The sequence below is a fragment of the Henckelia pumila genome, chromosome 4, assembly GCF_033568475.1.
Source record: "Henckelia pumila isolate YLH828 chromosome 4, ASM3356847v2, whole genome shotgun sequence".
Lineage (NCBI taxonomy): Eukaryota > Viridiplantae > Streptophyta > Magnoliopsida > Lamiales > Gesneriaceae > Henckelia > Henckelia pumila.
This window is the reverse complement of record NC_133123.1, coordinates 38,970,389-39,114,567: the sequence shown is the minus strand read 5'-3', so window position 1 is coordinate 39,114,567 and position 144,179 is coordinate 38,970,389. Positions and strand designations below refer to the sequence as shown.

Here is a 144,179-nt window from a genome sequence, read left to right as displayed (position 1 = left end):
GATTGTCATGCCCCGCAACTGGACTTAGTTGACATCGACGTTATTTAACATTTTCACATTAAACAACAAGTTTCGGAGTACAAAATTTCAATAATTATCAATCTTTTCATTTATAAAACTGAATTCCATGGGTTTTCATAAACTCGAATTAATTTGTCTTTAAAATAATTAACTTGAAGTAATTAAACTTAATACATATATACACAGTGTAGTGACCCGCGCCATGATCACCTACTAATCAGAACTTAAGCATGCAATTAATCAATAAAATAATCTTAATCAGAGTAACTGCAGAGTCTTAAAAAAAAATAATATCAGGTAGGCAAAACCTAGTGGTCAATCTTGCTATCCAGCCTTGGTCACCACCTAACCTCCCTGTTTTCGGGAGAACTACCTGCGCCTGCCCCATGGAATAGGGCATCCAGCCAACAGAAAACAACCGGAAGTGAGCCTAACATGCTCAGTACAAGAGTACGAGTATACGGTGTTATGTGTGAATGTATGCAAATGAACTGAGTACCAAGACTCTCAGGTCAAGAAACAAGCTCATAGACCGGGCCCAGGATATATAGCACGCTGCGCCGTCGCCTCGGGAGGTGGCTCATATACCCAATAGATAATGGTGACCTGATACTAGTACATGTGTCCAACCATAAAGGTGACCTGACACAAGACTTAAGTATCCAACCATCCACAACTCATAGGGTGAGTGTAGCGACCCATCCCAGATCCACTACCTAATCAGAGTTAAGAGCATAATTAAGCATGAAATAAATTGCTGCGGAAGACTTAAATACAAATAGACCGGCGGAATACAACCGGCTAAACAAACTCGATTATACAACCCAATCGAATTACTTAAATAAAACCTACAGCTAATCCTGCTGTCTCCAAGGGTCACTGGCCTCTCCAAGCTCCTGGTGCTCAATCCTGCACCTAAATCTGCCCCGTCGAATGGGGTATCCAGATATACAGAAAGGACTGGACGTGAGCTCTAAGCTCAATACGAAAGCACGGATAAACATACAAATATGATGCATGCAAATGACAGGGTATCCATATCTGGGATAACTGTATACAAACTACTCAGACTGACGCCTGGATCATGAGCTCATCACATCGGGGTAGCTAACCACTGTGTGCGACCACTCATTCCCGGATAATGGACGCAAACCACGGAGTCCTCCAGATATCAGTACCTAAGGGTACTCGATATCAAAACGTCCAACAGGGCTGAGTAACCCTAACTGGCTCATCTCAAAAGATGTACAGGCACAAGATGATATGTACATGCCAAATATCAATAATAACATGCAAACACATAAATGCAACATATAAGCATGCATATCCGCTGGCAATCTCAGTCAGTACTTACGTACCTTTCTAAGGCAGTCCTAGTAGTCCCACTCTAGGTTCCAAGCCTATCATCAAGTCTACAATGCAAATACCCATGCATCATTCAATAAGCTCTAAAAGTCTTAACTAAGTTATTGCATACTCCTAAATAATTTAAGGAGACCATAGCTATACCTTCGTCCGTCGTTAGCCATTTGCTGTCGATCGCCTCAAAACTAGGCCACAGCTCCGCTACGACACCGGGATTGCTATGCCACTTTCGGATTTCCAACGGGACGCCTAGAATTCCCTAGATCTGAGTTAGAAGGCTAAGAAATCGAGAGAGAAGAGAGGAATTGGTGCACTCAAATGAGAGCTCGGCACCCCCTATTTATAGACATCGATCGGAACCTACGATCCTCAATCGGACCTTCCGATCCTTGATCGGAACGTCCGATCCTGCCATCGGAGCTTCCGAACATCCTCATCTGCCACGTGTAAAAATCTCACTGGTTGACTTCGGATAGGGGTGATCGGAGCTTCCGATCCTGTTCGGAGCTTCCGATCAACCACACGTCATGGATGACGTAATTCGATCGGAGCTTTTGATCGTTCATCGGAGCTTCCGATCACCTTCGGAGCTTCCGATCCTAACTTCGGAGCTTCCGATCTGTCTGACCCTCCGGACCATTTCTGATCATTTTGGATCTATTTCCGGGCTCCGTTAATCCATTTAGAAGTCTCCTTAATCACGTTTTACTAAATCTAACATGATCACACGATAATTACTCATTATCGTTAATTCTGGATATGGCCTACTACATTCCCACCACCTTAAAAGGATTTCGTCCTCGAAATCTAAGGTAAACCTCGGGACTATAGTATAAACCATTCGTCCAATTCATTAATAGTTATGGTTCAAAACATTGGGTCGAAATAACCTTCGACAACCCCAATCCTCGATGAAAATAGTGTAACACTACTGATTACCGTCAGTTATCCATCGATAACCGCAACAACATGGCACCTTCGGTCCAAATTGCCATTGAATCAGTCACACTGCCTACAAATCTTAGCGATGACACTCCTGCTAAGATCGTAACTAATCATCAGCTATCTCTAGACATGCACGAACTCCATCGCTGCTCACGAGAAAACAAGATACAACACATTGTATTTCACTGGTCTAACGGTAACATCGCATCCCTTGACGTTATCGCAAAGTTCTAAACAAATCGATCTAGATTTGACTCTCGGTCAAATCCTAGATATCCTTCTTCCAAAAACTCATGTGAGTTACTCTTTATCACTAAGGATAAAATATTTCTTCCCAAAACAGTACCTTATGCAAATAGAAATGGCAACTACCGGCCACCAGCTCGCAAAGCAATCGCATCACTGCCACCACTGTTGTAGTGACCCTGCATGGAATCACCTACTAACTGGCAACTAATAACATGCATTAAAATTAATACAGCAAAATACTTAACAGAGTAAAAACGTGCGGAAACATAATCCATAATTTACATATCAGCTTTAGTAATATAATCCAGGCTTAAATCTGTAGTGATACAACCATATCGAAATTCTTAAAAGTAAACATTATACAGCTAATAAATCGTGCTGTATAAAAACTTCCAAAGCTCCTGCTCCCTAGTCCTGCCTTGAACTACCAGCTCCGTCCATCCTGCGACCTGCCCCATAGAATAGGGTGTCCAAGATAACAACTAGGACGTGAGCGCTACGCCCAGTACATAGACATGAGTAAACATATGTATATAATGCATGCAACATGATGATTGGTACAGGGTCATCTGAAAAGTCATGCTCAGAACCGGCGCCATATGAGTGCTGCCACCGCACGGATCAACCTCTGGGTGCAACCACACTCGTCTAGTACACCAGAGTAGACAGACATAAATGCCCCCGCCGTCGCGGTACTCTCAGTGACAGACTATCGAGTATAGAGCTGAGCGGCTCTATAATCAGGTATAACAAGAAATAGGCTCAACGTGTATATGCACATGACATATGAATATAGAAAACGGTAAATCATATCTCATGCCATATAATAATGCCAAATAAATGCAACATATAAACATGTATACTCGCTGGCAATCTCAGTCAATGTGTACGTACCTCTAGGCTAGTTCAAGTATAATAGATCCTAGGTTCCAAGCCTATATTCAAAAGTTCACCGTATCACTACATAAATTCTATAAGCCTTAACTAAGCTAATAAGTACTCCCAAAACTTAAATAGATTCCCGGACCATACCTTCGTCCGTAGTTAGCCCTTTGGAGTCGCTAGTCCCGGATGACTATAACCACACCTTGGTTATTCCAGAACCTCTATTATAATCGATAGGGCCCTCAAGTGTATATCTCACACTATATAACTGAAGAAGGAAACGCGGGAATTCGTATTTCAAAACTGAAGCAAATGAGCCCTATTTATAGCCAAAATCTCGGCAACGATCGGAACCACCGATCTCGGGATCGGAGCTTCCGATTCCAGCTCATTCTGTGCATGTCCGACACGTCGGGATCGGAACCACCGTTCCGGGATCGGAACTTTCGATCGAACCCCCGATCAACACTTGTCAAAACTCACAGCTGAGTCATCGAGCGTTGCTGGCTGGCTGAGATCGGAACCTCCGTTCCTGATCGGAACGTCCGATCACCGTGCATCCGATCTGCTTCCGAAGTGGTCAGGATCGGAGCTTCCGAACTGGGATCGGAGCTTCCGATCTGGCCCAAAGTCAAAATCCCAAATTCCTCTTCCGAAGTCCAATAACACTCCGAAATAGATCAATTACCAACCCTTAATCATGTTTAACATATTATTATCTTAAAATGGGTTCCGGGTTACTACATTCTCCCCACCTTTAGATATTTCGTCCGCGAAATAACATCTAAAGATAAATCAAGATAACAATATGAAACAACAAACCATGTCTTATTACAACAACGGTAATTACATCTTATATGGTAATCAAAAATACAAAGCAAACAACTTAGGATATTCTGCTCGCATACGACTCTCAGTTTCCCAAGTTGCTTCTTCAACGCCTCGGCGCTGCCACTGTACCATCACAAGTGGTATAGTCTTGTTCCGAAGAACTTTCTCCTTCCTGTCTAGGATACAGATTGGTCGTTCAACAAAAGACAGATCTGGCTCTAGCTGAATATCAGTAGATTGAATCACATGAGATTCATCAGCTATGTACTGTCGAAGCAACGACACATGAAAAACATTGTGTATACTGGAAAGAGATGGCGGTAAAGCCAAACGATAAGCAACATCTCCGATCTTCTCCAGTATCTGGAAAGGCCCAATGTAACGAGGAGACAACTTGCCTTTCACACCAAATCTCATCACCTTCCTGAAAGGTGATACCCGGAGAAATACATATTCACCAGGCTCAAACTGAAGTGGCCTACGGCGAATATTCGCATAACTGGCTTGTCTATCTTGAGCAACTTTGATCTTATGCTTGATCAAATCTACCTTGTCTACAATCTGCTGCACCAATTCAGGACCCTCGACTTGCCGTTCCCCGACTTCATCCCAGAATAACGGAGTACGACACCGTCGACCATACAATGCCTCGAAAGGTGCCATATCAATACTACGATGATAACTGTTATTGTAGGCAAATTCAATCAAAGGTAACTGATCTTGCCAAGATAAACCAAAATCCATGACAGAAGAACGTAGCATATCCTCCAGCGTACGAATAGTGCGCTCTGACTGCCCGTCAGTCTCCGGATGATACGCCGTGCTCAAACTCAGAGTGGTACCCAACGCCTGCTGAAAACTACCCCAAAAATGTGAAGTAAATCGCGGATCTCTATCACTGACAATACTCACTGGAATCCCATGTAATCGCACAATCTCCTGGATATATAAGCGTGCCATGCGATCATAAGAATACTCCCGGTTATAAGGAATGAAATGTGCTGATTTTGTCAAACGGTCAACGACAACCCAGATAGCATCACATTGACGTGAAGTCATAGGCAAGTGGGTGACAAAATCCATAGTTACGTGCTCCCACTTCCATTCGGGAATCTCAAGATTCTGCAGTAATCCACCTGGTCGTCGATGTTCAGCCTTGACCTGTTGACAAACCAAACATCTCGAAACAAATTGATACACACTTCGCTTCATCCCCTTCCACCAGAATCTAGTTCGCAAGTCCTTATACATTTTCATACTTCCAGGATGAACTGATAATCGACTCCTGTGAGCCTGAGATAGAATATCATTCCTGAGCTCCGCAACATTAGGTACAACCACTCTATTGGATAGGCACAATAAACCATCTGCCTGAAAATGGAATCCAGATGTATTAACTCTATTGGCTAGACGTGCCAATCGTTGAGTCTTAACATCAGATATCTGAGCATCTCTGATCCGAGAATACAATGCTGGCTCAGATATAATAGTATACAAACGAATCCCATTCCTCCCTTTCTTGTGCTTGAGCGTAAAACTCAATGAACAGCACTCTTGAATCATATGAGATATTTCATTAGTCTGAAGTGCAGACAGTCTCACCTGCCGACTCAAAGCATCAGCAGTAAGATTAGCAGAACCTGGATGATATTTGATTTCACAATCATAATCCTTCAGGAGATCCATCCAGCGTCTCTGTCGCATATTCAACTCTGCCTGAGTGAATAAATACTTCAAACTCTTGTGATCCGTAAATATCTCAAATTTCTCGCCATAAAGATAATGTCTCCAAATCTTGAGCGCAAATACAATGGCGGCTAACTCGAGATCATGCACTGGATAGTTACTCTCATGCAACTTCAACTGTCGAGAAGCATAGGCAATAACATGTCCATGCTGTGTCAACACACATCCCAACCCCTGACCAGAGGCATCAGTATAAACAACATAACCTCCTGATCCAGAAGGTAGAGCTAGCACAGGTGCAGTAGTAAGACGTCTACGCAGCTCATGAAATGACTCCTCACAATCCGAGGACCAAATGAAGGTAACATCTTTCCGAGTAAGCTGAGTCAAAGACCTGACCAACTGTGAAAAATTCTCGATGAACCGACGGTAATATCCCGCTAGACCCAAGAAACTACGAATCTCAGCAACCGTCGTCGGACGAGACCAGTTCAGCACTGCCTCTATCTTACTAGGATCAACAGATATCCCTTCATTAGAAATCACATGACCGAGAAATACTACCCGATCAAGCCAGAATTCACACTTGCTTAATTTCGCATATAGCTGCTTATCTCGTAACGTCTGTAGAAAAATCCTCAAATGCTGTGCATGCTCATCCTTGTCATGAGAATAAACAAGAATATCATCTATAAAGACGATGACAAATCTATCCAGATAATCTCGAAATATCTGATTCATCAGATTCATAAAGACTGCCGGTGCATTCGTCAAACCGAATGGCATCACCAGAAACTCATAATGCCCGTATCTGGTCCTGAAAGCAGTCGTAGATATATCTGAGTCTCGTACCCGCATCTGATGGTATCCAGATCTCAGATCTATCTTCGAATAAACAGAAGTACCCTGTAGTTGATCAAACAGATCATCAATCTGCGGCAAAGGATACTTATTCTTGATGGTGACACGATTCAACTGCCTGTAATCAATACATAATCACATCGATCCATCCTTCTTTTTGACAAACAAAACAGGTGCTCCCCACGGAGAAACACTCGGACGAATATATCCCTTATCAAGCAGATCCTGTAACTGCTGTTTCAATTCCCTCATCTCTGACGGTGCCAGACGATAAGGTGCTCGGGATATAGGCGTAGTTCCTGGTACTAGATCAATACCAAATTCAACCTCTCGAACCGGAGGAAAACCAGGAATCTCATCAGGGAATACGTCAGGAAACTCGCTGACAACCGGTAGCTGATCAATACCCGTACTACTCATGGACATATCAACTGCATAGATGAGGTAGCCCTCCCCACCTGACTCCAAGACATGACATGCCTTCAGAGCCGAAACAAGTGGCATCGGAGGTCGCGCACCCTCACCATAAAAGTACCAACTATCACCCTCAACGGGATGAAACTGTACCAAACGCTGATAACAATCCACAGTAGCGTGATACAAAGTCAGCATATCTATTCCCAAAATACAATCAAAATCCGTCATCGCTAATATCATCAAATTAGCCGATAACACATTACCCTCAAACTCCAGAAGGCAACCCATCACTAGACGCTTAGTTACTATTTCTTGCTCCAACGGAGTAGATACAACTAAATCCATATCTAATGATACATAAGGTAATCCATGTCTCTTAACGAAGCGACTAGAAATAAAGGAATGCGATGCTCCAGTATCAATTAATACAAGTGCAGGAATACCACATAACAAGAAGTTACCTGCCAACATGCGATCGCTTCCCTCAGTAGCCTGCTCCTGAGACAGAGCAAACACCTGCCCTTGAGTCTGGGGACGATAACCAGAAGAACTCTGTGGTGCTGGCTGCTGACGTGGAAAAATAGAAGCCTGAGATCCAACCTGGGATCCCGATCCACTAGCAGAACCCATGCGCTGAGGACAATCTCTCCGCAGATGTCCCTGCTGACCACAAATATAACACGCCCTAGTAGCTCTCCGACATGAAGCTGCAGGATGCTTCCCACCACAGTGGCTACAAAACTCCTCCTTCTTCTTCTTCTTCCCAAAGCGGAAAGTACCTCGTGAACCACGAGAACCAGACGAAGTAGTAGGAGTAGAAGAAGACGTAGGTACAGATGACACAACAGATTGAGCTCGAGGCTCAATAAATCCACTAGGCTGTGCTGACATCATCAACTGTCCACGCCTGTTGCTGGTCTCCACAAGACGGCAACGGTTCACCAAAGTCTCATAAGACATCGGGTCATCACAGACGACAACCTGAGAGTAGATATCTTGGTTCAGGCCTTGCAGAAAGATATCATATTTCGACGCATCACTCTCATTGATATGAGGACTGAAAGGTAGCAGATCAAGAAATCGCTGTTGATACTGATCAATAGTCATTGATCCTTGCCTCAAAGTAAGCAACTCCATAGATCGTGCTTGGCGAACAGCCGGAGGAAAATATAATTTCTGAAACTCCCGACAGAAATCCCCCCAAGTCACCTGTCCTCTCTCAGTACGTGCCTGAGCAACCTTGGCATCCCACCAAAAACGTGTTCTATCCTCTAGAACGAATTCTAGAACTTCCAGTTTCTGCTCCTCAGTACACTCAAAAGCTCGGAACGTGCTCTCAAGTTTAGACATCCAGCTTCTAGCTTGTTCAGGATTCTCGCCTCCCACTAAGGGTTTCGGTCCTACCTGCATAAACTTATTAATAGTATAGCGACGTCGACCCTCATGAGGACGATGTTGATCATCCTGATGATGATGGCGACGATGATGATGACCACCTCCCTGGCCAACACTACCGTGACTCTCGTCAGCCATATCCTGAAAAGAATTGCACATTAAAATCCCAAATGCGCAAGAATTACTCAAGACTAAACTAAATCCCAAGTACTAATCCCAAAATCTATGCATGCTCTGATACCAAAAATGTAGTGACCCTGCATGGAATCACCTACTAACTGGCAACTAATAACATGCATTAAACTTAATACAGAAAAATACTTAACAGAGTAAAAACGTGCGGAAACATAATCCATAATTTACATATCAGCTTTAGTAATATAATCCAGGCTTAAATCTGTAGTGATACAACCATATCGAAATTCTTAAAAGTAAACATTATACAGCTAATAAATCGTGCTGTATAAAAACTTCCAAAGCTCCTGCTCCCTAGTCCTGCCTTGAACTACCAGCTCCGTCCATCCTGCGACCTGCCCCATAGAATAGGGTGTCCAAGATAACAACTAGGACGTGAGCGCTACGCCCAGTACATAGACATGAGTAAACATATGTATATAATGCATGCAACATGATGACTGGTACAGGGTCATCTGAAAAGTCATGCTCAGAACCGGTGCCATATGAGTGCTGCCACCGCACGGATCAACCTCTGGGTGCAACCACACTCGTCTAGTACACCAGAGTAGACAGACATAAATGCCCCCGCCGTCGCGGTACTCTCAGTGACAGACTATCGAGTATAGAGCTGAGCGGCTCTATAATCAGGTATAACAAGAAATAGGCTCAACGTGTATATGCACATGACATATGAATATAGAAAACGGTAAATCATATCTCATGCCATATAATAATGCCAAATAAATGCAACATATAAACATGTATACTCGCTGGCAATCTCAGTCAATGTGTACGTACCTCTAGGCTAGTTCAAGTATAATAGATCCTAGGTTCCAAGCCTATATTCAAAAGTTCACCGTATCACTACATAAATTCTATAAGCCTTAACTAAGCTAATAAGTACTCCCAAAACTTAAATAGATTCCCGGACCATACCTTCGTCCGTAGTTAGCCCTTTGGAGTCGCTAGTCCCGGATGACTATAACCACACCTTGGTTATTCCAGAACCTCTATTATAATCGATAGGGCCCTCAAGTGTATATCTCACACTATATAACTGAAGAAGGAAATGCGGGAATTCGTATTTCAAAACTGAAGCAAATGAGCCCTATTTATAGCCAAAATCTCGGCAACGATCGGAACCACCGATCTCGGGATCGGAGCTTCCGATTCCAGCTCATTCTGTGCATGTCCGACACGTCGGGATCGGAACCACCGTTCCGGGATCGGAACTTCCGATCGAACCCCCGATCAACACTTGTCAAAACTCACAGCTGAGTCATCGAGCATTGCTGGCTGGCTGAGATCGGAACCTCCGTTCCTGATCGGAACGTCCGATCACCGTGCATCCGATCTGCTTCCGAAGTGGTCAGGATCGGAGCTTCCGAACTGGGATCGGAGCTTCCGATCTGGCCCAAAGTCAAAAGCCCAAATTCCTCTTCCGAAGTCCAATAACACTCCGAAATAGATCAATTACCAACCCTTAATCATGTTTAACATATTATTATCTTAAAATGGGTTCCGGGTTACTACAACTGTAACCATCTGAAATCCTCAGACTGATCGCGATAAACCTTGATCCGAATCCCGCTATTGTAGATAGCATCTACTCGATCGCATTAGTCATCCTTCCATGGATAACAACAAAATCCTGAAAATTCCTGGCGTCATAGTACGTACTTTCGGTACTCACCCTGCCATTAGCCAACGAATTTTCCCAAAGAACAACAACTAGCAAACAGAGATTACTAACCCCAATTGTGATAAAATCCTTATACACAATTTCTTGTCTAAATGCATTCTTCGAGGTCGTCGCCTCGAAATTCACTACCATCCTGCTGAAACCCCCAGATGGACCAACACCATCCTCAGCATTAGTAGTCTATATCAGATGCTTACTTCTATCTCGGAACTAGAGATAGTATCGACGAAAATGATTCCGGTTAATCCTGTTCCAGATAACCAAATCCTTGGCTCCCTAGCGGGGATAACCAAACGGATTCAACTAGATTCCGCACAAAATCCATCAATACTAGCGACAATCCCGCTATCCCAACCTTTCAATGACACAGTATATCAGAACGCACTGGGATATTAGTGACAACAATCTTGCCAGACTCAAAAACACAAGTCTCAGCTGCTGCCTCATCCCGAAAATAACTAATGCTAACACGCTAATGTTCATTGAAATCCATAAGCACTTGTAAAATCGCCTCTCAATAACAACTCATGAGAAATCGGTTGGAAGCACCCAAGCAAAACACTCTGACCAACAGTCTCCAAAATTCGTCCACAGACAATTACGAGACAATAGTTGAATCCTATTTTCACAAGCTGGATAAATCATTGCTAAAACCAAGCAATGTTCAGATCAAAATCCGTCAATGGTAACCAAAGCAACGTTACCAATAAACTATGCTCACAAGAGCCAAGTAATGACCACTTTCGTGATCCGCAGAATCCAAAATCCTCGATTCTAGCATCCCTGGAGATTCCTTAGCGACTAAAGAATTCCCTAAATGCACTTGAATCGCTATATAAAAGCATACCAAACTTAAAGTACTATTCCCAGCACTTCTTGATTCACTATATCTCAATCAGTACCGATTGGAATAATCAGATCGATCAAGTTGATCTACTGTAGCTCTTGCTCTGCCTGACAATATCATCCGTAATCAGACTATCACAGATCAAGGAACTCTCATGGCTGATCAATATTGATGATCTCACTGCCACACGTCCGCAGATCCCAAATACTTGGAATCAAAAGAATCATAGCTGATTCAATCACTCATCTTTGACAGAGTCAGACAACAGTTACAAGTAGTCATTAGTGCTAAACTTGCACTAGTCTAGACATACTATCCACTGTCTATCTTCATCCAAGATGATCATAAGGACTTGTTCAACCCAAGCCGCAATACAAGTCCGAAAGATTTCAACTATCGCTTAACATGCTCCTGATAACTATATCTCTTGCTAAGACTGCAACAAATCGAGACTGAGGTTACTTGCCGCGGTGTCCCACCTGAAATCACCACCAAGTGTACACTGGCATAAATCACGCTATCCTCACGCCTCAAATAGTCATGTACAATCCTAAGCATCGGATATAATCTATCACTGAAGGAAACCATCATTGCTGAAAAATACTCATCCCCGAGTCAAATGTTTCAGGGAGTTCACTAACACATTTCCTGAATAGCCCCTATCACAAGAGCATCCAACACCGACTAGATCCACTAACCTAGCAGTATCCAATAGTTTAAAACTATCTGCTCAGAGTACGCACTCGTCAAGGAAATCCCTCCAAGACTGGTCCTTATGGCAGAAATCCAAACCAATATCTCTGACGATAGTCAGACGATATCTGAACTGCCGATACCTAACCAGGCATCCAATCCAATGTCATACCCCTTTGTGACTGTTACCAAAACTCTAGACTAGGTAGCCTTCCCACCGCCAATCCTGAAGCACGAAGGCTTCCAGGCATTCTCCGAAGTACGAAAGACTCCCAAAGTAACACTGGCATAGGGTCGCGCTCCATCATGTCTAGTCATGGTCATAGTCCACAACTCTCGGCATGTACTAAACTGGTTCCTGATGAAATCCCATCATCACGAATTCCCAACATATGAAGGTCAATCAAGCTACTGTTCTACGAAAACAACCTAGAACGAAACTCAAAATTCCAAACAAGATCAATATTTCCATGCCCCCAAATGAATCACCTCATCACTGGCACTAACCCAGTCAAACGACTAATTAGGTAAATCCTAGGAAAACACCTAGACTAACCCCATGTCACCCGTTACCGCTGGCTTACTCAAAATCCATGAGATATCCTAGTTGATTACCAATCAACTAATTCCAAGCCAAACTTTATAAAATTACTTGCAATCAATCACGAATTGCTGAATAAGTAACACGTGTATCATTACTTCAAGTTTGTACAATTTCTTTGTTACAATCTCATGTAATATCATTACAGTATTCAGAAAATACAACAACATGTTCATCCAATAACTTGATATGATACAGCCAAATTCTGATGATATATTACAACTGAAATACTGTTTACAACTACAACAATACAGTATTTAAAATCACTGAATCCTGTCTTCGTCCCTTGAGCATGAAGCTTCCCATCGACACACGCATTGATACAAGCATACTCCCATCTAAGTCTCTCTACATGTCCTCCCGTGAAGAACTCCGGAGAAATGGCACGTGATAGCTAACCAGCTATGCTCTGCGTCAGTGTATGTCGGTCGACTTCTTTTGCTCGCGATCTACCATCAGTGTACTTCTTGTAACCAAATCATGCTTTTGAACATGAAGTTTCCCGTATGCCTACCAAAAGCATCGATACAAGCATACTGACAAAACCATGTTCTGCATGAGTTTACAGACCTTACGCTCGAAACCTGTCATGCCTGAGGCACTCGAGGCATTTCCTGGTAAAGGTCTATATGACAATCTCTCCAGCTACAAGTGGAGGATCTCTTCGGACTGAAACCACATGGGTTACTACACACCATTCGTTCCAAAAAGCCCTCAGAGATATCTGACGCGATATACCCAATCTTCTCTTCCAGTCTTCCCTGGCTGGAATCCATATGGTCTTCGATCAACATCCTAATGCATCGAATGATGAACCGTCCACAACAGTCAGTCTATCTATCGATATGCTACTACTAGTGTTCTCATCACTGTTTCATTCCTTATAGTAAAGACTTATGCCGCAAACCTCGGCAATGAAGAACCAAATCTTCTTTCGCTAGGCCTCAATCAATCCTACAAGGATAATCAAGAAGTCTTATTATCAATTTCCTAAGTCCCTTGCATGCAGCTCTGATACCAATAAATGTAGCGACCCATCCTGGATCCACTACCTAATCAGAGTTAAGAGTATAATTAAGCATGCAATAAATAAATTGTTGCGGAAGACTTAAATACAAATAGACCGACGGAATTCAACCGGCTAAACAAACTAGATTATACAACCCAATCGAATTACTTAAATAAAACCTACAGCTAATCCTGCTGTCTCCAAGGGTCACTGGCCTCTCCAAGCTCCTGGTGCTCAATCCTGCACCTAAATCTGCCCCGTCGAATGGGGTATCCAGATATACAGAAAGGACTGGACGTGAGCTCTAAGCTCAATACAAAAGCACGGATAAACATACAAATATGATGCATGCAAATGACAGGGTATCCATATCTGGGATAACTGTATACAAACTACTCAGACTGGCGCATGGATCATGAGCTCGTCACATCGGGGTAGCTAACCACTGTGTGCGACCACTCATTCCCGGATAACGGACGCAGACCACGGAGTCCTCCAGATATCAGTACCTAAGGGTACTCGATATCAAAACGTCCAACAGGGCTGAGTAACCCTAACTGGCTCATCTCAAAAGATGTACAGGCACAAGATGATATGTACATGCCAAATATCAATAATAACATGCAAACACATAAATGCAACATATAAGCATGCATATCCGCTGGCAATCTCAGTCAGTACTTATGTACCTTTCTAAGGCAGTCCTAGTAGTCCCACTCTAGGTTCCAAGCCTATCATCAAGTCTACAATGCAAATACCCATGCATCATTCAATAAACTCTAAAAGCCTTAACTAAGTTATTCCATACTCCTAAATAATTTAAGGAGACCATAGCTATAACTTCGTCCGTCGTTAGCCCTTTGCTGTCGATCGCCTCAAAACTAGGCCACAGCTCCGCTACGACACCGGGATTGCTATGCCACTTCCAGATTTCCAACGGGATGCCTAGAATTCCCTAAATCTGAGTTAGAAGGCTAAGGAATCGAGAGAGAAGAGAGGAATTGGTGCACTCAAATGAGAGCTCGGCACCCCCTATTTATAGACATCGATCGGAACCTCCGATCCTCGATCGGACCTTCCGATCCTTGATCGGAACGTTCGATCCTGCCATCGGAGCTTCCGAACATCCTCATCTGCCACGTGTAAAAATCTCACTGGTTGACTTCGGATAGGGGTGATCGGAGCTTCCGATCCTGTTCGGAGCTTCCGATCAACCACATGTCATGGATGACGTAATTCGATCGGAGCTTCCGATCGTTCATCGGAGCTTCTGATCACCTTCGGAGCTTTCGATCCTAACTTCGGAGCTTCCGATCTGTCTGACCCTCCGGACCATTTCTGATCATTTTGGGTCTATTTCCGGGCTCTGTTAATCCATTTAAAAGTCTACTTAATTACGTTTTACTAAATCTAACATGATCACACGATAATTACTCATTATCGTTAATTCTGGATACGGGCTACTACAGTGAGCCCCCTACTATAGGATACCTCTAAGGTAAAAGCTCAATATGCTCATGTATGCAACATACAGTTGTGACATGATGTATATATAAAGTCATATAAAACATGCAATCACATAATCCATGCAAACACATAAAACATGCATACTCATATGGATATCTCGAATAAATACTACCGTACCTTACTAAGGCAGATCCTAGAAGTTTCCCCTCTAGGTCCAATCCTACCATGCATCACTACAACATAAATAACTCATGCATTACCTAGCATGTCAAACATCACCTACTAGGCTCTAAAAGTCTTAATTAAACTATAGTCTACTCCCTATTTTCTATAGGGAACCAAAGTCATGCCTTCGCCCGTCGTCAACCCGCTGATGACGCACGCATGCCCCAGAGCCTGGGCATAATATCCTAGCTACGACCCTTGGACGCCTCGCCAGAGCTCCGCCGCTTGGCTGCTAATGCGGACACTGTCCGCTAAATAAAACTACTACCTACTCCAACTCTTAAAATAAGAGTACCCAAAAGCTCATAAAAAAATAAGCTAACATGGGCCAAGGAGAGGTGTGATTGCCTTCAAAATGAGGCCCCCTCGTCCCCTATTTATAGAGCACAATCGGAAGCTCCGATAGTGCCATCAGAAGCTCCGATTTGTGCATGGAATCCACGTTGCAACTGGTTGAGATCGGAAGCTCCGATCTCTTGCATGCAGTTACGTGTACAATTCTCATCCCATGTCTTCAGACAGCACATCGGAAACTCCGTTGCTGCATCGGAACTTCCGTTCGTACCGGTTGCTCCGATCTGCACAACGGTGGCTCCGAAGTGAACATCCATTTATTTACCATTTTTGGATCCCCGGGACCTACCCTACCATTTTCAAACGTTACGGATCTGATTTTCTACTTATTTTGACCAAATGAGGACTCCTTAAACATGTTATGACACTTTTAAAATTATATGCCATTTTCTAACATGTTTAAAATCATTTAATCTTGTAAAATGGAACCGAGCTACTACACACAGCGGATTAACATAACTAAATGAAAACATAAACTGGACAAAAACTATGCAACAACGAATTGTTGGTCTTTTTCACCAACCCCAGAACTCGTCTTACTCGGGTGGATAAGTGATAAGCGTGTCACTCAGTAAATGGGGAAATTTCCCAGCAATAGTTTTAAAATCACTTTAATTGAATTTATTATATTCATACATATATACAACAGAACTGAGTACAAAGATAGAGACTTATTCTTTGTGAAATTCAGAAATATAAAGTTCAGTTTGTTGTACCAAGTTGCTTGCAAAGTTTGTTGCTAGCTAATATGAGTCTCTTATATGGTATTCCTCTAAAGAGTAAGGCCAAATATTTAGATATTCAGATTGACAGAATGCGTATTCGTGAAAATGCAGAATGCATATTCTTGAATCAAATAATATATTTACATGCTTGAAATTTCAGAAAAACAAAACAAAAGAAAACCCATTTGCCGGCATAGTTTAAAACAAAACTCCCACTTACTTAATTTGTTGAATAATTTTGTTTGTCCTACTCAACTGGATGCCAAACTGATCTGCTCAATTGGCTGCTCCTGCTCATTGACTTTCATCACTCATTCTATATGTGAAATGCTCAGAATTTTGTGTAACAAATCTCATAAATCTAAGTGTTATTTATAGGGAGATTACGACTATTAGGCTCATTCTTCAATGTCATTATTTTCCATGATTTTTGAGTTAATGCATTAGTTACAATTTTTGGAGCATATAGATATCAGTCTAGCTATTGGACTAATCTTGATCAACTGATCAACTCAGTCTCCTTGGTTCAGTTTACCTCCACTAAATTCAGTTTACCTCCGCTTTAGTTTTCTTTGAAATTTTCGGATTCTCATAAAGATTGATCCTAGGGAAGATTTTGAAGAAAAAGAACCAAATTAAGCGAAAATTACTAAATTATGGTCTAGCTAGGCTAGTTTTGTTGCATATTATATATCTATGGACTAATTAATGCTTATTTGGCATACACAAAAACTCATATGAAGGTTGTTTTACAGATTAATTTTGTGAGATCTCCGATCCACTTTTTATGTTAAAAAGTATATATTAATTTTCAAATTAAATATGAATCCGATCGACCCGTTTCAATACAGAAAATCCACTCTTTGGCATCAGACTTGTTTATAAATTTTTTTTTTTTTGATAGAGATAAGTTAAATGTAGGAAACTCTCCGTTTTTCAAAACAAAGTCTCTAATACCAAATGAGAACCCAACAACATACAGAAAGGGACTCTAGAACAATTTCTAGACCCTTCGTTCATCACTTCTGCATATATTTGTTGCGCATTAAACCCCTCAAATTCATAAGCTATTAATTAACCCTCATGTTATCAAAAGAGTAGTTGACAACCTCTTATATGGAAAATTGTAGCAGTGCATTATAATACAAAATTTTTTTGGATTTAGCCACGGCCAAAACCGTGGTTAACTTCAACCACGGTTTTTTAAAAAACCGTGGTTAATTTATCCACGGTTTTAAAAAACCGTGGTTAAATTAGCCATGGTTTTGAAAAAAAAACCGTGGTTAAATTAGCCACGGTTTGGCATTAAACCGTGGCTAATTTAGCCACGAAATTAAAAAACTGTAGCTAAATTTGCCACAGAATTAAAAAATCGTGGCTAAATTAACAACGGTTTAAAAAACCCGTGGCTAAATTAGCCACGAAAATGAAAAAAATCGTGATAAAATGGATAAAAACTAATGAAATTGTGTATCAAAGATAAAAATATCTCCCAAAACACATAAAATCAAACAAAGGAAAAATAAAACTAATCCCACAACAACACTAAAACCTATCAAAATTATATAATTTAACACTTAAAAATCTAAATACATAGCTAAATAAACATGCACATAACCTTATTGTGTGAATGAAATGAAGCAGCAATACCTTTTTAGATAAAATGATATGAGCAATTCTTATATTTCATGGCATGCGCATAAACAAATTGAGTTCAAATCCAAATTAATATCAGTGACAATAAAAAAAATTGATTCTTAACTTAGAACATGAAATCATACTAAATATATACACCACTGAATTAAACAGGTCCACCACAATTAATCTCAATATGGAAGGTAAAAATGGTCATAATAACTAGACAAACAAAACAAGACAACTACTACATTCTAGCTTCAATTAGAATATAAGAGAATTAACTTGTGCAGCCAACAGTAGTATCCAAAAATACATAATGCAAAAAACATGCAATGTGCTTGAAGTCGAATGATTAAATTATACAGAAACCTTATCACCTACCGAAAAAGAGAGTTGCTGATTTGCTCTGTCATAATTCAGATGGATGCAAAAATTTAGGAACTTCGATATAGGGCAGGAGACCAGAGTTAGTCTAAAAAAAGAAATGTAGATGTTAAGCTTTCAGAAATGTAAATGTTAAGACAAAACTTAAAATGTTAGGATGTATCGAAAACTTGAATTATAATATCATCGAAATATACCTTTAACTCGACAGACGATATAATCTACAACATAAACTGTATTAATACGTCAATATAGTATCATAAATGATTTGAAAATGAAAATGAAAACCACAGAAATACTTTTATCCCGTTCGTCATCAAGTTAGTTATATCACAAAGAACAAATGGCTAGGAAACATTACTCAGCAGTAAAGTGAGCCAATTGATATATAATCCAAGACTAAACTATTCGTACAACACCATTTAAATCAAAAAGTCTGAATAAATTTACAAGATACATGAACATGTTTAATCATTACTTTGATTGAACCAAGTACCTGTAAGCCAACAACACCACCAAAGAAACTTTCCATTGTGTGTCCTCCAGATACATCGGTGCTGCAAGGTAAAAAAATGTGAATAGAGCATACAATGAAATTACTGAAAAGAAATATTGTATCAAGATTTGGAAATTACTCATCCATAAACAGTCCAGCATCACAAAACCCATATTATTAGAGGATACTATCCAAAAATGTTGTTTTCATAGTGTGATCATAATTATTTTAAATTTACAAAGCATACGCATTATTGCAGTTTAATCGTAGTAAGTTGCTCAAAATGCATAAACATTGGCATAAATGTACCTTTCATCTGTTACCATGCCTAAAACATGTACGATACCACTAACATTTATATACGTCGTAGTTTACTTACATAATCCAAGAATTGTCAAAATAGTTCCAGCAATCAAACTAAAGTTTCCAAAATTTCATTTTTCATATCATCACATCCGATTAATGTTTTGCTCTAATATTTATTTTATATCGTTCAAATTTTGATATTCTAATTTTTTTAAAAAATGTCGATGTTTTTTAAATATGATAGAAAAGAGAAGAAATCTATATATATATATATAAACAAAAAAGTCACCAAAAATAGAAAAAAATAGTTTTCCCGCCAAAAAATATTTCAAAAAATAGTAAAGATAACTTAAAAATTTTAAAAAACAAATACGATAATATTCAATTTAAAGTTATAGATTTTAGATAGAGATGATATTGAATATTCAGAAAATAAGATGATATTATAAGTGATAAACTATATCATATAAAAAATTTAGAGTATGGATAAAAATATGATTTAATTTTAAAAAATTTAAAATATATTTTATCGTGATCAAACAAAATTTAATTTTTGTTTTGAACGTTGGTTATTTGTCTATCTATGCATTTAAAAATGAATGATGCTACAGGTACAACGAAATTTGTGTATCAACTTTTACAACACAAAAAATTCAATATAAGAATTTAATGTATCAAAATCTCACGATACATTAAAATATAAAATCTCGCGATAAAATAACTAAATTTAAAAATATTTTTATTTTAAATATAGTTGCACAAAATATTTTTATTTATAATTTTAGCATTATCTATATATTTATATATATATATATATATATATATATATATGAACAAAAGTTTGTCATAAATAGAAACATAACATTTTCTAGACCAAAATTAGATTATAATTATTTGTCATTATCATCATATATTGTTTTATTTAATAAATTTATATTTTCACACTAATTTTTATTATATTTAATATAAATAGAATTTTATACTAGGTATATGGATTTTATTGTCACTTATCATATCAAAACTATTACGTGATCTATATTATTAGTAATTGTTTATATTTTATTTTTTTGTGTTTTTATTTTAATTTTAAAAATTAACAAATTTTATTTTAACAGTTAACATCTTTCTCTTTTCAATTTTTTAAAAAAATACGAGTATTTTATGAATATTAGATAAATAAACTCTTAGAATTTTTTATATAATACGAGTGTTTTATTATAATTATTGGATAAATAAATCTCTTAGAAAAATTAAAAATTTTAAATTTATAATATTTGAAAGAATATTTAAATATTTTCCGCAACAAATCAAAATAAATTAAAAAATCCACAATTTTTTTTGTATTTCAAAATTTAAAATGGATAAAAATAATAATTTAGAAAAAATAATTAGCAACGAAATATAAAGAAATTTTTATTTAATATGTGTCAAAATTAAAACCAATAAGTAATTAAAAATATTATGAACAAACTACGCATAAAAAATGTGCATAGATATATCCAGAGTTAGGAAGTACAAAGGTTTGAAAATTTTGAATTCTAAGAATCTGAAAATTTGGATTAATGAGAAAAATGAGTGGATGGTATTGAACAAAATATGTAAGGATAATATGAGGAAGTCAAATATTAAAATAAGATATTTTTTAAAAAATTAAGGATGAAAGAAATTTGAAAAAAAAAAATTATAAGATGTCAAACAGTTCATTTCGACAGCTTATAAGAACTCTCTAGCCACCATGAATTTAAATCAATTGCAATAGGCTAAATATTTGAAATACTTTGTGATTAGCTCAATTGTAGTGTAAATAAATATCAAGATAAATTTGATTTTTTTTAAAAAAATTATCTAAATAATGAAGATTCATTTAAATCCATATATTTCAAATTATTTCATCAAAGCTCAAAATTAATTTATTTTTATTTAATTATTTATTCAAGCACTCATATTTACTAATTTACATTAAATTACGCAAAAATAAAACTCTGTGTATCGCACAAGTGGAGTACTAATGGTAAAAAACGATAGAAAAGAAGAAATAAATGTAGATATATATCATGTAATTAACCACGGTTTTAATGGTTTTATTAAAACCGTGGCTAATTTAGCCACGGTTTTGTAAAAACCGTGGTTAAATAACCACGGTTTTAACCGTGGCTGAATAACGACGATTTTGAAAAAACCTTGGCTATTATTAGCCACGATTGGCTGAATAACGACGATTTTGAAAAAACCGTGGCTATTATTAGCCACGATTTAGATAAAACCGTGGTTATTTAACCACGGTTTTTAAAAACCTTGGTTAAATAGCCACGGTTTAAAAAAATCGTGGTTAATTAACCACAGTTTTTTTCAAACCGTGGATAATTTTAACCACGGTGTTTTTTAAACCGTGGCTAAAAATAGCCATGGTTTTTTAACCGTGGTTACTTAACCATGGTTTCAAAAAACCGTGGCTAAATAACCACGGTTTTGAAAAAACCGTGGCTATTATTAGCCACGATTTAGATAAAATCGTGGTTAAAAAAACTGTGGCTAAATTAACCACGAATGTTTCAAACCGTCGCTATTTAACCACGGTTTTTTCAAAACCGTGGCTAAATCAGTGATTTTTTTGTAGAATTAATTAACCACGCATCTTTGTGAAATATCGAGATTGCAAAAAATCATTTATATATAAAAAAAATTGATTCATTAGCTCTTTAATTATGTTTTTTTAATCTTGAGAAAATATATACATCTTTTCAAATTTTGAGCACTCACCTTTGATTTGTATATGTTTTTAAGGGTATGTGTGCTCAAAATTTAAAAATACGAAGATTTAACAATCACAAGTGGTTTTTAGCAATTTCAGATTTTGCATGGATAGTACATAGGGTTTTTTTTACTTTTAATTTTAAAAAAAATAAAAATTTCAAAAATACCGTAAACATAAAATAATTTCAAAACTACCGTAAAAGGCTGTCGATGGCAGCGGACGCTCGAAATTATTTTTGCAGCGTCCGCTGCCACATAGGCAGCGTCCGCTTCAACTGGCAGCGTACGCTGCCAGTTGGCATGGGACTTGCACCTGCAGGTCGCCATGCCTTTTTTCTTTTCTTTTTTTACTTTTTTTTTATTTAATTGTTTTTTATACTTTTAAAATTTGTAAATATTTTTATAAAAAGTTTAATTATTTAATTTTTTTTTATAGTGTTTTTAATTAGTAATTTTTTTTTATAAAAAATGATTATGTTATTTGTAAAAAAAATTTAAAAATTTATTTAATCATTTTAATTTTTACATGTTAAATTTTTAATGTGTCTTATTAGATGGTAATCAAGTCAAAAATTAAAATTAAAATTTTATTTTTTTGAAAAAAATACCGTATTAATAAAATTATTATCAGTTATATTTATAAAATTCGAGTTGGATCTAAATCATCTCGAAAATATGAACTCGAACTCAACTAACCCGATCAATCCGATTTGATTTTTTTACAAAATAAATAAATAACAATTTACAACACTTAATAGTAATAGTAATATAAATCAAAAATTTTAATCAAAATATGTTTACTTACAAATTAAAAAATTATAAAAAAACAAATTAAATAATTAAAATTTTTTAAAAATATTTACAAATTTAAAAAGTATAAAAACAATTAAATAATTAAAAAAAGTAAAAAAATGGAAAAAGAAAAAAGAAAAAAGGCAATCGCACCTGCAGGTCCCCGTGCCTTTTTTCTTTTCTTTTTTTTTTTACTTTTTTAATTATTTAATTGTTTTTTTATAATTTTTAAATTTTTAAATATTTTTATAAAAAGTTTAATTATTTAATTTGTTTATTTATAATTTTTTTAATTTGTAAATTTTTTTATAAAAAATGATTATGTATTTGTTATTGAAATTATGGTAATTTTTTATCAAAAAAATCAAATTTTAATTTTCGATTTGATTACGAGTTAAAAAAATTATTAAGAAAAAAATTAGAAATTTAAGAGGTAAAAAAATTTTACAAATTTAAAAAAACTATAAAAAAAACAAATTAAATAATTAAACTTTTTATAAAAATATTTACAAATTTTAAAAGTATAAAAAAACAATTAAATAAATAAAAAGTAAAAAAAGAAAAAGAAAAAGAAATAAGGCATGGGGACCTGCAGGTGCAAGTCCCCATGCCAACTGGCAGCGTCCGCTTCCAGTTGGAGCGGACGCTGCCTATGTGGCAGTCAGTGGCAGCAGACGCTGCAAAAATAATTTCGAGCGTCCGCTCCCACCGACAGCGTTTTACGGTAGTTTTCAAATTATTTTCAATTTACAGTATTTTTGATTTTTTTTTAAAAAAATTAAAAGTAGAAAAAACCCATAGTACATATGATTAATCCAATTGTATTTACATGTTTTTTTCCCGTTCTCTTATGTAAATTAAAATAAAATAAATATACTTTAAACTCTTGAATAAAATATCTGCTAGTTAATGGATTTTTCCTGGATAACTATCAGGATCGTTTGCTGCTGGATCTAATCTATACTGGTTAAGATCCCTACTGTAAATGAGCTAGTAATGAGTTACTATTTTTACATTATTGATTTCAATGGTGTAGGTTACTAAACTCTCTTTTCTTCTTGATCTCAGAATCAGTCAACCAACAACGAAAGAATGTGTGGAAAAAGGTCAACTGAGAGATTTATCTTGCATGAAATGACTCTACTGGATGTGTGTTTGTGTTGGCTCAAAGTAATTAACACATGAGTTTGTTTTTGGATGTTCGAAGACTCAACTGTTCGCTCATACGTCACCCCTTCTTCTGTGTCCAGAAAGTATCACTAGAAGACTTTGAGTATTACAACTCTCTGTCAAACCCCACCTTAGCTAGGACTTACCCCACTGTCTACTTCTAAAACTCTTAGTACTCTACTGGTTTCATCAAGTTACAGAGATTTGCAGCACCTCAACTGTATGAAAAACGTAACATTGTTTACACTATTAATACTTGACACAATATGATCTTAAATAATCTGATCTGCTTGAAGCGTATGCTCAGTGTTTCTACAAAAAAACTTGTTTCTAAGAGCGGTTTTTTAGGAGCAATTTTAACATCGCTCTTGAAAAGTCACCAATAGAATCGGTTTTAATTAAACCGTTTCTATTGTCTTATCTTTTAAGAGTGATTTATTAACCACTCATATTGATCACATTTTAGTACCAGTTTATACAAAACGCTGCTGCAAACTGTTCCTATTGACATAATTGTTAGGAGCACTATTGAAAGTGCTCATATTTAATAGTTTTAACAGCGGTTTCACAAAACCGATGTTGTAAACCGTTTTTATTGTTCTATCTTTTAGGATTGGTTTTGAAACTGTACCTATTGCATATTTTTATTATCGGTTTTATAAACCGCTATCATAAACTGCTCTTATTGACATATATGTTAGAAGCATTCTCGAAACTACTCATAATAAATATTTTTAGTAGTGGTTTTCAGAAAATCGGTGTTGTGAATCGCTTTTACTGCTCTATATTTTTAGGATTGATTTGGAAATTTCTCTCAGTGAATATTTTTAGCAATGATTTTTACAAAACCAGTGCAAAAACCATTAATTTGAATTGGTTATTTTCTTTATTTTTAAGTATTTCTTTGAAAAAATTGTACCAATTGAATATATTTAGAACCATTTTTGAATAAATAACTGATATAAAGTATTTTTTATTGATATAATTACTAGGTACACTTTTTAAAATACTCTTAGCAGTGATTTTTCACAAAAATGGTGTCAAGAACCATTTTTATTGCTCTATTTTTAAGGATTTTCTTTGAAATTGCACCTATTGAAAAATGTCAGTTCTGATTTGTATAAACATATGTTATAAACTGTTTTTACTAATTTATCTCCTATGTTTTTGTTCTAGATATACTAATTGATTTTATAACATTTTTAACTGTTTGTAGACAAATATGATAATAATATCAAACGTGTGTATATATTTGTGTGTGTGTATATATATATATATATATATATATATATATATGTGTGTGTGTGTGTGTACACACAATATATATATATGTATATATGTGTATTTTAACAACTTATTTTAAAAAAATAAAACCAGACAAATAAGTATGTAACTGGGCTAAATTGATTCCATATGTGGACCATATTATACCTTTAGGCTGCGTTTACTTAGTGGGTTGAGATTACACGTGGATAAATCATATTAGGATTATTAAAATGATTTTGAAGGATTTAAAATAATGATGGATAAACAATAACATGTTTACTTCGAGTTATTAATTTTGGGATTGAAATACTGATTGAATGATGAAAGACAGTTTTACCCTCCACTTATGATATACAATCTTATGCTTGATTTTGTATTCATATAATTTGGATTGAGTTATTTTTGAACTAAATTATTATTGATTCACACGGAGACATTTTCATTTATCAAAATTATTAGGTATAAAAATATGTATTTTTTCAAAAATAATAAAATTGATAAATTGAGTTATAAAAAAGAGAGAGACCGAAAGAAATTGGGAGGAAACAAAATAATTGAAGGAGGGTAGATTAGGATTTATATGTATTTTTTTCCACAATATGGGTTAGGATGTGTTATCCCTTGTGTAATTAAGGATGTTTAATACCATGAATTAAGGTTGAATGACGGGCCTTGAGTTTTGAGATATTTGATTTTTTTTGCAAGTAAACAATGGATGAAGTTGGATTAATAGGCTTATCATATTGTTATCAAGTCCAGTAAACACACCCTTACTTTACTATGTTTTATAATAATTTGAATTAAAGAAAATCTCCTATATATGAGAGTGTTTCACCGATCTATATGTATAAAATGATTCGATCCGACTCATATATATATATAATGAAAAGTCATTTTTTTGAAATAAATATATATAATAATTTTGAGATGCATTCGCTCTTGATTTTTTGGGGTAGTTTATTTATCTTAGATATTTTCTTTTGTTACTTTTAAAGTAAGGAATAGTGCATTCTCAAGGTTGTTTGAATTTTTATAGACTCATTATTTCATATGATATAGACTCGTTATTTTATAAAATATTTTTTTGGTATGAATTGTTGGTTTATATTTAATGCTTGAAATAAAAATTATTTTTTACGTATATTTTTCAGACAGTGACATTATATTCATGGTATTAAATTATTATTATTATTATTATTATTATTATTATTATTATTATTATTATTATTATTATTATTATTATTTTGAGATGACAACTAGTTATCATATCAAACATTATGCAGGAATACAAATGCTCTGATCCATCAGATGCACGTGAAAAGTAATCGTAAATCTTCTCAGGATCAGAGTCAGATAAAGATTAGATGGAATTTGAAAAAATACTTGTATTTTATCTATTGAATTTGAAACATATTTCATTTATTTTATATTTTTAATTGAAGAGTCTTATTGTCATTTTTGTAAAATGATAGTTGTTTATTAATGTCAACATTCATTTTGTGGATTGAAATATTAAATATGAACGTTTTATTGTTTAATCGATAACATTTATTTAATTATTTTATTTGTAAATTAATTGTTTCAAAATATATATTTGTATGAAAAAATACAATAAAAGGATAAAAATTTGTTTAGAAAGTGCTTCTATATCGATTTTATGGATGAGTGATATTAATTTAAATCACTACGAAATTAATTGCTAACATCAACCAAATTTTCAAACTAATCTTGGAGCAGTTTAAGACCGTTCTTACACACAAGTTTTTAACGCAATCTGACACCGTTCTTATATTCTAGCTCTAACAACGTTTTGAAAGTGCTCATATATTGATTGCATGTAGGAGTGATTGGAAACCGCTCCTAAATTGTTAGCATTAATAGCGTTTGTAAATCACTCTTATATATATGTCACGTAGGAGTGGTTTAAGTCCATTCTTACACCTTTCAGCTTCTAGAGCACTTTGGAACCGCTCCTAAGTGCACAACTATGGAAGCGGTTTGAAACCGTTTTTATATGTACGAAATGTAAGATCGGTTTCAAACCGTTTCTGCAACGAACAATAACATCGGTTTATTAACTTTTACCAACTTTTAAAAAAAACCGCCCTTATAATATATAAGGGCGTCAATAAGAGGAACACTTGTGAAACCGATGGTAAAAGTCTTGGAGCGGTGGAAAACCGGTCTTAAAAGTAAAAAAACCGCTTCTATAAAACTGTTTTTTTTGTAGTGGCTCTTGATGTGATCTGCAATGTAAGCTTGGAACTGTTAAACTGGTAGTATGAGAACAACAATTGAATGTATTCAGTGTTCTAAGACATGATATAGAATGATCGAGAGTTCTTGTGAGCCGATCCGATCTTTTGCTGGTTGTGTTATTTATAGGGGCAATATAACGACCATCTTCATTCAAATACATTCCGTTAGATAGCCTTTTTGTTCTTTTAGTTCACTGTGAGAAGGTACACTCCTGCAGCTGCATAATCCTGAGTGCATCAGTGTACGAGAGACTTTGTCCAATGATTAATAGCTTTGATTGGTTCATGGATAGCATCTGCTGATCTGCTTCTGCTCTTCTTCTTACTTTTTTTTTATCCGCGCTCTCTTCTGCTTCTGGTTCTACTATTCTTCTTACTTTTTCTGATTTGCACTCTCTTATGCTTCTGCTTTGTTTCTTCTTCTATCTACTAGTCTGATCTGATCTGCTCTACTGCTACTCAATTGTTGATGTGCAAAGTTGTTTGTCAAACAACGAACTCAGATATTTGATTTTCTAATAATAACTGCAACCAACCCCCTTGAATTTCCCAGGTTTCATTAACCCTTAAGAAGAAATAATATATTATTAAACCCTCAACTTTTTAAAAAGTAGCTGAAAGCCCTCCGTGTTGGAAAATTTTAGTTAAATGCACTTGAGATGCAACTGGTCATGATTTTTTAACCATTATTACTCCTAGCTCTTGGGTGTGTAATTCCGCTTTCACTAATAGCCTAACGGGGCGTAGCCTTGATTCAAAGTGTCTAGGTACCATGGAAGGAGGGCTTACTAATATAATAAGGGCTTTGGGACATTCTAGCGTATCGGAGCACGCGTTGCGTGCTCGTACAATCATAATTTTATTTTTTTTCTAAATATTTGTAATTAAATTATAAAATAAAAAAATTTGTAAAAAAATGTAAATAAAAATTTAGAAAACAAAAAAAAACTAATTAAGGGTATTATTGGCATATTAAAAAAAGTTTCACATAAAAGTAGTTACTATTCATCCATCTTCCTTAATTATAGTATATATAATAATAATAATAATAAATTGAAGAAAATACTGCGAAGCTCTTGAATAAAATATTTGTTAATATATGGGCTTGGAAAATACCCATGTGTATTTACAAAGTTGAGTAGTAACACTTTTTAAGGTCGTGTTTACAACTTTTAAGAATATTTATTATCGATTTTTTTTGTTTAACAAATTTATTAAAAAAAAATACATAAACACTTATTTTTAAAGTTTACAAACACTACATAAAAAATTAATAAGCTATTAAGGGAGTGTTTTGGAGAGCTTTAACTTATTTAAAATTGATTTTTATATTGATTATTTTGAAAGTGTTGAGAAGTTAAAGTAGAGAGTGTTTGAAAATAGAATTTTAAACCTAATATAAGCTAAATTTTGAGTGTTTGGAGAATAATTATTTTCGAGCTTAATTTTTAGTTAAATATTGACAACCATATAATTAAACTATATATAATTGATCTTTTAAATTATTTAAATTTTATATTCACACCATAAAAAATTATTTGTATAATAATAATAATTATTATTATATTATGAATATTTTATCAAAATTAATTTATTTTTTTATAACATGAATGGTTGAAAAAATATATAAGATTAATAACAATGAAAATATAAAAGAAATGAAAAAATTTGTATGAAAAACATATGTATAAAAAATTCAGAAAATGTAAATTTTATAACAATGCAAAATATTATTTAAAAAATAAACTATTGTAATAAATATGATTGAAATTTTATAAATTCTATTAGAAACTATTAAAAACACGTACACATGAGGGGAGAAAATTAGGCCAAATGAATCAAGGATACATAATTATATGTAATATGATAAATATAATTTTAATGACATAAATGTCAACTTGTAATTTTAAATTTTAAACTAAAATTCAAAGCATAAAAAAAACTTTTATGCAACTAAAATCTAAGAAGTGATTCTGAAAATTATCCAAAACATTACCTAAGTCTTTCAATTATTTTTTTAAAAAAAAAAGTATCAGAAAGCCTTGTGATGTCGTAGAAAATTGCAGCTCACGAATTTTGAAATGCAAATTGTCATGATTTAAAAATAAAGTAAATTTGATACACATTGTTATTAGTACAATTTAAAGTGTAAATAAGTAGGAAATAAATTTGAAATTTATTTATTAATTAAGTTATAGATAAACAATAAAAATACATTTGAAATCTTGATTATATTCAAAAGTGAAATTTATTTATTAATTAAGTTATAGATAAACAATAAAAATACATTTGAAATCTTGATTATATTCAAAAGCACCCTAGACCAAGTCAATGGTTGTGCTCAAATTTTCTCCATTGCTGTTTCATAGCCCCTAGTAGGTACACGATAATATACAAGACTTGTATATATATAATGATACTATTTTTCAAAATTATCTGCGGGCAAAGCTTGGCTTTTCCCATTGCATTAATTTACATCATGGACTTTAGCAGTACTCATGTTATAAACAGTGACTACCTTTGTTGACTTGGATCTATCGGATGCTGATATTTATATTATATTATATTTAGATAGTGTTTGTAATCTCTAAAAATAAGTGATTATGGAGATTTTTTTAACAATTTATTAAAAAAATCTCCATAATCACTTATTTTTAGATGTTGCAAACACTACCTTAGGTAGTTTCCTAATTAATTAAGTCCGTCATTTTTCTGATTGAATTAATGTAAAAGTTTGTTGCAAAACTCATCATATATATATATATATATATATATATACTCTAACATTAATGATAAGAAATAGGAGTATGTTGCAAATTGACGTAGTATATTAATTAATTTTTGGTTGATGTGATAATCAAGAGGTGAGATCCTACACTAAAGATAATATACAAATCATGCATCCAATGGTTCGTATCTCTACACATATATATGCGTAATTAATGATATATTGTTGACATTCACATGACAAATCATAGGGCATTATATTTATCATTAGAGTAATATCCATAAGATAGATTGAACTCTACCGGCGAGTCACGACCAGCGAGTAATAGTGATTAATGGTTTGGTAATGTAATTATGGAGCTAGGCTTATGACTGATTATTTGGATTTTGTAACTACCAAAGTATGAACTTTTAAGGTCAATAATAATGGGGATGTAACTCCCGAATTTCGATCTACCAAAGTTTTAATAATCTCCGTCGTTATGTTATTGGATTTTCTTATGGATTTTGGTTTATGCTTTATATTTTTTGATGTAAGAACATATATATATGAATAGCTTGTATACTAGTTTAAGTGATTTATGTGATACGAGACTTAAAGTTTTCAAATTTTTACTTGAGAGTACTAACGCAAGTTTCATTGGCCCCGTCGTGGGACGTTACAATATACGTTGTTTCCATTAACTAAATGAATGTAGAAAATATACGCGGACTATGGGACGTGGCAAGCTAATTAAAGACATTCTATTCTGAAAAAAAAATAAAAAATAAAAATAAAGAAAGCATGGAGATTGGAGACAATATTCTCCCAACAGCCAACTATACAAGGGCCTACACATAACAGCGAAATTTTCTAGCTATGAATATATATATATAGAGAGAGAGACTTGAATATGCCTACATTAATTCTTACTCAAAATCAAACAATTATGGGGTTCATGAAAGGACTTCTATTCCTTGGAATTTTAATTGCTACATTTCTTCTCATTTCCTCCGAGGTAGCTGCTAGGGAATTGGCTGAGACTCCCATTACCATGGATTCAGGTAAGAGTACTAACTTTAAATGTATATTCTGTTTTATTACTCGAGAGTTTTTTTAAAAAAAGAAAAATTATCTTGATGTATAAAATGTTATAATATATTGCACAAAATAATTTCTAAAAACTCCCTAAAAACTAAAATTTGAAGAAATGACATTCTACATCAAAATATATAGTCACTACTATTCCTCAGGTTGCATTATATTTTACTCCAGTTAAATAACCACCGATAGAATCAACGGATTCTCTTTATTTAGTTGAAGAATAATTGGTGTACAATTTCTCGCCGACAGGTGGACTCTGCAATATGTTTTTAGTTTATTTCTTTCAAGTGTTTTAGAGAAAAAGGGAGGGGCATATATGAAAGCAGCAACTTCACTTTTTTTTAAAAAAATAAATCTCCATTTTTCTCTAATATATAATTACCCTGAAAACCTTTCTAATTTCCCCATTCCCTTAAAATCTCCACTTAATATATATTTTCATAAGTTCGTTTCCCTTAAAAAAAATTTAACTTGGATAATGTTAAAAGATACAACAATATATCATATAACGATATTTACAATAATTATATCGTGATATGTTGTTATTATATAATGAGATTTTGATATTATATCATGATATTTTGCATTCAATGTATCATAAGATTTGATAAATTAAATTTTTATATTGAATTTTGTATGTTGTAAAAATTGTTGTACAAGTTTTGTTGTATTTGTAGCATTGCTCAATTTTTTTAGGTCTCTTGGTTTATCTCTATGAAAATATCCATCATGTACTGGATATATATATATATATATATAGACACGTACGTGTTGCGTATATAACATAACATAAAAACTTACAATATATGACATGTAGGTATTTATATTTTTAGAATATTTTGATATCTTTAATATTAAAGAGAAAAAAACAAAACATTATAGTTTTACCACAAAATATTGTGTGACATTATAATATAATTAATTATTAATTTTATTAATGAAAAAATAGTGTTCATTTAAGAAATTAACCAAATGCATTGTAATAAAGAGCATTTTAGGCGAGTCCAAAATTATATCATGACACCAAACGTGTATTATAGGGTGCTGAGATTTTAACTGCAGTAACGCCATGTAGACTTGGGACTTTATTTATATATAGTAAAAAAACTGTAAAATCAAGTAAATTTGATAAGACATAGGGTGGTTAGTTCAATCCAAAATTACAATATGACCGTATTTACTATAATTAAGGTGTCTCTGTATTATATATAGTAAAAAAATATATCAAGTAAAACTTTCAACACTTGAAGTTTCAAACCATAGTGACTCAGTGAGTATGGCTAGTTTTAATTGGTTCTAGGCTTCTAGCTAGTAAATTTTCATAAATAGCAAATTTATGTTAATATAATATAATTTATATAAATAATTTAAAAAATGGAGCAAAAGCATGTATGCATGTCAGTCCGTCAGCCATTAACCTCTCGTTGCTGGTTTTTGACTTTTGATTAACATTTAATTTTGACAAGTTATATATATGATCAAAACCACTGTTTTAAAGTATGACTTTTTCACCTATTAATGATATCTTTGTTTTTTTAAAAAAACAAAACACTGTTAAATTAAGGTAGTGTTTTGGATGTTTCAAAAAAAAAAAAGGTAGTGTTTTGGACAAAAGTTAATGTTTGGAAGAAACATTTTCAAATTTTGTGAAGAAGAAATTGAAAAGTATTTGTAAAAGTTCTGCCAAACACTATGTGATAAGTACGTATCAACGTCTATGCTCACTAGATATAGTCATGCAAAAATTAGTAAAGTTTATTTTCTGAATTTTATTACTAATATTGGATTATTTTCTCTGCAGCAAACGGTAGGGGGCCTGGTAGCAGCTGTAAATGGGGCTGCTGTGGTTGGGTCGGCGACGGATGCACGTGTTGTTTTTATTCCAGTCCAGCAGGTCTGCATGCCAACATGCCTTGAATTCAATCAAAATCTACACTTCAACAATTCAACTATTATCCATGCATTCTCAAGTCAAGTCCTATCAGTGCGGACAATTACATTATATATTTGAAATTCGGATCAAGATTGTAATCATATTTTAGAGAAAAAAAACAATTTTATTATTATTATTATTATTATTATTTCATATATATATATATATATATATATATATATATATATATATATATATGTCATTTTACATCATGCTGATCAATTGGTATTTGACATTCGTGTCTCACCGCCTAGTACTTATAATTATTTTTCTTATGAGAACACTTTAATATCAAGATTCACCTATCCAAGAACACAACTTCAATTATAAACTGATCACACAAATTTGATGTATATGCTTGAAACAAGAACACCAGCAAGTTTCACAATATGTATCTGCTACCATTCAACCACAAAACACAAAAGAAAATAGCTTGAATGTAATCAGACAGAAAAACAATAGCAATGCAAATCGATTTACGTGGTTCAGCCATCAGTTACAGTGGCCTACATCCACGGGGAGAATCAACTCAAAACTCTTATTAATCAACCCAAGAAACGGAGTTCCAATACAACATCAATACAAGCAACAATCGATCCCAAAGAAAAACTCAATACAATCAAGATTTTAATTGGACTTCCCTTGATTGCAGATCTTGCTTTCTTCTTTATCGATTATTCCTCCTTAACCCTTTTGTACTGCTTCTTTGAGGAGTAGTTTTGTTCTCTTCTTAGACCTTCAAGATCAGATCGGCTTGATTGATCGATAATTAATTCTCCCAGCTTCAGATCAATTCATATGTATATATCTCGGCCATCCAGTAGTTATAACTTCTCAACTACTTTTCCAGCTAAGAAATAGCCCGGCCCAACATATGTGATCCAATTCCTTAGTTACCAGCTATGTGAGGACCTCGGGTTACTAATCTCGTCTTAGGGCAATTAATAATTAATAAAACAATTAATCAACAATAGAAAATAATACAAACCAAGAGCTAAATTTTTTTTTTTTTTTTTTGTAAAACTTTCCAGAGCCTCGCTCGATCCGGCAAAGTTAGCCGATCGAGCGAGCTATAAATTAATACTCTCGGTTCTGCACACCAAAGCCTCGCTCGATCCGGCAAAAATCGCCGATCGAGCGAGCATGAATTTTTCTCGTTTCTGCCCATAACAACAGGCCACGCTCGATCCAACAAAAATCGCCGATCGAGCGAGCATGATTTCCAAAAAAAGTTCAGAATACACTTTGCTGTCAAAACTTAGAACAATGGCAAGAATCTTCAATACAAATCGATCATAAGCATGTTATAATATCTCAGAACATGCATATATACATATAGCCATGCTCAAGCATCAAATCTTAAGATTATTACATCAAATAGATATCATAGAGGCATGAAACAATAAGCTACACTAAATCTTCACATGTGAGCTTCTAAATCTCAAGTTTCATATCAAAATCAAGGCTATCAAACTACCATTCTTTCTCTTAAAACCCGAATCCACACTTGCTAAGTCTCACTCCCGAGCTGTCCATATCCTCTCAGACTAGCTCCTGCCCCACCTGTTGCAATGCACACATACAAAACAAAACAACAGCTGGATAAACTCCGGTGAGAAATTATTCTCAGTATAATCGACATATAAATGCGTTAAATAAATTCATATCAACCCTAAACATATCAACTCAAGAATAGAGTAAAAATAACGCATATCTCGCTTCATAATTGATTCATAAATCATCGTTGCCATCAAGATTCGTATCCGATCTTGACATGGATATCCATCTATCAAAATCATTCCGGATTCGAAAATAAAGTCTCCCTCCGACCTTGGCATAGAATCAATTCGTATCATCATCATATCAAAATCATATCGATTTAAAATTAAAGATCCACTACCTGGAATGGATCGACAACATCAAAATCAAATCAAAGCAATAAATACGTATGTGATTTTGGCGGAACAACTCAAGAAGAATCGTTCTTGAGTTTCAAAATTCCTGACTCTCGATGTCGTCATTATACCTTCGTAATTCTTGATTCTGAATGCTTCAATCTGAAATATAATCATCGAAACATATATATCAATCTTCATTCTAATCATTCATATCAGAATCAATTCAAATTCATCAATCTATCTTCAATCAAACTCATTCAAACCTTCAACTTCTTCATATACGATACAACTCGGAGTTGTGAGTCGTTAGCCTTCGAAATTTATCCGAAACTGAGAAATAAAAATGCTAAATCATCGATAACATTTCAAATATAGTCTTATCTCAGTCATAGGCTATTCAAACAGCTTCAAAACATCAATCGACGGCGTAGCGATTCAAAATCAGAAATCGACGACATAGCGATTTCGAATCAATCTTCATATACCAAATATATCATTATTACAAGTACCAAATCAGCATACCAGCAGGTATAAACATCGAATCACATGCTGAAAATTGTACTAAGTTCAATCGCTATCAGTTCGTCAATTCGGTTGCGATATCGGAATACATATACATGCAATACTGATCTCTTAAATGGATTGAGCTCATATCACATCTGAAATGTAACGATTATCATCTAACAAAATCAAAATACGATCCTCAGATCATTGGCTCAATCGTAGGCTGAAAATCTGGTTGCAAAACATAACCGAGCATCGTAGCGATTCAAATTCGGGATTCGACTCGGTATGGAACTTCAATTCTAATCTCATATCAACTATATGAATCACATATCAGCTACTTAACATCATATTCTCAGCATATCAGCAGTATAACATCAAGATACATGCTGTAACAATTCATTCAAATGCATACGATGTTAAATAACCAAGTCGATGTCGATATGGACATGTAGAAACCATCAAAACACAAGACATAAGTTCAACGTCTGATTTCTGTCATTTCTGGATTTTGAAATCTTGATAAATCAACAAGATACTTACATCAAATCGAAGTACTTGTCGCAAGGATTCCAGAACATCTTTCGGAATCGAAAACGGACGACCGACACAAAAGTTACGCCATTTTGAAAATCGTCGAAGCAACAAAAATGGAGGGATCGGACTCCCCTGTTCGTGGCTCCATTTTCCGAATGAATTTCCTCCAACCTTACACGTATTCCATCTAATATATATATATATATATAAAATCTGATATGCATGCATAAATTGCACTATTGCCCCTGGCCTCTTCCAAAAGGTGCAATTCAGTCATCGGCCTTCTATTTAATTCAATTTCAATCCAAAATAATTTAAGAATATTAGAATTTAAATCGAAACTCTAAATATTCCCAAATTAAATATACTCGAATTAAAATAAATTAAATTCGAATCAATTAAATAATCCCGGCCGTTTGTACTTCAGCCCTTCAAACTTCGATATTCGCAAATCAATCTCTGATCGGATTGAATCTTCGAAATACGTCATATTAATTTCCGAAAGTTGGAATTTAATCTTCAATTTCATAAATATTCAAATCGAATATTTATTCTTTTTAATCTAAGAATTCCCGTAATTGAAATCTCAAAATCCGTAAATTCTCAAATTAAATATTTTTGGCTCAGAAATGAATTCTATCATTTCTTCAGCTTCTCAAATCAATATTAACCCGAAATATGGAATTTAATTCTCAAATCCCATAATTAAGAATTTAATATTTTTGGGCCTTACATTTTCTCCCCTCTAAGAAATGATTTCGTTCTCGAAATCACAGTCAATTTAAATATCAAGTTTGATAGACTGAATGATTACCTGAAGTGGTTCTCACTTCAATCATCCAATTCTGATCTTCGTACTTTATTTCTTCATCTCTTAGCAAATGAATTCTTCGGATCCGCTTCAATTGTCTTGTACCTTAATTAATAGAAGAGAATATTTTCTGAGTTGTTTCTTTCCTTACTCAAGGATCTGTCGAAGAATTGACTTCACTCAGAATTTCTTCCATATCTATTGTATTTGATTAAAGTACATAGGAAAATTTACTAATATTTCCTTACTTAAGATATGTGGAACAATCAGATCCAACATATCAAGCTGAAAGGAATACTTCTTTCAAATCGCATCATCAATTCTATCTGACATTTCAGTCAGTAAAATCTAACTTCAATGACGACTTGTTTCTTCTTCAAAATCAATCCATGCCCTAGGCAAAGCATATCTCAAGTCGACAATGTCATTCTATTCATCGTTTCAAGATCTTTCGAGTTTGTATCTCAAACACGGTTATTTTTATATTCTGAATTGAATGATTTTTCAATATAACTCTCCTGTTAACAAATCAGTAACAGCTTCAACAGTTATATCTATCATTCAATTTTTAACTCTGATTCGTCTTCTATGTTCTCATTTCAGATAGATTTATAGTCATAATCTTTGTGTATCTCAAATCATATCTGATATTGAATACGTCGGTAATATCATAACCATAAAAAAATCTGATTTCTTCTCATCGTATCATCAAATTATCTTCTCAATAGCAATTCAATAACTATCTTATTTTTAATCAAGGATATTTTTGAGATTCTGAACATCAACTATTCAAAGTACGATCATTGTATCAATCAGATAGCTGTTACAGGACTTATAATCATTAAATGGCAAGTCATCAATCCATGAATACCCAATCAGGTATTAAAGTTCTGAGAATATTCTCACAATCTAGATAATCTATCGATCAGAGAATGGTATCATGCAATCACATCTAACCAAACTCTCAGAACATCAATCAATCAATGCCATATCTCGATCAAAGAACTGTAACGTCTTCATCATGACAATAGATTATAATCATTCCTGTAAGTTTATCATCAAATCCTTAGCTTCGTCACGGCTAACAACTATCTATTTATATCTGTATCACATCTTATACATCATATTCTGAAAATCTGATTTATCTATCAAAAACTATTATGTTGTACTTTACAGATTTCAAAGTATTCAGAATTTTTAATATTCTATATCATGTCAGATATAGGTTATTTCTTAAATTAAATTCATCTACTCTGACCATTCTTCAATTCACGTATTTTCGCATCAAAAAGTATTCATACACTAAGCACAATTCAATGATTTGATCGTACATGCATATCATTTTCTTCAGTAATTTCATCAATCTAATCATAACTACCACCTCTTTACCTCATTTATACTGCTTCATCATAGTAGTTTTGCAAAATCTTTTTTCAGATCATATTCTTGTTCTAATTCTAGAGTTCCTAAAATATCACTGAACTCATCTGGTCAACGATTTTCTTAAATTCATTAGAAATTCTTTGTATGTTTAAATTCGAAAACATACTATTACTATCCTATCTGGTTGAATAATTACTGACTTTATCATTGTGCAATTCTTCAAATTCTGATATCCCTTTTTGGAAATATCAGGCACAATTCATAATATCATTCATAAAAAAGAGTTCATCTATTCGGATCTGAAATCTATTCAGATCTGACATGAATCTTCATATCTCCATTCTGGCATTCTGTATTGAATTCTCATCGCTTCAATTTGATTTTCTGTGTTTCTTTCATCTTCGTAACAATTCTGGCTTCTTTTCAATTAGAAACCATTCTGATTGTTCTGCATTCATCTGAATATTCGAACCAAAATACACAGAATTCTGAAATCACTTAATTGAGTGCCTATTTCATTCTTCATTCTATGACCCAAAATACTAATAACTCATATCATCTAACCCAAAATAATGGATCATCTTCGAATTTCCTCTATTAGTTACGAGTCAAAATCTTAAAATACGCTGAAATATCCATCAAAAGATCAATAATTCTCAAAATCAAAATCAATAAATCAAGATTGAGAAAATCCCTCAATCAAGGTCATCCACAACTCAAAACGTCTGGATAACAAACTCTGCACAGTGAAAACAACTCACTTGTATCGCATACTCCAAATGAGTGAAATAATTCAGCGCGCCATGAAAAACCAATATTAAAGATTTCAAGAACCATAACTCCTTTGGATGTAATCGATTCAGCATAATCAAAGAAAAGACTCATTTGTAACTGATTGTCATATCATCATCGATTCGATAAACCTCAACAGCACCATTCATGTCATCAAGTTGCTATAGAATTCTAGTTCAAAACTTAAACTAAAGTCAAAATTTTACTGGAACATATATCAGAAAACTTCGACTCATTGGCACATCGACCAATGCTAATTTAGATCGTGAACATATCTATGACATTGAATATTCTGATGTCGAAATCTGTTTGTAATTGAACTTCATATAACAAACAGGAATGATAGAACCTTAATTCGAGATTCTATATCATATCATCATATTCATATGCACATTATGTTCTTGCTGATCTAATTTAATCGTTTCTAATCATCAATATTCTGTTATTCTGTATCAGGTTATTGCATCATCATCTATCATGCAACCTAAACAGATATCTCATTATGAACAAAATCATGTTCAATTTATTTCATCGAAGTAGTAGTTCCATTCTTCAGTTCAATTCACAGTTTCTCTTTTCGGATACAGAAGAGCAATATAATAAGCTTCATTTATCATATAGCTTCGTTGCACCAATAACATAAACAGGTTAAAACAATAAATTTGTTACCTGCAATTTCATTTCTGTGCAATTTCATTCGGATCCTCTGTATACTTCTGGAACTATTCTTCATTCAAATCTTCTCTGAGTCGAATTTGCTTTTGACATATACTAGCACATCAGCTTGTACTATCTTTACACTGATTGTTTGGATATCTTCCTCCAAATTGAGTGTAGTAATCTTTGACTTTCTCTGTATTCAGACCCAAACAAATCTGTATCGGTCCGCTAAAGTGAGGAGACTCTCTTCATATTGTTTACTTTATATCTGTCTTGAAAGAATAAGTTCAGCCAATTGTGATGATATCATCCACTGTAGCAAAGCTATAATGCTATTCTTTCTGTATCATCATTCAGTTTCAATTCTCTTCGTTCAGTCAATGTCTTCCATAAAATGTGTCAGGCATCAATATATATTCAGACAGAATATTCGAATTCAATTCATAAATAAACAACTCAATCGTGAGCTGCTTTATTATCATGGACAATTCAAAAACTGATAATAGGCTTGAACATCTAGAAATATATCCTTCATAATCAAAATATTCAATTTCGAGAGATAATTCTTTCTCATCAGTTTATCTGTTGTGGCAAAGAATCGTTAAATCAAACTCTGTTCGAAGCACTTACCAACAAATAATATACCTCTGTTTCTGTCAGAATTTCTTCGTCAAAAGATATCAGCTAGTCGCTAGGTCTTGAAGTTGATAGACAATCAATCTGATACGATATTCATCTATATCTGTCAGGTATCTGAACAACTGATCAAGTTCTTCAGACCAACTTCTACCTACAATAACATCGATTCATTTGCTGATATTCTGTTCTGTTCAATCAAAATACTTCATTTAGCTGAGCAATACAGTGCTGTTCTATCTGATCAGACAATTCTGTTCAGTCCGGCAAGACACTTCTGATTCAGTCTGGGGTGCTTACGTCACCCAAAGAACACTGTTTTCTTCGATTCGGGGTGCTTACATCACCCAGGGAGAATATTATAATAACTTCGATAAGACTTCCCAAACTTTACTTACCAAGTAATAAGAAATTCAATAATTTACGAATCAGTAAATCAGGCAATTTCATTTCAAAAAGTAGATCATGCGCACATGCAATTTCATCGAATCAGTAATGCATAATCATGCAATACAATAAATGCATGTGACTCAATCTACCCCGCTCAGCTTCTATCTCAGTCCTAGAAACTTACGCTTTGATACCACCTGTTGTGAGGACCTCGGGTTACTAATCTCGTCTTAGGGCAATTAATGATTAATAAAACAATTAATCAACAATAGAAAATAATACAAACCAAGAGCTAACTTTTTTTTTTTTTTTTTTTTGTAAAACTTTCCAGAGCCTTGCTCGATCCGGCAAAGTTAGCCGATCGAGTGAGCTATGAATTAATACTCTCGGGTTTGCACACCAAAGCCTCGCTCGATCCGGCAAAAATCGCCGATCAAGCGAGCATGAATTTTTCTCGTTTCTGCCCATAACAACAGGCCTCGCTCGATCCAACAAAAATCGCCGATCGAGCGAGCATGATTTCCAAAAAAAGTTCAGAATACACTTTGCTGTCAAAACTTAGAACAATGGCAAGAATCTTCAATACAAATCGATCATAAGCATGTTATAATATCTCAGAACATGCATATATACATATAGCCATGCTCAAGCATCAAATCTTAAGATTATTACATCAAATAGATAGCATAGAGGCATGAAACAATAAGCTACACTAAATCTTCACATGTGAGCTTATAAATCTCAAGTTTCATATCAAAATCAAGGCTATCAAACTACCATTCTTTCTCTTAAAACCTGAGTCCACACTTGCTAAGTCTCACTCCCGAGCTGTCCATATCCTCTCAGACTAGCTCCTGCCCCACCTGTTGCAATGCACACATACAAAAAAAAAAACAACAGCCGGATAAACTCCGGTGAGAAATTATTCTCAGTATAATCGACATATAAACGCGTTAAATAAATTCATATCAACTCTAAACATATCAACTCAAGAATAGAGTAAAAATAACGCATATCTCGCTTCAGAATTGATTCATAAATCATCGTTGCCATCAAGATTCGTATCCGATCTTGACATGGATATCCATCTATCAAAATCATTCCGGATTCGAAAATAAAGTCGCCCTCCGACCTTGGCATAGAATCAATTCGTATCATCATCATATCAAAATTATATCGATTCAAAATTAAAGATCCACTACCTGGGATGGATCGACAACATCAAAATCAAATCAAAGCAATAAATACGTATGTGATTTTGGCGGAACAACTCAAGAAGAATCGTTCTTGAGTTTCAAAATTCCTGACTCTCGATGTCGTCATTATACCTTCGTAATTCTTGATTCTGAATGCTTCAATCTGAAATATAATCATCGAAACATATATATCAATCTTCATTCTAATCATTCATATCAGAATCAATTCAAATTCATCAATCTATCTTCAATCAAACTCATTCAAACCTTCAACTTCTTCATATACGATACAACTCGGAGTTGTGAGTCGTTAGCCTTCGAAATTTATCCAAAACTGAGAAATAAAAATGTTAAATCATCGATAACATTTCAAATATAGTCTTATCTCAGTCATAGGCTATTCAAACAGCTTCAAAACATCAATCGACGGTGTAGCGATTCAAAATCGGAAATCGACGACATAGCGATTTCGAATCAATCTTCATATACCAAATATATCATCATTACAAGTACCAAATCAGCATACCAGCTGGTATAAACATCGAATAACATGCTGGAAATCGTACTAAGTTCAATCGCTATCAGTTCGTCAATTCGGTTGCGATATCGGAATACATATACATGTAAGAACATGTACACACATGCAATACTGATCTCTTAAATGGATTGAGCTCATATCACATCTGAAATGTAACGATTATCATCTAACAAAATCAAAATACGATTCTCAGATCATTGGCTCAATCGTAGGCTGAAAATCTGGTTGCAAAACATAACCGAGCATCGTAGCGATTCAAATTCGGGATTCAACTCGGTATGGAACTTCAATTCTAATCTCATATCAACTATATGAATCACATATCAGCTACTTAACATCATATTCTCGGCATATCAGCAGTATAACATCAAGATACATGCTGTAACAATTCATTCAAATGCATACGATGTTAAATAACCAAGTCGATGTCGATATGGACATGTAGAAACCATCAAAACACAAGACATAAGTTCAACGTCTGATTTCTGTCATTTCTGGATTTCGAAATCTTGATAAATCAACAAGATACTTACATCAAATCGAAGTACTTGTCGCAAGGATTCCAGAACATCTTTCGGAATCGAAAACGGACGACCGACACAAAAGTTACGCCATTTTGAAAATCGTCGAAGCAACAAAAATGAAGGGATCGGACTCCCTTGTTCGTGGCTCCATTTTCCGAATGAATTTCCTCCAACCTTACACGTATTCCATCTAATATATATATATATATATATATATATATATATATATATATATATATATATAATCGGATATGCATGCATAAATTGCACTATTGCCCCTGGCCTCTTCCAAAAGGTGCAATTCAGTCATCGGCCTTCTATTTAATTCAATTTCAATCCAAAATAATTTAAGAATATTAGAATTTAAATCGAAACTCTAAATATTCCCAAATTAAATATACTCGAATTAAAATAAATTAAATTCGAATCAATTAAATAATCCCAGCCGTTTGCACTTCAGCCCTTCAAACTTCGATATTCGCAAATCAATCTCTGATCGGATTGAATCTTCGAAATACGTCATATTAATTTCCGAAAGTTGGAATTTAATCTTCAATTCCATAAATATTCAAATCGAATATTTATTCTTTTTAATCTAAGAATTCCCGAAATTGAAATCTCAAAATCCGTAAATTCTCAAATTAAATATTTTCGGCTCAAAAATGAATTCTATCATTTCTTCAGCTTCTCAAATCAATATTAACCCGAAATATGGAATTTAATTCTCAAATCCCATAATTAGGAATTTAATATTTCTAGGCCTTACAAGCTAAGCCTTTTATTTGCTAATGAGCTGGCCCAACAAAGAAGAGTCACATACTCCAACAATTTTATTTAACATTTGACTCATTTTCTATAAAGGGTTAAAGTTATAAAGTATTTTATTATTCATATTTATAAATTTAATATTTGTATATTACTCAAATATCTTTCGTGGCATCATTATAACCAAACGATAACTTATATATTTCATCCCAAATATTTTAATAGGATACATGAATAGAAAATTCCATTCAATAAAATATGAATTAATAATGCTAGAGGTACAACCAATATATCGTACGTACAACGATATTTACAACAATTATGTCGTGATATTTTGCTATTATCTCGTGAGATTTGATATGATATTATGAGATCTTGCATTTAATGTATCGTGAGATTTGATAAATTAAAATTTTGCATGTATTGAATTTTTTGTGGTGTAAAAATTGTTGTACAAATTTGGTGGTACATGTAGCATTGCTCAATATGAATAAGACCCATAGCAAGACACGGTTCGAGGTTTGAACTAAGAGGGTGTGAAAGAAATATTTATTACTAACATCTTTTTAAGATTTAAAAGATTTATGTTAGTCTTTTAATATGTCTTTCTTGGATTGTTACATATTTTTTCCATATCTTGTATAATGGGTTGAGAAATTTTAAAATAGGAATTGTTTTGCATTGAATTGTTAAGATTGAATTCCTTAATTGGATTACTTTTGATAAAATATCCATCTCCAAATTTAACTATATTTTCTTTATCTTTGTAGAGATTCATTCACTACAAGAAAATTGGCTATTTAGCTACAGTTTGTCAAAAATCGTGGCTATTTAACCACGGTTTTAAAAAACCATTGGTAGTTTTTAACCACGGTTCTTAAAATCGTGGCTAAATTACGACGGTTTTTAAAAACCGTGGTTATTTAGCCACGGTTTTAAAAAAACCGTTGCTAAATTACAACTATTTTCTTTTGAGTCGCGCTCAAGCACAACTTAATTGTGCTCGAACGCGACATAATACCCTTTGTCTCGAGCACAAAAAGTTGTGCTACAGCGCAATTTTTTTAAAAAAAAATCAAAAAATTATTGGATTTTATTATTAATTAAAAATGTATTAATTATTTATAAATAAGGAAGAGAAGATTGATAAACCAAAAAAATAAAATTGAAATGAAATGTTAGAATTGATGCATATATTTTAATATTTTTTATATTATAAAAATTGGAACATAATTTTGAAATTAATTTTAGATTAGATAGATGTATATAATTAATGTCGAAATCATTTCAATGTTATTTTTTTTATTAATTGTCTCTTCATTAATTAAAAATATTAATACATATTTAATAAATAATAAAATCCAATAATTTTTAGAAATTTTTTTTAAAAAAATGCTGGAGCAAAATTTTTTGTATTAATTGAAACTTTATTTTGAAAATAAATAATCATCAAACTATAAAAATTATATCATAATTACTAAATAAAAATAGTTAATTTTTGTATTAATCAAATTTTTTTTGATTAAATTATTATAACATCCAAAATTTTCAAAATTGTGACTCAATGAAATATTTTAAAGTGTTACAATTAAAAGAATTCAGCCAACTGAGTTATTTTTGTGTTCAAAATACATATTGATAAATGTCAATTTATAAAAGATATTAATATATATATATTTGATTTATTGAACACACAAGAATTGAAATAACTTAAATCGGGTTAATTTGTAATGGCGAAAAAATATTTTGAGTACACAAATTTAATTATATTGTTATTATTATATATATATATATATATATATATATATATCCTATCTCTCTCTCCACACTCTCTCCCCTCAATCTCATCTCCTCCACCCCTGTGTTTCTTTTCTTCTTCTATTTTTAAAATTCTTTCCGTCACTTCAGTTGCTCGTATCTTCTTCGTTTGTGGTCGGTTTTTGAAAATAAATATAGATTTGGAATCCTCGCGAGATCTAGTTAGTGATGCCCATTTTTCAAGGTTTTTTCACGTCATCCGAAACTCGATTCCAACAGCCGTCTCCCGTCATCGTTATTCTTCATCGCCGACCGCTCTTCAGTCTATGAAAAGGTTATTTAGGTTGTTTGAAACTTGTTTCAAAGTTTTGGAGGTATAATTTGAATCTAGGGTTTCAAATTTTGGGAATTTTGATTCAATTGACTTTCGATAATTGATATTTGATTTATTATTGGTTGTAGGTACTGTATTGGAGTCAATTGAAAGTATTGACTATTTTTCAGAAATTATTGGGGAATTATTTCGAAATTCCAAAATTATTAAGTTAGGTATTTTGAATTTTAGAGTTGTTTGAACCATTATTTAGATGTTTTGATGTGTTAGAATTGATATATATAAATTTCAGAATATATGAGAAGTTTCTGGAAATGTCAGATTCTGAAAATTTGGGGTAATTCAACTTTTAAAGTTGAATATTCGATATTTGGGATATTGATAGGATATTGGATATTTGGATATTGATAGGATGGTTGATGTCCAAAAGGATACACATGGAATGATGCCTTTCTTTTGGTCAGTAGCTAGCTATTTTGGTAGAATTAAGTAGTATTATATAGTATGATATACTATTGGTTTTTTTTTTAAATTTAAAGTTTGTTCTTCATGGAGATATAAATAGTGGGTGCACTCCAATGTTAAAAATAATGTTGATTTTCCTTTATTTTGGTTTCAGGATAGCTTCCAAAGTTCCTCCTCATCTTACAAGGATTTTGGTTAAGTATTCTATTTATTTTATTGAAATATTGAGAATTATTTAATTTGTACTGTCACTGATTTGCCAATCTGTTGTCTATGGTGTCTGAAGTGAATGAAATTTAATGAAGATAATGCTATTTGTATTTTTTTTTCTCAGTGAAGTCCGTTGTTATCATTCACGATGGCTTTGTGACAAAGTAAGTTAAATAATTCATTCACATTATATTGGGCTTGTATGTGATTGATTATTGGTTGTAGATACTATATTGAAGATGATTGAAGGTTTTTGATATTTTCCACAATGTTGGAGCATAATTTCAACTTTCAGAATATTTGAATTTAGATTTTCGAATTTGGATGCTTAGATGTGTTGGAATTGGTCTATATTAATGAATGCTTAGATGTTGGATGCTTAGACGTTGGAATTGGTTTAGCCATTAATGAATAACTTATGGTCTTTTCTTGGTCGTCAAGCTTGGGTTACAAGCTTAAAGCAGTATTTCAGCGAATTCGTGGATGATATCTCACTATTATTTAATCTAGAAAGGATTTATTTTAGGTATTGTGTTTGAGAATTCACTATGCTTGTCTATTTACAAAGAAAAAACACTATGTTGTCTATCATATGTTTCAGAACATGGTATTAATTTGTTATATATTTTTACCTTACTGCAGATGTATCTTCTTTGGCAGACAGCTTGAGAGGATGTTGCGTAGATCCATCATCGAGAATAAATCACGTATCGTTCTTTTGCATACTATTTGTGGATACAAGTATATTCATCTTTCTGTTTCTGTCTATTTTCTTCTTGTTTCCATGTTACCTTATTTATAACAAGTTTGAATCTTGTCTGATGTGAACTTTTCTAATAGAATAATGGTCGTTTCAGTGGAAGTCCGTTTAAGTATATATTCAAACCAATTAAGCTTAAATTAAATGCAAGAAAAGTTTTAAATTTGTCCAAGATGTGATGATAAGCGTGCATATGGAATTCTTATCAAGGAATCTTGTGAAGATATTGGAATTCTTATTAGTCAACTTTTCCTGACCTCAATTCCGTCTTGTATGTTGTCTGGATTTTAATTTCTTGTTAACAACTGTTTTGTCTCCTTAACAGTATTTTTGTTGTTTGAAATTGGAATTACTCTGTTAAATATTCTTTCATTTTTTTTGTTTACTAGCTGTGATTTTTTTTCCATGTGGAATTATATCTTCTGAACAAGGATTACTTGAGCAACGACAACAAGTTACGATCACAAACTATTCTCTTACTCGAGTTGTAAGTGTTTTCTTAGAATTTGTGGTATTATTTCACAGATCTAGCTTCATATTCTTTTACGGATTTCTTTATTTTATTTTGGAAAGAATTAATGCAGTAATATGTTCATGTTGTTTTAGCTAGTATTTGAATTTTTAATTGTTAAATTATATAATTTATATAAGTTTTAGTGTTTGTTGTGATTTTTTTTTAAGGAGGTTTGTGATATTAGGTTTATTGGTTTTATGTTTTTTAATCTTCTGTGGCTAATGACTAATTTAGCCACGTTTTTTTTAATTTCGTGGCTAATTTAACCATAGTTTTATTAAAAATCGTGGCTAAATTAGCCACGGTTTTTTATTATTCCATGGCTAGTTTAGCCACGGTTTTTAAAAAAACGTGGCTAAATTAACCATGGTTTTGCATAAAACCATGACTAAATTAGCCACAGTTTTTTTATTCCGTGTCTAAACTAGCCACAGGTTTTAAAAAACCATGGCTAAATTTAACCACCGTGGATTTAACCATGGTTTCAAAAACCGTGGATAAATTAATTTAGCCACGTATTTAGCCATGATTTTGGTCGTGGCTAAATAGAAAATTTTTTTGTAGTGATTGAAGTTTGAAATAAGGAAACAAGATCAAGTGATTTGAAGATGAGATTGACATGCCCTATAAATGATGAAGAGGAGATCGAGAAAGAGTGTTATTGAGCGACAAAATTGAAAGATCTCTGAAATACATTTAGAGGAAGTTGACGCATTTTCTACAATGTGGTTGATGATTTCCCTAGTTACATTGTAGTACTGAGAACATGTGAAAATTGGTTATCGAAGACTGTAACTCTCATATTTTGGCATCAAGGAAACTCCTTTTGTTTTACTGTTATGCTTTCAGTAGAATTTTAAGGAGTGGTTTTACTTACTTTGTTTTTTCACTTTTTTTAGATAAATGTCTTCATTAGTATTAGGGTTTTGTAAAACGATTTGCAATTTTCTAGTGAAGATTTATCCTGAGGCACCGCACAAGTACTTAGTACTTGTATAATTATTTTTGAGTAATTTTATTGTTGGTTTTTTGTTATTTTTACGCTTTAAATATTTCCAATGTATGTTGGGTCGGATGTTGTCAAATCTAGAGACAATTTCTTAATATGATATTTTTCATATGTATCCAAATATAATATTTCTTAAAAGTGGTATCAGAGTCTTCTCTTGATACACTAAGAGCTGATACTGGTTATTGTTTTTCAGGGAATATTATGGATTCACGAACAGCAAAGCACTCTTTCCTCAAACCTTCTAAGATATGGTACAAACTATGCCTCATGGATAGGATTTGGTTTACCATAAAATCAATGGATGAGTATGTATGTCAAAGTGTTCTCAATGAGTAGACTCCTCCAAGAATCATAAGTCCTAATGGTGATTATATCCTCAGCCCGAAACAACTTGGACCACTATGGAGACAGATTTTGAGCTACAACGCTAAAGCACTGAATTTAATATTCTCAACCATGTATATGATAATGTTTGGACTCACTGTAGATTGTGTCACTGCCAAAGATGCATGAGATAATCTACAAGAACATTGTGAAGGGACTGAGAGTGTGAAATAAATGAGGATGATGGTGCTAAACATCAAATTTGAAAACCTTGGGATGGAAGAAGATGAAACTATTACAGCATATGATCAGTGTTTTCGGGAGATAGCCATTGAAGCCTTTACTTTTGGAGAACCTATTGCGAATGAGAGACTTTGTGAACAAAGTTCTTCGATCCTTTCTAGAAAGATTCAAGGGAAAAATTTGGGCCCTTGAAGAAGTGAAAGATACTTCAAAGATGAAACTAGCTGAACTGATAAGTATTCTACAGGTGTCTGAACTGAACTCGAGCGCACAGAAGAGAGAAAAAGGGAAATCTATGGCCTTTCAAGTTTCTAATGACTCGTACAATGATCTAGTTCAAATCAGTCAAGAAGTATTTAAATCGGATTTGGGAACCAACAAAAAGGAACAATCACCAAGGAAGTTTCCTGCTCATGACTATCAAGGCTATCATTATGCCAATGAATGTGAAAATAGGCTTCAGAAAGGGATAAACACATCTTTGAGTGATGGAGAATCTGAAGAAGATGAAGAACAAAATGAAAAAGAAAGCCACATATCCCTGAAAACATTGATTGACAGAAAGAAGCTGCTGTAAGTCAATCCATTAGGTGTTGACGCAGGTAGGGCTGGCATACCGTACCGAAATACCGGAATTTTGGCATACCGCACCAAATTTTTTTTCGATATACAGACATTTTTTGGTATACCAAATTTTTTTTCGGTATCTATACGATATCAATATGGATTTTTTTCGTACCAAAGTTTCGAAATTTTATTATCGGTATCGGTATGAATTTTTTTCATACCAATGTTTGTAGTAAGGTATACCGAAGAACCACCCCTAGACGCAGGTGTTTCAAAACCTAGCCGCAACATCTCCCAAAGGTCAGTATGTTTAAATTCTTCTAATATTGATGATTTGAGTACTACTAATGCAGATGATGAAGGAAAGACTCTGAAATATGTGCAAATGTTATATGAAGAGTTGTATCCTGGCTTGATTGAAGGAAACAAGATGAACATTATCCTTTCAAAGTAGAATATTGATTTGAACGTTGTTGTGTCAAGACTTGAAGTGATGTTGAGTAAGAAAGATCTGGAATTATCTCAGATAAAGGAAGAGCTTGGGAAATCCAAGGTCACACTGCCCCAGTTCAACTCAAGCAAAAGCAAGTTTTGATTCATTACTCATGATGGGTAGAGATGGTGAGGTAGGATTAGGCTTTGAAAATATAATTTTGAAGTTGTATTTGTTAAAGAGAGTATCAGTTCAATGTGCTCATAAAGCGTTGTCTTTGCTAAAAAAGACAATTCTTTTTTCTGTGTCGTCTTTGAGCGGACTTTTTACAACAGTGATTTTAACAAAGCTTTTTCAGCCACAAAGAGAACGCATAAAAGTCAATGTCTATGACTTTTTTTCTTGTAGTGGTGTCATTACTATCACATGATAGGTCATATCAAATCTTATTGCTTTATGTTGAAGGTGACTACATAAACTGGTCTGCTCTTCGGATGTTGTCTAAAGTGTGCCCAACATCTACCACAACATCCCTAAGAACATATCAACTGTAAGAAAGGTTTGAGTACCAAAAGCTGATATTCATTGTCATATTATTTACATTGCTTTGAAAACTAATATTTCAAGTTCGTGGTACTTTGTTAGTAGAAGCTCTGGTCATATCACAGGTTCAATACAATTTCTCACTTATTATATTGAACTAAAGAGTGGGAAAGTGACATATGGAGGAGTATCAAAGGGAAATATTGTTGAAAAAGGCACACTGGATGTTGTTGGACTTCCTAAACTTCACAACGTGCTACATGTTGAAGGATTGACTACAAATTTAATAAGCAATAGCCAACTTTGTGATGATAATTTATATGTGCAGTTTGATAAGAAAATGTGTAAAGTTTTTTTTATAGTTATAACGAGTGTGTGATGATAGGTACATGGTCATCTGAAAATTTCTACCAACTTGAAGAAGAGATAGCGTGCAGGCATAAAAAAAAAGTGAACGAATTCAACATATGACATCAAAATTTGGGTCATGAAAACTTCAAGACATTGAAGAACTTAATAAGCTTGATGTTGTAAGAGGTATGCCTAATTTAATATCTGGAACTTCCTTGTGTGTGAGGCATGTTAAAATGGTAAGCAAACCAAGGTGTCATACCATATATTACAATACTTTGGGACAAAACGTTGTCTCGAACTTGTACATATGGACTTGATGGGTCTAATGGAGGTGGAAAGCTTCGGAGGTAATAAATACTCATTTGTTTATGTTGATTTTTCACGATACACATGGGGTAAGTTTTCTGAGAGAAAAAATCAGAAATGTTTTATGCTTTTAAGAAATTGCTCAAAAAGATCGTTAATCTACTCAACTTGTAGGTATTCAAAATTCGCATTGATCATGATTTGAAGAGGAAGATTGCCGAAGATGAAGTTGAGGATCTTTTGGAAATTTTTGCAACACAGAGAAACTTAGATGTGACACAAAATCCTCATCAGACCCTCCATAAACAAAAATTGATCGATCCACTGATGATGATGAGAATAAAAACAGTGAAGTAAATGAAGCAGGAAAGAACATTCCTAGAAAAATTCAAAAGACCCATCCAGCTTCACAAGTCATTGGAGATATACAAACTCGGTAGATAGAAAAAAGTGGATTACAGAAAGATGGTTGGACTAATTTGCATGAGCTCCAAGTTCTCACAAGTAATATATTAGTGCTTTATCTCAAACATTGAACCAAAAAATGTAACTGAAGCTTTAAAAATGGATTTTGGGTCAATGCAATGCATGACGAGTTAGAACAATATTATAGGAACAATTTTTTGTACTTGGTACCTTCACCTGATCACGAAAATTTAATTGGAACAAAATTAATTTTTGAAAATAAGACCAATGAATCAGGAATATCGTGACAAATAAATCTAGGTAGGTAACTCAAGGGTACACACATGTTAAAGGGCTTGATTTTGATAAGATCTTCACTCTTGTAGCCCGCATTGAGTCTGTCCGACTTCTGCTTGCCATGTCATGTCATATGGGATGAAAATTTTCAAATGGACGCAAGGAGCGCATTTTTGATGGAATTTTAAGTGAAGAGATGTATGTGAGACAACTCAAAGGGTTTGAAGATTCACAACACCTATATCATGAGTATAAGTTAAAAAAAGGTCATGTATGGATTGAATCAAGCCCCTCATACATGTTTTGAAAAATTAACATAGTACTTGCTCAATCTTGGATTCAAAAGAGGTGAGGTAGATCGGACTCTTTTTGTAAAAAAAGCTCAAAGTAATATTCTCATTTTCCGAATTTATGTAGATGAAACATTATTTTGTGCTTCTTCTAAAAATCTTGTGAATGAATTTGTTAAGTGCATGTCTTCTACTTACGAGATGAGCATGATTGATGAGTTGCCTTATTTCTTGGTTTACCAGTAAAACAAATGCATGATGATATCTTTTTGTTTCAAAGAAACTATGCAAGAAATCTTGTGAAAAAGTTTTTGAATGAAAATTTTAAGCACATGCGAACACCAATGGGGTGAAGTGAAAAACTGTGTAGGGGAGATGTTGTGGAAGATGTTAACAATACCATTTACCACAGCATCATTGGGAGTCTCTTATATTTAAATGCTACTAGACCTGATATAATGTTCATTGTTTTTTTTATGTGTTAGATAGATATCAATCTAACCCTATGGTCACACACTTTAAAGATGTGAAAAGAATATTGAACTATGTGGCAGAGACTTTAGACTTAGGCTTGTGGTACACTACAGTAACTAACACTAATTTGGTAGGTTTTAGTGATGCAAACTGGGTTGGGGATCTTGAAGAGCGAAAGAGCACCACGAGTGGTTGTTTCTACTTGGATAATAACTTAGTATTTTGGTACAGTAGAAAAAAAATTGTGTTTTTCTTTCCACTGCTGAATCTGGATATGTGGCAGCTAGAAGTTGTTGTTCACAACTCTTGTAGATGAATCAAATGTTAGATGATTATGACATTAAAAGTGAAACTCCCACAGTGTACTATGATAATTCAAGTGCTATTGACATTTCCAAAATTCAATACAACACTCTCAAACCAAACATATAGACATTCGACATCACTACATTGAGATTTGGTCGAGAAAGGCATGATCTGTATTGAGTTTATTGGGACTAATAACCAATTAGCTGATATATTAACTAAGACATTGGATTTCAAGAGATATTCTAACTTAAGGAAGTTTCTCAGCATGTGTGCACTGTAAACAGACATAAATTTTGACTCTAGTGTTGTCAACACTCGGGACAACACCTAACATGCATGAACACTTTTTAGGTTAGACATATTGCATTCATGCATGCATATTGTTTTGTGAAGTGTTTGATACTTTGTAAGTACTTATCAGTATACACTCAGGTTGTGTGCAAAATCACCTTTTACAGCCTATTATCCCTTTTCTTTCATTGAGTTCTAACTAAATAACTGAGAATTTGAGGGATGTTTGTGTATTCCATAATCTTGTCCTATGTGAAAGGTGATTTTGCAATTTCAGAACTCAACATGATGAATGTTTCAATGACATATCATCTTCATATCAATCTTGAATAAACCAGAAGAAAATGAAAAAAAGTTACCTAAAGAAATCCAATGAAAACCTTTCCTTTAGTGTGCAGGCTATCACTTCTATGACATGCAGCCTACCACTTTTGTGGAAATAATTAAATGGATGAATGTCTGAAGAAAAATTTCTGGAAGTTTGAGTGTTGCTGTAAGATGTGACCAACATTGTCAATAACACTTCACATGTAAACATACAATTGTGTGTGTTAGCATCTTTCTTTATTGTTACACTCTGTTTAAGACATATTTGGAACATGCATTTTTTTTGGGGGAATTATCACACTGAGAAGTTTTCAATTCGAAATAAGCAAAAATATAGTGATTTTCTCTATCCACTAATATTTTGAATTTGTAAGAGATTGAATTTGTTTAGTGGATTTAAATTTCGAAGAGGAGTTTATTTATGAAATTAAAATTTTCCCGATTTATTACCATAATTCAAAATTTTGTTACCAAATTAATTTTTAATTTTTTTTACCTTTGTGGGCTCAATCACTTCGGCCGAGAGTAGGAGGTGAAGGGATCTAGGTTTTTTATTTAGATGTGATCATATCCTCAAATATTTTTATCATTCTTTCAAATCATCGATATCCTACCCTTTATTTAGATTTAGAAATGCGTCTTATGAATGTTGTTACAGCTTACTTATATGGATCACTAGATAGTAATATATATATATATATATATATATATGAAAATCCCTGGAGGATTTAAAATGTTTGAAGCACAAAGTTCAAAATCCAAAGAATGTTGTTCTGTGAAATTGCAAAGATCATTATATGGGTTAAAGCAATCTGGCCGAATGTGGTATAATCGACTAAGTGAACACTTGATAAAAAGGGATATGTAAATGATCCAATATGCCCTTGTGTTTTCATCAAAAAAATAATATCCAGACGTGTAATTATTGTTGTATATGTTGATGTTTAAACATCATTGGAACGAATAAGAAAATTCAAAAATTTATGTTGTACTTGAAAAAAAATTCGAAATGAAGGACCTTGAAAAAACCAAATATTTTTTGGGTTTGAAAATTGAACAAAAAGAATGTGGAATATTTGTTCACTATTCAAATTATACAGAAAATGTTTTTAAACATTTTAATATGGATAAATCAAATCTTTTAAGTATTCCAATAGTTGTTAGATCATTAAACATAAAAAAAGATCCATTCCGTCCATGTGAAGATGGTGAAGTTATTCTTGGTCCAGAAGTATCATATCTAAGTGTTATTGGTGCCCTCATGTATCTTGCAAATTGTACTATACCTGATATATCTTTTGCTGTAAATTTATTGACAAGATTCAACTCATACCCAACAAAGAGGAACTGGAAAGGAATTGAACATATATTTTGTTATTTACGAGGAACGACAGATTTGGACTTTTGTATTCAAAAGATACCAATCAAAGTATAATTGGTTATACTGATATTGGATATTTATATGATCCACATGACAAGACACGTTCTCAAATCGGATATGTATTTACTCGTGGAGGCACTGCAATTTCTTGGTATTCATAGAAGCAAACACTCGTAACAACTTCATCAAATCACGCCGAGATTATTACACTACACGAATCAAGTCGTGAATGTGTGTGACTAAAATCAATGACCCAACATATCCAAATCTCGTGTTGATTATCAGTGAACAAGAAGCCTGTGACACTATACAGATAATTCTCCTTGTGTTGCTCAAATGAAAGAAGGATACATAAAAAAAGACAGAATTAACATATTCCACCTAAGTTCTTCTCATTCACCCAAGAGCTTGAGAAAAATAAGGATATTGATATTTATTACATTCAATCAAGTGAGAACTTATCAGATACCTTCACAAAGGAACTTCCTATGACAGTATTCAGAAAGCATATATATAACATTGGGATCTGCAATCTACGAAATATGTGAAGAATTGTTCGTGTTAACATGAGGGGGAGTTTACTGTTGGAAAACGTGTTCAGATCAATCAAGAATTGATACCCGGTGCAGCGGAAGTTTAAAAATTTTATTTTATTATATGGAACGATTCCATATCAAGGGTATCAAAACTTTTACGATTAAATATGTGTAAGTAAAACAAATAATCACAATTAAATATTTTACCTTAAAATCTCGAAGCGAGATTATGGACACCAACAAAACTTAATCTACTCTTCTTGTAAATCCCGGGAACCGATTGCATCACGATCAATCACCGGAATTAGGTCCACGAATGAAAAACAGAAACCCTCTGATTGACTGCACTAGAAATCAATCAAAAGTTTTTACGTAGAGAATAAACAGATTTGATCTGTTAATTTGAATTGTAATTTTTCACAAAAATCACAGTCCGAATTTTCTCAAAAGGGACAGAGGAATTTTCGAAAAACTTCTTGAATAATATAGACTGATTTTCGAAAATTGCTAGAATGAAAGCTTGTGTAATTTTCGAACACAGTACATATATTTATAGATAATTTCTAGACTAGATTAAGTTATAATTGCATTAGGACTCTAACTCCTTAGGGCCCATAATCCATAACTTAAAGCCCAACAAGCCAAGCCCATTGTTCTAGAAATTAATATAAAATTTATCGTGACTCCGATTGATAAACTGATTTTACCAATGTGCACAGAAATCATTTCTGCATCTTTTAAAGTCAAGATAATTTTTATGAATCCGAATTCAGTGATTTCCAAAAATGTCCATCCCTATGTCATTTTAGGAAATCCCACTCCCTTTAGTTAAGAAGTCCAACTTCTCTTTCATTAAATTTAACTCTTTAAATTTAACTATCTCTACGGGGTTTTAGTAATCCATTACTTGTGTAACCCTCAATGGTTCAGGAACATAGCTAGCCGTGGGCTCACAACTCCTTGTGACTCGGAACAACAATTTCCGACTTACCCATCGAATCATGGTAAGAGCGCCTAGCAACATCGCCCCATGATTCCCTAGGTATTACTGATAGTGCCTGCAAGAACCAGTAGATTTTGGTTAGCGTGCAGTACAGTCCCTTCATCCATATATCCCGATCGAATCAACAACCATTGGTATATTGAGAGTCGTTCGAGATTCGATAACTATGCATTACATCTTGGAGATCAAATAGTGATATTGTATGTGTTACTAGGAAAACCCATTAACCTAAAACACATCGTGTATTCTGGCCAGAGATTCGTCACACTAATATCTCCTCAGATCGCATAGGATATACACACTCGCAAGTATGTGGTGAATCCTTGACAACAAAGCATCGACTCCTATATGTGCCGTAACTGTACCCAATCCCGACACTTGATGACCCCAATAGAGTCGGTAAACGAGTCAAAGTACAGTACTAGCATATAGAGTCTCAATGATGTTTCAAGTAATAAGGACTAATGGTGTACAACCAAAACCGCGGACTTTTCCCACTCGATAAGTGATAACCACTTGGAAAGTCCGAATAGGGTAGTTCGATCATTCATCATATGAATATCCATTTGCATGCTTTGAACATCTCTATGTTCCATACCAATGAAACGTGGTACTCGGCATCGCAAATGCTAGTCTCAATCTCAAGCGATCCTTATCCTTATTTGCGGACGGCTCAATTGACTAGGAACAGTTTAGAATATACAGTGACTATAAGATGTGTTTCATGATAGCCATCCCCATGTGCTACCACATCTTACATACACTATAGTATATTCAAGGTCTTTATCAAAACAACAATAGTATATCATAATATAACATTATGAAGAAAGATAAAGTCAATGCCATTATAAAAGTATAAATTATATTAAACAAAAGATTGTTTTATATAGAGTCATAAAAGCCCTTAGCCACAAGTTGGCTAACCGAGCACCCACTCTTTCAATCTCCTACTTGCCCTAAAGCCAACTAGTCATACTACGTAATCTCATTGATTCGCGATGTTTGTCAAACAATGGTCCTGGCAAGGGCTTAGTAAGCGGATCAGCGATATTGTCTGTAGAGGCCACTCTCTCGACACTGATGTCTCCTCTTTCCACGATCTCCCGGATGATGTGGTATTTTCTCAGTACGTGTTTGGATCTTTGATGAGACCTTGGTTCCTTTGCCTGAGCAATGGCATCAGTGTTGTCGCAGTACACCGGAACTGGACCAACAGCTTCAGGAATTACGCCCAAATCTTGGACGAAATTCCTCATCCAAACGGCCTCTTTAGCAGCAGCTGATGCTGCAATGTATTCTGCCTCAGTGGTGGAATCCGCTGTGGTGTCTTGCTTGGAACTCTTCCAAGAGACAGCACCGCCATTGAGCATGAATACAAATCCAGAGGTTGACTTCGAGTCATCCACGTCGCTTTGGAAGCTAGAGTCGGTATAGCCTTCCAATTTCAATTATCTTCCTCCATAAACCATGAACATATTCTTAGTCCTTCTCAAGTACTTAAGAATATCCTTCACGGCTTTCCAATGCATTTGACCGGGGTTGGCCTGATATCTGCTCATGACACTCAGAGCAAAGGCTATATCCGGTCTGGTAGATATCATCCCATACATGATACTACCTATGGCTGACGCATATGGCACGTGTGTCATCTTCTCTATCTCTTCGTCAGTCTTGGGACACATAGACTTGGATAGAGAAACTCCATGACACATAGGTAGATGTCCTCTCTTGGACCCATCCATTGAAAACCTTTTCAATATGGTGTCGATGTAGGTTGATTGAGTGAGTCCTATCATTCTTTTAGATCTATCTCTATAGATATGAATTCCTAGAATATAGGATGCCTCACCTAAATCCTTCATCGAGAATCTACCTGATAACCATATCTTTGTTGACTGCAACATCCCTACATCATTCCCCATGAGTAGGATGTCATCAACATAAAGTACTAAGAATGTTACCGCATTCTTAACTACTTTCTTGTACACGCATGGTTCCTCCAGGTTCTTGATAAAATCAAAATCCTTTATCGTTTCATCAAATTTCTGGTTCCAACTTCTTGATGCTTGTTTGAGACCATAGATTGATCTCTGAAGCTTGCATACCTTATGCTCGCTTCCCATGGATGTGTATCCCTCAGGCTGCATCATATAGATCTCTTTCTTAATGTTTCCATTAAGAAATGCAGTCTTTACATCCATTTGTCATATCTCATAGTCATACCATGCTGCTATGGCAATAAGGATTCTTATGGACTTGAACATTGCGACTGGTGAAAAGGTTTCATCATAGTCAACTCCTTGTCTTTGAGTATAACCTTTTGCCACCAATCGTGCCTTGTAGGTCAATACCTTTCCATCAGGCCCAAGATTTCTCTTGTAGATCCATTTGCACCCAATTGGAACAATTCCATCGGGAGGATCTACTAAAGACCAAACTTGGTTAGAATGCATCGAGTCTATTTTCGATTGCATAGCTTCAAGCCATAAATTTGAATCCGCATCAGAAATTACTTTCTTGAAGTTTCTTGGATCACATCCAATGTCGGGTTCACTTTGATCCCCTTCAAGAAGAAGACCATATCTAATAGGAAGCCTAGAAGTCCTCTCGGATCTCTTAGTAATAGGCGTGTCTTGTGATGATTTTTGAGGTGTAGGATCGCTATTTTGTATCTCGGGTTCTTCTCGAATTTCTTCGAGTTCCATCATCTTGCCTTTCTTATCCAATAAGAACTCCTTCTCCAAGAAGGTGGCATTCCTTGAAACAAACACTTTTGTTTCAGCAGGATGATAGAAATAATATCCGATTGAATTCTTTGGATACCCTACAAAATAAAATAAGGTGGATCGACTATCCAACTTATCTCCCACTGCCTGCTTCACGTAAGCAGGACATCCCCAAATCCTCAAGTATGAATACTTAGGAGCTTTGCCATTCCATAACTCGTATGGTGTTTTATCTACTGCTTTAGTGTGGACGTTGTTTAACAACAATACCGCCGTTTCAAGCGCGTAGCCCCAAAAAGAAGGTGGGAGCTCAGTGAAGCTCATCATGGATCGAACCATGTCCAACAAAGTTCGATTGCGACACTCCGAGACACCATTTAGCTGAGGTGTCATAGGAGGAGTCCACTGAGAGAGAATCTCATTCTCTTTTAGATAGTTCAAAAACTCGGTACTTAAGTATTCTCCACCTCGATCCGATCAAAGTTCTTTAATACTTCTACCTTGTTTGTTTTCTACTTCAGCCTTGAATTCTTTGAACTTTTCAAATGATTTAGACTTATATTTCATTAAATATAAATATCCATACCTCGAATAATCATTAGTAAAGGTAATGAAGTAGGTGTGTCCAAATTTAGTACCGATACTAAATGGTCCACATACATCTGTATGGATCAAATTCAACAGGTTTTGACTACGCTCAGGCTTCCCTTTGAAAGGAGATTTAGTGATTTTTCCTTTTAGCCAGGACTCACAAGTAGGTAGAGAGTTAATATCAGACATATCAAACATGCCCTCTCCCACTAGCTTGTTCATCCTCCTTGAGGAAATATGACCTAGCCTAGCATGCCAAAGGTTTGCCGGGTTTTGACCATCGTTTTTCCTTTTATTTGTTGTTACCGGTTTATCAACATAATCAACTGGAACGTCTTTTAATTTTAATTTATATAGATCATTTTAAATTGTCCATTTCAAATCAAACATTCATTCTTGTAAATATTGCAAATCCCATTTGCAAATTTTCAAGAAATATCTTCTCTATCAAGAATAGAAAAAGAAATAATGTTTTAATGAAATCTTGGTACAAATAAAAAACATCTCTCTCAAAATATAGCTTAAAATTGTTTTTTGCAAAATTAAACAAATGTTTCCCATAGCTTTTGGATTCAACTCTGGAACCATTCCCGAGCCTTAACTGGGTCTCACCCATCCTAAGCTTACGACTTCTTGTCATCATCTGCAACTCATTGCAAATGTGAGATCTACATCTGGTATTCAATACCCAAGAAATAGTATTAAGTGAAATATTTATAAAATATATCCTTTGTAGTTCGTAACTACTCGATATATATTCTTTGCAGTTGCGCTTCCAGTAACCGGGTTTCTTGCAGTGATGGCAAACTTATTTAGACTTGTCCATCTTTGCATGTAACATTTGGCCTTGAGATCATGGTCCTACCATTTCTCTAGTTCGGCCAACCTTTCCGAAGTTACATCAGCCGGGGCTGTTTTCGGAGGAGCCTTTTCTAACACTTAGAAAATCTTTTCCGAGCTCAGGACAATCTTAACTTATGGAACCATTTCGTATAGTTTGCTCCAGAAAGTTTGTTTTGTTCGAGAATTGAAATATGTGGATTACGAAGATTCATCATAATGATATACTGAGATGAAACAGACAATAATCGATGATTGTTTAATTAATTTACTAAGACATAAAATATGGCAAAATTTATTTTATGAATTTCACTCCCATTATTTTAACGATTTCACTATCCTCTAGTGAAAACGGGAAACTAGTTTCCTTAGTGGAAACATGGAGTCCAATTGACAAACTATAGTCCCGAATAATATCAGCCAACCATAATTTTCAAAAGGTAGAGCCCAATTGCTTCCAAAGCAACCCCATGTTTTTTTTACCTCATGTCCAATAAGGGCCCAATAATATGACGCCGTTTAATGTGACATGTCAAGATGACCCATCAATATTAAGTTGTGATGGACGGTCGCCATGTGGATCCCCAATAATATGAGCCAATCCCATGGGATTTCCACCCAACTTACAACATGTGTTGATCCAATGTACAGCTTTCCGACGAACGGGCCCCCCCAATAATATGAACCGAATCGTGCCCGCGGGTAGCATCTCATACATTGATCGTTGATGAAAGGTAGGAATATTTAAATAATATTTAAATTCCCTTTTGTTTATCTTGATATCAATTTTAAATCATATTTAAAATGAGGGATTTTTAATTTTTTGAAAATCTGTCTCATCATGCAATTTATGTATGCTTGCGGGATTCATACAATTTAGTCTAAACATTCATACATCAATAATATCATATATTATTTAAGGATGATCGATCTCATTAACTAATCGACCTGTGGTTGCCAATCACGAGTCTAAGTCCAATCCTAGGTGATATGCAAGTATGCAATGCAATCCTATTACAGTGAGCTTCCAATTTACATTTCTTCGGTCTTCATTGTCTGCTGGACCCACCATTTCTTCAAATCTTTGTCTCCCACTAAGTCTAATAAATTTACAATAAATTTCGATGACAAATATGGGATACATTTTTAGGGGTGGGAACGGGCCATAAACCAGGCCCACTTTTATTACATATGACAATCATATTGGGCTATAAACCAAGCCCATTAATAAAATCCAACAACAATAAGACAAATGTAAATTATCTAACATACACCTAAAACATTGGTCATGGCAATCGATCATTCTTTATTCAATAATTAATTCAATAATTAAATAATTGGATAAACATGCAAAGGCATCATAATTTAAAAGATAAAATCATATTTTATCTTATCCATCCATAAGATCATATCTTATCATCAATTGTACCAAAATAATTAATTTTATAAAATTTAATTTAACGGATAAAATTTATAAATTTTCCAAAAATTCAAATTTATCCAAAAATCAATTTTTAAAATTTTCGGACTCGAACAATTCGATCCGATGCCTCGTGAACCAATCAAAAACAATTTTTGATCGGATCAAAAACTAGAATTTAAAAAAAAATTAAAATTTTAATTAAAAATTAAAAATAATTTTTCCAGGCTGCCCGGGACCGCGCCCCAAAAAGGGGCCCGGGCAGGGCAGCCCGTCGCTGCCCGATTTGCCCATTAAAATTCAATTTTAAAATTTTTGTTTTGTTTCAAAAACCGAGGCTTAAAAATTTTGTACAATCGATTAATTTAATCGTTTGATTTGAGCAACCTGTCTCTGATACCAATGTTGGAAAACGTGTTCAGATCAATCAAGAATTGATACCCGGTGCAGTGGAAGTTTAAAAATTTTATTTTATTATATGGAACAATTCCATATCAAGGGTATCAAAACTTTTACGATTAAATATGTGTAAGTAAAACAAATAATCACAATTAAATATTTTACCTTAAAATCTCGAAGCGAGATTATGGACACCAACAGAACTTAATCTGCTCTTCTTGTAAATCCCGGGAACCGATGGCGTCATGATCAATCACCGAAATTAGGTCCACGAACGAAAAACAGAAACCCTCTGATTGACTGCACTAGAAATCAATCAGAAGTTTTACGTAGAGAATAAACAGATTTGATCTGTTAATTCGAATTGTAATTTTTCACAAAAATCACAGTCCGAATTTTCTCAAAAGGGACAGAGGAATTTTCGAAAAACCTCTTGAATAATATAGACTGATTTTCGAAAATTGCTAGACTAAAAGCTTGTGTAATTTTCGAACATAGTACATATATTTATAGATAATTTTTAGACTAGATTAAGTTATAATTGCATTAGGACTCTAACTCCTTAGGGCCCACAATCCATAACTTAAGCCCAACAAGCCAAGCCCGTTGTTCTAGAAATTAATATAAAATTCATCGTGACTCCGATTGATAAGCTGATTTTACCAATATGCACAGAAATCATTTCTGCATCTTTTAAAGTCAAGATAATTTTTATGAATCCGAATTTATTGATTTCCAAAAATGCCCATCCCTATGTCATTTTAGGAAATCTCACTCCCTTTAGTTAAGAAGTCCAACTTCTCTTTCATTAAATTTAACTCTTTAAATTTAACTATCTCTACGGGGTTTTAGTAATCCATTACTTGTGTAACCCTCAATGATTCAGGAATACAGCTAGCCGTGGGCTCACAACTCCTTGTGACTCGGAACAACAATTTCCGACTTACCCATCGAATCATGGTAAGAGCGCCTAGCAACATCGCCCCATGATTCCCTAGGTATTACTGATAGTGCCTGCAAGAACCAGTAGATTTTGGTTAGCGTACAGTACAGTCCCTTCATCCATATATCCCGATCGAATCAATAACCATTGGTATATCGAGAGTCGTTCGAGATTCGATAACTATGCATTACATCTTGGAGATCAAATAGTGACATCGTATGTGTTACTAGGAAAACCCATTAACCTAAAACACATCATGTACTCTGGCCAGAGATTTGTCACACTAATATCTCCTCAGATCGCATAGGATATCCACACTCGCAAGTATGTGGTGAATCCTTGACAACAAAGCATCGACTCCTATATGTGTCGTAACTGTACCCAATCCCGGCACCTGATGACCCCAATAGAGTCGGTAAACGAGTCAAAGTACAGTACTAGCATATAGAGTCTCAATGATGTTTCAAGTAATAAGGACTAATGGTGTACAACCAAAACCGCGGATTTTTTCCACTCGATAAGTGATAACCACTTGGAAAGTCCGAATAGGGTAGTTCGATCATTCATCATATGAATATCCATTTGCATTCTTTGAACATCTCTATGTTCCATATCAATGAAACGTGGTACTCGGCATCGCAAATGCTAGTCTCAATCTCGAGCGATCCTTATCCTTATTTGCGGACGGCTCAATTGACTAGGAACAGTTTAGAATATACAGTGACTATAAGATGTGTTTAATGATAGCCATCCCCATGTGCTACCACATCTTACATACACTATAGTATATTCAAGGTCTTTATCAAAACAACAATAGTATATCATAATATAACATTATGAAGAAAGATAAAGTCAATGCCATTATAAAAGTGTAAATTATATTAAACAAAAGATTTTTTTACATAGAGTCATAAAAGCCTTTAGCCACAAGTTGGCTAACCGGGCACCCACTCTTTCATTTACGTGCATGCACTATTTTTCCCTTACTATATTTGTTATCCCAATGAGTTTTTCCTAGTAAGGTTTTTAACGATACAGTATAAAAACACGTAATGAAGACAATCATTGTTTCAAGATCATCATCACAGGGGGAGAGTTGAAAATAATTAGAGTTAAATGTTGAAAATAACTAGAGTTGAATGTTGAAAATAATTTGAATATTAAAACTAGTGTGTCACTACAAGAAAAATCACATTTAGTGACACTTACAAGCGGACATATTTAAAAAATGTCAGCAAAAACATTTAAGCGTGACATTTCTTAAAAGCCTATAAAATTTAATAAAAATATAAAGATTAGGCCACTTCTACTGACATTCTCCGGTACATGTCACAATTTGTTTGGGGAGGGAAGATTGGAGCCCAAAGGTTTTTCGAAATATCTTTTACGGAAAAAAAGGGTTGAAATATCTCCTCTCTTTGTTCCCCCCATTTCTCCCACTTATCTTTTGCTCTTTAATCTGAGACGAAATCGAAATACGCTCATTCATCTTCCCTCATTCAATTAGCAGCTTGTTTCCTTTTCTATTGGATAGTATTTCAATTTCTTCTCAAATTTGCTTCATATTTCTCCTTCTCAAAGCAGATCAAACTTTTATCTCTGTGATGTTTTGACAGCGGAGAAAGAGGGGAACCGGGGGGCGAGATCTATCGGCAGAGAATTCCTCGTTCAAGGGATGGCGTGTGCTCGCTCCTACATCTTGTGCAGGTTTTCATTTTTTTTAAAAAAAATTGCATGAAGCTTTTAATAGACACACGCATCAATGCTAGCGTACTCCTGACCAAATCTCTCTACCCATCCTCCTGCAAAGACATCCGGAGAAATGACCCGTGCTCGCTAATCAGCTATGCTCTGCACAGTGCCTGTCAGTCGACCTCTTCTGCTCACGATCTACCTTCAGCTTTCTTCTTGTATCTGTATCATGCTTTTGAACATGAAGTTTTCCGTATGTCTACCGAACGCATCGATACATGCATACCGGCAAAACCATGTTCTGCATGAGTTTAAATACCTTACGCTCAAAACCAGTCATGCCTTAGACACTTGAGGCATTCCCTGGTGAAGGTCTATATGACAATCTCTCCAACTACGACTGGAGAATCTTCAGAGTAATGTCATCATGGTAATGACTGTACAGATGCAAACATCAAGTAAGTCCCCACCAATCCTCTGGCATCTGGTACTTGATCCAAGTCTAGGATCCATATGAGTAGAAGTCTTGAAAATTCAGACACGATCCATGGCTCCTGTCCGTACTTGCTGGAATCCCATAAACCAAATCTTCAGAAATCCTGCCAATGATGATAGTCTTCAAGCAACCTAATCGCCACATCATCATCTCTTCCATGATCTTATCAGTCCTACAAGGATAACCCAATATTCTTATTACTATCTCCCAAGTCTTTTGCATGCATGCTCTGATATCATAAATGTAGCGATCCGACCTGGATCCACTACCTAATCAGAGTTTAGAGCATAATTAAGCATGCATTAAATAAATTGCTGCAAAAGACTTAAATACAAGCAGACCGACGAAATACAACCGGTTAAACAATTTCGATTATACAACCCAATCGAATAAACTTAAATAAAACCTACAGCTAATCTTGCTGTCTTCAAGGGTCACTGGCATCTCCAAGCTCCTGGTGCTCAATCCTGCACCTACACCTGCCTCATCGAATGGGGTGTCCAGATACACAAAAAATACTGGACGTGAGCTCTAAGCTCAATACGAAAATACAGATAAACATACAAATATTATGCATACAAATGACAGGGTATCCATATCTAGGATAACTGTATACAAACTGCTCAAACGGGCGCCTGGGACATGAGCTCGTCACATCGGGGTCGCTAACCATTGTGGGCGACCACTCACTCCCGAATCTCGGACGCGGACCACGGAGTCCTTTAGATGTCAGTACCTGGCTAAGCTCGTCGGCCACAAGGGTACTCAACATCAAAACGTCCAAACAGGGCTGAGCAACCCTAACTGGATCATCTCAAAAGATGTGCAGGCAGGGGCGGAGCCAGGATCACGTAAGAGGGGGGGCCAACAAAGAAGAAACTGGAAGCGTAAACACAGACGGATAGATTTTTGACTTTTTTTTTAAAAAAAAAAGAGAGATATTATTAGAATGAAAAAAGAATAACAAGAGAGGGGGACCATAGCTATACATGCGTCCTTCGTCAGCCCACTAATGGCGACTGCCTCAAAACATAGGCACAGCTTCGCTCCGACGCCGGGATCGCTCCGCTACTTCCGGATTCCCAATAGGACGCCTAGAATTCCCTAGATTTGACTAGAAAGGCTAAAAAAAGAGAGAGAAGAGAGGAGAGGTGTGAGTTGGAATGAAGCCTCGGATCCCATATTTATAGACGCGGAACGGAACGTCCGTTCCCCCATCGTTGCGTCCGTTCGACGAACGTTGCGTCTGATGTCCCATCACATTCGTAAGCAATGACGTTATCTTGCTGACGTCACGGATGACATCAGATGGCCAGAACGTTGCATCCGTTCCACGAACGGTGCTTCCATTCCTGGTCACCCTTCGGGCCATTTCCGTTCATTCTGAGTCGATTTATGAAGTTCGTTAATCCAATAGAAATTTCCTTAATCATGTTTTACTAAATCTAAAAATGCTCATACAATTAATTACATATTAATCGCTAAATATGGATACGGATCACTACATTCAATGTGATCTGGATCAGACGAACATGGTGATAGTGATGCATCCTCAACTAGAGTGTATTCTTCATGAGTATGAGGAGGACTTGGTACAACTACCAAAGCAAGGTTCATTCACAACGTCATTTTCTGATGAAACGCCTGTATATAGCAGAGATGGAATAACATTGAGAATTTCATGCATTGGATCAATGGTAGCTGCTGTGTTGGTTCGAAATCAGCCTCAATTCATCTCTTTTATTGTTGTTGGAAGATTTGAGTCAAGTATATGCAATTTCTTTGGCCACCAAGCAAAGTTAATATGATTTATGCTATGTTCTTGCTATTATTTCGAATTTTTCATGATGTTTGAGCTAGGGTTTTGAATTTTTGATGGAAAATCAGTATTATTCTTGAGAAATTTCGAAATTCCCTTGTGTTTTTTTGTTAAAATGAGATATGAAATGATTTGGGAGATGAGATTTGGTTCGTCTTGCATGATTTCGAAATTTTCAGAAATCTCAGTAGGGTTCATGCTTGTGATTCAAAATTTATGTGTGTTTTGGAGCTAAAATGAGTTATGTTTTGTGAGTTTGTTGGCTCTTGAAGTTACTTGCTTGATTCAAAAATTTCAGCTTGTTAACTTGTGTCGATTGAGCACGTTTTCTGAATTTTTGGATTGATGATGTTTAAGGGCTGCCTAGGCTCGGTTATTGGAGTTTGAATGGTGTTATCCTTGCTGCATAACTAGTGAAGATGATGATCTTGTGCCTGATACAGTAATAAATTCTTATCTGTCTTCATCCCTTTCAAACATCAACGTCGCCTACATAGCTGGACCACCAACAGAGTCGCCGTCGTAGCGAGATATCGACGGACGAGAAGAACCAAAATTCATGTACCTTTTGATTATTGATCCATATTTTCTCGTCCCTGTTTGATTTTTTAATTTATTTGTTTTTGGTAACCTGTTGCTTTAACAGAACAGAAGGTTAAGTGGTTTTCAAACCACTTGTGATCGGTAATTTGTTTCTGTTTATGCTAGGAGGATGAATTCTTGTTTGTGTTTCTGCAGGGAAATGTATAAATTTTCAACACATGGTCGATATACATAAACTAAGGAGTGATGTAAGTATGAGTAAGTCAAAAGTGATTGAGAATTTGATCTCTTGATGAAACTTGATTCTTATTGTTTATACTGTTTATTAATTTATTTTTGTGGGTTCTTTGCTATTTCATAGGTTTCTACTATCTTTTGAAGTTTTGACATTGTCAAAATTTGCCATGGAAAACTAGGATAGTAGTAAGTTGTGTTTTGATGTTCAAATCTCAATGTGGCCCTAGAAAGCATAGACATGAGTCTCATATTAACTTCCTCGCTTCACATCAAAGTATTTTGCGTACTCAATAAAATTTTAATACTAGAGACACGATTATGTTCCTTTTGCTTATGTGTGGAGTAGATTCACTTTGGTTGTGGCAGGGAAGTTACGTTTTTCATTTGATGCGCGGATCAACCATTACCTAGATCGAAAGAATATATTGTTGTTAAACTGTCTATACCTTATATATGATGCAATGAAAGTGAATGAGAGTATTGAGTTAGTTCAGTAACTATGATTAGATACGAAAATTTTCCGATTCGATTTGGATGATCTCCTATCATGATTAATTCAAGATTTTAAATATATATATATATATATTATCAAAGTTGATTCCCTTTGATAGAGATCAGAAAATAGAAATTGAGTTCTATGGGATGGTTTAGGATTATAAAATTATCTTTAAATATAAAATGGTACCAGTAAAGCTAATACATTATCTTCGATTGACATACGTCAAACACGAATGAAGCAAATGCCACTTTCTTGGATGGTCTTGAGACGTTTGCAATTTCATGTAGAGCTGTACTGATGTAGTATTTTTTGCTTGTCTTGGTACTCTGTTATATATGTAAATGTTTTATTGCAATCTAAGCTTAAGTGTGAATGTGTTTCTTCCTATAGATTATCATAATCTGGGGACACGAAACCGATCAACCAGCGGGTAAGAAGAAGAGGCTCAAGTTGATAATTAACTTGAACGAGTTCCAAAATTTAAAATATAAAACTTTTAATCATGAATTTATATTGTTCTGATATTTAAAAACATGGTGGATACCTCTCCTATGTGACACTTTAATATTTCTTTTACTCATATAACATGCATAACAGATGCATATAATTTGGCAGCTACCAGATTCTATTCATATAGCATGCATATATTTACTGCGATTCATAATTAAAAAGTAACTTTTCATGTACTTGTAAAGTTATCAGTGGTATTGTCAACATGTTGAAAATATATGCTTGTAAACTTGCATTTGCCGAGTTTATTTGCTTTTCACAATGTCCACCCTTTGGCTTTGATTTCTAACCTGGAGGGGCTTGCTCTACAAGAACTTAAAATAACGTCTTTCAATGAATAACTTTAGCATTATCTCATATTTTCTTTTAGTGCTTAAGTTTATGTATTCATGCAGCAAAGAATCGGAAATGATTATTACAACTTAAAGAATTGGTGCTGACTGGCATGGTGATAATGGAAGCCTATGAGTGAGTTTAAGTACCCGGTAAATAAAATACTGACCACTATGTTGTTACCACAATTTAGAGGTCGTTCATCTTGTGATCTACACTCGAGCACTCGGATTTAATTATGATTTTAAGCGGTTCGTTGTTGGTATTCTTATACTAGTTTTGCACCCTCATCCACTTGTGTTAGTTCTCATACATGTAGCACGTTGTTAAGTTTGTTATTTATTGATGCTTTATAGCATTTAAATTTCCACATTGACAAGTGCTAATATATCAAGGTTTTTGTTTATTTGTTTCTTTGTTCAGTATATCCTGATTATAGACATATGGAGTATCAACTGCATTTTTGCTGAAGGTTGATTGGGAAGCAATTTATTCCTGAAAAGAATGTTGTTCACCAACTGGATCTGATAACCGATCTTCTCGGCACACCTTCAATGGATATCATTTCTCGGGTATGGATTATTGAAACTTATTCAGTAGTATCAAAAGTTTACAATTTACAAGTGTTTAGAGTGAGTTTTTTTATCCTACATGTTCATTGTTTTGAAATATTGTTTCCTTGTTAAGTTGCGCAATGAAAAGTCTAGGACACATCTTACAAGCACGAGGAAGTAGCAACTTGTTCCCTTTGGGCAAAAATTTCCAAATGTTGATCCTTTGGCCGTTCGACTCTTGGAGAAGTTGCTTGCTTTTGATTCCATGGACCGTCGAGCTGCTAATTCTTTTTTGGTGTATTTTGTTGGTGGATAGCCACTTAAAAGTAACACGTTTGTAAGTTGGAAAGACAAATATGACAATCATATATCAATATTTTTGATTCAATGAAAATTTTTATTTATGTTTCAATTTAAGTTAATTTGCTATCTACGGGAATTGTGATGTGAAAAACGTTTATTTATTTCGTGATACATAATTTTTTGGTGTCTTTATGAAGCATCAAAACTAAGAAATTAGATATATGATTCTCAATCTAATAAATGGCATTTCAAAATGTCCTTATAAAAAGCAAATAGTGGCACTTTTAAATGTTCATATAAATTAGTATAAAAGACATTTATATATGTCACAATAGTATGGTTGAAATGACATTTTAAAATGACGTAATAAATTACTTATAGTGACATTTTTTATTGTCATTATAAATAAATATACAAGACAAATATATGTGTCATTACAAATAATCTTTATTGACATTTTATGTTGTCTTGAAATCTTTAATTCATGACACTTATAAAGTTGGTATTAATATGTTATCTTGACATCTCAAAATGTCATAAAGGCTAAGACGACATTAGAATAGAGGACATTTTTCGTGAGTGTCACCAAAGCTTTAATGTCACCAAAAGTTCTTTATAAGGGCATTTATGTGTGTCATTAAAGGCCATTATTCTTGTAGTGTGTGATGATGTAAGTGATTATGTATTTATTTTTGGACTAATCTCAAATGAGGATTTATAAATAGGCCTTTACATTTGTAATGAAATATATAATTGAGAGAAATTTTTTTATAATATGTGGAGTTTGATATATTTTGAGTTTTTGAGATTTTACCTTTTTATCATAAATTTTTACTTTTTACAACAATTTTAATTATTTTATCATTTAATTATAGTTATAAATTATTAATAATTTTGTCGCTTGAAATTTTTTTATAACATGTAAGATAAGATATAATTTTTTTTTGCGTGCATATTTTATTTATATTTAATATATGCATATAAAAAAAACCATGGTTCTAAGAGAACCTAATAGAAAATTAAATAATCAAACAAATTATCAGGTATTTGTAACATTTATTATAATATATATATATTAACCAAAGCACATCAAATACCAAGAAAACCAATAAATCAAAACTAAGTATATACAGAGAAGAACATATAGGAAATTCACAATTCAAATTCGTATATTTATATTTTAAAAAATATTATTATTATTATACACGAAAATTATGATTAATTTTAAATACAATACTTATAGTAGTTAATGTGAAAAGGAATGATTAATATGTTTTGAAAAATAACTAACATTTAGGAAGCTAATGTTAACAATCAGCTACATAAAATAGAAAGTTCGAGTGTGATTAATAAATTATGAAGTACAAATTAAGTACAAACAACACTCCTCTCAATGATTAAATTATGCAAATACACAGGCGCGGAGCCAATGCAGTTGCCCACACTGGGCCCAAGAAAAAAATAATATATATGGGCTAAGCAAAATTTTTTTAAAACTTTTTGAAGCCCTTGCACACAGCCCATGAGTCAAGCCAATTTTGTTTTTTATTCGGCCTGCACTACACAAATTACTTCGTCTTCTTATTTCTACTACGCAGGGACGTTCAAAACCTCTCCACTCTTCGCCTTTGTGATTCGTCCGGCCAATCGCACACCATCATTTTTTTGCTTTCATTTTAGATTGAGCTTCTTATTTAGGTATGTAAAAATTGATTTAGGCAAGAAATTTTGTATTTTTGTTTGTGATGATATATTGCGTTTCAAATTGAAATTTTTTCCTTCGTCTTGAACGTATAGGCCAAAAGAATGTGAAAAGGGGTATTTTGTTAGGCCATATGCTTCATAATATTATATATCTTTAGGGGAAAATTTTTGTAAGCATCAAATTATATAATTTTTTTTAATATATTGATATTTTATTATTGTGTGAGGGTAGTTATGAACTTTAAAATGCCTCGTACGTTGAGTTATAATAATAATAATAATAATAATAATAATAGAAGCTATGTGGAGAAAGATATATCACTGATAGTGTTTTTTTTTTTCAAGAGGATATATCACTAATAGTTGATCATGAAAAAATTTCAAAATATGAAGACTTGAAAAAAACAATTGTAAAATAATTATTTTGTGATGTACGATTAGTTAAGATTTTATATTTTTTTTTTGCTTTGTTAATTATAGTATAGTATATCGTCGCCTATACTGAATCACAATCCTAGCTCTGTCCCTGCAAATACATCAGTGTTCTTAACCAAATTATTTTCCGAATAAATATTATGCTACTATAAAATTTTTATTTTTCAATTATGTGATTGCATTAGAAAAAAAAACGTACATTTATCGTTGTCTTCTTTTTAATAATGAGTTGTTCTTGTTAACGTTAGATAAACACCTAACGCTATGAGAAATTTCTCATCATTGCAAACATATCATGATAAAAAGTGAAGGACAATACAAATATATATATGTGTGTATATTTTGGTTTTAATAAGAAAAATAAAAATGAAAAAAAATTAAAGACAAAAAACAAACTACATGATATAGTTGATATTTTTTATTTAAATATATAACTTAAAACATTTAATTTATCTAGTGAATGATCATACTCATACGTAGAATAAAGATATTAGAAAATTCGAAACTCTAAAAAAAGACATACAAATTTTATTTAAACATATTCTGACTAATGACACAAGTAGAATAGAGATATTTGAAAATTATAAACTCTAAAAAAAACGCATATCGCGATGATAATTTGCCATATTTTATTCAAATAATTTACAAATGTAAACCACAAAAATTGTTAGTTGTAAAGTAACTTGTATTTAAACACATAAGTTCTAGTTAATGTCAAAAAATGAAAATTAGAAAATTTTAAGAAATGATATACCCAAAATGATCTTTTACTGTGTTTTATTCAAATGATTTATAAATATAAACCAATAAAATTGTTGGTTGCAAATTTTTTTTATTTAAACACATAAGTTTTAGCCAATAGTATCAAGTAAAGGGATCTTAAAACTAAAAAATTAAAAACTTAACACGTAAATATACATATATCACAGTAATTTTTTTGACCATCTTTTATTTAAATAAATTATAAATATAAAACATAAAAATGTTAAAAACAAATTAATTATCGAAAACTAACCCACGTGATATAGTTGATATTTTTATTTAAATATATAATTTAAACATATAATTTTTGGTTAATTGCTACAAATTAAAAAAAAAGAGATTAGAAAATTAGAAAATCTAAAAAAGGGGATATTACCCTTTATTTAAACATATAATAATGACCATAAGTGTAATAAGGATATTAAAAAATTATAAACTCTGGAAACTAGGCATATCGCAACAATCTTTTTCACGTTTTATTCAAATAATTAATAAATGCAAACAAAAAAATTTTGGTTGCAAAAACTTTTTTTAGTACACATATTTTTGGAAATAATATTTACTTTAATTTATGTTAAATGCACTCCATTTTTTTTAGAGTAATGCGCTCCACTTTTATTTTCTTTACAATTGTACGTTTTCATTGAGAATCTGAACCATTAATTTGTTCATTTTTTTATTTTGGTTCATTAATTTCTCAAAATTTAGTTTTGAGACATTAAATTTTAGTTTCAACTATTTTGATTCAGTTGTTGATGTAACACCGAAAAATGCTGACATGTCAAGCTGTTTCGTCAACAATTGAGCCAAAATAATCGAAAATTAAAATTTAGTGTGTCAAAACCAAAATTTGAAAAATTAATGGATCAAAATAAAAAAATAGACAAATTAATGGACCAAAAAAATAAATTTCCCTTTAATTTATTGCTTTCTTTTTTCTTTTTCTTTTTCTTTTTTTTAAGTTGGTTAATCATCCTTAATTACTCAATAATATTGAAAATGCATTTTTCAATGTCAATAAATAGAGAAAAACACAACATTAAATAAAAAAATTCATTAAATTAATAATATGTTATTTAAGTATGTAGTACGAACCCTCATCTTATTGACTAATATATGAAATATTGATTAGAGTACAATCGGGTATATAAATTATGATATTAATCTATTTGGATTACATAATTAATTTTGTAAATTCTAAAATATTAGACCAATTCAAGAGTGTTTCATTGTAACCTCTTTCTTTTTTAAAAAAAGCGAGTTTACTGTAAAGAGTATATTAGCAAATAAATGATCTATATATAATATTCGTATTGACAGTAGAAAGAGTTCCGAAACTGTTTAACGAAAATCCATTACGAGTGGAAGTAGAGTATCCAGAAATAATAAATATCGAAATTTCATAATTTGAAAATGCTTAATAATAGTTTTATTATCAACTGTTTCAAACACAATTCGCTCAATAAGTTGATATATGATATCAAACAATTATTTAACAACAAATTATCTTCCACTCTATTACGAATTATTTTTATAAAAATTTTCATTGATGAAAATACTCTCAACAATTACAAACAAATATTAATAATGTTGAATTTAAAATTAAATCTATACCAAAAGATATAATTTATGTTTATTTGATTAAATCATTATTTTTTTATAAGAAATCTTGCTAATTCCAGCAATTTTAGAAAATTAACTATAATTTTATATGTCAAAAATAAAGTTATCAGATTAATTTTAAGATATATTAACTTATATTAACTTCATCAGGGAGATATCAGATGTATAAAAGTGAGCAAATTGAAATAACTTCCATTCATCACATTCAAGCCAAAATGATCTTAATCAATGTATAATTAAATTAATATTTTATAAATATATTATATATATAGTACTAAGTTATTTTTAAAAAAAATTCATTCAAGCAAACTCACAATTAATTAAATTTGTATTTAATCAATGTATAATTAAATTATTATTTTATAAATATATATTATATATATAATACTAATTTATTTTTAAAAAAAATTTCGAAGAGGCAAACTCACAATTAATTAAATTTATATTTAAAAAAGATATTAGGGCATCTCCAACCCTGTTCTATAATAGAGTAGGGTTTGCTCTCCAACCCTCCTCTAAAAGCACTCTCCATTTTGGAGAGTGATCCTTAATAAAGGATCACTATTCATATAAAGGATTATATGAAGGATGACATTAATTACGAAAATGTCATCCTCCAAAATTATAAATAAGTCCTTACATGTAATTTGTTTATTATTTTGTTGCATTTTATTTTTTAAATTTTTTTGTATAGTTTAGTGTTTCATTTATTTAATTATGATAATTTTATTTGAAGTTTTTTATATTTTTTTCATAAATTAATTGTTATTTTAATATTTATAAAAAATTTATTGTCGACTTAATTTAGTCAAATAAATTTTTAGATTTTGTGTTTAATAATATAATACATAATTATTAATAAATTACATAATTTTTAGTTGAATCAACTAATCGAAATAATTTAGTTGAAATCTATATTATATAATTATTAAATTATATATGTGTGTTGTAAAAAAAAATATTAAAAAAAAGTATTTGATAATATATAAAGAATATGGGTTGGAGAAGATTTTGAAAAATAAAGATCACAAAATCTCTATTTTAGAGGATAGAGGATAAAAAATAAAAAATATGGATTGAAAATGGCCTTAGGTATATAATACCAAAATTTTTTAAAATTTCAAAGATATCATCATACCCTTTCAAGATCATATAAATCCCCCACTCCTCCACTTATCACTGTACCCTTTCAAGATCATATAAATACCCCACCGATCAATGGTATCTTATTAAACTCGGTACATTCAAAAAATAATATAGTTAATAAACACTAAACATTGTTTGAAATAAAATTCATTAACCCTACAATCATAACATAATAATTTCAACACTATTTTTCAAACAAAAAAAAGTCACATGTTTTAAGATTTTTTATTAATTATTCACTACTAGTAAAAGAAAATATAATTACAAAGTCAAAATCCAAAAAGCAAAATGCTTTATTACAAATTTATACACGATATTAGAAGCACAAGTACCTCTCCATTCATCCAACCAAATTAAATCAAACATCTTTTCGAAACAAACACTAATCACAACATACATTTCGGCTTCCTCCAGTAATCTGAGAATGCCTCATTTTTATTCGGAGCAAACTAATCTTTTTTCTTTTTTTTTTTAAATTTTCAGAAGTTAAATGTAATTATTATATATATATATTTAAACACGAACATTAATAGAAGCTGCATGCATGTGTTGCAGCAAGCTTTATATATATTTTCAAGTTGATTTGTTGTGATGATGGCCCGGCAACTTCTCTTTAATCTTCTCCATCATCCCCTTCTTCTCACGGTGCACGCCGCCCTGCGGAGCGGCGGTTTCGGTCCCAGTGCTTCCGTAATTAGGATCGGTTTCATACGCCCCGGTGGTGCCGGCGGCTTTGTCAGGGTCGGTCTGGTATGCCCCGGTGGAGCCGGTGGTTCCCTGAGCACCCGTCGGATGCAGCCCGCCGGTGGAGGCATAAGGCTCCGCTCTGATTGCCCCGATGGTGGCGCTGGTCACATGCGGGCTGGTTACGGCCTGCTGTGTACCCTGAGGATCGGTTTGATGTGCGTCGGTGGTGCCATACGTTCCTCCGGCGCCGGTGGTGCCGTAGTCCACCCCCGTAGGGCGGTGAACGGGGTCTCCGTATTCGTCAGTCTGCGTGATGGGATCGCCGTACTCGTCCGTCCGCCTCCCGTGTTGATCGCCGTACTGTGCCATAGCTACTAATAATTGTTCTCAAACGATTAATCTTTATCCGTAAAGTACTTCATGTAATTATGCGACTTTGGGGCCTATATATATATTTATATAATAATAAATATAGTGTAAAGTATATAATATAATATTATATGGATCGATGAAATGGACACGTTAGGGTGTGATAGTTTAGCATGGCAACGGTAGGTTAGAACAAGTGTCCACAAAATATAGTGAGATGATGCTTCTTCACCGCTTAGCTTCAGCACGTGTTGTGACTTGTTTAAGGTCTTCATTTTGGGGAGGGGCATGCTACACAGGGTGAATATCATCCGGTGCAGCATCCATTATTCATGGGGTTCGGGTTCCACGCTTAGCTTCAGCATGTGTTGTGACTTGTTTAAGGTCTTCATTTTGGGAAGGGGCTATGTTACACCGGGTGAAGATCACCCGATGCAGCATCACATTCATCTGAAACCCGTTAACTAATAGTCTTTCCCTTCATTTTGGATCTTTAATTTAACCTGTATTTTTTTCTAGTTACATATTAGTTAAAATAACATGTATATTAGTTAAATAACAAAAAATGAAAACAATATAAAAGTTATACTGTAACGACTCATTGTATTAAGACGGGTCTTTACAACGTGCTTATATTCTCACTCACACGCACCTTGAGAAACTTTACAGGGAGTCACCCATCTTATAATTTTCCCAAATCAAGCACACTTAACTTTGAAGTTCTTTTGTGATGAGCTCCCGAAAAAAAGATGCACCTTTTTTATATGAGTAGTACATATGAAATTTTTTAAACTCTCCTTAACTATGCAGTCTCATACCTACACAGTCTCATAATCCCTCTCATTCCGACAGGATCGGTTCATTCACGTCTCCATACGCTTAGAAGCCTGCCAGAAACCGCTCATTATCCGTGCAACCTCTTGGCACCGGCGATCACTCCCCGCCTCCTCAACCCCAGGCGTCACATGCCCACCAGCTTCCGTTTGGTTCGTCCCCTTACCATACCGTACTAAGAGAGGTCGTCTCTGATACCATTTGTAACGACCCAGTGTATCAAGACGGGTCTTTCCAACGCGCTTATGTCCTCACTCACACGCACCCTGAGAAACTTCCTAAGGGGTTACCCATCCTATAATTTCCCCAAGTCAAGCACGCTTAACTTTGGAGTTCTTAGGTGATGAGCTTTCGAAAAAAAGATGCATATTCTTGATGTGAGTAGTACATGTGAAATCTGTTAAACTCTCCTCAACTATGCAGTCTCATACCTACACAGTCTCAGAATCCCTCTCATTCTGAAAGGATCGGTTCATTCATGTCTCGCTCTTCCTAAAAGCCTACCAGGAGTCGCTCATTGTCCGTGCAACCTCTTGCCACCGGCGATCACTCCCCACCTCCTCAACCTCGGGCGTCACATATACACTAAAAATAAATTAAAATTTACTGGAACAGAGCAAAAATTGACAAAAACATACAAACTACATGACTAAAACAAATCCACTCTTAATAGGACTACAAGAAATTGGGATGGATTGACGAATATGGTTAGTGTGGATGAGATTAGAGGTGCATTGTCTGGCATTGAAGACGACAAAGCACGAGGACCGGATGAATTTGGGGCAGTCTTCTTTAAGAAATCTTGGGGCACAGTCGGGGGTGATGTGATTGCAGCAGTTATGGAATTTTTCAGGAGTGGGAAACTACTAAAGCAATGGAATCATGCGTCCATTCCCTTGGTACATATATCTGATCATGCTACCACTGTTTCAGAGTTCAGACCGATATCGTTTTGTACAGTGTTGTTTAAGATTAGAGCCAAGATATTGGCAAACAGATTGGGGAAAATGATCGAACCGCTGATTAGTCAAGCACAGACAGCCTTGATCATACCGGGTCGATCTATTGTGGAAAACATACATTTGGCCGGCTCAGGAAATATTGAAACACTATGCGAGGAAAAAGGGCTCACCACGTTGTATACTTAAGATTGATTTACAAAAAGCCTACGACACAGTTCACTGGAGTTTTTGAGAGACACTCTTCGTCTCCTAAACTTCCCAACACTGTTAATAGCTTGGATTATGGAGTGTGTATGCACTACCTCTTTCTCTATATCCTTTGGGGGTCAGCTGTATGGTTTCTTCAAAGGAGCGAGGGGGCTGCGACAAGGGAATCCTCTATCCCCTTTCCTATTTGTGATATGTATGGAAATGCTTTCGAGATCTCTTTTACATGCATCACGGTTACCGGATTTTCACTTTCACCCTAGATGTGAAGCCTTTTGAGTATCACGCATTTGGTGTATGCCGATGATCTGTTGATTCTGGCCAAAGGAGACATTCAAAGTGTGAAGATTATGTTGGATTGTGTTGATCGGTTCGGGAAGATGGCAGGACTCCGAGCAAAGGTGATGAAGTCTAATATTTTCTTGGCTGCAGTTGAGGAGCCGGATAGAAGTGAGATCATTAGGATGTGTGGGTACCGTGAAGGTACATTCTCATTCCGGTATTTGGGAATTCCCTTGGCAGCAAGGAGGCTAAGGGAGGGAAATTACAGTGGATTGGTGGACACCATTTCTAGGAAAGTGGCCTCGTGCCCAAGACATACACTATCTTATGCAGGGAAGTTGGAGTTACTACGGTCGGTAGTACAAGGGGTGGAGTGTTTTTGGCTATCAGTCTTGCCTATCTCTTGTGGAGTTATTGATAAGATTGAAAAGATTTGCAGGAGCTTTATGTGGACGAGCAAGCACCCACCGATTTCTTGGAGAAAGATTTGCTCACCTATTAATGACTGGGGGATGGGTCTTCGAAATTTGAAAGTTTAATTTGGAATAAGACCTTGCTTGCCAAAACTCTTTGGGATATCTATCCACCAGAAGAAAGACACTTTGTGTGTGAAATGGGTTAAAAACTATTATTGGGATGATATTGTAGATTGGAGGTTTAGGAAATATGACACTCTTCTCATCAAGAAACTTGTGGAGATTCGAGATGAGCTAGTTCTTTGATTTGGTAGCTGGGAGGGGGCGGCCTTTCAGCTAGGAAGTTGGATGAGAAGTAAAGATGGATTGACACAGTTGTACAGGAGTTTCTTTATGGGGGAGGGAAGATGGTCATGGAAACCTATTATTTGGAGACCACGTATTCTTCCAAAAAATCGAGTGATTTTTTGGCCTGTTGCTCTGGCAAGTGTTTAACCAAAGATCGACAACCGTACATTCTCGACAAATCCTACGGGTTCTGTGGGTTTGTGGATGAAGATGCGCTAACATATATTTTTTGATTGTACAGTTTCTAGGCAGCTTTGGGATCGGATGTGGGAATGGCTGAGAGTCCACTGCCATTTGAGTTCTTTGACAGGGTTATTGAGATTTATGCGCAGATATTATCGAGGCACGACGCTGAGGAAACGGAGATGTCAGGCAAGAGTCCACTGGTTTCTTCCTCTTTGATGTGGAGCAACCTGATGTTGATGCTATCCTCAAGAAGATCATCATAAATATATATATACACCGAGCTCCGGGAGTCCACTAAAGATCTTACTGACTTTGCTAGCTTTTTAGTTTAGCTAGATCACTCTTGGAATTGTATTTATGTTGACATTTTTGAGCATATTGATGATACATTGATTTTGAGATTCCTGGGTATATCTGGTGTATTTTGTACCTTGCTTATTTACCATCTATAATTAATATGTGCTTCATATAAAAAAATGAAGAAAATACGAATTACATGCTAAAAATATAGATGTTAATTTATTACTACATAAAATTCAAATAACCATGCATCTTGTAGGTAGGTTGAAATGAACAAGGTAAATAAGAATTTACCCGAAGTCAGAGATCATATCTTCCTTTTCACCCGTGCAATGATGAAAACGTGTGTATGGGATAAACTTTTATAAATTAATAATGATTATACTTTCGGATAAACTTATATAAAATGATGAGATCATGATATTTATTAATTTAAATAATTATTTATTAATTGATAAATTAATAAATTATAATTTTAAAATGTATTTTTTTATTCAATGAGCATAAATTTGATTACATAAAAAATAATGAGAGCACTATAAAAAAATAAACAACATGCCATGTACATGCATCATCTTTGTGGACATCTACTGACCACGTATACAAACACTAGTTCTCAAATGACTCTGTATCCATATGTTTGTTGTAAGATACAAAACTCTCAAAAGTCAACCACCTATAATTCCAATACCCTCAAATTAACTTAAATCCCAACAATAATAATATAGAAATTATAAATTGAAGTTCCAATCGATCGTATCATAAACATGCTTGCACTAATCCCCAATTTTTTCTTCCTCGTAATTAAATCCCAAGAACGTGTCCTGGTTTCGCTCTAATTAATACAACTTTTGTCACATCTCGATAAATTTAGTTTGAATATCCGTTTTTCGGAATTAAATTGTATTTCAAAACAAGTAGAAGAAATATTTCAACACTTGTTAGGTGGAAATTTCCCTTCACTAATATTATTTGAGTTTGAATAATATTCGTGTTTTGGAATTAAATTAAGATAGATCTTGTGTTGATGTAATTTGAATCCATGACTCCAAATTTCTTTTTGTTTGGATGGACAAGATTCAAACGAATTTCAAATACATTCTACCACATTAAGCAATTTCAATACTCAATAGTAATAATTGTGATGATGAATTTCAAATACACCAAATTCAAATGAAGGTCATTTTTTATAGGGAAAATTGTAAATTTAATCTTGTATGTTTGTCATTTTGCGATTTTGGTCCTCTATGTTTTCACATTTCAGTTTTAGTCCTGCATGTTCTGATTTTTGGCAATTTCGGTCTTTTTTATTCAAAAATACTTATGTGACATTGTACACGTCATCTTCACATCAACACTGAATTGGTGCCATATCAGCGCCACGTCGGAAAAAGGACTAAAATGGCCAAAATAATAAAGATAACGGACTAAAACTAAAATTTACAAATATAAAAAACTAAAATCGCAATTTTTCCTTTTCATTATATCAGTCACCGAATCAATTCCTTCTTCCCAACGAAATCAACCCATCCAACGCGCGCAATCTAATTGAATTCTGTAATTATTTCTTCTTCTTCTTAGTTTTTTTTAGCAAAACTAAATTAATATTAGGCCATCGAACAAATATCATATATAGGATAACAATAATTTGGAATATTGAAATTCTTTCATTAACTCTAGCCAATATTTTTTGTAATGCATGTCAAATTACTGATTCTTCCTAATAAGGATATTCACCTATAGCTTCCTCATGATTTTCCTTAATCTTGCAATGCATGAAATCAATCAACCCTTGAAGGCAAACAACAGGTTCATCATTCTTGAGAAGCAGCTCGCCTATTTCGGCCGGAGTGACTTTCGCAATAGCTATCAGATGCTCGATTTTCTTGAACAGAGCATGGTCCTGAATCCCAAGATAATTACTAGCCAGGAGTTTGAATCCACAAGGAGTGCAATATGACATGTTTATATGCACATCCATACGACCTGGTCGTAGCAAGGCTGGATCGAGCTTCTCGATGTGATTCGTGGTGAAAATTATGATCCTTTCGTCTCCACAGCTCGACCATAAACCATCCACAAAGTTCAACAAACTAGAGAGCGTCACCTGCTTGTTTTCTTCCTTCCTGGGAAAATAAACGGCCTGTTCAGTACTACTGAACCTATCTTTCATGTCGATTGTGCAATCAATATCCTCCACCACTAATATAGATCTATTCGCAGTAGCAAGCAGCAATCTTCTCAAATCGGAATTCCTCGTTAAATCAGTCAACTCCAGATCATACACATCGTAGTTCAAATAATTCGCAATTGCTGCGATCAAGCTCGATTTTCCCGTCCCCGGAGGACCATACAGCAAGTAGCCTCTTTTCCAGGCCTTGCCCACTTTTCTGTAGTGTTCTCTCCTGCTTACGAACCGGTCGAGATCATTCAAGATCATCTCTTTTTGATCTGTATCCATTGCCAGAGTGTCGAATGTAGCAGGGTGATTGAGGGTTACAGGAGCCCAGATATCGTTGATGTTGTACTGCATATGCTGATAAGCTGCAACAGTGTGAATCTTGATTGTCTTTTTCTCGTGTTTCTTGTTTTTGGCCACATTTATGATGTGTGCCAAGTAAGAATCGAGGGCCATTCGTTTGTTTTTCCTATGGAAAGTGAGGTGGAACGACCTGGTTTCATGTCTCACAGTTGAATTCCTGTCTCCGGGATTGTGGAAGACCTTTGCTGCGGTGCTTGTGCAACTCCAAACCCACTTGAATTTCTCTCCTCTGTAAAAATCCAACACCGCTTCGTCGCTTTCCGCGGCAATGTTGAAGCTGTTTTCTTGTTCTGACTTGCAGACTTTGAGTCGACGTATGTCGTCCCTTCTGGCTTTGGCGGCAGCCAGATATGTTTCAGCAGCTTCGTAGATTTGGTTGCTGCCTAATCCGTCGAAGTCGTCGATTACCAGAGTCATCTTGTTAGAGAATCTGCTCAAAAATTTGCAGACGCCGGAGAACACGTGGTCCTTCAATTCAGGTGGGAGGAGATTCAGAGCAAAGCCACGCGCCACCAGAGTTGTGGCGGCGATGGAGCCCATGTTGGAGAGAATGAACCTTGCGGTATTGGTTAGATTGGATTCTGACAATGCCATTTTGGTTTCGAGCAAGAATTTCCAATGTGGGATCAGATTGGTACTTTCTCAGGATTTGAATTTCTTTCTGTTTATAAATTAGACTATTATGTTCGCTGATCTTCACACACAATTATAGGCTCCCTAGTGATTACTTTAGTTTTTTTTTTTTTTTTTTTGAAAAACTGTAATTTTGGTTGTGTAAGTTTGTTACTCTACGATTTCGATTTTTTGTCCTGCATGTTTCGATTTTTGACAATTTCAATCATTTATCTTCGAAAATATTTTAAGTGGCATTATATATACACGTTTGCTTCACATCAATACTGCATTGGTGCCACATTAGTATATTAAAAAAAGAATAAAATTGTCAAAAAAATAAAGATAGCAGTTTAAAACTAAAATTAAAAATATAAAGGATCGTAATCGCAAAATGACAAACATACCGATGACAAAAAGCAATGTTCTCTTTTTTAAGTCAACCACGTAAAACTCAAGTTCGACACTGGTTCGGTTGATTCACCTAACTATACCAACAAAAATTATTGGGAAGAACCTCAAGTAGAAGAGAAAACAAATAATAAACATATTTAATTCTCCGACTTATAACTATATTTTATATTCAATTAATGTCAGCAAGGAGAGTGGCGCCCAAGTCTTGACTGTAATATCACTAATATGTATATTGTGTGATACCCACGCTTATGAATCTATGTTAATTAAATAAAAATTTGTGGTTATACATGTCATAATCATAATATAAAACTAGAGTTGGTTTCTCGTGAGATGGTGACAGGTCAATCTTGCTCTACAATTAAGAGTTATATTTTTGACACAAATATATTAACTATGACCATGACAAATAATTTTTTTTATACATTAGTACTTTTTTTTTGAAAATATTATGCTTAATTAAAATTTTATTGCTAAGATATAATTAAAAAAATAAAAAGATATGTAATCAAAATTAAAAAATAAAAACGGAACATTATTTGTTACGGATATTTGATAAACAAATATAAATTAACACAAAAACAAAAATAATAATTAATTTTAATTTTTTATTCTTATTTTTGCGTTTAATGATTAATAAATTTAACCATAATTTTTTGTTCATTAACATTCTACATAATTATTTTTGAAATTTCTCAAATCATTAATGAATTTACTAAAAATAAAATCAATCATTTAGAGGATACATTGTCAATTTGGAGTATATATATTAAAGATGGAGTGAACTTACAAAAGATGAAGCCTAAATAACACATTTTTTATTTATTATGAAATAGTTATAAAAAAAAAGTCACATGAATCACTCTTAAGTTTTTTAAAATTTTAAAAAAAAACTAAATTAATATTTTTTGTGTGAATAAATAATGTGACCGTTGTAGATTGTCCATCTAATTGTTACTCTTTTATTATTATTATTATTATTATTATTATTATTATTATTATTATTATTATTATTATTATTTTGTGATTAATTTTTCGGGAAAAATGTCATTTCCATGTCAAATTTTTTATAAAAAGAACTTTAAAAAGTCTATAACCTAACGGCTCTTACAGGTAATATTATATATATATATATATATATATATATATATATATAATTAATTTTTATATTTAAATAAAAATTAAAATCTCTAACGGCTAGTTAATAAAATAGTAATAAAATCTTCCTATAAATATTAATCAATTTTTAAAAACTCATTCATTCTTCCTCAAAAAAAAACTCATTCATTCTTCTCATGAATACATTTCTACTCATCAATCAAACTCAATATCTCTTTTCTATCCCTTTTAACAAAAAAAAAATATTTTCTTACCATTCTTATATTTCAATATTTATTTCTTGAATACTAATTTTATCCTTATGGATGAAAATATGAATTCTACAACCACATCGGAAGAAAATGCTTACAGTCAAAACTCCCAAAATGGACCTCAATTTGGTTCTTTTAGCAACATTTCATCGAACCAAGATTCGAGTCTCGATGAAGACGTAAATGAAGAAGAAAATCGTCCAATAGGTCAAAAGGCCGAAAAAAAGAAAGGGAGAAACAAAGTCAGTTCGCCCATGGTATGTATGATAGAAAAATACAATCGTATGCTTGAATTGTTTACTCAGTATATCGACATAAAAAAGAATGAATTTGAATGTAAACAAAAAGAACTTGCAATAGAGGAGATGAAAACAAAAGCTGCCTTGATCAAATATGAAGCAAAGAAGAAAAAATATTTGCTGAAGGAATACGAAATCCTTATGAAGGATGCTTCACAAATGACGTCGAAGCAGCTTGTGTTCCATGAACGTCTTTGTGACCAAATTAAAGAAAAATGGAATATGTAATTTTCAGTTGGTGTGATTCTAGTTTCAATTATTGTATTTCGTTTTCCAATGAATAAAATATATAATTTTTTCAATTAATGATGCATTTTTGTTAATTTAATTTTAAAATAATTTGATTTCAAACTGGCCGTTGCTTAACACAAATTAACAATATTTATAAACACTTTGTGCTGAGCAATTACAGCTAGGATATTTGTCCTATGCAATTCAACGTTGTCTCAAACTTTCACCTTAATATTAGTATATTACTAATTCTTTTGATAGTAATTGTTTTTTTACCTACTCTCAAATTCTCAATTCTTCTGATGATTTGCAAAAATTATTTAAGAACTTAACTCCACAAACAAAAATAAATTTCATTTACTCCGTTATTATACATGAAAATGAAATGTGAGTGTAAATTAATTTTAGTTGTTAAACACGATTTTCTAATTAATATCTTATTTCATGTTTTTATAATTGTAGTGTTTTGTTATATATGGTTTCTTAGGCATCAACATTTCGACAATTTCGTTTATACTATTTTTTTAATAAATAAAATTAGTAAGTGTTATATTTACTATCCACCTATATTTATCGTATTCATTATCGATTTACGAAAGTTATTAGCCTAGCTAAGTTGTTATAGAATTACATTATATATAGTTTATTATAAACTGATTTTAATCTTCAATTTTTCTCTTGTGGGACCGGACTACACTATCACATAGCATCCTCGTTAAAAAAACACATAAAACCTCTTATGTGAAAATAATGGTCTTTATACCTCATGTTTTTAAAAACCAGTCATAAAACACAATGCAATATTGCCTAATTTTTTTCAAAACACATCTTGTAAATGATAATAAATTTAATATATGTGGTTTTGTGGTTTTTGCAATTTTAAATCCACATGATCTTAAGTTTTTACACACTAGTAATTAATGCAAGATATAATATATTTCAAATGACATCATTATTTGGTGAATTTAAAACCCATACTAATTAAAAACAAATATCATATAATCATGTAAAGAGTGGATTTGAAATTTATGGACTTACTTTTATTTGAATATTGATATACATCCATCCAAACTCAGCCTAATTGAATTTTTGTTATCAAATTTTTATTTAGAAGTGAAAAAGAATTCATCGTCTCTACTATAAGCAAGCTTTTTCCTTTAGACTTATATTATAACATTATATTCTTAATTTCCCCATATAAAATTAGGCGATTGGACAAATATTATATATATACAGATCATAACAACAATATGGATTGAAGTCGCTATATAATTTTTCGTCATTATCCAACAAGTTAAGTGCAACACAAAATCTTATGCCTACAAATTCTCAATACTTTTGTTAGAAGCTTGCACATGACTTGCCTCGTTTCATCCAGCCATTTTCTTCTCCTTCATGCAAAGGCCCCATAGCTCGTTTCATATGACTTTTACCCCCTAGCTTGTATACATATAATTTATTTTAAAAAATTTTAAATCAAAATTTACTCGGATAACAATCCGTCCGTTTAATTCGGGCTCGATAGTTCGAATTCCTTTGATATAATCTCACTTTTTTCTTGTTGAACATCAGCTGATTCTTCCTTCACATTTTTAGCTTCAGCCTCCTCATTTTCCTTGATCTTGGAATGTATGAAATCAACTAATCCTTGGAGGGAAAGATTAGGATCATCATTCTTGAGAAGCTGCTCCGCGATTTCGGCCGGAGTGACTTTAGCATTAGCCACCAGATGCTCGATTTTCTTGAACAGAGCATGGTCCTGGATCCCAAGATAATTACTCGCCAGGAGTTTGAAGCCAGATGGTGTGCAATATGACATGTTTATGTGCACATCCATACGACCGGGTCGTAGCAAGGCTGGATCGAGCTTCTCGATGTGATTCGTGGTGAAAATTATGATCCTTTCGTCTCCACAGCTCGACCATAAACCATCCACAAAGTTCAACAAACCAGAGAGAGTCACCCTGCTTTCTTCCTCGTGTGACGAAGAATCCTCTTTAGTAGTAGTAGCAGTAGTAGTGGACCTATCTTTCAAGTGAATGGTGCAATCAATATCCTCCACCACTAATATAGATCTGTTTGCAGTACCAAGCAGCAATTTTCTCAACTCCGAATTCCTCGTTAAATCAGTCAACTCCAGATCATACACATCGAAGTTCAAATAATTGGCAATTGCTGCGATCAAGCTCGATTTTCCGGTCCCTGGAGGACCATACAGCAAGTAGCCTCTTTTCCAGGCCTTGCCCACTTTCCTGTAATAATCTCTCCTCTTGACGAACCGTTGAAGATCATTCAAGATCATCTCTTTTTGATCGGAATCCATGGCCAATGTCTCGAACGTTGATGGGTGATCGAGATTTACAGGAGTCCACATCTCTTTTATGTCGTACATATTGTCGTAATCAACTGTGAAAAGCTTGATCGTTTTCTTCTCCTGTTTCTTGTTTTCTGCCTCGTTTATGATGTATGGCAAGTATGACTCGATCGCCAGATCTTTGTTTTTCCTGTGGAATGTGAGCTGAAACGACCTGATTACGGATTTCATAGTTGAATTCCTGTCTCTGGGATTGTAAAAGTCCCTTGCTTCAGTCTTTGTGCAGATCCAAACCCACCTGAATTTCTCTCCTTTGTAAAAATCCAACACTTCTTCGTCATTATCAACTGTGATATTCAGGCTCTTTTCTTTCTCCGGCTTGCTGATTTTGAGCCGCCGGGTGTTGGGGCTGGCTTTCGAGCCCAAATAGGCTTCCGCAGCCTCGTAGATTTGGTTGCTTTCCAATCCATCGAACTCCTCGATCACCAGAGTCAACTGGTTCGAGAATTTGCTGAAGAAATTCCGAATGCCGGAGAAAACGTAGTCCTGGAATTCGTAAGGGAGGAAATCTTGGGTCACGCCGCGCACCACCACGGCGGCGGCGGCGATGGAGCCGACGGTGGAGAGGATGGTCTTCGCGGTGGCTAACTTGGATTCCGACGAAGCCATTGGTTTTATGCAAGAAATCAAAGAAAGGACAAATTTCGTGATTCAAGATTTGAATTGCTTTGAATTTCTTGATTCTTTGTGTTTGAGAAATATGAGAGTAATGTGTTCGCTAATATTTATTTTCTCACGCGCAACATTTTATAGACTCACTCCGTTGTTTCGGACAAACTTCCCGCACAAGGAAGAAGTCGCAGCAATTAATTAATTCGAATATTCGACCCATAATATGATAAATAAATAAATAAATAAAATCCTAACATCAATAATTCAATGGGAACACGCGCGTTAAATGAATTTTTAATGACAAAGATTACTTTTGCAAAAACGCAGCTCACTATTTTTCCCAAGTATCTTAATGACAAAGATTACTTTTGCAAAAACGCAGCTCACTATTTTTCCTAAGTATCTTAATACATATATTTAATAAAAACTATTGATGTATATGTACATGTTACATGTTTGTATAGTTTTTTCTGGATACTTATTTTTTTAATTTTAATTAGGTTTTATATAAAACTATGAACACTTTGTATTGAACATATGTGATTATTTTGTTATAGTTTGTTAATTCTTTTTGGAGAATATTTGTAGTTTGTATTTGTATAGATAATGTGGTAATCTTTTATTTTGAAAAGTGGACGCGGTCAGGTAGTTTCGGGAAATTAAATTTAATAACATAGCATTTTGATGTTTATTTATTTTTATTAAGTATTAGATAAATGAGAAAAGTATACATTGTTTAACTGATAATGGATTTTTTAAAATTTAAATAAGAGTCACATGGTCGGATCATCAAGTGCCTCAAAGGCTCAAACCGTATAGACTAAATACAACTACATAAGGAAACTGTCCGCACAATAGACGAGATTTGAGCATAGACTCGAGACTTGCTTATCTCAAACAAATAAATTACTAATAAACTACAAAATTTACCTAAATATAATAAATTAGAAAATCTACCTAAATAAATTAAAAAATATATCCGTGAACAGCGAAAATCGAACCTGAGACTATATGACTCAGAGCTTCAGTCTTAGCCAGTAGGCTTAAGCCTCGTAGGCAGTTCTGGAACATGTTTGACTTAGATATAAACATGTTTATTTATTTTTGCGTCACACATATATTTTTTTCCAGGTTTCTGCTTTTCAGCAAGGAGGCCGAAGAAGTGTGCAGGTGCAGCCCAAGTTTTGACCAACTAGAGACTTTAGGTATTGGCTTTTTCTGCAGGTGCTTTCCGATTTCAACGAAATTTCCTAGCAAGTAATTTTGGTCTATTCTTCACATGCTTAATTGTAAAGTTATAGACGACTGATGTAACCAAATCAAACCCAATATTTTTAGGTGGAGGACAAAAATTTCATTGTAATAGTGACCAGAAAAAAAAGGATTAAGTAATACACTTATATGGAATCAGGTATTTTATAATTCCAAATAAAATAATAATAAAGTTACATACAAATTTCTGTGAGACGGTCTCAGTGCTCAATTTTGTTAGACGAATCTATGACAACTCGATCCTTGAAAAGTATTACTTGATGTTCATATGATCACTGCAAAAATATTGTATTTTGGAATTTGGATCCTTCGCATTGCATGACCGTTGGATCATGTAGACATTGTATGAGGTCCACTTGATCCAACAATGGTGTTGTACACGAGATCATGTCCAAAAAATTTTATATATTAATATTTAAGTTATGGAGGAATATTATCTAATTGATTGAGTGATAAGTATTATTTTTTTTTTTAGTACAGTTATGAACTAGACTGAGTTATGCCACCAATAACAATCAAAGTATGCTATTTCCTTCAAGCTTCCCTCTTCTACCTTCAAATGATTAATAAATATTATTTTTTATTGTAAAAATAAGTAAGGTTGGTCGTAAGACTGTCTCACAAGAGACTTAATTTTTTGTATCTATTGTTTAATATTTTAAACTTGGAAAGCAAGGTTCTAAAATTAGCTACAACCATTAATCAATTAATACAAGTGTTGTGCCCCAAAATCGGGGTTGGTCGACATCGGTATTGTTTTCAAATAACATTCAAAAACAACAAGTTTCATAGTACAGACTTTAACAAAAAATCAGTATATTATTTCATGACAAAATTTCTTCTTACATCTCATAAAAAATCATAAACCAATTCATCAGCGGAAGCTAAAACTAATCTTCATAGAAAAAAAAAACTCAAATAATAGCAGCACTTCTAAATTTCTCTTTTTTCACGAGTCCAATATTAGCTATGATCTTCATCTTCAAGTTCTTCTTTATTTTTATCTGAGAAGGAAAGTAGGGGTGAGTGTTTTGAAAAATACTCAGCAAGTGGAGGCCGATCGTACACACAAATATCGAATATATATACATGATACGAATTCAAAGGAGGCATGTTCCAGTGCATATCGCAGCAGAATTCAAGACAAGAAACAATTAGAGTTTGAAGCAAGGCTGCATAATATCTCATAATTGAATCATGTACTTAGACTTAGCACTGTTATTCATTTTGTTAATCATGGTTACTGATCAGTCCCTAATTGTTATTCCTCTAAAAGGACGAGGCCTTAAACTTTTATTATAACCCACCACATCAGGTCCTTATATCATATCATGTTTTCGGAATTTCCTTACCATTTTTTAAGTTGAATTCTAACAGTGCATAACAAGAAATCATGCAGAATAAAATATGAAACGAAATCAAATGACATGAAACGAGTAATGTATGATCGATTTTTCGAAATCAAGAACATCATTATTTTAAAACATATATATAAGCCCACTTACCTCGATCTCAGATTCATATAGTGGAAATTAACATGGACCATACTCGATAAAAAAACTTAAGAGCTATATATCCAAGAATTCTCAAATTGAGTCTTTCTATGGCAATCGATATCTACGCTTTTGATATTTACCACTACCGTTCCATTAGAAAATGGAAATTCGTATAGTCAAACTGGCAAAAATACCTTCCTACCGCTAAGATCATTTAGAATGAATAAATGTATAGTAAGTTTAAAGGGAAGAATATATGAAGTGGTGGTAGAAAGATTGTGCTGTCAACTAGAGATACAAGTTGGCAACAACAAATTAGAAATTCTTGGTGGAGGATGAAATTTTGGATTAGGTAATGAGAATAGAGATTTATATACACAAGACAAAGGGACATTAAAGGTTACCAATTTAATTAGAAAAGTTATTATCATATTGATAGTAATTTATGAAAAAGAGTTAAAATAATAATTATTCTATATTAAATAAACAAAAAAATGTTAATCTTACTAAAGCAAATGAGTTTCATACGGTTTTGAGGAAAAATATAATTTAATGGACAAAAGGTGGGTAGTAAATTGAGAGGAGAAAACATGGGTTAGTGGGTAGGAATTTGATAGGTCATGGTGGTTTATGACAAATAGTAATTAGGGCGTAATGGTTGGTTAAAGACTAGTCAATATAATTTTTTAGCACATGACAAATAAATTATCTGATGATGTCGAAATTTTCCTCCGGGTTCGGTCTGGTAGAATGGATCCTCCAACTTTTTTATAAAGCAGGTCGGGTCAGGCACCAATGAATTCTGCATAAGCAACAGCTAGGTCAGGGCGGCGCCGAAAGTGTTTTCGGCGTGACCCCTCCGATGCATATGTCAATGTCTTGAAGGCAGAGGGTATGATGAATGCGAAAACAGAAGAATATGAGTGCGTGAATGTAAAAGTGAGAGTGAATGTCTAAGACCATAATAGTACTTGTATTTATAGGAAAAAAAAATAAGTTACGTAGTCGAAGTCCAACTAGTTCTGAGGTAGGACTCTCATTCATTGGACCGCCCTCAAGCTTATCCATATCTCCCGAATATTTAAAAATAGCCAAAATTATCTTCAATGTATCTGAGTTCCACTTGAACTAGAAAAGTATGCACAGTCCATTGGGCCCCAGCTCGGGTCGACTCATTAACAACAGTCCAGGTCATGACAAGACCCAACATGTGATAACTGGTCCAGACCGAATCTCCTAATAATGATTCTTTTAACTTTTGGGCCAACACATATAAACCTATCATGAATGTGTTCGGGTCAAAATATTTACAAGGGGTATCATTATCTATATTGATAATTTGGACACAAAAATAGATTTTATATATATTCCCAAGAGATAACATAATTTTTCTTGTAATTTAAAAGGTGGTGTATTTTATAAATTTTTAAAGTTTTCACTTTCGTTTTAGTGCAAGGATAATATCTTAAACACTACCAATTAGATAAGAGAATTAATTATGATGGTTGAATGAATTTATAAAATTGGTTAAAATTTTAAATACTAATAAGTATTTCACATTAAAATAACAATTAAGATAAATTATTATTTTTAACATAAGACTAGTGAATAAAAATAATAAGTTTTCTTTACATAACTCAATTTTCAAATTCTTAATATATATAAGACGAGAACAGAAATTTAGAATAAAACTAAAATTAGAAATCTTAATTTTATTTCACTAATATATAAAATAATTTACAAAGATATTTTTATTTATTATATCGTAAATATAGTTACGTGTATCACAACAACAAGGTTAATTCAACTACAAATTATATTGATTTTCCTTCAGTGATTTTAGGTTAATAGAAAAATAGTGTGTATTAAATAAGTTACATATATTTTGTAGGAAAAACTAGACAACAGAAAAATACGATTCTAAAAATATTAATGGTATTTTACTGTTTCATTTGAAAGAGTGCATAATATAATTTTTAAGCAAATAAATTGATTCTAGAGTCACGCGAAAAATTAATTGAGAAAAAACATATTCCTTATGTAATAATGAAAAAAATACCCATTCAGCTCACATATTTATAAAAATATATATAATATAATATAATAGATAATAGATCTCTCACTTCTTTTCTTGTTCAACATCAGCTGATTCTTGCTTTAACTTTTTAGCTTCACCCTCCTCGTTTTGCTTGATCTTGGAATGTATGAAATCAACTAATTCTTGAAGGGAAATATTAGGATCATCATGCTTGAGAAGCTGCTCCGCGATTTCGGCCGGAGTGACTTTAGCAAGAGCCACCAGATGCTCGATTTTCTTGAACAGAGCATGGTCCTGGATCCCAAGATAATTACTCGCCAGGAGTTTGAAGCCACAAGGGGTGCAATATGACATGTTTATGTGCACATCCATACGACCGGGTCATAGCAAGGCTGGATCGAGCTTCTCGATGTGATTTGTGGTGAAAATTATGATCCTTTCGTCTCCACAGCTCGACCATAAACCATCCACAAAGTTAAACAATCCAGAGAGAGTCACCTTTCTTTCTTGCTCGCGAGAATAATTAGAATACTCGGACCTATCTTTCAAGTCGATTGTGCAATCAATATCCTCCACCACTAATATAGACCTATTTGCAGTGCCCAACAGCAATCTTCTCAAATCAGAATTCCTCCTTAAATCAGTCAACTCCATATCATACACATCGAATTTCAAATAATTCGCAATTGCTGCGATCAAGCTCGATTTTCCGGTCCCCGGAGGACCATACAGCAAGTAGCCTCTTTTCCAGGCCTTGCCCACTTTCCTGTAATAATCTCTCTTCTTGACGAACCGTCGAAGATCATTCAAGATCATCTCTTTTTGATCTGAATCCATGGCCAATGTCTCAAACGTAGATGGGTGATCGAGATTTACACGAGTCCACGTGTTTCTAATTATGTCGGAATCAACCGTGAAAATCTTGATCGTTTTCTTCTCCTGTTTCTTGTTTTCTGCCTCGTTTACGATGTATGGCAAGTAAGACTCGATCGCCAAGTCTTTGTTTTTCCTGTGGAATGTGAGCTGGAACGACCGGATTTCGGTCGAATTCCTCCTGTCTCTGGGATTGTAAAAGTCCCTAATTGCTTCAGTCTTTGTGCAGATCCAAACCCACCTGAATTTCTCTCCTTCGTGAAAATCCAACACTTCTTCATCATTATCAACTGTGATATTCAGGCTCTTTTCTTTCCCCGGCTTGCGGACTTTGAGCCGACGGGTGTTGGGGCTGGCTTTCGGGCCCAAATAGGCTTCCGCAGCCTCGTAGATTTGGTTGCTTTCCAATCCATCGAACTCCTCGATCACCAGAGTCAACTCGTTCGAGAATCTTCTGAAGTAATTCCGAATGCCAGAGAACAGATACTCTATAAACGTTCCGCGGCATTCAACATAGAAACTGACTCGGAGTTTTAAAAAGTCGTACTTAGCAGAATTTAACATGGAATCTGATGGAATGTTTTAAAAAGTAACTTTTATATACTCTATAAACGTTCTGCCATATTCAACATGAAAACTGATTCAGAGTTTTAAAAAGTCATATTTAGAGTATTCAACATGGAATCTGATGGAGTGTTTTAAGAAGTAATCAAACTTGACATTTTATTTTTTAAAACTTTATAAAAGCTTATAGATATCCAAAAATGTCAATAAACTTTAATTGACTTCTAGGGAATGATTTAGTACAAATTTTGAAACCTTAGATTCAAAAAAAAAATCTATATACCATGAAATTATTTTTGATTCTTTTCTAAATTTGTATTTACGTTTATAATGTTTTACACACTATTAATTAATTTTTTTTTCTATTTAAACATTGTATTATAATGAGTAAATTAATATTTAATCATTTTTAAATTTGTTTGTAGATATTTGAAAATCAGCATCTTAAATATCGTTCAAGTTATATAATCTATAAAATTCCATACAAAAATTTAAAATGTCCTAAAAATCTTCCAAAAAGTCTGCTAAGAATTCTGCAGGAATCCATAGAATTATTTCTATAATTATATAAAAATCAATAAAAATATATCAACTCCACAAAAGTTTACTCCCAATCGAATATAGGACTAATTTGTTCACTATATTCACTCACACCACCATTTTATAGACTCCACTCAGTAGTTTGGTCAACCCCCGACACAAGAGGTAGTCGCTACAATTAATTAATTCGATCCAAAATATAGTGTATAAATTAAAGGGGAAATTGCATATATCACCACTGTGAAATCTCGAGTTTGCTAATAACACCTTATGAAATTTTTTTAAGCTAATAACCCCATGTGATTCAAAATTTTTAGCATACACACCCTTTCCAGTTAAAAATTGACAAAAATACCCTTACTTAAATAAATAATTAAATTAATTTTGTATTATAATTCTATATTTAATTGAGTAAAATAATCAAATTTTATTTAAATAACTATGAAAATTATATATAATTATTTTATCATAATATTTGTCATACACGAAATATATTTTAATATTAAATTGTATTATAACATTAAGGGTATTTTAGTCATTTTTTAGCCAGAAGGGGTGTATGCTACAGATTTAGAATCATGAGGGGATTCTAGCTCAAAAAATTTTCATAGGGGGTTATCATCAAACACGCGATTTCACAGGGGTGATATATGCAATTTTTCCTAAATTAAAAGAAAAAATGCTAACGTAAATTGTTCGATGGGAACACGTAAAATGAATTTAATTGACAAAGATAATTATAAATAAAAATTAATTCACAGTTTTTCCTCAATATGTTTGGATGCCTAAAAAATGAAATTTGGAATTGGATTTAGAATTGAAATTGGATTTGAAATTAGAATTCATGGAATTCAAATATCACTTTGGTGTTTTGAAAAAAATTAAAATACATATTAAAATTTACTATCATAATTTTAGGAAATTTATATTTTTAAAACAAAAATGTTAGAAAAACTTAAATTTATAACGAAAGTTTATAAATTTATTATTAGAAATAATTTTATTGTTTTTATACACCCAAATTCCATGAAATCCCATGAAATCCGACCAATTTTATAAGGATTTCACTTAGTTAAATGAAATCCCATAAAATTTCATCAAATATCAATCCCGTTTTAAAATTTTATTTTGCCAAACACCAAAACAGTATTTGCAAATCTATTTATGATATACATATATAACGTGTTTGTGCAGTTTTTTGTATATTTATTTTTGAAGTTTAATTAATTTTACTAGATAAAACTATCAAGTTTATTTGTGATTATTTTGTTATAGTTTGTAAATTCTTTTTGTATCATATTTGTAATTTGTATAGATAATGTGTGAATCTTTTGTTTTGAAAAGTGGATGCAGTCTGCGATTATCGGTAAATTATAAATACTAGTGTATTGATGCACGCATTGCGTGCTTCGAACTATAATATTTTTGTAATTAATTTGATTTATATTCAAATAGAAGAAATATCGTAATATTTGTAAAACGTATTTAGGGACTAATTTGAAATTTGAAATATCGAAATTAAAAAAAACAAACAAAAGAAAAAAAAACAAAAATATAATATCTATATCACATAAAAGCAATTTTGACAAAACAAAAGATGGTGTCTAAGGGTGAGATTCTTTATATACAGAGAGAAATAATAAAAAAAAGTTTAATGATACTTTATATTATTAAAAATTAAATAAATGAGACAAATATATATTGTTTTTTAGGTAAGAAAAATATAGGGAAAAATGTATATACTATATATTACTCATGTGAAATCTCGAGTTTGCTCATAATCTCTTATGAAAGTTTTTAAGTTAATAACTCCATGTGATTTCAGATATGTAGCATACACATCTTTTTCAGCTAAAAAATAACAAAAATACCCCTACTTAAATAAATAATTAAATTAATTTTGTTTTATAATTCTATATTTAATTGAATAAAATAATCAAATTTAGTTAAATAACTTTGAAAATTATATATAATTATTTTACCTTAATATTTTCTATACGTGTAACGTGAAATTGTATTATTACATTAAATTAATTAATCAGTTTAATTATTTTTTAAAATAAAATTTAATATTTAAATTAATTGAATTGATTGTATAAATAAACTTAATTGAAAATATAAGTTAATGCATTGATGTTTTAATTTAAATTTTCAATAAAAAATGATAAAATAGTTCATAAAAATCATTTAAGAATAATTTAGTCATTTTTAGCCTAAAGTTATGTGTATGCTACAAATCTAGAAGTACAGAAGACTATTAACTCAAAAAAATTTCATAAGAGGTTATCAGCAAATCCGAAAATTCACAAGGTGATATATGTCATTTTTCCGAAAAATATGCATTGTTAAGTTGATCATAATATTTTTTTTGTGTGTAAATTTAATATAGTCCGATCAAAGTATCTCAAACTGTTGACACGATATTTTATGTTGATGGCTCACTGTGAAAAATATGTGAATTACTCACGAGCCCTCGAACATTACAAACCAACGCTTGAACCGAATGGTTGGGGCACGTATGGTGGATTCACCTTATACAGACATAAATTTTGAGAGAAATAAATTATAATTTGGACAATTTATTTATTTAATTTTTTTTACAAGAAAATTTGGACAATTTATAAATCTCTTTGGCTTACTAATATTTTTTGCATGTTTTTACTAAAGAGTGATGCCCAATCGTTGACCATGTCGAGACCGCGTTTAGCTTTTGGCTTCTTTTCTGCAAGGTCATGTGATGTCAATTTCAATTATATTTCATACATACCAATTAATTTTGGGATCGAGTTTGTTCACATTGTTGATTGTAAACTTTTCAACACATCAAACTGAATTGACGACAAAAATTACATCGTGATAATGACAAAAATTAAAGGTTTATGAATTTGTAACTCGGATGCATATGTGGCTGATATAATTTTGTACATAATTAAACATTTTATTTGAAACATCTTACATTCAAATTTCCTAGAATTTATTATTACAGTTAAGTCTTTCTCTCTCTTTATTGGGGTCATTGTTTTTTTTTTAAGTACAAATTGTATCGAATATCGAAATTACATCATATTACAACACTAAAGAGTGAAATTTGCCCGCACAACCGACGGGACTTGAGCATGGACTCAAAACGTGCTTGTCTCGAGATAAGAAAGTACGTAAATCTACTTAAATAAATTAGAAAATCTATCCGCAGTCAGCGAGAATCGAACCTGAGACCTCGTGGTCTCAGGGCCTCAGTCTTGACCACTAGGCCAAGACCTCATTGGCGGGTCATCGTTAATATATATTGAGAATTTGTTTTGATGATTTTGACGGTGGGATTTTAAAACTCATTTCATATAAATTTCACATTTATTCAATAAATTCTAGGTGTGTTCACGGTTTGGTTAATCACTCGAATCGAGCCGAAACCGAAAATTCGGTTTGAATCGAAAATCGAACCGAAAATTCGGTTCGGTTTGGTTCGGTTCGGTTCGGTTTTTTTCGTTCGGTTCACCGAACTGAAAATAGGTTTTTTGATTTTCTAAAAATTTAAATTATTTTTTAATATTTTAATTCATTTTTTGTTTGCTTTTATTAATAAATAAATATGAATTAATTAAATAAATAAAAATTCGGTTAAACCGAAAATTGAACCAAAAAAACGAAAATATTTCAGTTTTTAACTGAACCGTGAAATTCAGTTCGGATTTTCAGAAAAATTTGGTTCGTCGGTTCAGTTCGGATCGGTTCGGTCCGGACGAACACCCAATTAAAATCAACTTGTCACCGAGTTGCACAAAAATTCAGTGCGATCGTCTCATGGGTCATCTTGTACTCATTCAAGTATTATTTTTCATTGTAAAAATATCATTTTTTGTTATTTATGTTATAAATAAATAGTGTAATAGAATGTATATGTTGATTACTGCAGGTATGCACGGAAAACCTACTCACCGAGTTGAATTAAAAAAATGGAAAATATTCAAGTAGTTTCTTGTAACGATCAAAGTATATTGAGTAAGTCTTTTGTGAGACGGTATCACGGATCTTATACGTGAGATAATATCACAGATTCTATCCGTGAAACCGGTCAACCCTACTTATATTTAAAATACGAAGTAATACTTTTAAAATAAAAAGTAATATTTTTTTCATGGATAACTCAAATAAAGATATGTCTCACAAAATTGACCCGTGAAACCAACTCACAAATTTTTTTTTTATCAATTTGCTTTCAGCTTCCATGGCATCCCTTCAAATGAGTAATGGTCCACGGCCACCCCATAAGTCCCAAATATGCATGTGAATAATTTGGTTTATATTTTTTCATGCATCCTAATAATGTAGTCCAGTTTTGATATTTCTGGTTATCTTTCTTATTTTTTTTACTAATTTATCCATAATTAACTACTTGTATAACTCTCTTATCCTATTAAAATTTTCATTAAATAAGAGTAAATTGAAAAATTGTTTTAAAATTTACCACTCTAAAAACTTTCTTAATATGTGTGAAAATATACAAAAGTTTAAATGAGTGGGACGGAGAGAGCACGTATCTCAGTCGCATATGTGGTGGTGTTCAATATTTTAAACTTGAAAAGCGAGGGTCTGAAATTAGCTTCAACCATTAGTCAGCACAAGGTTAATTCAATTACAAATGATATTAGCAATAAAGGTCTTGCACGACGAAAAAGAATTATAGAATCAAGAATAAAAAATATGAACTCCATACAACTTCAAGGCCAAATATTCGATTTCGCTTTATTTTTAATGTGCATAAACTCTCTAGATGAAACATGAATAGCAGCATCAACTAAATCTTAACAGTATCAAACTCCAAGCTCGTGTAAAGAATCAACCTTTTTCCAAATATTCGTTTAAATATTTCATCTATATATAAGTTTTATAAATTTCTATTTACACAGTACGATGAAATCCATCCTTCATCAACAGCCGGAATGGAACAGTTTATTATAAACTCAGAAATGTTGAGAACAAGACCATATTAACTAAGCTTTCTCGTCCGATCTCTGACTGTCACGCCTCTCCGACTCTCCTTTCTTTGTCCTCAGGATTTCCTTGATTTCAGTCTCTTTCTTATCAACAAAATCAATCAAAGCTTTGAAGTTAGAGGCTAAGGAGGCACGCCAGCCGGAACTTGAAGATTCGGTTTCCTCAGCATTCTGCTGCTCTCCCTCTGCATTATATCTATAGTATTGCGTACAAACCCTCCAAAAAAACACTATTAATGCCATAAAGCAAGCAATGCCGCATATAAGAAACAGTCCCCAGAAACTCTGGAGAGAGAGCCGGTTGTCATTTGCCAAACTGGTCGGAATCGAGCATTCTCTTTGTGAGAGCCATTTGTCATGGATTTTTTCGAGTTCGCCGCTTTCTGAGAGTTGGACTATAGCCGTTGACAAATCTACCGCCAGCGGCGAGTCCCTTTGGAATGCCTGAAGAGATGTTTCATAAGGCGAAGTTAAAACAACTTTCATGGAAGTATATGCATGGACAAACACCCAATTCTTAAGAATGAGCTAGTCAAACACTTTTGAAGGATCTGAGTGCTCAACACTATACCATTATTTATTGTTTATGCTGTCTTTCAATCTCAGATCTTATGAATTATATAGCAACGTAAACGTCACGTTTTTATGTTTTTGTCACATAAGTAGCTAAATAAGATAGAAGGGGCAGTTAATAATACCCAAAAGCTTCATTTTTCATTAGGAATTTGCCACTCCAATTATAATACAAATGGTAGAATGTGCCATATCACGGTGTCAGAGTTTTACAAAGGATTAATGAATTCTAACTTCAAATTTTAAAATATAAATATACTTACAAATCCCCAGCCGCTTTTTGTGAACTCTTGTCCCACAGTAGCGAACGAACACGGTGTGCTTGACAAGAATAGCTCGACATAAGGAAGCTCATCAACAATGGCAGCAACTCCACCACCAGTTGGACCTAGGTGAAGGTATTTAATATAGTCACCTTCGCTTTTCAGTATTCGGAGCCTCGACTCTGCTATGTTTAGTTGCTCTGTAAGATATTTATATGCAAAAGATCCATCCTGGACTCCTATAGGATCAGAACTTGAGATCAAGGAGTCGATTCCTTGAACACTTGTAGACAGCTGCTGCACTTTGAGCATTGATGTCAAACTAGCTGTATAGCTTGAATTGATGATTAACACTACAAAGAGCCAGACGAGCAGCACCAGTCGTCCTAACGTGCTTACTGTTGTTTGTCCTGTATGGAGTATAATCCGATCAAAGTTAAGCACTGAATTTCAAGAACGGACAAGAAGATCGTCCCTGGTATTCAAAAAAGGAGGAAACTATAGTGTACTTACTGTGAGAAAAGAATACTGTTGACAAAATAAACCTGAAAGACAAAACACAATTTAGTAATGATCTTATGAATGATCAAATAGTGTTGTGTAAATATCCAAATGAGCACATGTTTAAGCATGTGCGGCAGCTTGTTAATTTAGTTCATGCACAGTTTCAAACTTTCAACGAACTTTTGATGATCGAAACTTTAACCTTCAACAGAAGTGAAGCAGTTGGTACACGTTTCTATGACTAAAAAAGACGTGTGTTTTGAGTGAGTCTTGTATACTGAAGTTTTTCTAGAAATACCAACCAAAAGATGGTAACAATTTGTTCGCGAGGGGGACCACGGAACTCGGTATTTGTTCGATGTTCAAGAATCCAGACAACAGTTCCCACAAAAAGAAAGAAGATCCCAGTCACAGCCCACATTTCCCAACTAAATGGCATAAGGAAAGACCACGGACTAGATTTATTATGCATAACTTGAGCAACTACGACGAGGCCAGATTCCATGTAATGCTGTGTAAAGTCCACTATCCTTGTTCTATTTGTCGTAATAGTCACATCCCCCACAGCTGCATCATATTTCTGTGCAAGGACGATAAAATAAGTTCCCAAATCTAAAGTCAAAAAACAAATTTCAAACCATAAATATGTTCACAAAGCAGTTCCAAGTATGATGTTTCGATTTTGCAGAATTTGGTACAATATGTGCCAGAAAAACAGGCAAACTGACTTAACTTTTGATTTACTTTGGTATGAGAATACTTACATTTTGAGCAACATCATTGACAAGCTCATTGAATGAAGGATTTCGTTGGCCATTACCATACAACTCATATTGGTGAAGAACAGGATATGGCAACAACTGAATTGCAGCTTCAAATACATCAATGCAATATCCTCTGACCCCTAAAGCTCCATTATCCTTGTTTGCAAACTCGGTAAAAGTAACCCTATAAGGCACTGCAATACGCATGGGCTTCCCATTATTTGGAAACACCCATCCTCGAGGTTTTTTTGAAGTTTCACCAGGCCATATTGCATCATAAAGATGATGATTACTGGTTGAAGTGTTTGTTGGTGTTTTGTACAATATTTCTGGAGGAACAATAGAAAGACCGGAGTAATTCGACCAATAACCAAGTCTCCGAAATCCTCTTCCACCAATGTTTAGAATATCGAATGCCCGATGGATCAAATTCTTCTCCGAATCAAACCCAAAATGTCCTGTCACACCAGTAAAGTTGGTTGCAGTAAGAATTTGGAGCAACTCAGGTCCTTGATCAAACATTTGGAGGGGCGTTAAACGGAGGGGACTATCATTTGTGTGAAACAATCTTGGGTCATCAGAAAAACTTACATTTCCTCCACCACTCAAGAAAACATTGAGTGCTCGGGCTAGTAACCACAAAGAATCATAGGCATACAGAGCGTAGGAATTAAACTTTGAGGAACTTGTATTCTTTAAGTTGCCCCATTGTGAATCAAATCTTTTCTTGAGATCAGAATCGGGAGTGTAATGGCGAAAAGCTACAACTCCCTGTATAAGATTGGCTGTGTCAGGATCAATGGCTTCTGCAGTATCTAGAAGACATGGAAGCCAATCTGTAGCAATCCAAACGTAACCACTGCTCATCATTAGAAGTTCCTTGGCTACTGAAAAGATAGTGAGACCAGAATCTGGATACACATGTATGACAAAAACCCGTGATTCCAACATGTTCACTCCTACCAACAATTCTTCAATGTCACTTCTTGAAGCTCCAGGAAGAAATGCAGCCTTATGAGAAATCTTGGAACGTTTTGTTGCAAGCGCATCGCCTAACGCAGAAATCCCATTTCTACCATAATCATCATCGATATAGATTGCAGCCACTTCTTTCCAGCCAAAATATTCAACAAGATCAGCAATGGCATGCATTTGAAAATAATCACTTATAGTGGTTCGAAGAAAGTAAGGGTACCGTAGAGCATAAAGACTCGGATCCGTGGCACCAAACGACAAAAGTGGTATGTGAAGTTCATTGGCGACATTTGAAATCGCATGAGCTATCTCCGACGACTGTGGACCTATTGCAGCTACAACTTTTCTCCCCATTAGTTGCATAGCTACACAAGTAAGAATGCACTGTCATAGTTTCTTCCCACTCCTCATTATTAATTATTAGGAACTAAGGCATATCGTTCTATAAAAAAACTGAAGCCAAAAGAAACTATCATTGTACTGCACAATTGCAGACATCACATCTTAGATAAGTATCATTCGAAACTTAATAAACTGAACCAGAATTTACTGAATTTAGCATGATGTTTGATTTTATTAACACTTAGCTTCATTGTGGCAGCAGCAGCCTATGTAAATTAATTTGGAGGTGGAAGAATATTTCATGATTTGAACTTTAAAAACCTAAAAAAGTCAAGTTCCACATTTGCTTTTGCTGTTCTACAGAATTAATTGACCATATAGCACATCATGAACTTCGAACGTTCGTCGACTTCATATCTACAGCACCCGACGATAAGAGCATTACAAACGCAACAAAGCCTCAACATATAGACACCCAAATAAATTCAAAAAATATATGTGGGACAACTTCAGATTATAAAAATGTTTTACTAGCTTACTAGCTTTCTTTTTTTCTATTAGGGCCGGGGATTTAAGACTACGACCACCATCGAGAATATTTTGTTGCTATACAGTAATGGCCAATAGCTTCTTAGGCCAATCATCTTTGGTCTTTGACATAATTTAGACTAACAAATAATACCCATGACCTTAAAAGGAGGAGGTAAGAAAAAAATCTCGCAGACAGGACTTTCATTATTAAAACTATGACAAGGATTCTGTTCAAGCCTAAGCTCTAATAGAAAACAAGAAAATATCAAGAATTGTCCTATAAGACAATCTATTCAGAAGAACAAAAACTACCTTTTCAAGCTTGAAATACTTGAAACAACTGATTGAACAAAGCTCCATAAAAAAGTCATTAAGTCGAAGACAACCAATTATACCTTCGACAGTTCCAAGAAATGCACTGCAGTTAGTATCCTCCATGATGAGATTGAGCTCTGTATCCTTCAATATGCTAGAATCAGAGTTGACATCTTCAACTGCAGCAAGAAGAGCTGGCCTTACGGACCGCCCAATAACCGAGTTAAAAGTGAACAAAGCTCCAATGTTCAACACTCTTTTCCCATCAGAAACAACAGTGGAATTCTCAGCCATACAAATGACTCCCATGGTACAAGAAATCAAGAACACAAACAACCTCCTCACATTTTTCATTTTCCAATGATTCAGCAAACGAATAACTCAACTTACATCGTCATCTTTTCAAGAAACCAGAAACTTGTGATATACCAATTAAGAATACACCTTGAAAACTAAACATACATGTTAGAAATGGTGAAGAGGGCGGGCCACATTTTTTGGTAGCATAAATGGAAAGAAGATGAGGGGGGTTAAAGTCCTGAGAGTCACTGAAAACATGGGGTTCCGGTAAATCCAACCTATATTAAGTCTCTTTCATTTGAATGCTAAATTAGTTCCAAATCAATACAGACAAATAAAAAAAACAACTAAACATTTAACACATGATAAATTCAGTCGACTTTCTATCGCTGCCATACGTTTGCAAAGCAACAAAATAATACACACATTAGCACGAACGCACAAAATTGCTCCACCAGTTAGGAACTTTCACGGCGAGGTGGCAAAGTGTCGATCTTTTTCTCTCACACTATAAAAACAAAAAAAAAAAACCCAATGTGCAAATGGGCAAATTTTTGGAAATTTCTAATTTTATTAAAGGTTATGGATTCTGGGTGGCATTGGATTCTGGGATTTTAGAGGTTTAAAGAATTCTTGAATCCCGGAAACATGCATGCGTGAAGTAATGTAAGATAAATAATTAGTATAACTTTCTTCTCAGTAATTTCATAATATGGGAGATGATCAATAAATGCCTGATAGAAAGTTAAAGTTTTCTCTCCGTCCCTGCTCGGAAATTTGTTGTTCTAACTCCCTGATTACATACCAACAATTGTTTGAACTCCTAAACGAAGTAAATTACGAAATTGCCCTTAAATATAATATAAACTAATTAATAATTTATTTTTTAATAATAATTCTCTCCCCTTCCAATCTTCCATCTCTTCAACGTCTTTCTACTTGAATTTCAATGCTTAAACCAGCCACGATCTATACTTTTTCATCGAGTTTTGGTGCAAAAAAATGAGATAAAGGAGTTTAAAGTGAAGAAGCGTCTTATTTTGAAAATTTATATGAAAACCAACATTGAAACATCAACTTCAAGGTAATTTTTTTTTTGCTGGAAAATTAAGAAATTTTTTAGATGAAATTTCATCTTGATGATTGTTTTTTTTTTAATCTTTTCCAATTGACTAATTCTTTGATGTTTTGTGTATATTGTGTGGTGGTTATGTGGAAGTTTCATAAAAAAATTAAAATTATACAGATTTGATGACGAATATTTAGGTTTTATGTATATCTGTGGGTCTGTGGTTCATCTCAACTAATTATAGGTTAATTATCTGAAATTCGTTATTGTTCTTGATTATAACGATTTTATTGTCAATTTTTATAGTTTAGTACTGGATTATAAAGATTATATGTGATAGTTTTTATAGTATTTGAATGGGCTAATTGCATCCATACCCCCTGTGAAAAGTCTAAAAAGCATAAAACCCCTTAAGAAATATTAATAGGCTAATGCATCCCTAAGTTTTTTAAAATGTAGCACATTTCACCCCTATGTTATACAAACTCGGGCACATTTATTCCCTCTCATAGGGGTTTTTATGCTAATTTTTTTAAAACATAGAGTCTAACATGCTATTAATTTTACACATGAGGTTTTATGTCTTTTAGACTTTTCATAGGGGATGTGGATGCAATTAGCCCGTATTTGAATATTCTATTTACAGTTGTGATTTTGTGATATTTTTGTTGCGGAATGGGTTATGAATTAAATCATGATCTTCAGTGTTTATCTTATTATATTGAATGTTATGTTATTTATTATGTTCAAAATAAAATATGGAAACCTTGTTTTTTTTTTTTGTTGTTGTTATAAACGTAAAAAACATATGTTTGTAATTTCAATATTCTATAGTGGGTGTATTTTGATGAATATATTTGTGAGTCTCAACAAATTAGCATAATTTTTTTCGGAATTTATGATTATGCAATACATAGCACCACATCATAAGATGTTCGTGTTTCTAAACGATGACGATAATGTCCTTATTGTGATTTATCTTTATATATGAATGAAACTCACAATGATATTGAGGGTAGATAACAAACACGAACATCTAAACATTTTATTTTGAGAGGTATTCTACTTTCATATCATTGCATTCTATTCGACGAGTTCAATTTTTCTCGGACAGACATCCTGATATTATCAAGCGCCTGAACGACTATTTATGGGGAGTCATCATGTTATTGATTGTAACATTTAGTAGATAATTTTGTGAATCTAATAATACTAAATTATTTATTATTATCTAATTTTATTAAAATTTTCATACACGATTTTATCTTTTTAAGCTCAATGTAAATTATTTTGTTTTTATTTAGGTGTTGAGAAGTTATCGTCGACATAACAAAAAATATTGGGCTTTCATAATCAAGAAAACAATGTATGCTCCATCTTCACACTTGCACAGGAGAAAGCGGTTATGGAAGTTGGCTCGAGCACAGACCTTCGAGGAGATATACATGTTCCAGTGGAAGCATTGTTGATTTATGCTTGATTTGATGATTATATGGAACACACAGTTGTTTTATATTAATTTGAGTTTTGGTTGTAGTGTACTCTTATGTATTATGATCTCTTGTATTGTTCTAAATATATTTGAAATGATCTCGAATCGAATACAGTTGAAACTAATTTACTATCACTTAGAAAGATCGGTCATAATGACCCAAAATTTTATTCTGAGAAGTATGTACTTTTATGGCTCATGTGTTGTGCCACACAGACATTGTGGTGCAATCTTCAATTCCATTCTGCAAAATTAAATTTTTTTATAAGGTAGAACTTGAAGGAACAAGAGAATGATAAATGTATTGTATCAACAGACTCAATAATGAGAGGTATGTGATAGTAAACGCCTTTGATTGGTCAATGTTATAAATCTATTGATTTTTGTTTTATTGTGAGGGTCAAAAGAGTAATTTAAAGCAGATTGCTCAATGTCGTCTTGTGTCAGAAATCAACTATATTATCCCTAATCTTTTTTAGAGTGTTCCAAATACCTCTCATTAAAAGCCGAAATCTTGTACGCTAGAAAAGAGTGATCTTGATGACCCAAATGATTGTCCTTCAAGTTGGAACAATTTATGCTCTATTAAGGCTAATTTATTCTATTAATGCGTACATGTTGTGTTGGATCTCATAGTCTCAGATTCTTTGAGATTAGTGGAGTTGGAATACATGCGTTGTCTTACAAATTGATGTAATATATTATAAAAACTCAGATTCAATAACTTATGAGTTTGAATGTTTGAATTATTACTCAATTTTAGTCATTAAGAGACAATTGATATCAACAAATGTGATCTCATTGAATAAGGATCATTGTGTTTCTCCTATACCTTAGACAAAGTAGTGTACAAGATATTACATGACAAACACTTGGGTAATTGTTCTACCAATCTTGAGGTATTGAAAACTCTTCATAACGTTTGTAATGAGACATATTGTAGCATCTTGGTGCATGTGCAAACGATAAATCTCAAGTTCACAATGAAATGTCCTATTGTGCCAAAAATAAAGAGTATTATCCCTGATATTGTTGGATTGTTCCAAATACTTGACATTTAGAGCTGAAATATTGGACGCAAGGAAAGAGTGATCTTGATGGTCCAAATGATTGTCCTTAAAGTTGGAACAATTTATGCTCGATTAAGGCTAATGTATCCTATTTATCCGTAAGTGTTGTGCCGAATCTCATAGTCTCATATTCTTTGGGATTAGTGGAGTTGAAATACATGCGTCGTCTTACAAATTTATGTAGTAGATGATAAAAACTCAGATTCAACAACTTATGAGTTTCAAAGTTTTAATTATTACCCAATTGTAGTCATTAGGAGACAATTGACATAAAAAAATATGATCTCATTGAGTAAGGATCATTGTGTTCCTCCTAAACATTAGACAAAGTAGTGCACACGACATTACATTAAAAAAATTGGGTAATTATTCTACCGATCTTGAGGTATTGAAAACTCCTCATAACGTTTGTTATGAGACATATTGTAGCATCTTGGTGCATGTGCAAACGATGAATCTCAAGTTCACAAGGGCATGTCTTATTGTACCGGAAATTAAGAGTATTGTCCTTGATATTGCCCAGATTGTTTCAAATATCTGACATTTAGAGCCGAAATCTTGGACTAACAACTTATTAGTATGAAAGTTTGAATTATTATCCAATTGTAGTCATTGATAGACAATTGACATTAACAAATGTGATCTCATTGAATAATGATCATTATGTTCCTCCTATATCTTAGACAAAGTAGTGCATTACATGAAAAACACTTGAGTAATTATTCTACCGATCTTGAGTTATTGAAAACTCCTCATAACATTTGTCATGAAACATATTGTAGAATTTTGGTGCATGTGCAAATGATAAATCTCAAGTTCACAATGACATCTCTTATTGTGCCGGAAATTAAGGGTATTATCCTTGATATTGCTGGGATTGTCCCAAATACCTGACATTTAGAGCCGAAATCTTGGATGCTAGGAAAGAGTGATCTTGATGGCCCAAATGATTGTCATTCAAGTTGGAATAATTTATGCTCGATTAAGTCTAATGTATTCTATTAATGTGTATGTGTTGTGTCGGATCTCGTAGTCTTATATTCTTTGGGATTCGTGGAGTTGAAATACATGTGTCGTCTTATAAATTAATGTAATAGATGATAAAAACTCAGATTCAACAACTTATGAGTTTCAAAGTTTGAATTATAACTCAATTGTAGCCATTAAGAGACAATTGACATCAAAAAATGTGATCTCATTGATTAATGATAATTGTGTTTCTCATATACCTTAAATAAAGTAGTGCACAAAACATTACCTGACAAACACTTGGGTAATTATTCTACCAATCTCGAGGTATTGAAAACTCCTCATAAAGTTTGTTATGAGACGTATTGTAGCATATTGGTGCATGTGCAAACGATGAATCTCAAGTTCGCAATGACATGTCCTATTGTGCCGAAAATGAAAAATATTATCCCTGATATTGTTGGGATTGTTCCAAATACTGACATTTAGAGCCGAAATCTTGGACGCTAGGAAAAATTGATCTTGATGGCCCAAATGATTGTCCTTAAAGTTGGAACAATTTATGTTCGATTAAGGTTAATGTATCTTATTAATGCATACGCGTTGTGCCAGATCTCTTAGTCTTATATTTTTTGGGATTAGTGGAGTTTAAATACATGCGTCGTCTTACAAATTGATATAATAAATCATAAAAACTCAGATTCAACAACACATGACATAAGTTGATCTATACCAATGTAATTGGGCAACAAATAATGTGACAATGAAATCTTATCATAAGCATCATAATGTATGTTATGCATCAAATCATAACATCTTCGCATTGGCGCGAAAAATGAATCTTTTATAACCAATTGCTTCTCTATTTGTTCCGTAAATATCCGACATTGTTCCAAATTAATATGGAATGATTCTGAATCCAATAAAATTTGAACCTTTCCTAATTTATTTTCACTTGGAAAAGTTTATCTTATTGGTTCAAAATTTTATTCTAGTAAGTAGAACAACTTATGTTAAATTAGATTGCATGTGTACTCTTATTTTCATGTGTTGTGTCAAACACTACGAACACACATGTTATTTTAATAGTGAAATTCCAATACAAGAGTCGTCTTACAAATTAGGCTAGTCGATGCTTAAATATCGTATTCAATAATTTTTAAGTTTATAATTACATCTAGTTACACAATTGTAACATTGGACATTGAAACATGCATGTGTGAAGTAATGTAAGATAAATAATAGTACTGAGATAATCAACTTTCTTCTCAGTAATTTGATAATATTTCATTTTATTTTACTATGCAGACGCGAAGTTATATTTTGCGTAGGCTCAAGAGATGCTTCTTACTAATTACTAATGGATGATCAAAAAATTGTGAGGTAGAGGAATTTTCTCCAAGAAAATTTCTATTCAATTTTTTTACAACACTCATTCATTTTATTTTACTAGTAAAATGCATATGCTCCATCACTTATTTTATGACCAATATATATAATTAAATTAAAGATGATACTAATAATGAAATCTACAGTAACATTATATATATATATATATATATATATTATAAATCATTTCACATATTCCAATATGCATTATTAATTAATAGTTTTGATTATTATTTTAATATTCATCCTAAATTTATCATATTTAATTAACATTTTATTTTCTTTTCTTTTACCAACTAAAAATTAAACATAATAATTATAATAAAGATAATTTTATAATAACTTTTTAAATATAAACATTTCATTAATGGATTATATGATTTATTATATTATTTTTATTCATTTTATGATAAGATTTTATTATTGACATGCATATACTCAACCTTATCACCATGTTAAAAAAATGCATGTAAACATAAAAAATGAGGAAATATTTTAACAAAATATTTTTTACACAAAAGTATAAAATATAATAAATTAATCTACTTGCCATAATATTTTACATATTCAACATATTAGTTGTAAATAAATTATTTTTGCTCAACCTTTTTACTAAGTATTATTTAATGATAATTGATAGTTTTATTTTCGATCATTTGAATTTTTTTATATCGAGTAGATAAATTATTTTTATCTAACAATTTTATTTAACTTTATTAAAAGTAATTTTTATGTTTATAATTTGCTACGTTTTTATTAATCTATTGATTTGTATATCAATTCATGTATATATATATAGATATAAATATATATATGCATAATATTTCATTTATTAAAGTGATCATATAAATGCATGATATTTTATTTTTATATTAGAATGTATATTTCGTAAAGAAATATTAACAATTATTGGTTTATAGGCTACACAATAATAAATTTAGATAACCAATGTTTTTTTTTGAAATAATGTAACCTTTTTTTAAACAAACAGACTAATACAATAATCATGAAAAAAATAATATAACTATAGAATATATTATGAAACGCATAGAACTTTGAAATAAATCATCATAATAAATAATTGAAATAAATATTGAAATTTTGAATAATTGTCTAGTTACTTAAAATATTTTTAAAAAATCCAAAAATACTATATAATTTTTACTATAAAGATTTATTATTTTATTTATGTTGCAAAAATTTTTATTAACATATTATTTGAATTGTCCTCGTGATAATTTATTTGTATATACTATTATAATATAAGTGCAATCAAGAAATAAATTATTTCATATAGTTTCTTTGTTATTAAAAATACATTGTGTCAATTCGCATGCCTCTTATTTAATTATAAAATTCACATTCAATGAATTGATTTATAAGCTACAAAATAATAAATTTAGAATGCATGAAATTTTATTTTTATATTAGAATGTATGTAGTGACCCTGCATGGAATCACCTACTAACTGGCAACTAATAGCATGCATTAAACTTAATACAGCAAAATACTTAACAGAGTAAAAACGTGCGGAAACATAACCATAATTTACATATCAGCTTAGTAATATAATCCAGGCTTAAATCTGTAATGATACAACCATATCGAAAACTTAAAAGTAAACATTATACAGCTATATCGAATCCTACTGTATAATAAACTCATCAAGGCTCCTGCTCCCTAGTCCTGCCTTGAACTACTAGCTTCGTCCATCCTGCGACCTGCCCCATGGAATAGGGTGTCCAAGATAACAACTAGGACGTGAGCGCTAACGCCCAGTACATAAACATGAGTAAACATATGTATATAATGCATGCAACATGATGACTGGTAAAGGGTCATCCGAAAAGTCATGCTCAGAACCGGCGCCACATGAGTGCTGCCACCGCACGGATCAACCTCTGGGTGCAACCACACTCGTCTATTACACCAGAGTAGACAGACATAAATGCCCCCGCCGTCGCGGTACTCTCAGTGACAGACTATCGAGTATAGAGCTGAGCGGATCTATAGTCAGGTATAACAAGGTATAGGCTCAACGTGTATATGCACATGACATATGAGTATAGAAAACGGTAAATCATACATCATGCCATATAATAATGCCAAATAAATGCAACATATAAACATGTATACTCGCTGGCAATCTCAGTCAATGTGTACGTACCTCTAGGCTAGTTCAAGTATAGTAGATCCTAGGTTCCAAGCCTATATTCAAAAGTTCATTGTATCACTACACAAGTTCTATAAGCCTTAACTAAGCTAATAAGTACTCCCAAAACTTAAATAGATTCCCGGACCATACCTTCGTCCGTAGATAGCCCTTTGGAGACGCTGGTCCCGGATGACTATAACCACACCTTGGTTATTCCAGAACTTCTATTATAACCGATGTTGGTTATGGTGATCAGATCAATCAGAATTGATATCCGGTGCAGCGGAAGTTTAAAAATTTTATATGGAACGATTCCATAATGGGTATCAAAACTTTGCGATTAAATTGTGTGTGTAAAAATTAAATAACAATTATAAATTTTTACCTCCAATCTCGAATCGAGATTATGGACACCAACAGATTGCTCTGCTCTTGTTGTATCTCCCAGGAACTGATGGACGAACTGTTCTTCAATCAGGTCCACGAACAGAGATTTAATCCCTCTGATAGATTGCACTAGAAAATCTATCAGAAGTTTTTACGAAGAGAATTAACAAATTTGATCCGTTAAACCAGACTGCAAATTCAAAATTCACAGGCTGGATTTTTTCCGACAGAGAGAGGGAGGGGGCGGCCACTTATTAAAACGCAGCTAGGGTTTTCAAAATATTTTGTGACCTCTGTTGTGTAATTTCTGTACTGCAATAACTTATTTATAATGTGGGCTGCTAACAGCTTAGGGCCCATTAGTCATAAGTTCAAGCCTGAGCAAAGCCCGCATGTTCAGAAATTAATATAAAATTCATCGTGACTCAGATTGATAAACCAATTTCACCAATGTGTACAGAAATCATTTCTGCATCTTTTAAAGTCAAGATAAATTTTTCTGAATTCGAATTCAGTAATTTCCAAAAATCCCATCCCTATGTCATTTTAGGAAATCTTACTCCTCTACTCTTAAATAAGAAGTCTCACTTCTTTGTTCATTAAATTTAACTCTTTAAATTTAACTATCTCAACGGGGATTAAAAATCCATTACTCTGTGTGACCCTCAATGGTTAAGGGATACAGCTAGCCGTGGGCTCACAACTCCTTGTGACTCGGAACAACAATTTCCGACTTGCCCATCGAATCATGGTAAGAGCGCCTAGCAACATCGCCCCATGATTCCCTAGGTATCACTGATAGTGCCTGCAAGAACCAATAGATTTTGGTTAGCGTACAGTACGGTCCCTTCATCCATATATCCCGATCGAATCAACAACCATTGGTAAATCGAGAGTCGTTCTAGATTCGATAACTATGCAACGCATCTTGAAGATCAAATAGTGACATCGCATGTGCTACTAAGAAATCATTTCTTAAAACACATCATGTACTCTGGCCAGAGATTCGTCACACTAATATCTCCTCAGATTGCATAGGATATCCACACTCGCAAGTATGTGGTGAATCCTTGACAACAAAGCATAGACTCCTATATGTGTTGTAACTGTACCCAATCCCGACACCTGATGACCCCAATAAAGTCGGTAAATGAGTCAAAGTACAGTACTAGCATATAGAGTCTCAATGATGTTTCAAGTAGTAAGGACTAATGGTGTACAACCAAAACCGCGGACTTTATCCACTCGATAAGTGATAACCACTTGGAAAGTCCGGATAGGGTAGTTCGATCATTCATCATATGAATATCCATTTGCATACTTCGAACATCTCTATCTTCCTTACCAATGAAACTTGGTACTCTGCATCGCAAATGCTAGTCTCAAACTCGAGCGATCCTTATCCTTATTAACGGACGGCTCAATCGACTAGGAACTGTTTAGAATATACAGTGACTATAAGATGTGTTTCATGATATACATCCCCATGTTCTACCACATCTTATATACACTATAGTATATTCAAGGTCTTTATCAAAACAACAATAGTATATCACAATATAACAATATGAAGAAAGATAAAGTCATTGCCATTAATAAAAGTGTAAATTATATTAAACAAAAAATTGTTTATACAAAGAGTCATCAAAGCCCTTAGCCACAAGTTGGCTCACCGGGCACCCACTCTTTCAACCGATAGGGCCCTCAAGTGTATATCTCACACTATATAACTGAAGAAGAAAAACTCGGAATTCGTAATTGAAATGAATCCCGGAGACCCCTATTTATAGGCAAAATTCCCGGTCAGGATCGGAACCACCGATCTCGGAATCGAAGCTTTCGATCAGCCTCATTGCGTGCATGCAGGACACGCCAGGATCGGAACTTCCGATCCGACGATCGGAGCTTCCGATCTTCCCTCCGTTCAACACTTGTCAAAACTCGTGGCTGAGTCATCGATCAATGCTGGCAGTCGGAGATCGGAACTTCCGTTCCAGGATCGGAGCTTCCGATCTCGGTGCTTCCGATGAGCTTCCGAAGTGGCTGAGATCGAAGCTTCCGATCTGGGTTCGGAGCTTCCGATCCGGCCCAAAGTCAAAAGCCCAAATTTCATTCTGAAGTCCAATAACACTCCGAAATTAATTAATTACTAACCCTTAATCATTTTTATCATATTATTATCTTAAAATGAAATCTGGGTTACTACATTCTCCCCACCTTTAGATATTTCGTCCGCGAAATAACATCTAAAGACAAATCAAGATAACAATATGAAACATCAAATCATGTTTTATTACAACAACTGTAATTACATCTTACATGGTAATCAAAAGTACAAAGCAAACAACTCAGGATATTTCGCTTGCATACGACTCTCAGTTTCCCAAGTTTCTTCTTCAACGCCTCGGCGCTGCCACTGTACCATCACAAGTGGTATAGTCTTGTTCCGAAGAACTTTCTCCTTCCTGTCTAGGATACGGATTGGTCGTTCAACAAAAGACAGATCTGGCTCTAGCTGAATATCAGTAGACTGAATCACATGAGATTCATTAGCTATGTACTGTCGAAGCAATGACACATGAAAACCATTGTGTATACTGGAAAGAGATGGCGGTAAAGCCAAACGATATGCAACATCTCCGATCTTTTCCAGTATCTGGAAAGGCCCAATGAAACGAGGAGACAACTTTCCTTTCACACCGAATCTCATCACCTTCCTGAAAGGTGATACTCGTAAGAACACATATTCACCAGGCTCAAATCGAAGTGGCCTGCGGCAAATATTCGCATAACTGGCTTGCCGACCTTGAGCAACTTTGATCCTATGTTTGATCAAATCTACCTTGTCTACAATCTGCTGCACCAATTCAGGACCCTCGACTTGTCGTTCCCCGATCCCAGAATAACGGAGTACGACACCGTCGACCATACAATGCCTCGAAAGGTGCCATATCAATACTAAGATGATAACTTTTATTGTAGGAAAATTCGATCAAAGGTAATTGATCCTGCCAAGATAAGCCAAATTCCATCACAAAATAACGTAGCATATCCTCCAGCGTACGAATAGTGCGCTCTGACTGCCCATCAGTCTCCGGATGATATGCAGTTCTCAAACTCAGAGTGGTACCCAACGCCTGCTAAAAACTACCCCAAAAACGTGAAGTAAATCGCAGGTCTCTATCACTAACTATGCTCACTGGAATCCCATGCAATCGCACTATCTCCTGGATGTATAAGCGTGTCATGCGATCATAAGAATACTCCTGGTTGTAAGGAATAAAGTGTGCTGATTTCGTCAAACGGTCAACGACAACCCAGATAGCATCACACTGACGTGAAGTCATAGGCAAGTGGGTGACAAAATCCATAGTCACGTGCTCCCACTTCCATTCGGGAATCTCAAGATTCTGCAGTAATCCACCTGGTCATCGATGTTCAGCCTTGACCTGTTGACAAACCAAACATCTCGAAACAAACTGATAAACACTTCGCTTCATCCCCTTCTACTAGAATCTAGTTCGCAAGTCCTTATATATTTTCATACTACCAGGATGAACTGATAATCGACTCATGTGAGCTTGAGATAGAATATCATTCCTGAGCTCCGCAATATTAGGTACAACCACTCGATTGGATAGGCACAATAAATCATCTGCCTGAAAATGGAATCCAGATGTATTAACTCCATTGGCTAGACGTGCCAAACGCTGAGTCTTAACATCAGACATCTGAGCATCTCTAATACGAGAATACAATGCTGGCTCAGATAGAATAGTATACAAACGAATCCCATTCCTCCCTTTCTTGTGCTTGAGCGTAAAACTCAATGAACAGCACTCTTGAATCATATGAGATATTTCATTAGTCTGAAGTGCAGAAAGTCTCACCTGCCGACTCAAGGCATCAGCAGTAAGATTTGCAGAACCTAGATGATATTTGATTTCACAATCATAATCCTTCAGAAGATCCATCCAGCGTCTCTGTCGCATATTCAACTCTGCCTGAGTGAATAAATACTTCAAACTCTTGTGATCCGTGAATATCTCAAATTTCTTGCCATAAAGATAATGCCTCCAAATCTTGAGCGCAAATACAATGGCGGCTAACTCGAGATCATGCACTGGATAATTATTCTCATGCATCTTCAACTGTCGAGAAGCATAGGCAATAACATGTCCATGCTGTGTCAAAAGACATCCCAACCCCTGACCAGAGGCATCAGTATAAACAACATAACCTCCTAATCCAGAAGGTAGAGCTAGCACATGTGCAGTAGTAAGACGTCTCCGCAGCTCGTGAAATGACTGCTCACAATCCGAGGACCAAATGAAGGTAACATCTTTCCGAGTAAGCTGAGTCAAAGACCTGGCTGCCAACTGTGAAAAATTTTCGATGAACCGACGGTAATATCCAGCTAGACCCAAGAAACTAAGAATCTCAGCAACCGTCGTCGGACGAGACCAGTTCAGCACTGCCTCTATCTTACTAGGATCAACAGATATCCCTTCACTAGAAATCACATGACCGAGAAACACTACCCGATCAAGCCAAAGTTCACACTTGCTCAATTTCGCATACAGTTGCTTATCTCGTAACGTCTGTAAAACAATCCTTAGATGATGTGCATTGTAAGGACCCGATATGCGTATGTTAATTAATTTGTGTTTTACAAATATGTATTAATAAATATCGGTGTATAGACGATATTAAATTGCATATTTGATTTATAAATCACACAGGAGTTGAAATAATTTAAATCGGGTCAAGATCCAACCCCGAATGAAGAAAAGAAGACACACATTAAACTAATACATATCTAATACACTAGATATGGATATACATATACAAATATATGATAAATAATATATATTAAACACCACCGTTTCTCTCTCCTCCAGATTTGCATCGTCTGCGTCGTCTTCTTCTTCCTTTTCATTTCATAATTTTCCCGTCGCTTCAAATGCTCGTATCTCCTTCGTTTTTGGCTGGATTTCAAAAGTAAATATAGTTCCGGAATCCTCGCAACGAGAGCTTTCTTTTGGTACCAGTATTGTAAGGTTTTCTCGCATCGCTCGAAGCTCGAATTCCGACAGCCGTCGTCTTCGCCGCCCCTAGCCGCCGTCCAATCATCGCCGAAGTTTAAGGGGTTGTGGTTTCGGTTGATTAGACCTTTAATTCGAATATTTGAGTTAGATTTCGAGATTAGTGTTTCGAATTTTGGGAATTTTGATTCGATTGACTTTCGATAATTGATATTTGATTTATTATTGGTTGTAGGTATTATATCGGGCTCGATTGGAGGTATTGGCTATTTTTCAGAAATTATTGGAGCATTATTTCGAATTTCCAGATTTATTTTATTGGGAATTTCAAATTTTAGAAGTCTTGAAATCAAGTTTTAGATGTTTTGATAATATTCAAAAATTTTGGGAATTTTCTGGAAATATTCAGAATCTGAATATGTTGATATTTCGACTTTTAGAGTCATTTATCGAGATTTAGACATGGATAGGATGACTGAATATGAAATATGAATATTTGGAACTGTTAGTTTTATTTTTAGACTTAGTTCCGATAATTGTCAGATTTGTAAACGAAAATAGGAATTGATGTGAAATAAATGGTTTTTCACAGGATTGGAGTATTCGAATATTACTTGAGATATTTCTGTGGTAATTAAGTGTTGGTTGAGGTACGTATGAGCTGTTTATATTACGACGCCTATAATGGCATGTAATGATATTAAGTATTTTGTAATGAGTGATAACGTGTTTTATATGCTTACGTGGATTATATGATTGCATTCACTCATTTACAAGTTTACATAGCACGTTGAGCCTTGACTCCTTTGATTGCTATTGATATTGATCTCTTGAGATGTATTGAGTCATCATGGAGCGAGTGACATTATTTTAGTGCACTCCTGAGATAACATGAGGCACGGACAGGTAGCTCCTGTCGCCCTCCGATGCTACGTACGACACTCCTGATGACAGCATGAGGCTGGACGGGTCGCTCCTGTCACCCTCCGATGCTACGTGTATGGATTAGCGGTGATGATTCGAGGTCTGCTGCGTTCCTGGCACGGGTGGCCACTGAGTTTATTGTGATACGATTATTTGGACTCCTTTTGGTATCCCTTATTTCATTGATACCTGTTACGCATTACATTGCATTTCATTGCATTGTACTTGATTTTATTCATGTCAGTTATATTTGTCGTAATTTTTATAGTTCATCGTACTGGGGTCCGACCCCTGTTTTCTTTTTATGCTGTGGTTGTTTGTGATTCCATAGCAGGTTATCCAGGGGGATTTGACGCATCTGGTGGAGCGTCATCTAGTGGTACCCAGTGAGGCGAGCGTGGAGTCAGGTTCCCAGATATATGTATATATATCAGTTTAGCGAGTTTTATATTTGCCGGGGTGATGCCCTGTGTATCTGTATAAATAGTTTTGGACCTTGTTTTGAATTGTTATTTGTGTGATCAAGCCTTGCCGGCTCTGCATGTGTTTAGTCCTGGCCAGTGCGGCTATAGGTTTGTAAATTGGAGTTGTGACTCTATTTTCGAGTATATATTGCTGGTTATGTTGTACAGGTTTTTGGGATGTCCTATTTACGAATAGGTCATGCCGAAATTTCTGTAGGCCCAAACGCAAATTTTTAACTCGTTTTCGCTGTTTACATTAATTAATCCTGGTTGTTTGATCATTAAATATTAAATCAGGACACGGGCCCTTTCATTTGGTATCAGAGCGTATACTGGGATATGCTCGAATTAGAGTCTAGGACACTCGAGTTTAGACACTAACAAAATGGTTGTGTATGTGTGTGATTACTTGTTCTTACGTGACTTACTTGTGGTGTTTATTTTTGAACGTATTTGTTAGAACCAGTAGTTCTTGGCTTTAGAATTAGTTTATGAATTCTATTAGAACTCTGAGTTCCTATCACAGTTTTCTGTTTGTTAAGATATTTTTGCCTGTATTTAAATCCTTGTGTCTTGTAGAATGGCACCAGGAGGAAGAGGTAGAAAAGGAAAGGAAGTTGTAGAAGAGTCTGCAGCGGAAAATGTTAGAAATCTTGATGATATTGTCAGGGGAAGACGTGGTCGACCAGCTGTTCAGCCTCCGAAAGATGTGGAATTAGAGGTGGAACAACAACCACGGGTAAATCCTGAAAAAGGAAAAGCGATTCAGGCTGAGGCTGATCCAGTAGCCCAATTGACTGAGAAAATGGGAGGAATACGATTAATAATTTCTCAATTTCAGGATTTGCATCCGCAAAAGTTCTTTGGCAATGAAGGAAGTGAGAAAGCTGCTAGTTGGTTGAAAAGTATCAACAATATGTTTAATGGATTAGAATATCCTGATGACATTCGACTGAAGTTAGTTCCTTTTCAGCTGAAAGACCGAGCGCAACTGTGGTGGGAAACGACAACAGAAACACTTTCTGATTCTGGTGAAAAGATCACATGGGAAGTATTTTGTAAGCAGTTTGCACAAGAATATGCACCACCATCATACTATTCTGCTAAAGAAGATGAATTTAATCTGTTGGTGCAAGGCAATAAATCTGTTGCTGAATATGCTTCTCAGTTTTCTGCTCTTTTGCCTTATGTCCCACATGTTGCAAAGAATGATCGGTCAAAGCTTTCACATTTTCTGAAGGGGCTTACACGAACAATCCATACTTTGGTGACTACTGAAACTCCATCTACTTATATGAAAGCAGTAGAAAAGGCCAAGAAAATTGAAGCAAGTCTACTCAGGGGTGAACCACAATCAATCCCAGCATCTGTTCCTCAAGGAGCTGGAAGCAGTTCACAGACACCAATGGGTTTACCTTCATATCAGCCTACGCAATCTTCTCAGCAAGCGAAAAGGCCTTGGTTTAAAGCTAGAGGGAAGCCATTTAAAAAGAAACCACAGTCTAGTTCCTTCAGTTCCAGTGGTAGTCATGGTGGAAGTTCAGTTGGATCGTCTGGAAGAGTGTACTGTGACAGATGTGGTGGTAATCATTTGAGTGCACATTGTACAGGATTTCCAGGAACTTGTTATACTTGTGGGCAGGCTGGACATTCGTCTCGAGTATGTCCAAATGCTGGAAGACAGCAATTTCAGCCACAACAGTTTGGCCAGTTTTCTGGACGACCATCATTCAGACCATATGCTCTTGTACCACAGTTTGCTCCTACACAGCCTTATATTCTAGTACAGTCCACTCAGCAGCCTAGGTATCCATCTCCTCAGAGTCAGCAGCGTTTTCCAGGTCCACAGCAGGCTCAAGTCCATGCTATGACTCAGGATCAGGCACAAGATGCACCTGGGGGAGTTATTGCAGGTATTTGTTATATTTTTGAGTATCCTGCACGTATCTTGATAGACACAGGAGCATCTCATTCATTTTTATCTGTTACATTTGCTGATGAGCATGAGATTGCTTTTACTTCGTTATTGGATACTGTGTCTGTTGCTACTCCTGCTGGTGTTTTCTTGATGTCTAATGAGATAGTTTTGAATTGTGTGATTAGATTTGAGGATAAGATAATGATAACCAATCTAATCAAACTAGCTATGTCTGATTTTGACTGTATCTTGGGTATGGATACACTGATGAATTATAGAGCTACGGTTGATTGTTTCCATGGCATTGTGAGATTTAGACCGTATTATGGCAATAAGTGGAATTTTTATGGTAGTGATTCACAATCTCGCATTCCATTAGTATCGGCAATGGAAATGTTTAGATTATTGTCGATAGGAAATGAAGGATTTATGATTTATGCTCTTGATGCGACGAAGGAAGAGAAATTGAAAGTTTTAGATATTCCTGTCGTTAAGGATTTTCCTGATGTATTTCCTGATGAGATTCTGGGTTTTCCGCCTCAAAGGGAAATAGATCTTAGCATTGAATTAATGCCAGGGACAAGTCCTATTTTCCGAGCTCCATATCGATTAGCTCTAGCAGCATTGAAAAAACTCAAGACGCAATTGCAAGATTTGCTGGAAAAAGGTTATATTAGACCAAGTGTATCACCTTGGGGTGCTCTAGTCTTGTTTGTGAAGAAGAAAGACGGAACGATGAGAATGTGCATCGATTATCGGCAATTGAATCAGGCTACTGTGAAGAATAAGTATCCTTTGCCACGAATTGATGACTTGTTTGATCAGTTGCAGGGTACATCTGTATATTCTAAAATTGATCTTCGTTTCGGATATCATCAACTTCGAGTTCGAGAGGAATATGTTTCCAAGACAACATTTCGAACGCGTTACGGACATTATGAATTCTTAGTTGTGCCTTTCGGGTTGACTAATGATCCAACGGTTTTTATGGATTTAATGAATCGTGTGTTTCGAGAGTTTATAGATCGATTTGTTATCGTTTTCATTGATGACATTTTGATTTATTCTAAGTCAAGGAAGGAGCATAAAGAACATTTGACATTAGTACTTCAGAAACTCAGAACATCACAATTATATGCTAAGTTTTCTAAGTGCGAGTTTTGGTTAGATAGAGTATTATTTATAGGACATGTGATATCAGCACAAGGGGTATCTGTCGATCCTAGTAAAATTGAAGCTGTTCTTAATTGGTCTCGACCAACCAATGTCTCTGAGATTCGTAGTTTTTTTGGGTTTGGCTGGATATTATAGGCGTTTCATCAAGGGATTTTCCGAAATAGCTAGGCCTATGACTATATTGACGCAAAAAGATCGACGTTTTGTGTGGACTGAGGAATGTGAAGCTAGTTTTCAGACTTTGAAAGAGAAATTGACTACGGCTCCAGTACTAGTATTACCTTCAGGCTCAGGTGGATTTGTTGTCTGTACAGATGCTTATTTGAATGGACTGGGTTGTGTTTTGATGCAAAATGGACGCGTGATTGCGTATGCATCTCGTCAATTGAAACCACATGAGACTCGTTATCCAGTTCATGATTTAGAATTGGCTGCCATTGTGCATGCATTGAAAATATGGCGTCATTATCTGTACGGTGAGCAGTTTGTGATTTATTCCGATCATAAGAGTCTGAAATATTTATTCACACAGTCTGATTTGAATATGAGACAACGTCGATGGTTGGAACTGATTAAGGATTTTGACTGTGATATTCAATACCAGCCAGGAAACGTGAATCAAGTTGCAGATGCTTTGAGCAGAAAAGTTCATACTAAGATGTTGGCATCGTTAACTATTTCTAAAGTTCATGAGCATTTGAGAACTTCAGGATGGACTTATCGAGCTAAAGGTAATCATTTCATAGTTTCATCTATACAAGTTGAACCACGAATAATTTTGAAAATCAAAGCAGCACAAAAGACTGATCCATACATTCATCACTTGAAAGAATTAACTCCACCTGGTCAGTCAGGGAAATTTCTTGTTTCTTCTGATGGATGTTTGCGTTATAATGGTAGACTTGTGGTTTCGAATTTGATAGATTTGAAATACGATATACTATGAGAAGCTCATTGTAGTCGACATAGTGTACATCCTGGAATTAGAAAGATGTATCATATCTTGAAAGCCCATTACTGGTGGGAAGGTATGAAGAATGATATTTCTGATTTTGTGGCTAAGTGTTTGACGTGTCACAAGTTAAGGCTGAAAGAATGAGACCAGGTGGTATGTTACTTAGTCTTGAAGTACCACAGTGGAATTGGGAACACATTACTATGGATTTCGTGACACACCTACCTCGATCTAATCGTGGTTGTGATGCCATTTGGGTTATTGTGGATAAATTGTCTAAATCTGCCCATTTTATTCCATATGATCGTACGTGGACATATACGAAAATGGAAAAAATGTACATTGATCAGATAGTGCGATTGCATGGTGTGCCAGTTACTATAGTATCAGACCGTGATCCCAGATTTACTTCTAAGTTTTGGTCTAGTTTGCAATCAGCTTTGGGTTCTAAATTGGCCATGAGTACTGCCTATCATCCACAGACAGATGGTCAATCTGAAAGGACTATTCAGACGCTTGAAGATTTATTACGAGCCGTTGTGATGGATTTTAGTGGTGGTTGGCAAGAATCTTTAGCTTTGGTGGAATTCTCTTACAATAACAGTTACCAAGTATCTATCGGGATGACACCATTTGAAGCCTTGTATGACAGAAAATGTGGATCTCCGATCTGTTGGGAAGAAGTAGGAGAACGACAGTTTTCAGGACCAGAGTTTATTCAAGAGATGAAAGAAAAAGTTGAACTGATTAGGAAAAGAATGAAAGCAGCCCAGGATCGTCAAGCCAGCTATGCTAATAACAGACGTAGACCTTTAGAATTTCAGGTTGGCAATTTTGTTTTCTTGAAAGTATCACCATTTCGTGGTACTATGAGATTTGGGTGTAAAGGGAAATTAGCTCCTCGTTATATCGGTCCATACGAGATTGTTGAGAAGATTGGTATTTTAGCGTATCGTTTGAACTTGCCGCAGAGTTTTTCTGCGATACATGATGTATTTCACGTATCTATGCTGCGGAAGTATGAACCAGATCCTTCTCATATCTTGAGGGCTGATGATGTGGAGTTGGATAGTTCCCTTAGCTATGTTGAGTATCCAGTGTAGATTCTTGATCGTAAAGAAAAGCAACTAAGGAACAAGACGATTCCTTTGGTTATGGTGGAATGGAGTAGACATGGGAGAGAAGAAGCTACATGGGAATTGGAGTCTCGAATGCGTCAAGAATGGCCTCATTTGTTTGACAATGTCATGAATTATGCCATGTACTCTGATTTCCCTATGTACTATCAGTGATAGATGTTTGATCCCTTTGTATATAAGTTTGATGCGTGTTAATTTCGAGGACGAAATTTTCTTTTTAGAGGGGGAGAAATGTAAGGACCCGATATGCGTATGTTAATTAATTTGTGTTTTACAAATATGTATTAATAAATATCGGGAATTTCGGGAATTTTGGTGTAATTTGTGTTTTCGAATTTTGGGAATTTTGATTCGATTGACTTTCGATAATTGATATTTGATTTATTATTGGTTGTAGGTATTATATCGGGCTCGATTGGAGGTATTGGCTATTTTTCAGAAATTATTGGAGCATTATTTCGAATTTCCAGATTTATTTTATTGGGAATTTCGAATTTTAGAAGTCTTGAAATCAAGTTTTAGATGTTTTGATGTGTTAGAATTGATATATATAATATTCAAAAATTTTGGGAATTTTCTGGAAATATTCAGAATCTGAATATGTTGATATTTCGACTTTTAGAGTCATTTATCGAGATTTAGACATGGATAGGATGACTGAATATGAAATATGAATATTTGGAACTGTTAGTTTTATTTTTAGACTTAGTTCCGATAATTGTCAGATTTGTAAACGAAAATAGGAATTGATGTGAAATAAATGGTTTTTCACAGGATTGGAGTATTCGAATATTACTTGAGATATTTCTATGGTAATTAAGTGTTGGTTGAGGTACGTATGAGCTGTTTATATTACGACGCCTATAATGACATGTAATGATATTAAGTATTTTGTAATGAGTAATAACGTGTTTTATATGCTTACGTGGATTATATGATTGCATTCACTCATTTACAAGTTTACATAGCACGTTGAGCCTTGACTCCTTTGATTGCTATTGATATTGATCTCTTGAGATGTATTGAGTCATCATGGAGCGAGTGACATTATTTTAGTGCACTCCTGAGATAGCATGAGGCACGGACATGTAGCTCCTGTCGCCCTCCGATGCTACGTACGACACTCCTGATGACAGCATGAGGCTGGACGGGTCGCTCCTGTCACCCTCCGATGCTACTTGTATGGATTAGGAGTGATGATTCGAGGTCTGCTGCGTTCCTGGCACGGGTGGCCACTGAGTTTATTGTGATACGATTATTTGGTCTCCTTTTGGTATCCCTTATTTCATTGATACCTGTCACGCATTACATTGCATTTCATTGCATTGTACTTGATTTTATTCATGTCAGTTATATTTGTCGTAATTTTTATAGTTCGTCGTACTGGGGTTCGACCCCTGTTTTCTTTTTATGCTGTGGTTGTTTGTGATTCCATAGCAGGTTATCCAGGGAGATTTGACGCATCTGGTGGAGCGTCATTTAGTGGTACCCAGTGAGGCGAGCGTGGAGTCGAGTTCCCAGATATATGTATATATATCAGTTTAGCGAGTTTTATATTTGCCAAGGTGATGCCCTGTGTATCTGTATAAATAGTTTTGGACCTTGTTTTGAATTGTTATTTGTGTGATCGAGCCTTGCCGGCTCTGCATGTGTTTAGTCCTGGCCAGTGCGGCTATAGGTTTGTAAATTGGAGTTGTGACTATATTTTCGAGTATATATTGCTGGTTGTGTTGTACAGGTTTTTGGGATGTCCTATTTACAAATAGGTCATGCCGAAATTTCTGTAGGCCCAAACGCAAATTTTTAACTCGTTTTCGCTGTTTACATTAATTAATCCTGGTTGTTTGATCATTAAATATTAAATCAGGACACGAGCCCTTTCATGCATGCTCATCCTTGTCATGAGAATAGACAAGAATATCATCAATGAAGACGATGACAAATCTATCCAGATATTCTCGAAATACCTGATTCATCGGATTCATAAAGACTTCCGGTGCATTCATCAAACCGAATGGCATCACCAGAAATTCATAATGCCCGTATCTGGTCTTGAAAGCAGTCGTAAAAATATCTGAGTCTCGTACCCGCATCTGGTGGTATCCAGATCTCAGAATCTTAGAATAAACAGAAGTATCCTGTAATTGATCGAACAGATCATCAATCCGTGGCAAAGGATACTTATTCTTGATGGTGACACGATTCAACTGCCTGTAATCAATACATAATCGCATCGATCCATCCTTCTTCTTGACAAATAACACAGGTGCTCCCCACGGAGAAACACTCGGACGAATATATCCCTTATCAAGAAGATCCTGTAACTGCTGTTTCAATTCCCTCATCTCTGATGGTGCCAGACGATAAGGTGCTCGGGATATAGTAGTTCCTGGTACTAGATCAATACCAAATTCAACCTCTCGAACCGGAGGAACACCAGGAATCTCATCAGGGAATACGTCAGAAAACTCGCTGACAACCGGTAGCTGATCAATACCCGAACTACTCGCGGACATATCAACTGCATAGATGAGGTAGCCCTCCCCACCTGACTCCAAGACATGACATGTCTTCAGAGCCGAAACAAGTGGCATCAGAGGTCGCGCACCCTCACCATAAAAGTACCAGCTATCATCCTCAACGGGATGAAATTGTACCAGACTCTGATAACAATCCACAGTAGCGTGATACAAAGTCAGCATATCTATTCCCAAAATACAATCAAAATCTGTCATCGCTAATATCATCAAATTAGCCGATAACACATTACCCTCAAACTCCAGAAGGCAACCCATCACTAGACGCTTAGTTACTACCTCCTGCTCCAGCGGAGTAGATACAACAAAATCCATATCTAATGATACATAAGGTAATCTATGTCTCTTAACGAAGCGACTAGAAATAAAGGAATGCGATGCTCCAGTATCAATTAAGACAAGTACAGGAATACCACATAAAAAAAAGTTACCTGCCAACATGCGATCGCTTCCCTCAGTAGCCTGCTCCTGAGACAGAGCAAATACCTGCCCTTGAGTCTGGGGACGATAACCAGAAGAACTCTGTGGTGCTGGCTGCTGTCATGAAAAAGTAGAAGCCTGAGATCCAACCTGGGATCCCGATCCACTAGCAGAACCCATGCGCTGAGGACAATTTCTCCGTAGATGTCCCTGCTGACCACAAATATAACAAGCCCCAGTAGCCCTCCGACATGAAGTTGCAGGATGTTTCCCCCCACAGTGGCTACAAAACTCCTTCTTCTTATTCTTCTTCTTCTTCCCAAAGCGGAATGTACCTCGTGAACCATGAGAACCAGACGAAGTAGTAGGAGTAGAAGAAGACGTAGGTACAGATTGCACAACAGATTGAGCTCGAGGCTCAGAAGATCCACTAGGCTGTGCTGGCATCATCAACTGTGCCCGCCTGTTGCTGGTCTCTACAAGATGGCAACGGTTCACCAAAGTCTCATAAGATGTCGGATCATCACAGACGACAACTTGTGAGTAGATATCCTGATTCAAGCCTTGCAGAAAGATATCATACTTTGATGAATCACTGTTACTTATATGAGGACTGAAAGGTAGCAGATAAAGAAATCGTTGCTGATATTGATCAATAGTCATTGATCCTTGCCTCAGAGTAAGAAACTCCATCGATCGTGCTTGGCGAACAGCCGGAGAAAAATACAGTTTCTGAAACTGCTGACAAAAATCTTCCCAAGTCACCTGTCCTCTCTCAGTACGTGCCTGAGCAGCCTTGGCATCCCACCAAAAACGTGCTCGATCCTCTAGAACTAATTCTAGAACTTCCAGTTTCTGCTCCTCAGTGCACTCGAAAGCTCGAAACGTACTCTCAAGTTTAGACATCCAGCTTCTAGCTTGTTCAGGATTCTCACCTCCCACCAAGGGTTTCGGCCCTACTTGCATGAACTTATTAATAGTATAACGACGTCTACCCTCATGAGGACGATGTCGATCATCCTGATGGTGATGGTGACGATGATGATGACCACCTCCCTGGCCAACACTACCGTGACTCTCGTCAGCCATATCCTGAAAAGAATTGCACATTAAAATCCCAAATGCTCAAGAATTACTCAAAACTAAACTAAATACCAAGTACTAATCCCAAAATCTATGCATGCTCTGATACCAAAAATGTAGTGACCCTGCATGGAATCACATACTAACTGGCAACTAATAGCATGCATTAAACTTAATACAGAAAAATACTTAACAGAGTAAAAACGTGCGGAAACATAACCATAATTTACATATCAGCTTAGTAATATAATCCAGGCTTAAATCTGTAATGATACAACCATATCGAAAACTTAAAAGTAAACATTATACAGCTATATCGAATCCTGTTGTATAATAAACTCCTCAAGGCTCCTGCTCCCTAGTCCTGCCTTGAACTACCAGCTTCGTTCATCCTGCGACCTGCCCCATGGAATAGGGTGTCCAAGATAACAACTAGGACGTGAGCGCTAACGCCCAGTACATAAACATGAGTAAACATATGTATATAATGCATGCAACATGATGACTGGTAAAGGGTCATCCGAAAAGTCATGCTCAGAACCGACGCCACATGAGTGCTGCCACCGCACGGATCAACCTCTGGGTGCAACCACACTCGTCTAGTACACTAGAGTAGACAGACATAAATGCCCCCGCCGTTGCGGTACTCTCAGTGACAGACTATCGAGTATAGAGCTGAGCGGCTCTATAGTCAGGTATAACAAGGTATAGGCTCAACGTGTATATGCATATGACATATGAGTATAGAAAACGGTAAATCATACATCATGCCATATAATAATGCCAAATAAATGCAACATATAAATATGTATACTCGCTGGCAATTTCAGTCAATGTGTACGTACCTCTAGGCTAGTTCAAGTATAGTAGATCCTAAGTTCCAAGTCTATATTCAAAAGTTCATCGTATCACTACACAAGTTCTATAAGCCTTAACTAAGCTAATAAGTACTCCCAAAACTTAAATAGATTCCCGGACCATACCTTCGTCCTTAGATAGCCCTTTGGAGACGTTAGTCCCGGATGACTATAACCACACCTTGGTTATTCCAGAACTTCTATTATAACCGATAGGGCCCTCAAGTGTATATCTCACACTATATAACTGAAGAAGGAAAACTTGGAATTCGTAATTGAAATGAATCCCGGAGACCCCTATTTATAGGCAAAATTCCCGGCCAGGATCGGAACCACCGATCTCGGAATCGGAGCTTCCGATCAGCCTCATTGCATGCATGCAGGACACGCCAGGATCGGAACTTCCGATCCGACGATCGGAGCTTCCGATCTTCCCTCCGTTCAACACTTGTCAAAACTCGTGGCTGAGTCATCGATCAATGCTGGCAGCCGGAGATCGGAACTTCCGTTCCAGGATCGGAGCTTTCGATCTCGGTGCTTCCGATGAGCTTCCGAAGTGGCTGAGATCGGAGCTTTCGATCTGGGTTCGGAGCTTCCGATCCGACCCAAAGTCAAAAGCCCAAATTTCATTCTGAAGTCCAATAATACTCCGAAATTGATTAATTACTAACCCTTAATCATGTTTATCATATTATTATCTTAAAATGAAATCTGAGTTACTACAATGTATCTTTAGTAAAGAAATATTAACAATTATTGGTTTATAATCTACACAATAATAAATTGATATTACCAATGTTTTTTTTGAAATAATGTAAGTATTTTTTAAACAATCAAACTATTGCCATAATCATGAACAAAATATATAAGTATAAAATTATTAAACAAAATCATAATATTGAATATTTGTCTAGTTACTTAAAATATTTTGAACAAATTTGCAACAAAAATAAATAATTATAGTGAAAATACTATATAATTTTTACTTTAATTTTGAATCATTTATTCAATCTTCGATTGAATATTAATAAAATAGTATTACAAAAATTTATATTAGAATCTTGCAAATACATGGATGAAATGGAAAAAAAAAATCATATAATAACATATAAATTTTATGTATGATAATTTTTTTAGACAATTTGACACAATCAATAGTAAAAAATTGGAATTTATAGAATTAAATAATTTCAAATAAGATGAAAGTTAAATGTGAGAAATTATAACACTCAATCAATTATTATACCCAATCAATTCTCTTGTGTATTTTCTCATTTTTGTCCCTATTTTTTTTGTAATTTTACTTATATAACCCTCATTAACATCTCATTCATATGGAACAAAAGGGTAATTAACATGTATATACACAATGCAAAAACTTTGCCCCTACATTCATACTTTTATAACAGGTAAATAAAGATTTTACTTTTTATGTTAGTATTTACTTATTTCTAACAATTTTTATTTCGGAAAAACAAATGAAAATCAAAGATTAAAATTAAATATTACGATAAAAGATGAATGAATGAGTCTGGAGATATAACATATCGATGAGCTAGCAACATCGAGAGCTCTGAAAGAAGTTTATCTTCGATTTTTGAATTGTAGTGATATTGTTGGAGTTCACAACAAGCTACAACTTAATTCTTGAAATATGAGTATATTAGTAGATTAACTTTGATCTTCGTCCTGTTGTGTTCCTTTCTATAATGATGATGCATGGTCAATTTATGAATATTTTTGGTTAACACGGAAAGTTATAGGAAATTTTTTTGGTTTTTTTTTGTTTTTGGATTATGGTGCATAACAATTACTTTAGTTATTGGGTATGATATAATATTGGTTGATGATTGATTAACTTTAGCATTTTACAGAGTGTTGGACATGACTGACATTTATACGAAAATAAATTGAATAACATATGATAATTGTCAAATTAATTTTATTTTTCCTAAAAAAAATAATTTTATTTTGAAGAAGTAATTTTCTAATTATTTATATGTACTTTTTTACTTAATTAAGACATAAACATAAGCTTTATACGTATTTTTTTTACTTAATTTTTGCTGGGAGCTATTTATGTCAATTACTGATTTGTTTTTTTTTTTGAAAAAATCACAATTTCGAATTCCTTTGGTTTCAATAAGTTAATTTTGATTGTTATATATAAAGAAAAATTACCATATATAAATGACTCATTTATTTAGAACTATCCATGAATAGGGGTGTCAATTCGGGTGGGTCGGGTTGGCGAAAATAATTTTAAAAATTTCTTCAACCCGAACCCGACCCGAACCCGAATCAACCCGAAAATGCCCAACCCAAACCCGAACCTGACTAACCCGACTAACCCGATCAACCCGAACCAACCCGAATTTTTTTTATTTTTTTAAACAAATTATTAAATAAAATTCAAAAAACACAATAATAATAATAATACTTAATTTAAAACACATAATAATAAAATCTAAACTTATATATAATTTAAATTTGAACTTTTAGTTATAAAAAATTTAAAGTATACTTAATACAAAAAATAAAAAAAATATTTAAAAAAATAAAAATTGTACAAAATAAACATTAAATTTAGAAAATATATTATATGAATATATAATAATATTTTTTTCAAACATACAACGTATAAAAATGTAGTAAATCTATCTTAATTTTATATAAAAATAATAATAATTAAAACTTTCGGGTTATTTTGGGTCAACCCGGGTTGACCCTAACCCAACCCAAACCCGATTAATTTTTTCGGGTTAGCTTTCGGGTCAACCCGATTTGACCCAAACCCAAAAACCCTCAACCCTAACCTGATATTTTTCGGGTTGGGTCGTGTCGGATTGACGGGTTGGGTTGAGTTTTGACACCCCTATCCATGAACTACCCTTTTGGCTTTTACAGTTTACTTTGCACCATGGGCACTGAAACTACAATTAATTCGTTGTTACAATCTATCTTCGTATGAAAACAAGGGGTTCCCACGTTGGAATGCATATTTCATGATGTTGATTTTTTTTCTTATTGATATCTATCTGTAAATATATGAGTATATTTTACATTTTTTTCTATTTTGTATGGTTCACGCATACATGCAACAATCAAATATCACTTTCTTGATAAAGTGAAACCATTTCTCAAAGAAGATTATCTTTTTGTAGCAAAAAGTAATTGTTGCAGAAAATGGACTGAAATATAAGACGACAACAAACAAATACAAAATAAATTTTATAAACAAAACAAATGTATGCGAGACAGCAAAAAGTAATTGTTTCGGAAAATGGACTGAAATATAAGACGACAACAAACAAATACAAAATAAATTTTATAAACAAAACAAATGTATGCGAGATTTTCGATGATATTTTTTCGTCAAAGATTTTTTAATTCAAGAGCTTTCAAGATTTTAAAAGTGCGGATGTAACCGATGAAACATAACTTTTGGTACGTTTTTTTCTTCGTATTTTATGGATAGATTACATTTTATATCATTTTTTGTTCAGTTACAAGTTTTTTAATAAATAAATTTTTTTGTTCATTTACTTTGTTTGTTTTCTAATTGTACAATCTATAATTCATTTAGGTCATTTGTATTTTAGAGAATGTTTACAAGCTCTAAAAATAAGTGATTGTAAATTTTTTCTTAACAAATTTGTGAAGAAAAAATCCATAATCACTTATTTTTAAATATTGCAAACACTACCTTAATTATTTGTTCAAATGGTCATAATTACTAATTATTATTGTTAATTGTATAAAATAATATCTCGTGCATCACACGGGTGAGATACTAGTTAAATTAAAATAATTGAGAAATATAACTTTGCACAAGTTTTTTAACAAATTTTTTTTTTAGTACAATGAATGTATTGTCTCCGCTAAAGAGAAATCACGAACAAAGTTTTGAGATGGGTAAAAACTACATAAGATGTTTTTAAAAAATACCTCCATATCCATCTACTTTAGGGGTGTAAACGAATCGAGCCAGTTCGCGAATTTTTCAAGCCAGCTCGATAAATATTTGATTCGTATTCGAATTTATTGAACTCGAGCTGAATACGAACATGTTCGAACCTTTTTCGACCTGGGCTAGAGCCATAATTCTTTTGTTCGATAGTTCGCGAGCTTTAATATTTTATCAATATAATATAATTATATAATAAATATATATACATTTCGAGCCTTTTCGAATATTTCGAGCTTTTAGAACCATAATATACGAGCAATAGTTTAAATAGTTTATGAATAGGCTCGATTCCAGTTCGTTTGCATCCCTAGTTCCAACAGACTTGTTATATTCCATGTAGTAAACTGATATACAGATTGGGCCACTTTATCTAAGATCAGGCTATCTCCTCCAGGCCCAAGACTACAAAGCCCAAAATATTCCTTGTGGATGCAATTTGCTGGTCTGTCAGATTAAGGGATTTAATTTCTACAGGTGTCAACGCATTGTGATTTGTGAATTGTAATCATGTATATAGATGCATGCTCTACTGTGAAGCAATCTTGTGAATAAAATTACAATTCTATAATCTCCATCATTAATATTTTCTACCAATATCCCCACCGATATTGAATGATCCAAGAACAGATCCAATTACAGAAAACACCAATAGTTTCAGATTTGGCTGTGACACGGACTACAAAGAAATCATACTCAAGCCCAACGCAGGAAGTCATTTTTCTTGGGGTTCTGACACTGTGACAAGAGACGTTGCATTTAGACGTGTCAAAATAGACTAGACTCATTGGGTTGGTTTGAATCTATACAAAATAGGTGAGTAGGGTTGACATTTTCCAACCCTAAAAAGTAGGCCGGCCCGCCCCACTCATCTAATGATGTGTTGCAGATTGGCCCGTCAAAATCCGCTAAATTACACGTAGGTCCGTTGAGTTAGTCCGCTCCGTCACCTAAAATAGGTGGGTTGAGTTGGTGTTTTTTCAATCCGCCTAAAAGATAGGTCGACCCGCCTAATGGTGGGTTGCGACAGGTTATGGGTCATCCCGCCCCGCTAGCTCATTTTGACATCTCTAGTTGCATTCATCAAGTAATGTCGAGTGTCATGTAGATAATATATCAGCCGGTAATATTATTTTTGGTTTAAACTTTAATTGCTTGTATTTGATTAATTAATTGGTACAAATTAAATCAGAATGCGTGTTCTGTTCAATTAAAACTAAGTTGAGATAAAAATTGAATTTTCAGTGACAAATTAAAACTGAAATATGATAACATAGATCACAACCCAAATCGAAAAGAGAGAAACTTATATAAGATAAAAAAACAATTTTTATTATTATTATATATTATTGTAGAGTTTATAGCGATAGTTTATCCTGTACGTATCAAAAGATAACAGTTAGTGGTTATCACTTCGTTTTTTTTTTAAAAAAAAATTGAATAGGATATTTATTCATTGATTTTAGGATACAATTTGGGATTGAGTTGATGTGAAAGACAGCCCTCGATGCATGACATAAAGCATAAAAGGACAACAATTCGAGTTTTTTCACCTGGACAAGCAAATTAAAGGAGCATGTAACATGTACGGGAAATGAATATTAATACATAGTGGATTAATTAATATGTGAACACTCTTCCACATGATCGTCAATTAATGTTTCACATTGAAGACCTTCACAACATGGATTTTCTCTACAATCTTCACCCTCTTGAGAGCACGTCGACTCAAGCAGTTTCCTCGACCAATCACCTGTGTTAATCATCTTTGTTGATGTTGTCATTTTCAGAAATCCAGAATCTGCAAAATGCGCATCCACAAACATTCATTCAACCTTAATTTCATTTGTTTTAAGATTTGGGACACGGGAGACTCGAAACTGAACCTGAACCTGAACACGAACCGAGTCACTTATTTGTTATGATCATTAATAGCAGAACTACATATTAATTCTACATATTGAGTAACAAATAAAAATTTAAAAAAAAATGTTGTAGATAATAAACGAAAGAGAGTTATTTGACGTGGAAAGTAAAAGGAAGCAAAGAAATAGTAGCTTGATCAATGTCTTCTCCATGGATAAGCTTTGATTGATTTTTAAGTCCAAATGATGCCCTTTTATAGGAGGATCGAAATGTATGTCAAGTGTATGGGGTTTGAGCAAATTAATAAAAATACATTAATTAATTAATTAATTAATATTGGCTAATTTATGTTACGGATCGGATCTACTATTTTTATAATTACACATGAATCATTTTATCAATAAATTATTAGAATAATATTGTCAGAGTCGACAAGCAATATCAAAATTTATTTATATCAATAAATTATTAATATAGCATTGTCAGAGTAGACAAGCAATAGGGTTAATTGTCAATCACTCCCTAAAATACTTTATAACTTATTTATAAATCCCTACATAAATAAAACTTACTTTCAACTCTCTGGAGAGAGAAACTTTTGTTTCTAAATACCAATTTTACCCTTATCTCGAAAAAAAAATAAAAATAAAAAAAATGAGAGAATGGATAATAAAAACAAAACTAATCCAAATAGTATATATATATAAATTCAAATTAAAATCAAAGAACATAAACCATATCATATACATGCTTATGTTGATACAAGAGCAAGTATGTGTTTAGAAAGCAAGCATATACTTCCAAATCATTATTGGAAGAAATATGATAAAGGATTAAAAGTTCGAATAGGAAATGGATCAATAATCATGCTTAATACAGTAGCAGAAAAATTAAAAATAGAATAGAAGAAACAAAATTTGTAATACCCATTATATATCAAATAAAATCAGGAATGAACATTATAATAGGAAATAACTTTTTAAGAGAATATCTTCCCTTTACACAATTTGAAGATCACATAACTTTAAACAAAGGATCATCAATGATTTACATTCCCAAAATACGAACAGCATTTCGCGTAGGAAATGAAGGATTTACAAAGAATTTTCATAAACGAAATACAAATCCAATAGAACTAAAAATAGAAAATATTTTAACGATTAATCCTGAAAAATAAATCATGAGGAAATTTCATGATATATGTTCTGAAAATCCTCAGGACAAAATTAAGAAAAGAAAACAATTCATTGTTTCAATAAAACTCAAAGACCCTAATATCACAATCCGTGAAGCACCAAGAAGATGTAACATGGATGATGCAAAAATATTTGAAAAAAAAGTTCAAGAATTATTAAAACTTAAGATAATCATCCCTAGTAAAAGTCCACACTCTTCACCAGCCTTTTATGTCAGTAAGAAAGATACTGATAAGAAAAGAATGGTAATTGATTATCGAAAGATGAATAAAGCAACAATTATGGATGGATATTATATCCCAAATAAGAATGATTTACTATCTTATATAGGAAAAATGAAATATTTTTCCAGTTTAGATTGTAAATCAGGATTCTGGCAAATTCAACTAGAACCACAAACACAATTACTTACAGCATTCAGTTGTCCAAAAGGACAGTATCAATAGACTGTATTACCTTTCGGACTTAAACAAGCACCAGGTATCTTTCAAAGATATATGGATGAATCTTTTAAATCATATATAGATTTTTGTTGCGTTTATATAGATGACATATTAATTTATTCAAAAATACTAGATCAACATTATAAAGATCTCATGACAGTTTTAGATATTTGTCATAAAGATGGAATTATACTTTCTGAAAAGAAAGCACAATTATTCAAAACAAAAATAAATTATTAAGGATTACAAATAGAAGATGGAAAACATTGTTTACAACCGCATATACTTAAGAAAATTCATGATTTTCCTAGCGAAATCAAGGATAAAGATCAATTAAGAAGATTTTTAGGATTATTAACTTATTCTGGAAATTACATTAAGAAACTTGCAGAAATCAGAAAACCTCTTCAGGTAAAACTTAAACAGGACTATAAGTGGAAATGGTCGAAAGAAGATACTAATTACATAGATACTATTAAAAAGAAAATAATTAGTAATCTTTCTGAATTATATTTTCCTTCAAATAAAGATATAATAATAATTGAAACAGACGCTTCAGATGAATACTGGGGAGCATGTTTAAAAGCTTATACTGGAGAAAGAAATTTAGAAAAACTTACTAAAACAGCTACTAGAAATAATGAAGAATTATGCAACTATACATCAGGAACTTTTCAAGGTGCACAATTAAATTATCATTCGAATGAAAAAGAATTATTAGCTTTAATATTCACAATTAGAACTTATGAAATTTATCTTATTTCTAAACCTTTTTTAGTAAGAACAGATAATATGAATTTAACATATTTCAAAACAAGAAAAATATCAAGAAATGCAGGGAGAAATGCGGCAAGACTAATTAGATGGCAATTAAAATTGAACCATTATCAGTTCGAGATCCAACATGTCAAAGGAACGGATAATTCATTACCCGACGCATTAACCAGAGAATTTCATCCAAACTATACTATCCGTAGTAACGGAATAATAAAGGAGATCCTAAGTGATCCAAAAAATGACTGTGAGTCATCCGAACATGCCTCAGAAAGCATGGGGAATATAAATTGATGAAATGAGATTTATATTCAGAAACATAAATTACTCTTTGAGTAAAATAATCAATTTAAGATTGATTCAATTCTTGAAAAAAAAATTATAAATGCAATGATACGCATAATAAAACTATCCGAATTACTCACGAAAAGAGTTATTTTACTAACCATTATATATATAAATATGTTTTCTTGTGCAGAGTATAATCAAGATGGAGCAACTAAGTCAATTAAAAGAACAATTGATTGAATTGCAGGAAGAAATTCAAATTCTTCAACTAAAAGAAAGGAATTTGAGTAGAAAAATTCAAAGGACAGAAGAAAAGATGATAACTTCATCATCATCATCCTCACCAAGAACACCAATCAAAATGGCAACTCCATTTGACAAAATAATGGAGATAAAAGAGAAACAGTCAGTGGTCACAGCCAACACTGACAAAGAAAAAGAAAAGAAAAAAGAACCGGTGGACACAGCCAGCACCGAGAAAAATAAAAAATAAGAAAGGACGTTTAAAAGTGCCCTTGAAAAGAAAAAAAGAAAGATGGTCAATCTGCGACCACAAAAACCAATTTTTGAGAAAACAAATTTTTCAAAAAAACTCAAGACTGAATTCTTTGAAACACTAAACTATTTGAGAATAGCCAAACCATCTGCAGAATCTTGGCTACAAACTTGTGACACACAGAACATATCAAGAGCAAGAACACCAGCGCATGAAGTCGCAAGATTCTTTTTAAATGGATTATTAAGTGGATTGGAAGTCAGTCCCAACAATCAAGAAATAGAACTATTTTCATATCAGTTGAGAAATAGTATCATCCAGTTCAAGAAAGCAATCTTTAAGGACGATCCAGTATTAACATTGAGTATTCACTCAACCCTTCCAGATTGGGATGATAACAAATTCTATCAACCAATGGTATATATTCAATGTCGAAAACAAAAAGACAAGTTCTTATTCGAAGGATCAAATGAAGAGAAACCAGTAATGGATATCTCAACACTTCCTGAGATAAGAATAAAGACATTGATTGATATGATCTCAAAGACAGGAAAGATTGATGGAAACTCAAAGGTTAAAATAAATTTTGCAACCAGTAAAATTTTATTAACCACTGGATACAAGGAGACAATCCAAAAGAAAAAACAAGTCATGTTAGCTCAATTCGAAGCTCCAATCTATGAAGCAAAAGTTGACATGACCCGAGAAACCCAACAAATGTTATGTCAAAAACTAAAAACAATGATATCCACTCACAAATGTGGACATTGTCAACCCATTCAGACCGAAGAATCAGATGTCAAAGAGGACAAACCAGCTGTCAAAGAAGACAAACCAATAAAGAAATGGTCCGAATGCACCAGTGATTCAGAGAGTGACACAATGTAAAAACAAATGAAATCGTGGACCACACCACATGTTAAAGGCATCCACTCAGATGTAAAATGAGCTGTTTCCATTATGTAGTGTCGGGTGGTCCCCCTCTTTTCTTTTATTTTTAATTATGTATGCATTTCTCCATGCCTATAAAAGAAGATGTTTTGTGCTGTAAAAAAAAGTAAGTGAAGTTTGAGTATCTCTCTCTTCTTAAAGTTTCTTACAATCTGGTTCATATAAGACGTATGAAAACTATCAGAAACTAAGAAACATAAAATCAAAAACAAAATAAGCCTTATGGCTAATAACTAAACAAGCAGGGCGTAAGGAGGATAAGGTTGGAAACCAATTATTGAATATTCATGGTTAAGAGTAAACCTGGAGATCCATAGAGCAAATACCAGTTGATCAAGTGATCGTTAAGGGAAAGCAAGGATTTGGCCTCTGCTCAAAACCAAGATTCATTCAAACAAGGTAACCTTCCTAAACCTCCTGCAGCCCTTAATTCAAAGAAATAGTCAAAATACATTAATCATGTCATCATCCTTTATAAGAAATGGAAGATTAATAATAAAAAAACTGGTTTGAAATAGAAGATGATCATGAATATGATACATTTCGTGAATATCGTTTAAATACTTCTGATTTAACCATATTTGAATCAATTTATCAACTAAAATTTGTATTAATAATCCATGAATGGAACCAAACTAATATGAACACATTTATCTGTTATAAATGAATCAGATCTGAAAATCCATGAATCAGATTTGTAAATCCATGAATAAGAAAATTCATAAGAATTTGAAGAATTCCGCAACCTGGTATCAGAGCTTAAATAAAACAAATTATTAATGTCTGGATTAACTTTAGATATTGAGATTAAAAATTTATTTGATAAAATAATCTTACTAAAAGATTTACGTCAAATAGATCAATTATGAAATAAAATAAAAGATCTCCAAACCTTTTATTTCAAAAATCATAAAAAAGAACATTTTTCAAGCAACTGGAAAATGATAATTCAAATTTCTGAAAACGATGAAATTGAAGACATAACAATATGTTATGAATAAGAACAAACTTTGTTATCGAAATCCGATCAACAAAAATAAAATAATAAAAGTAACAATTTTTACTAAATGGAAAATGTATGAAAATACAAAAATGAATATCTTTAATTTATATTCTCAAAATATAAATTTTGATATAGAAAATTGTGAAAACAATTTGAAACATCTTAAAAATTGTCAATCTTCAATTGATAGTTTCGAAAATTTTCAGAATTTATTAGAACAGATAGATTCGACAAAAAGACTTTTAATAGCCTTAAGAAAATTAAGAAGTTCTATCATCTGTTAAAATTACAGAAGTAAAAATTCCAAATCAAAACAACCTGGTCGATGAATCTGAAGAATCTGAAGAAAACCAAGAGTATAATTTGAATATTATATTCAATCAAAGGAAGTTTGCTGAAATACAGAAAACAGGGTTTTCTAATTCAAAAACAAATCTAATAGACCAACCAGGAATACTAAGTAAGATTTCAAATTTTATTAATCCCAGAAAAAATTTAATTTATTATTCGATTCGTACAAAAGAACGATCTTGTAAAATAAATAACAAATCAAGGTCTAATACTCTGAAGTTATTAACAACTCAAGATATTAATACCATCATGGCAAAAGCCAGTGAAAAAGAACGATCTGAACTGAAATATGTTCATATCGGATGAATTGAAATAATAATATCAGCTCACTACCGAGAAGGAATAGATACACCAATTGAAATAACAGTTCGTGACAAAAGAATACGTAATTTCGAGGATTCTATCCTTGGAAAAATTGAAGGAAATTTATGTTACAAAAAGATGAAATTTTGTATTTATCCACAATACAATATATCTCTTTTTGATAAAAACATAAATGACGTTTTAACATTAGATTATTACTTTTATAGAAATAATCTTATGTTAACAGGAAACCATCCGATCAATATAAACTATGTTGTCGGTTTAGCAATAAGTAATAATTCTCAAACAGGAATAATTTCAACAAAACCAACTATTTCTGTAGAAAGAATGTTTGAAAATATTACAAGAATTGAACACCCTCGAAAATCGTTTATTGAAGAAATAAATCCCTATAAAAGATGGAGTTCAGATGACCTCCAAATCACAAAACAGTCTGTACCAAGAAGATCATTATCATTTGCTAGAAATGATGAAGATATTCTTGATAAGATTGGAACCATGAATCAAAATATTCTTAAAATTAAACAAGCTATTGTTAATGAGTCAACCTCATCGCAATGACGTTCTTAATAAAATTAGAAAAAGATCTAGGAGATTTAGAAAATAATATTAATAAGATCAATCTATCAATACAAGAATTAGAGAAGAATTTCAAAGAATATATTGATTTAGCAACGACTAAATTAATAATTGAACAAGAAAGACATAGTAATGAAATATTAAACTATCTTAAGGAAGTTCTTTCAATAGATAAAGGAAAAAAAAAAATGGAAGAAGAACCACCATTCAAAATTAAATCATGGTATAGAAATCCCCTTAGTTATGGCAAACATAAGTATGGAGATGTTTAGTGAAACCGACTTATTTGATTTTGAACAAATAGGAGTAAATACAGAAGAATTATATCATTCAGAATTATATCATTCACATCAGGACTCAGAACAATACAGAGATATGGATATTTCAGAATCAGAATCTGAAGATAATTCTAGACCACGATTAAATCTACGAACGAATGTAGAAGGTAGTGGTGGAAGAGATGATTAAGAATTTAAATATAACAGAGACCAATACTCTGGATCTTATAAAGATGTTAGAGATATTCTTAGAGAATCAAAAACATCAGGATTTGTGAAACAAAATATCTTAGATTTAGGATGTTCAACAGCCAAAGAAAGAAAGTCAAAGATAGATCATTGGGCAAATGAACTATCAGTACAAATTCAATTAATACCATTATTAGACAAAAGTGAGAATATTCAAGTTTTAACTCATGGGATGATAAAAATGACACTGGTAGGAGCAGTAAGAACTTGGGCTGAAAACCTAGTAATTACTAATCTACCACAAGGAATGACAGGACATCGATATTTCGAACTATTTGTTGATGCCTTGTACCAAGAATTTTTAGGAGTTTCTAATAATGATGCTAATTTGGTAGCTAAGAATATAGAACAAAATAGAGCAATCTTTA

At 33.9% G+C, this 144,179-nt stretch overlaps 4 protein-coding genes, 2 long non-coding RNA genes and 2 pseudogenes across 11 annotated transcripts; 3 read left to right on the top strand and 5 right to left on the bottom strand.

Moving 5' to 3' along the window:
• Positions 1–31,154: 31,154 nt before the first annotated feature.
• LOC140894434 (uncharacterized) lies at positions 31,155–33,396 on the top strand. Its single transcript, XR_012153825.1, has 2 exons — positions 31,155–31,290; positions 33,132–33,396. It is a non-coding gene; the product is annotated as an uncharacterized lncRNA (long non-coding RNA).
• Positions 33,397–67,769: 34,373 nt separating this feature from the next.
• Positions 67,770–70,978, top strand: LOC140866610 (uncharacterized). 3 transcript variants are annotated; one of them, XR_012144937.1, is made up of 6 exons: positions 67,770–68,520; positions 68,698–68,750; positions 69,629–69,668; positions 70,144–70,233; positions 70,505–70,653; positions 70,769–70,978. It is a non-coding gene; the product is annotated as an uncharacterized lncRNA (long non-coding RNA). The 3 variants fall into 3 exon arrangements; XR_012144938.1 differs by lacking the exon at positions 69,629–69,668 and having other exon boundaries at positions 68,698–68,760; XR_012144936.1 differs by having other exon boundaries at positions 67,770–68,750.
• A 6,203-nt stretch (positions 70,979–77,181) lies between these two features.
• Positions 77,182–77,664, bottom strand: LOC140860885 (uncharacterized). The gene has a single exon (XM_073263887.1). The coding sequence runs from the start codon at positions 77,662–77,664 to the stop codon at positions 77,182–77,184; it is 483 nt and encodes a 160-aa protein (XP_073119988.1).
• Positions 77,665–82,544: 4,880 nt separating this feature from the next.
• On the bottom strand, positions 82,545–84,832 carry LOC140866461 (AAA-ATPase At3g50940-like). The gene has a single exon (XM_073271451.1). The coding sequence runs from the start codon at positions 84,333–84,335 to the stop codon at positions 82,920–82,922; it is 1,416 nt and encodes a 471-aa protein (XP_073127552.1). The 5' UTR covers positions 84,336–84,832; the 3' UTR covers positions 82,545–82,919.
• Positions 84,833–87,898: 3,066 nt separating this feature from the next.
• On the bottom strand, positions 87,899–89,752 carry LOC140864252 (AAA-ATPase At3g50940-like). The gene has a single exon (XM_073268303.1). It carries the CDS (start codon positions 89,648–89,650, stop codon positions 88,175–88,177), a length of 1,476 nt encoding a protein of 491 aa, XP_073124404.1. The 5' UTR covers positions 89,651–89,752; the 3' UTR covers positions 87,899–88,174.
• A 4,693-nt stretch (positions 89,753–94,445) lies between these two features.
• Positions 94,446–95,896, bottom strand: LOC140860884 (AAA-ATPase At3g50940-like; annotated as a pseudogene).
• Positions 95,897–101,210: 5,314 nt separating this feature from the next.
• LOC140864925 (glutamate receptor 3.4-like) lies at positions 101,211–106,227 on the bottom strand. 4 transcript variants are annotated; one of them, XM_073269338.1, is made up of 6 exons: positions 105,778–106,227; positions 103,535–104,874; positions 103,073–103,350; positions 102,780–102,811; positions 102,267–102,676; positions 101,211–101,874 (listed from the first exon to the last, which is right to left on the bottom strand). In XM_073269338.1, exons 1-6 carry the CDS (start codon positions 106,049–106,051, stop codon positions 101,428–101,430), a joined length of 2,781 nt encoding a protein of 926 aa, XP_073125439.1. In that variant the 5' UTR covers positions 106,052–106,227; the 3' UTR covers positions 101,211–101,427. The 4 variants fall into 4 exon arrangements, with proteins under 4 accessions (XP_073125439.1, XP_073125441.1, XP_073125442.1 ...); XM_073269340.1 differs by having other exon boundaries at positions 103,535–104,951; positions 105,769–105,914; XM_073269341.1 differs by lacking the exon at positions 105,778–106,227 and having other exon boundaries at positions 103,535–104,643; positions 104,730–104,835.
• A 15,314-nt stretch (positions 106,228–121,541) lies between these two features.
• On the top strand, positions 121,542–125,001 carry LOC140860883 (uncharacterized; annotated as a pseudogene).
• Positions 125,002–144,179: the final 19,178 nt, after the last annotated feature.

Bases quoted from the DNA above. Each gene is read 5' to 3' on its own strand.
- LOC140864925 (XM_073269338.1), bottom strand. From the start codon at position 106,051: ATGAAAAATGTGAGGAGGTTGTTTGTGTTCTTGATTTCTTGTACCATG. The intron at 104,875-105,777 runs GTATAATTGGTT...TTACTTGTGTAG, and splicing joins ATTTCTTGGAACTGTCGAAG to CTATGCAACTAATGGGGAGA. The intron at 102,677-102,779 runs GTAAGTACACTA...TACTCCATACAG, and splicing joins AACAGTATTCTTTTCTCACA to GACAAACAACAGTAAGCACG.
- LOC140866461 (XM_073271451.1), bottom strand. From the start codon at position 84,335: ATGGCATTGTCAGAATCCAATCTAACCAATACCGCAAGGTTCATTCTC.
- LOC140860885 (XM_073263887.1), bottom strand. From the start codon at position 77,664: ATGGCACAGTACGGCGATCAACACGGGAGGCGGACGGACGAGTACGGC.
- LOC140864252 (XM_073268303.1), bottom strand. From the start codon at position 89,650: ATGGCTTCGTCGGAATCCAAGTTAGCCACCGCGAAGACCATCCTCTCC.